The sequence below is a fragment of the Xenopus laevis genome, chromosome 5S (genome assembly GCF_017654675.1).
Source record: "Xenopus laevis strain J_2021 chromosome 5S, Xenopus_laevis_v10.1, whole genome shotgun sequence".
NCBI classification, from domain to species: domain Eukaryota; kingdom Metazoa; phylum Chordata; class Amphibia; order Anura; family Pipidae; genus Xenopus; species Xenopus laevis.
In genome coordinates, this window is record NC_054380.1 from 98730504 (window position 1) to 98874682 (window position 144179).

The 144179-nt window shown below is 38.8% G+C and overlaps 3 protein-coding genes across 8 annotated transcripts in view; all 3 read right to left on the reverse strand.

The window, feature by feature from the left end:
• Nucleotides 1-7891: 7891 nt before the first annotated feature.
• Nucleotides 7892-33832, reverse strand: LOC108705377 (claudin-11). 2 transcript variants are annotated; one of them, XM_018242244.2, is made up of 3 exons: nt 33414-33832; nt 21935-22099; nt 7892-10039 (listed from the first exon to the last, which is right to left on the reverse strand). In XM_018242244.2, exons 1-3 carry the CDS (start codon nt 33637-33639, stop codon nt 9804-9806), a joined length of 627 nt encoding a protein of 208 aa, XP_018097733.1. In that variant the 5' UTR covers nt 33640-33832; the 3' UTR covers nt 7892-9803. The 2 variants fall into 2 exon arrangements, with proteins under 2 accessions (XP_018097733.1, XP_018097732.1); XM_018242243.2 differs by lacking the exon at nt 33414-33832 and adding an exon at nt 27630-28004.
• A 13655-nt stretch (nt 33833-47487) lies between these two features.
• On the reverse strand, nt 47488-73104 carry skil.S (SKI-like proto-oncogene S homeolog). 3 transcript variants are annotated; one of them, XM_041564893.1, is made up of 8 exons: nt 72409-73104; nt 67522-69068; nt 66870-66995; nt 56599-56693; nt 55041-55282; nt 50244-50401; nt 48998-49222; nt 47488-48115 (listed from the first exon to the last, which is right to left on the reverse strand). In XM_041564893.1, exons 2-8 carry the CDS (start codon nt 68524-68526, stop codon nt 47954-47956), a joined length of 2013 nt encoding a protein of 670 aa, XP_041420827.1. In that variant the 5' UTR covers nt 68527-69068; nt 72409-73104; the 3' UTR covers nt 47488-47953. The 3 variants fall into 3 exon arrangements, with proteins under 3 accessions (XP_041420827.1, XP_041420828.1, XP_018097723.1); XM_041564894.1 differs by lacking the exon at nt 72409-73104 and adding an exon at nt 72241-72399; XM_018242234.2 differs by lacking the exon at nt 66870-66995 and having other exon boundaries at nt 72409-72767.
• A 22200-nt stretch (nt 73105-95304) lies between these two features.
• prkci.S (protein kinase C iota S homeolog) overlaps nt 95305-144179 on the reverse strand; it is a 52926-nt gene continuing 4051 nt past the window's right edge. The window contains exons 2-19 of one of the 3 annotated variants that reach the window (XM_018242238.2): nt 135649-135763; nt 130050-130171; nt 125771-125860; nt 125469-125519; nt 124554-124639; nt 123983-124120; nt 122566-122620; nt 120151-120209; nt 118056-118232; nt 113171-113268; nt 110504-110590; nt 110205-110340; nt 107134-107221; nt 104578-104703; nt 102575-102654; nt 102029-102118; nt 98046-98161; nt 95305-95995 (exon numbers count right to left, since the gene is read on the reverse strand). In XM_018242238.2, coding sequence (XP_018097727.1) covers nt 95908-95995; nt 98046-98161; nt 102029-102118; nt 102575-102654; nt 104578-104703; nt 107134-107221; nt 110205-110340; nt 110504-110590; nt 113171-113268; nt 118056-118232; nt 120151-120209; nt 122566-122620; nt 123983-124120; nt 124554-124639; nt 125469-125519; nt 125771-125860; nt 130050-130171; nt 135649-135656 — 1695 coding nt within the window. In that variant the 5' untranslated portion in view covers nt 135657-135763 and the 3' untranslated portion in view covers nt 95305-95907. Of the gene's footprint in view, nt 95996-98045; nt 98162-102028; nt 102119-102574; nt 102655-104577; nt 104704-107133; nt 107222-110204; nt 110341-110503; nt 110591-113170; nt 113269-118055; nt 118233-120150; nt 120210-122565; nt 122621-123982; nt 124121-124553; nt 124640-125468; nt 125520-125770; nt 125861-130049; nt 130172-131897; nt 132021-135648; nt 135764-144179 lie in introns of those variants that run through there. The other 2 variants (XM_018242239.2, XM_018242237.2) reach the window with 2 other exon arrangements.

Here is a 144179-nt window from a genome sequence, read left to right on the forward strand (position 1 = left end):
CATGAGTAGTCTGGTGGCTAAAACCTAAAGTACCCTATGGATTAAATAACTGACTCTTTGCAGAGGTTTTGATGTTTATATGGCCGGATCATAATCCCCGAATGGATCAGAAACTTTCTAACTGTAGGTAGTCATTAACTTGTTTATTCTATAAACGCTTGATTTTCTTACACTAAAGAGAGTTCCTGGGACAAGTCAAACTACTATTTTGTAGCTAAATATCGAATCTTATGGTAGATAGTACACAATAAGAACATTGTATGGAAACTTTATACACTGTGGCAAACATAAGTGCCAGGTCAAGGATAGGGAGGGATCTTTCAATGCTCCAGCTGGTGTATAATTATGATTGGGGAGGAGCAGATTTGTAAGAGCTGGCAAAGACTAGATGGCGGTGCCCATACAGCACATGTGGGTTCTGCAACACCAGCACCGTGACGCTGGCGCGGTGACGCCAGCGTGATGACGTCACTATTGGTGCCAAGATGCATAATAAAAGAGTGCCCAGGATGCTGAAACCCTGCCCAATTATAGGTATTATTTCCTGCAAAGGGCCTGGCTGTTGTTCTGTGCAGTTTTCTGATTTATTCCTGCATATTGATCCCTGCTTGTTTTGGACTTTGACCCTTCACTGCCTGCCTTGTGAACTCTTGCCTGTGACCAGACCACGTCTCCTGTTTTACCCTTTGGCTACCTCGACTTGGACTTCTGCCCTGGGCTTCCTCCTTGGTCCGGACTACTCCCTCTGGGAGCCATTAGGCCCCCTGACAGGATGCTTTCCAATTTTTTACATATAAAGGTACTATATTGCTACATATACAGTAGGTAGGAATTCTACATATAGAATTTTGGTGTGTAAATTTTCTCATTCAATATATCAATCTCAATATCACTGTATGGCTTTTTGTAAATCTTCCTAATGCATTAACCCAGAAACAGAATGTGATTAGGTAGGGTTTATCCTTTGGACTGCCTACTGGTAATTCAGTATTTAAAAATGACAACTGAATGGAAAAATTAAACTACAGCTGTTATTTTTCAAAGTGTATAGTGAAGTATGCACAAGCCAACTGGGTAAAGAATCTTTGGGGCATACGTATCAAAGAAGAAGTTGAAGATCGCTACAGTCTATTAGAGTGAAATTCCGCCACTCTCCATTCATTTCTATGGGATTTCGAAAGGCGTATTCATCAAAGGATGAACTTTCACTTTCACCCATTGATAAATACTCTTAAAAATCCAAAAGAAATTATTGGAGAGTGGCAGAGGACTGTGGTGATCTCTAACTTCGCTCTTTGATAAATATACCCCATTGTTATTGCACTGCATCGCTTGGGGACTATGGAGCAACAAGGTGTTTTAAACACTTTTATGACTCATTAAAAATCAGATGGATCTGTGAAGGTCCACTGGAAAAAATGGGGACTGGTGTGGGTGCTATTGAGCATCTTTGAGCCACAACAGCAGGCTAAGGCTAATCACAATGCAGCAGACTGAGTGCTACACTTGGTCAACAGGCCATGTAACAAGTTGAGGGTGAGGGTGTAATAAATTGAAGGTGACTAACAAGGCATCCAACAGCTGTCACTGGGAGCTAACCTATGGCAATTCTGCATGTTCTGATCACTGCTACAATATATCTGCAAAGAAAATACATAATGATACATATGCTTTAATTGTCTAGTAAGTGAACAATGCATTCGTCTAATCAATAGTAAGAGAAGAAAATCCTGTCTACCTCAAAGTTGCTTACGAAAAAGTATTTTGTTTTTGAAAATTTTAATGAGTAACTGCCATCATCAGGGCACACCTGAGAGGTAAAAAATTATATAAATTAGATATATCTAAGCTGCGGTGTACCTGCTATTGTTAAAGGGTATGTAAATGCAAAAAAATGTAATCCAATTTTTACTTTCTTCAATGAAAAGGAAACCTATCTCCATTATACTTTAATTAAAACATTTTAACCGCACCAGAATGGGGGACCCGATGTCCATCCCCATGCACTAGTTACACAATTAAATGGTAAAGAGAGTGGGGGGAATGTGGGGAGAGCAGTGACATCTAGGAAGTGCTGAATGGAAAGTGAAAGTAATTGCCTGCCCAGAAACCTGACTGTGTGCATTGAAATTCTTCCTTCATTTACATCTATGAATAGAATTTGCCAGACAGTCCCTGCTGGGCAGGGAAACAATCATACTTATGAACAGCAGGGAGAGCCCCGCCTTACATCCCAGCCATGCAGAATTCAAGCAGCTTTGTTTGTTTCCCTGTAGAGCAGTCAGCGACTGTGTAGAGATTTGCATTGGATTTTATTTTGGCTTTAGAACCCCTTTACAGCAGAGACGCACACTGCTATTTCGGGAGGTTAGTTGCTTAGTGACAAATTGCTTCTTCTTGCAATTTGTCAATTTGTCCCTGAACTACCTTCACTCTATTCGCTCCGGCTTTCCGAAGTGAGGCAACTTCGGGCAACTTCAGAAAAAAAACGTTCCTAGTGCCATCCCGCTGGCAATTTACATTCTAGCCAGCGGTGCGGCAGTTCAGGGAGATTAGTCGCCCGAAGAAGAAGCGATTTGTCACTGGGCAACTAATCCCGAAATAGCAGCTTTTGTCTCTGCCCTTAATTTTTCCAACTCCAGCTGCAGGGACAACCAGATTTAAACAGATAAACTGGGATTCTATTCGGAGGATTATTTTGCTGCAGCCACTGGTTCAGCAGGGTTAGAGAAAGTTTGTAGCCTTATTCTATTTTAGACTTTACTTCCCTTTTAAGCTCCAACTCCTAACTGTGGAAGGCTGTCTAAGAAATGTTCTGAGTTAGATTATGTTAGACATCCATCCCTGCTTAATACACTGAAAAGTAACAATTTTACATTAATGTCTTGTACATCAATGTGTTATACATCATGTCTTTTGTATCTTTATGTTGTCCCTAAAACATTTCTTTGTATCCTGTAGGCACAAGGGATATGCTCTTGCTGCCTTACAACATGGCTAGTAAACATAACTCCTGTCTTAGACATAGTTGTCAGATGTGCCTACATCTCTTGAGGTCACCCACACTCATGCCAAGACCCCTCAGTAGGGAATGGGTAAGAGGTGGATAGGGCACACATGCAGATTTTGCTTAAGGCCCTGCAAATGTACTTAACCTCCAACAGAGACACTTTTACCAAGCCCTGGGCAATAACAAAAAGGATCCTATGTTCCAAAACATTTCTTGTTATATTATTGTAAAATTGGTGTGTCAGCTTGCAGTGGCAAATATGTTTAATATTCCTTTTTGGTCTTGTCTGTATTTTTATTTTGCAAATGGCCTTTCTTCTGTGTGACTTCTGCAGACCGAACTGAAAATGCTCTTTTACTTTTAATGTATTCCCAATGGTGAAGGGGACAATTGGAAGATGTGGTGTAAAATACAAAAACACAAAAAAGTATATATATATGCAGATATATTCTTGAGTGACTTATTTTCACATGATTGTGCATTGAATCTCTTCTATTGTCTGAAAACACAGTTTACCAAAACCTGTATATTTTAATAAATGCATTAAGCTTTCACATGTCTCTTTGATATTAAGCCAAATGAAGAAATTCACAGTTTGCAAGTATTTCCTGTGTCTCATGTGAATATTGCAGTTGCTTGGGGTGTAAGTAGCAAACCTTGGTTCTCTTATTCACATTTAACCCCAGACTTCACCTACATCAAGCATTAAGCTTGTCTGTTATATCTGTTTTTTATATTGTCTCTGCAGAAAAAATAATAGGTGGAACAATTATATCAGGATTTCTTTAATATACCTGCATGTGGAAACTCAAAACAAGATTGATTATAACAACAAAATATCAGGCACTCACAGATCCCACAAACAGGCAAAATAAGAGAAACAGCAATAGGCATAGGCCTTTGATTAAGTGCCCTGGTGCACAAAATGCATAAGGCTGTATTCGACTTATGTTTGCTTGAAATAAAGTTTTTTTACTTTGCCTGCCCATGGGATCTGTGAGTGATTGCCATTTTTGTTGGTATAATCCTTCTCCTCAAGCTGTGCAGGCAATCTGTGGGTTCTGAAAACTGCCAGAGGGGCTGCTGTTAGATGCCATAGACAGTCACTATTACGTGAATTGGTGGGGGGCTGTTTAGCGCTGTGTACTTGAAATGCCAAGGCCTGTTCTGTATCCCTGTCCAGAGCTGGCCATGTGCACCCAGACCCTACATGGTCACTGGTGAGCTAATCCACATTGTCTCTGCAATATCAGCAAGCGTATGGGTGCAATTTTATTGTAACAACAATGACTACACTTTTAATTATGGCAACTTCAATCTCATAATGATTAAAAAGAATACATTGAAAGCTATATACGCTACTTAAATTCATTTCCCGCCTACTGTGACGCTTTTTGTCCACTTTTAGGGCTAATTCCAATGCAACACTATAAACTCAGGCTGCATATTTAATTTGTGGGTGGAGAGCAAGTGTTACTGACTGTCCTGTGTGCTTTTTCTGCAGCATAGTGATCTGCTATTTCATACAACCAACAACATTAGTTATTAACAGACATCAAACATGTATAGACAGCACATTTTATTACATATCTCAATGGCTTTTGGTTCGTTAGGATATTTATTTATAAAAAGTCATACAAATTTTGGCAAAATAAGTGTTACTAATCAGTTAGTAGATCTATATTATAGACATTCTTGTTACATTATTATTTACAGTAGAAATGTCAATCTTTTCTTTGCAGTAATAGTATATTTTACACAATTTATTGCTGAATTAAATGGGATTAAAGTTCTGGTGAATATACCATCAAAAATATACCCAAAGTATTTACAATGTAGAATTCAAGACAAGACACCAGTTCAGTGGAAAATTGACAAGCTTTGTCAACATTTTCCTTCAGTCTGATCTGGTTTCCATTTATAATTTACCCAATGGATTCCAGATGAGAAAACTAAAGCTTCATTTCTAATACAAGTGCAAATCCCTAATGCACAAGGTAAAGAAAACCTTGCATTGAATGGTCTTGTGCCATTAGAATAAATACTGCATGTGTTGCTATGGATTCCTGCACCAGTGCAATTTTAAACCTCGGATAGTTATAAGCCCCACTATTGGAGTTTGGTACTGAATAGTTCAGTTGTATATATTAATTTTTCTTGAGCTTCCAAACAGCATTCTAATAGGATTATACCTTTACCCCTCACAATCAGCTTGAGGACAGTGATCCCATTAATATTTCATAAACGTAAGAATTGTAAATAAAGGAAAGCAACACCAGAAGAACTTAGTATTTAGTTTACTTGAAATATATATTTTCAGAGCAAGTGATTAGCACGGGAGGACTAAAAGCCAACATTATTCCACTGCACAAATGGATTTGCAAGTAGGAAACAATCAGCAGTTTGTTTTCTATTCCATTTTTCTATTTCTAGTGTAGCATAGTATTGTACCATGTTAGCCATAGAGAGAAACAAAAAATACAGAGTTTAGTAGATTATAAAATGCAAGCTTTTGGGACAACTTTTTCAGCATGGCATGAGACAGCAACCAAAAACTCATGAAATGCAGAGGGATTAAAATACAATATTTGCAACAATTTTTATATACCCAGTGCTAGCGCATATAACTGCCATGATTTTTCAGATACTATATGACAAGATGCACAAAGAAGGGACTTTATTTGCCCCAAAGCTCTTACTCTATATTTCCCTACTTTTTTTTATCAGCCTACTACAATGAAAGCAAAGACCTGGAAACTGCACGCAAATTATAGTAAAATCAAAGGTGATTATTGTTTTACAACAGCTATTCACTGATTTCTATGGACTGACTATTACACAACACCACTTCCACTGATAGCTGATGCTCCTACAAAGTCTGACTTACAGATCACTGAGATGAGAAATAACAGAGTATAAATGGCAGCCCTAATGATTTCAGCAGTCAGTTGCATTCGTTTGTGTAGTTACTGCAAGGGCATATGGCATTACCAAGCTGAAATGTGTCCACTTGTTCAGCATTCAGTACAATAAAAGCCCATGATCCATAAGTCAGATCTGTAGCTTTCCTGGGCCCAATGCATTTGATTCAATAACAGAACTACTACTTTAAGAAGGGAGCACTGGTCATTTATTATACACAAAGCACAATCATGTTATGTATGTTACAGGATTCTGTGATTTTGGATTTTCTGGACCTTCACAACATTTGGAATCTTGCTTATTTCAGAAGAATATTATGGCATGGCCTTCAAATGCTTTTTGCTGATGTAAAAGTAAGCTTTCATTCACATTTTGGGAATAGTTGTAAAATAAACGAGACACTGTTTTTCTAAATATTTACCCTACAGTTTGGCCTTGATTCTGTAAAGGAGGGGTTGGGAAACACAGTTTGGCACAAACGAGCTGTTATTGTTACTGTTTGTTCACTTAACAAGGGGCAGATTGTGTGCTGGACTGAACCCCAGCTATTGTTTCTCATGCAGCAACACTGTGCTCCCTTTATTTCACTTGGACTGAAGACCAGAAGACATTGTTTGTTTAGCATAAAGAAAGATAAACAACAAAACAAGGTCATAGTTTCCAGCAAGCAATATGCAACTAAACATTACAGAAAAAGGTTTTAAAGGGGATGTAAACGGTCCTGTTGAACAACCTACACCATTAGGCATGAGTGTCTGCAGATCATTTTTCACAGAGAAGTAAGCTAATATCACATTGGGTAAAATCCCATTGAAGATTAAACAATTCATGACAATGCAGAAGATAACCTTATTAAGGCTTGCCTTGTGGTGGGAAGCATAAAAATGTTTTGTGTTGTTGGGAATCAAATTTACAAACTATTACTTGGAAGTAGCTGGAGAAGTCAGGGTGGGGAAACTGCCCCCTCTTACCCCCTTCTACGGACACCCATGCCATTAGGGCAATGACACACAGGGAGATTTGTTGCCCAATATAAAATTTCGCTACCGCAGGTGACAAGTCTGCGCGAAAATGCTTTGTCATTTACAAACCTAACAAGTAAATTACATTACTAGCAGCAGTTCACCTTGATCATGGGAAAGTAAATTTTTAATACAGGCAACAAATCTCCCCATTTGTCATTGCCCTTACAGATGCAAAATGATTCACTAATGAGAATTCTGCTTTCCAGCACCAGGGCAGTCATCAGCTGTCCTAAACAAACCGACAATTTGGTTACCCACCAGTACACTATAACCAAGCATGGGAAGGGAGAATGATACTACAGTTTAATTTGCCAGTTACAGGAACAGATGCACAAATAGGTGGAATTGTCATGGCAGGATTCCCTTGTATTTATTGGCACACAGGCCCTGGAAAGTCAGTATTTTTATTGGTCAATGTTGCTTTAAAAAATGTAATTTGACATTCCAAATTGGTGAGCTGCTAAACAAAAAAGTTAAAGGACAAAAACCAATAAGGGGGTTATTTACTAAGCTTCGAAATTCCCCGAAATCCGAAAAATTTGTGATTCTTTGTTATTAAACCAGACTTTTAAAAAAATCACGAATTTTTCGGAATTTATTAAACCCAGAGGGCTAAAAAGCCCAATGTAAAAACACGGCATGTCAAACCTGTCGAGGTTGCATAAAAGTCAATGGGAACAGTCCCATTGATTTTTGGTTGTGTCTGGGGTTTCGGGCAATTTCACTATGTTTTCGGAGCTTTCGGGTGAAAACTCAAATTTTTGGGAAAAATTTAATAATAAATAAGCGGGTTAGATCGGAGTTTGTGGCAGCCGATATTGAGATAAATTCGGACCTTCATAAATAACCTCCCAAAATAACCTCCCAAAAGTTCATTTAAATGTAAATTAAGGGCATGGACACACAGGCTGTTGACATCTTGCATAATTGGGCTGACCTCAGCCTTTGTGAGCTGATCAGATTCAAACAGTGGCGTAACTACCGGGGGAGCAGGGGTTGCAATCGGGCCAGGGCCCTCACCCCCGCAGGGCCCCTGAGCAGTCATGCACCTACTGGATTCGGCTGCAGCCGCACGGGCGGTGGTGGGGACGGGGCCCAGCTGCACGGCCCGCACCAGGGCCCGCCCCCACCTAGTTCCGTCACTGGATTCAAATCAATGGAGCAGGGGCACTGAACAGATCTGCTTCTCTTAGTCTGCAAAATTACTCAGGCTGAAAACAGTCGCTGCTCAGCTGCTCAGCTGCTCAGCCACTAACAACAGCCTGTGTGCCCATAGCTTTAGAATACAATCTTGCTGCATGACAGATCCCAGCAAGCTTTAACCCTTAAAAAATATGTTGGAAAGGCTGAGATTTGTAGCCCAGCAAAATCTGGGTAAATTATGGTTGTGCCACTATGTTTAGATACCTTTTTTTTTAATCAAGTTCTTGATGCTATAGCATTGATGAATATCCCCATATAGTAAACAGGTTTAGTAATCTATAGCAACCAATTAACAGGCCTCATTTACTGGTTACCTGTTTGAAAGTAAACAACTGGTTGGCTGCTTTGGGAAACTATACCTGATACATACTTTGTAACATATTACATTACCAACTGTGAGTGTTACCTCTGCAGGTAAGTTTCTTAAAGGAGAACTAAACCCCCCTAGGAACCATAGCCCCGCTTAGCTGCCTCCTATTGCCCCCCACCTGTCCCTCCCTGCAACCACTTCCGACAGTGGAAGAAGTTTTGCGAATTTTACAGTTTGCGCCAGTGCGAAGTGAAGGTAATAAAACTTCTGACTGAAAATGTTGCTATATTTTCTCCAAAACATTACGACATCTTCAAGCTCTTCTTAAAAGTGGGCAACGTGCAATTAAAATTTGCTATGCAATAACAGTTTAAGGAAGAGCATTACAAACATGCTCCTGAGGCTTCGTGTTGGCAAAGAGACCTGAAGAAGATCCTAGTAGGAAGAAGGCATTTAAATAGTGGCAAATTTCTGCCTAATACACTGTCTCCTTTAAAAGTAAGCAATAAATATGCATACATGGATATTTTACTGCTTTCTTTTTGTGTTGAAGCCACAGCAAATGACTTTAAGAACTAGGAGACTATGGCTTCCTCAAGATAAAGTTTAGTAGAGGCCCAGTCCTCAGGATTAGAAGGGCTATTTTTGGGTCGGGTGTAGATAAAAGTATTACATTCTGTAACAATTATTAGAGATTTATTTGAAACAGCTGTAAGTAGGATTCTGTAAATTGTAGATCAAAAACAGCTGCATGCTGAATATCCCTGATTAATGGCATCCCCTCTATCTCAGACATGCCCCCACTCTTCTCTCACTGCAGCCCTGTGTCCTTCCATCAATATAATCCATTAAAATGATGAACGTTTTACGCATGTCTTAAATTGGATATTCCAGTCAAACTAGAAGTACCAGAAATAGGCAACGAAAGGCCAGCAAAAGAATTATAATACCCATGAGGCTATAGGTGTTACTTGTCCTTTAAAGTGGACTTGAATGTGTTAATAAACCAATATTAGACAAATGACATACAGTTACGAACATCTTTTCCATCAGGAAACATGTATCTAGCCTGAACTCTGTTTACCTTAAAGAGCTCTTCATCTCCAAGCATATTATTGTAAGCACCAATGGAATGAGAAACGAAGGTGTCTGACATTATTTACTGTAGAGTGTAACAGTATTTAAACACCCGGAACATTGCTTCATATTATGTCATTTACGTTTTAGAACAGCATACACAGATAAAACCGGAGGCACAAAAGTTCTCATAGTTCATCAGCAACAGTGTAACGGAGGTTCAGGGTTCTAAGCCTTGGCTACAATCACAGTATCCTTAGACATTAGCACTCTTGGCATGAGTTGGAGAGCCGGATCCTTGGGAAGAGTAATAGAAGCGGTTTTCCATGAATGCGTGAAATTCTCCCGCACAACAGACAATGACAGAGCCGCCAAAAAGGCAAAATGCCGCCCCTATCCATCCAGCATACATGGAGTATCCAAAGGTTACGATGGTGGTCTCTCTGTGGGTGGAGACTGGAAACCATATAGTGGCTATAATGGTGCACAGTGCTGAAAAAAAACAAAAGAAGGAAATAGTATTAGTATCATTTTTATAAAGTGCTGCAGAGAGTTATGAACCCTCCAACACATTACATTGTGTGAACATATAGGGGCAGATTTATCAAGTGAATTCGAGGGAATTATCGAAGTAAAAAAAAAATTTTTTGGATACTTTGACCATTGAATAGGATACTACGACTACGACTTCGACTTCGAATTCGATTCGAAGTAAAATAGTTTGAAAATATTTGACCATTTGATAATCGTACCAAAAAGTTGGTACGATGATTTCTTTAAAAAACGTTGATTTCAATACTTCGCCAAATTAAACCTGCCGAAGTGCTATGTTAGCCTATGGGGACCTTCTAGAGCATTTTTCTAAGTTTTTTGAAGTAAAAGAAAAATAGTTCAACTGATGGATGAAATCTTTCGAATCGTTCGATTCGAAGGATTTCATCGTTCGATCAAACGATTTAGCTTCGACCGCAAATGGCCAAATTCGATGTAAAAAAACTTTGACTTCGATATTCGAAGTCGAAGTATTCCAATTCAATGGGCAGATTTATCAAGGGTTGAATTTCGAAGTAGAAAAAGCTTCGAAATTCGACCCTTGATAAATCTGCCCTATACAGTCATATATACAGTACTCAGTAAAAATAATTGGAGAGTTTTCAATCTGGCCACCCCAGTGGTGATAACAGCGATGCATGCTATAAGCATAATTACATTTTTACAGTATGCGACCGATTATCTGCATTCTGCAGGTTGACAAAAATGTAAAAGCAATTCAAGTTATTGCACCAGTATATTTCTTCATTAAGATCCAAAGCGTAATCATTTCCTTGCATGGGGCACATCTCAAATAATGTATACACAGTATTAATGTCTGAAACAGACCAAAAAAGACTTTGGATATGAAGCAAAAGTTTTAATAATTTTTCTAAATGCTCATATTCCATTATTATACAGTGGTTCCACAATATGAATGTAGGAAGACTCATGAGCTTTAGCAAAGGAACATACCAACAAAAAAAAAGAAACTATTTTAATTGCCAGTTTAAAAAAAAAAGAATGAAAATATTTCAAATAGCTGTTTTGTAATTGTAATAAATATTATACTGTATTTGGTACAATTCCCAAAACAATATCAGATGCAGCCTGTCTCTGAATACAAGGCTTATGCACAGACAGTGTTTTTATGCGATAAATCACCCAAGTGTTGCATTTATCTCAACAATTATTCACTGAAGTATATGGTATCTATAGCATAAAATGTATACTGACGTAGAATCAAAAACTATTTTGTCTTTGTTAATCCCTTGTAGGGCCACATCCACCCTACACTGTTTCAGTTACAGAGCCCTGTGCTTTCCCCTGGGCTATTTTAACAGGAGAATGAAACAATTCTTATTTATCACAGGATCATCAAGTGTCATGTTTTGTATGGAAAGCACATTTACTTCACAAGGGCCATCCACAGAATGGAAAAAAGAAGATTTAAGGTCACGGATGGAAATTCAACTCATTAAACCTAGACTTTAAGCACTGTTGGCAAGTGATATCTTCAAGGCAGTATAATGCTAGCTGTCTGGGTAAGAGAATGAAAACTTAATTACAAAACTATATGTTTTAAAGCAATGCATCATCACAAAGGAATGGATTTAATATACCCATTTATTTTCAATGAATTGGCATTAAACACATAACTTCATGCCTAAATAATGACTCCTGGAGGCATTTGTAAAGAGGAAATGGGTAGAAGTGGTTTCCCATGAAAGGTGGAAAGAGTGCAGATTTAGGAGGTTATTTATTAAAGTTTAAATGCCAAAAACTTGAAAAATTCGAGGTTTTTTTTTTACTATAAAATCCATATTTTTAGTGGAAAAAAAACTTGATTTTTTTTGGAATTCATTAAACCCGGAGGGTGTTAAAAGGCCTAATAAAAAAAAGTACTCAGACTCAACTCAGACCTGCCGAGTTCATGTAGAAGTCAATGGAAGAAGTCCCGAAGATCTGTGCTGGGTTTCATGCAATAATCTGAAGATTTTGTGTTTTTCGGGCGTCAAATTCATACGATTCAAATAGTTTCACGATATTGCCGAACAAGAAATTTTTGGAAAAATTGTGCGAAGTTACAGAAATTATCAGAAATTTTCCGATTCTGATCTTGCACTGGTCCTGTGCTCATCTTATCTGAATCTGACTAATCTTTTATTGGAATGCATTATAAGTGTTCTTATGGGAATCTGCCCAACCAAATTATTTTAAATTTACGACACCATTGAGGTGAATGTCATGATTACATTTCCAGTTTGTTGGTTACATGAAATCGCAGCATCTGACGACTACAGCTGTTAGAGTAGGAGTCACTACTGAGCCGAGACCACATATTTTAATACATTTCCATTCACCGCCGGACTGCAGATCAGCTAATGGCAGCTGCTATCTCCATTTGCTAAGGGTTAGCTGACGTTTTCATTTTCTCTTTATGACTACTACTAACCAACATTGAGCTGGCCAAGTTTAAAACAACACAAAGCCATTCAGAGCACTGGATTGAGTATATGTATGTGTGTGAGTGCAACTTGTGCTTTCAATCCCCAGTTAGGTGCTCTGAGCCAATGCCCAAATCGCATGTATCTGTGATTTCCTATTATTTGGATGGGGTTAGAACGATGAAACTGCCACCACCAACCCTTTCTATAAGCTCAAAGCTCATGTTTTTTATCTATGCACCCACTGTATGTAAATCACTCCTCAATGTATGATGACCCTGATGCAAAGTACTGTAAAAAAAAAAATCAGGTAAACAAATGTTCAGCGCTAAAGTGTGATTTCACAATCAAATGTACAATATCCAACTAGTGAATTGCAGCTTTCTGAACCATTCCTTCTGTGCAGGAGCCCAAATCTGATATGGAAGTAGTAGAACTATAAGGAAGCGCACATCAGATAAAAGCTATATAGTGTAGTAAATTGTGTATATACACAATGATGTGTGAAAAATAGCCAATAAAATCCACTTAAATGACTTGTGCTGTTGTGTGATCTCTCCTTTTAAGGAAAAGTAACACCAAAAACTGAAAGTGATTTAAAAGAATGACAATACAATATACTAATATTCTGTTGCCCTGCACTGGTAAAACTGGTGTATTTGCTTCAGAAACACTGCTATAGTTAATATAAACAAGCTGCTGTGTAGCCATGGGGGCAGCCATTCAAGCACAGGATACACAGTAGATAACAGAAGAATCACATTGTACACTGCAGAGCTTATCTGTTATCTGCTGTGTATCCTGTGCCGTTTCTCCTTTTTCAGCCTTGAATGGCTGCCCCCATGGCTACACAGCAGCTTGTTTATATTAACTATTGTGGAGTTTCTGCAGCAAATACACCAGTTTTACAAGGGCAGAACAGCAATACATTATGTTGTCATTCCTTTAGAACGCTTTCATATTTTGGTGTTACTGTTCCTTTAACGCACACCCAGTGAGTCAGCCTACTCACCAGATTTAGACCAGGAACAGGGGCGATCCTGGCCCCTCCGCCGCCTGAGGCAGCAGCAGTTGCTGCTGCCCCCCTCCCCTGGAAATTCGCTCTTAAAGTACCAGGAGCAGCATTTTTGCTGCCCCTGGTACCTAGTGGGGGTCTGCCGCCTGAGGCGTCAGCCTCAACTCGCCTCATTGGTGAAGCACCCCTGACCAGGAATAAAGGTGCATATGGACCTGCAGCAGATCTTCAAATGCCCTAGCAATGATAAAATGTTCCAATGCCCCATAGGCTAGACATAAACATTGAAGCCAGTATATAGCGTAGCAAGTTTTAATAAATGAATAAAACACTAAGGGGCAGATTTATCAAGGGTCGAACTTCAAAAGTAATGGGAGTTTTTTTCTAACTTCGAAATTCGAAAAAAAAAAGACCAACCGAAATTTATTTTAAAAAAAATGGAAGTTTTTTTTATGCGGGTGAATAGGCTGTATTCTACCATTCGAATCTATGTAAGATTGTATTCAATCGAATTAGATTTCGAAGTATTTTTTAAAAAAAAAACTACAATTTTTCAAAGTCCACCAATTGACTCCAATTAGGTTCTAAAACAGGCTAAAACAGCAATTTGGCAGGTTTTAGATGGCGAATGGTCGAAGTTTTACGGGCATATTTATCAAGGGTCGAATTTCGAATTGAAAAAACTTCTAAATTCTAATTCAAAAACCAAAATTAAGTCCAAGTTTTTTTTGGTTGAATAGTGTTTTCGTTTCAAAGTTTTTCCCAAAAAAAACTTCGATTTGTCCACCAATTGACTCCAGATAGGTTCTAGGAGGTCCCCCATAGGCTAAAACAGTAATTCGGCAGGTTTTAGATGGCGAATGGTCAAAGTCGAATTTTTAAAAACACAGTACATGATAAATTTCGATTTCACCTCGACCTTTGATAAATCTGCCCCTTAAAGAGACAGTACATGATAAATTTCGATATTCGAATTTTGTAATTTTTTTCAAATCCAAATCGAATTTGGACTATTCCTTAGTCAAAGTACACAAAAATAACTCGAAATTTGATTTATTTTTTTTTAGTTCAGATTTCCACTTCGACCCTTGATAAATCTGTCCCTAAAACTGGCTACTTCCAATGTAGGTACAACACACAGAAAAACAGATGAATGCAATTCAGACCAATGCGTTTCAATTGGTTAAGCGCCACAATTCCTCAGGGACAGGATTCATAAACACAACATTTTTTCCTCACACCTCTCTTAGAGATACTTATTATTGCCTATGGTGTCCCCCGAATCTTACGCATGTGCATCTGACATACTCAGTGTATGCATATTGACACCATCCAAACCTCCATATTGGCCCATGTTTTTAGTGAATATTGCCTTGGGTAGTGGAACATAGATTTTTTTAACTGATATGTAGATCCTCCTTCAGAAACATTTGTGCTTGTTCTACATTTCTGCCATAGCGAAAAGAGAAAATGAAATGAAAATGCAATATAAGGATAGGGACACTTTCTTCAGTATGAGACACCTATAAAATACCTCTTACATAATCTAACTGAAAGTTAAAGGAACAGTAAAAAAATAAAAGTGTTTTAAAGAAAAAATCGAAAATATCATGTACTGTTTCCCTGTACTGGCAAAAACTAATCTATTTGCTTCAGAAACACTACTATAGTTCATATAAACAAGCTGTTGTGTAGCAAAGGTGGATGTTGAAAAAAGACTATATGGCACAGGATAAATAGTGGATAACAGATAACACCATTATGTTCTACAGAGCTTATTTGCTGTGTAACCTGAACCTTTTCTCCTTTGAATGGCTTCCCCCATGGCTACACAGCAGCTAATTTATATAAACAATAGTAGTGTTTCTGAAGCAAACACCAGTGCAGGGCAACACTGCATTATATTTTTATTACTTTAAAACACTACCAACTACTATGGTAAATGTGAAATATTGATGTTCAAAGTCCTTTCCTTAGTGGATAGAGAAAAACAATTTAACTGAAGTATCGTGCAGAACAGAGAATACTATTCACCATTGCTATATCAACATCTGTCCCACTGCTCCACACAATGATGGTCATTATTGTATGCAAAGAGTCATCATTATACACAATGATTTGTTGTAAATAAAAAAAAGAAATACATGCAGCTGCCAGGGACGAGTCATGATAAATAAATAAGACAGATGGACTTGCTAGCCTTTCTGCTATTACTTGTGTCCCCACATTTTTATTTTAGAAGATCGTTATGTCTTGAGGAATGAAACTAAGTTTTTACGTTTTTTAGGATGCCTTTGATTTATCAACATGCTTTGCATTTAGAAGCATCACATAGTAATCATTAACATGAACTGTTCAGCCAATTTAGGAAGCATATGCCATAGTCAATAACTGTAAAACTCTAAAAGCTAATGTAGGAGCAAATTCACTCACCGGGCAGTAGAAAAGCCTGTTTATTGTGGTGAAGGTGAAGACAAATGCAACATTTCTTGTTGGAATTCCATCCTCTTGCCATCAGTGGTGTAAATACCACCCTGGAAAATTATATTTCTATCTAATGTTCTTTTATTAGCTCATTATCATTTAAATAAAAGCAGATGTACCTAATCCATATTTTAAAAAGCAAAGTACTAGTAAGTGTAATCTCCACCCTAACTTGAGAGGAAAAGGTTGCAATTCCAGCCATCTGTGCAGGGTATGGCACACACAGGGAGCATAGGGCAGGCAGAGTATGGCACACACAAGGAGCATAGGGCAGGCAGAGTATGGCACACACAGGGAGCATAGGGCAGGCAAAATATGGCACACACAGGGAGCATAGTGCGGGCAGAGCACGGCACACACAGGGAGCATAGAGCAGGCAGAGTAGGGCACACATAGGGAGCATTGGGAAGGCAGAGTATGGCACACGCAGGGCCTTGATCTGCAATGTACTCCTCGATGTTGGATAACTGATACAAAGAAGAAGGTTCTAAAAGCTTTTATCTGGCCATCCTACACAAATAATTGTAAACAATACAATCTGTATCCTCAGAAGTACAAAACTGCAGTACAAGAGAATGTGAGTTTGAAGACTGCCACCTTCTTGCAGTGAAGTAGTTAAATTCAAGTTATGAGGGTCATACAAATGAAAGTGTATCAGTTCAGCTGCGGAGCCTGATGACTCAAGGATGAATCACTATTTTACGTTACAGAGGACATTACTCCCCTCCCTTCCCAGCTCACCATGACGAATGTAATGTGTGCTGGCTGATAGATTGCTGTTGATTGAAACAAAGTCTAAACCTAAACATGAGGCAGAAACGATAGCGCTATACTGAAATGATGAATCACTCCTACCTAATATACTCAATACTTAATGCAAATATCAGACACAGATAATGACAACTAAGATGGATCTTCAAAGTGATGTTTTTCAAACCAAATGAGCACGGGACTCTCTTCCTTTCAGAGCAATTCATGGGGCTCATTTATAAACACTGGCCAAATTTGCACCTAGGCAGTAACCCATAACAACCAATCAATGATTAGATTTTTTCAGCCAGCTGCAGACAGAACTGTGGAAGCAAACATCTTATTAGTTGTCATGGGTTACTACCCAGGAGCCAATTTGCTTAGTGTTTATAAATCACCCCCATCTGTTGGTTGTCATACCTGTGCTAAGAATGGTTGATAATGTAAATTCTGTATACTGTATATATTTTCATATAGCTTGAAAGTTATTATATCCAGTGTCGGACTGGGCCGCCGGGACACAGGGAAAAAACCCGGGGCCCAGCCCTCATGGGCCCCGCCGGCCCAGAGCTGTGCCCCAATCAGGCACCCCCTACAAAAAACCACCGCCAATTTTCCAGGCGTGTGGTGTACTGGCATTCGTGCATGCGCGTGGTGTACCGGCGTTTGTGCAGGCATGAGGTGCACCGGTGTTCAGCAGCCGCTCACAGGGGAGCCGGGGGGGGGCCCGGTGACTGCCTGGAGGGCCCTTCATGTGGCAGTCCCGGTGAGCCCCCATTGCTCCAGTCCGACCCTGATTATATCTAAGGCACTATGTCTCAGTACTGATGAGTTAGAGTAACACTTAGGGCCCCCTATATACAACAATGCTACTGCGGCAGGGTAAGAGTGTCATATAACTAGTCTCATGTACCCAGTCAATTGATAGCTACATAATTATCCCACAGTAGCTTACTTTTGTTTGGTTGGGGTTATTTATCATGTAGTGTCATTTATAAACACTGGGCAAATGTGCACTTGGGCAGTAACCCTTAACAACCAATGAAAAAAGCCAATCACTGATTGGTTGCTGCCCAGGAGCAAAATTGCCCAATGTTTATAAATAATCCCCGTTAGTTTTGACAAATTAACCAAAAAGAGCTGCACAATATTTTCAGTTTTGGGTCCATTTACTAAAATATGACAATTTTCCAATACAAAACTGGCTTATTCTCTGTTACAGCTCTTCTTGTCATTTTCAGGCTTGAGTTAATGAAATTTAAAGAAAGGTCATAAAGGTATGTGCCAATACATACAAGCATAACTACTTGGAAACTGATAGTGGATGACGTTTTGGAACTTTCTTTTCTTCTGGGTGGTTTTTCCATCAAGTTCTGTCAAGATTGGTACTTGATTTTCCTGCAGCTATTCCTATTAATATAACAGACTGCCATAAAAATCCTTGACAGCTATTGCATTAAACTAATCTTAGGTTAACTTCAACAGATGGCTCAAGTGGATTTTTTTTTTGTAACTAAGATTTTTACTGAGGAATGGTAGCAAAATGCAGGGGAAATGTATTAACCACTGGTGTTCTCCCAAACTTACTTTAGCTAGTGTCTAGCTACCAAATTAGCCACTGTTTTTGCCATAAACAGTTCTGGAAAATATTAAAGGCGTAATAAAAGCCACAAAGTTTTTTCATGTTTAGTAATCCATAGCAAACAGTCAGATTTCTGTTTTCAGTATCTGTAGAACCTGCTGATTGGGTGCCATTAGGTGACTATACCACCTTTATAACAGCACAAATGTTTACACCAGATCACAAAAAGCATGGCAGGGGGTTATTTGACATTACATAATGAGTTCCCCATAGATATTGCTTCAGGAGAACATCCCCATGTGACATACCTGTTTTATTGTGACATATTTATTTATCCATTGATTATCATGCCAGTAAATAGGGGGCTTATAATAAGATACTTTAAGATACTTAAAGATACCCAAGAAAGCATGCAACTTTTTTGGAGATTTGTTTTCCTGAATTTATTTTAATATTTGATTCTATATATTGATTCTAAAAACAATATCACAGTGAAGAAAGGGGGAAGACCAGAGAATAGACTGAGAAAATCAGGGGAGTGGAAAACAGGAATGCAAAACGGGAAAGAAAGACGAGTTAGAAGAGTTGGAATAAAGAAAAGAGCAAAAACATAAGAGGAAAAGAAAACATCATAACTGGGTACTGTTACAAGCTATTACACATTATACACACACACTAATTGCACATATGTATGTATTACTGACAATACATCAGTATAAGAACATGGGAAGAACTAGTAAATATGTAGAACATTTGAATGTAGGAAGAGATCATCCACAAGAAAAGCAGTAGCCAACAGTATTTTGTAAAATAAAGAAAGTCTTTATTAGAACATATTTAAGCCTAATGTGTTTTGTGCCTGAAGTGGGCAGTTACTCAAAGCCTATGCTTACATATATCCTAATAAAGCCTTTTTAATTTTACAAAATACTTTTGGCTACTGCTTTATTACTGGATGGTCTCTTCCTACGTTCAAATTTTCTACATATTGCAAACATGGATGGCAAACCCTTGAACTGGGGGTTACCTTACCATTATTTAAGTTTCTTTTTCCTTTTCTTTTTTATTCTTCATTTTTTATTTTTGACCTTTGTCAAGAAACTGAGCCACACACCATTATCTATGTGGTTAAGAACTAGTAAATGCCTCAGTACACAACAGCAGCTGGTGTCACATATGTTTGTAAAAAATATGAAAACTTGTGAGAAGCATCTGGGAGCATTACATTATATTTGCCTGGGCTTCTTCCTTCATCTCATCAATCAACCTGGACCATAGCATTTGTAATCACATATTTTGCACTATTCCTGAGCAAGGATACATGAATATAACATGGAGGTACTACTGGAACTTCTACCCCAAAGTACCCCAAAGGTTAGTTTCAGCGATGGGATAACATGCTGGACTGGCATATTTTACATTTGCAATTTGGCCATGTATTGTAGTTGCAAATAATGAATCCAGAAAATGTTTAGAGCTTATTTAATTTCTCCACCACACCCACCCACCACAGAGCGCTCCTCCTCCGGCTTCTTCTTTGTTCTCACGGCTGCACATGCGCATTAGAGCGAAAAGCCGAACTTTAACTAAAAAGTTGGCTTTTTCATTCTACTGCGCATACGCCTTTTCCCCCGGGAAATTTGAAGAAAGAAGAAGCCGGAAGAGAAGCGATCTGTGGTACTAGCTGGAATAACCCCAGACCGGTGCAGTTTTCTGCTGATAGGAGCACCAGCCTGGGGTAAATGCATTCGCTTGGGTGTGCCTAACACCCCTAAGTCCTAAACGACTTTTCTTCTCCTTTAAAGGCGAACCACACCTTTAAGATATTCTGTAGTGAGAGTCCTGGTTCAGTCAGTGAAAATCCAAATGCAGGACAAATCCACAGCAGTATTCTTAGACTGCAAAATCTTTTATTGGGAATGTAACCAGACACAACATGTTTCGGGCTAGGCCCTTTATCAAGTGAGAGTCCTGGTTCAGAGCTTTAGAGTAACTGTTCATCTTTTTGCATTCTCACAATTGTTTTGCCAAATCTACCAGTACTTGGGAAATTCCAATATTCACTGACCTGTATGGCTACACAGTGTACAATATAAAATGCAGTACAAAAGTGAGTATCAGGGAGGAACTACCGGGGTGTGGGGGGGTCTCCTCTGCCTGCATCCAGGCCCCGCTACTGATTGATGAGCATTTCTCTTTACACATGCTCATGCATGATGCAACACATAAAATATACAGGCCGTGGGCCAAACACTGGACAGGAAGATTTTATGCCTTAAAAGGTGAATGGCTTTCTAATTGGACTACTGCACTACTGTTACACATGGCATCATTTGCCCCCATTTAAAGATGAAAGGTGTGCTATCTGTCAGTAACACTAGGATATCCAGTGTCTGGTACATTACCAAAAATATGTGTTAATAAATATTTTCAAAAGAAATCAAGTTTATTTGACAAATCTAGAGCATATTGCATTCTGACTTGAAGAAGCATTATCTTTAGCATTAGCAACATTTTTACAAGCCTTGGTTTCCAATATGTGTCAAAAGAAGAAGTTGCAGAGGTTGTGAAAGCAAAATGTAAAACAATGAACATTCTTAAGAGAAAGTGATGCAATTCTCACTTATCCCACACTATATGTGGCAGCACTGTCCAACTTTTTCCATCATTTGAGACATTATTTAATGCACAGGGACCAATTTAAGAATGCTTGAGCCTTCAGCAACTAAATTCACAAGAGAGTTCACAGCATCAGAAACAAATTTTTTTACCCTGGAGGAACATTCATATGTAAAAGAGTTGTGGAGCAACATAAGCATAAAAAATGTTCCTGGAGGTGCAAAATAAGGGCTGTGATTGGCTATTAGGTAGCCCCTATGTGAACCAGCAACCTACAAGAGGCTCTGTTTTGGCAGTACACCTGGTTTTTATGTGATAAAAGCCATTAATTCAGAAATAAACTCCTGCTTTGAGGCCACTGGGAGCAACATCCAGGGGGCTAGTGAACAACATGTTCGGGATCACTGCATTAGACCATTGTGTGTGTGTGTACCTCAAATGCTGGCCATGCTCCAAAGCTCCAAATAATTTAAAGCTGTGGCTGGTGATGAGCAAAATTTTTATCTAGGTTTTGCCACAAAAAAGACACCCCTAGACTCCAATGGATGAAAAAAATCATCGCTTGTCAAAAAACATGTCGCCCATAGACTTCAAAGCATTTGGTTAATTTTTTGTGTTTCGTGAATCTTCGGCAAAACACGTCAGATTCGCCATCACTAGCTGTGGATTTTTAAGAGTCATATACACTGTCCTGCTAGATGCCCGTTGTAGAGAGAACAGAGGCATTGCTCTATACCAGCAACAAAATACCCTTTGTTCTTCACACTCCTCTGACCCACCAGACCTCCCATATCCCCTGCAAAGCATTGGCTGCCTAGGAAATGATCCGAAACATGATGGAGCATGACTGCAGTATCATCACTTTCTTATCCATCATCCAGGACTCTCGTGACAAATAGTAGTTACAGGAATGCAAAAGAGCAATTAACAAACCAAAGACTGTTTCCTATTTGCCTTACCTAATATGACGATGAGTATTCCTCCCAGGCGAAAACGCTTGTGTTTCTCCGCGCCAGGGTCATGGCCCATTCGAATAAAGGGCATGGCAGAGAGAAGCAGGAACACTGCTGGAAGCCCCAGGAAAGAGCTTGTTATCATCAGAGCACGGGCTGCCTGGATGTGAGCTGTCAACAGCAACAGGATACATTTAATTGCATGATAAGCATTGGAATACATCATCTCACATCAGCCAACACACCTGCACAGACACCATGGCACAGCTTCAAAGCCTCACGCACATGCCCTTGCAATTCCATGTATACAGGCCATCCAAAGGAGTACAACTATTAAAGTGTATAATACAACTTTGGCGTGATTGAGTAAAATAGGTTGAGCTTGACACCATACGCTCACATACAGTACTTTGTTAAATTTCCTTGGAACTAATTTTTAACAGACATTTTCTTAAAATAATATTAGATTGAACAAACATTTTTGTCGAGAGACAGAATTAGATCCCTATAGAACGTGTGAAAAGAAGCTGAATTACTTTTTAGATTGTTATCAACTTTTTCCACCAGGCTTACATTTTTCCATAGAATCTCTCCAAACAAAGGCTATTAATAATGGTTTATCGACAACAAGAGTTCCTGGAATAGTGTCCTGTCACTTTGGCTTCATGGGAGATATAAAAAGAAGAATTACAGGCCAATCCCCAGGAAATGGAATGTAAATGGCTGTTGACTGGGGTGTTTCCGCTATGGAGTGTACAACAGGAAAACTAGTGCCATCCACTTAACTTCTTTTGTAAGCAGTAATACCTCGGAATCAGTTAATAAGCATGGGAGCTGCTTAGGCACTGCAACTACACAAAGATCAAGGGAATTGGCCTTTTACGTCTGCTGAGCTGATGAGAGATGCCATTAACACTGTCTTTTTATATATTCGGTTTAGTTTCCGCAAATCCTCAGGAAAGAACAGTAAACACTGTGTGCAAGATCACCAGCACCGATATAGAAACAGTAAATAGATCAATGTAATTAAACTGCACCCAGGAGAAGTAGAACTAATCCAGCTGGAGGTCTAAAGCTGGCCATAGACACAAAGATCCAATTGTACGAATAGAGGATTCGTACGATTTTTGGACCGTGTGTGGAGAGTCCCGGCATTTTTCACCCCACAGAGATCGGTTGTTTGGTTGATCGGACAGGTTCAAAGATTTCTGTCAGCTGCCGATAATGTCTCTGCATGTATTGGCGATCGTACGATTTTCAGAGGGAGACTGTCACCAGCTTTGGTCGGACATAACTTTCGTACGATTGCTGTCAGGGTCAGAACATCGGCTGATCTGTTCTTTTACTACTTACCATTTACTATCTGAATGGTTAGTGGCAGGTCGGGAGATGTGGAAGTGCCATTGTTAGAGGATTCAAACGATCGGATCTTTGTATCTAGGACGGTGGCTGATGGGGATATTTGTCGCTCGTGATTATTTATGCACGACTGTGGGCGACAAATCTCCCGCAAATATGACTCCAATGGAAATAACTGAAATCATTGGAGATAAAACCTACATATCGCAAAGTCATCTGAAGTTTCATCCTGAGTCAATTTTGGGCGACTTTCGAAAAACGAAGCAATGCATTGGATTTAACGCTAGCCCACAATTGTGCATTTTTATCTTGGCCGACAAATCTCCCCTTCAGCCACTGGGTATCTAATATGTCACTGGAACAGATAATAATGTTGTTAGGGAGGTTAAATGACCACTTACATCTACAAAACCCACTTCCAACAAAGGCAAATAAAAATAGTTTTATAAATATTGGAATAAAGGAATTTTACTGTCCCTTCAATATGATACACATGTGAATTATGTGCCAAATGGAGGCTTAAACATACAGTCCTTGTTCTATCCCAGACATAATACTCAAACATTATATTTTAACCGAAAGATTTGATTGATCTTACATTCGCTCAATGAGTAAGTAAGATTTCTAAATGGCATTGCTAGGCCATGCATGCATTGGACACATTTTATGCTCGCAACTATTCTGACGTGCAACAATTGTTTTTGTTGCGGTGGATTTTTTGCCAGCGAATTTTCACAGCAGTTTCATTAATTTATTCGCTGCAGGTGAAGGCGCGGAAATTAGACACAAATTTGTGCCTGGCTCATTAATACGCCCATAACTCCTGATATGATAATTTGCCTCCTTGGCCAACAATCATAAGACATGGGTATCATACAGAATATTCAGAGGATTACTGTATCCCTGGCCTAAAGTGGTCCTCAACTTTTGGGATCTTCCAGCTTTCCCAAATGTTTTGACTGCTGTAATCTGGATTGTAGTGAAGCAACATTCTGGGAAAAGACAGATCAAGCCATAGCTAAATATAATCCTGATTGCATCCTCTGTCCAGTAAACATGGCTTCTTAATGATTCTGGCCTCATTTCCAAAGCTTGTTCTTAATCCTAAACTGAATTATGCATGCATCATCTGTACTTAATCACTCTTCTTGTCTTCCTTATCCCTATGAGGCATCCATCCAGACTACATAAAATGCACAGGAGTGTAATATTTGTTTAGGAATATCTGTTCTGTGCTGGTAGAGTTGAAAGCTGTAAAATTATCAGAACCAAATCTGAAGAAGAGGTGACCTTTGCAGATGCAAGAATCTTAAAACCCATATGAAAGGGTGCATAAATCAGAGGGAATAAACTCTGGCCTCCTAATAATCATTTATACTAGGGAAACCTACATGCCACTTAAAAATATAGAGTGCAGTGCCATGTAGAAATGTATGCAGACAGTCATCATGTATTTTCATAAACGTGTTTAATTGGGCAATTTTCCTTTGTAATTCCCATATGGGTATATTAGCATATAAATATACAATTACAGTATGTTCCTGTTTCAAAGCTGTTATAGCCTAGAGGGTACTTTTAATGCTGCTGGCATATTCTATAGCAATGGCCTCTGGCACAAAGAACTGCAACCACCCATCTGATAAATCTGCTTTATAGGCCAAATTCAAACAAATTACAATTACATTTATGGGACCTGTTATACAGAATGCATAGGACACAGGGTTTTCCGGGTAATGGATCCTTTTGTAATTTGGATCTTCATATCTTACTGTCTACTAGAAAATAATTTAAACATTAAATAACCCCAATCGTTTTCCTATCTTAGTTTGGACCAAGTACAAGGTACTGTTTTATTATTACAGAGAAAAAGGATTTTTTTAATGGAATTTGGATAACATCTCTATGGGAGATGGCCTTTCCATAATTTGGAGCTTTCTGATAACAGGTTTCTGGGTAACGTATCCCATACCTATTCCACTGTCATCGGACTCACACCAACAAACAACGTTATATGTACCTATCAGAATTGCATAAGGGTAATTACCAAAAAGTAAACTGTGGTTTGGATTTTAGTACAGGTATGGGAAGTGGGATCCATTATCTGGAAATCTGTTATTCAGAAAGCTCCAAATTACAGGAAGACCACCTGTATTAGACTCAATTGTAAATAAAATTCAAATTTTAAAAAATAATTGCTATTTTCTCTGTATTAATAAAACAGTACCTTGTACTTGATCCCAACTAATATATAATTAATCCTTATTGGAAGCAAAACAATCCTATTGGGTTTATTTAATGTTTAATTATTTTAGTAGACAAGGTATGGAGATCCAATGAATCTCCATACCTTATGGAAAGACCCCTTACCTGGAAAACTCCAGGTCCCAAGCATTCTGGATAACAGGGTCCACACCTTTGTATGAGGTTTATGCCATTAAGATAAATGTCACATCAGGAATTATTTTAGCATTTCCTAGTTGCAATTTTTCACTGTAAAGCAGCAGAAAAATAAATGTGAAATTGTCTATATTATTGTTAACGTTTCAAGCTAAATGTATGGCTTGAAAAGTGTAAGTGGGAGTGTGTTAACAAAAACTGTAACCAGCATAGCTTCCGGGGCACTTAGTAAATATTATTTCATATCAAGTACATGTAATATCTGGCTACTGAATATCAGAATTATTACATTTTCATTACAATACAATCTTTAAATCTTAAAGGGGTGGTTCACCTTTAAATTAACGTTTAGTATTTTATAGAATGGCCAATTTTAAGCAACTTTTAAATTGGTCTTCTTTATTTATTTTTTAGTTTTTTAGTTATTTGCCTTTTTCTTTGGATTCGTCTCAGCTTTCAAATGGCTTTCACTGACCCCATAGAAAAACAAATGATCTGTAAAGTAACACTTTTATTGTTATTGCTACTTTTATTACTCATTTTTCTATTCAGACCCTCTCATATTCATACTCCAGTCTCTTATTCAAATCAGTGCGTGGTTGCTAGGCTAATTTGGACCCTAGCAACCCGACTGCTGACACTGCAAACTGGAGAGCTGCTGAATAAAAAGCAAAATAACTCAGAAACCACAAATAATAAAAAATCATACTAAAAGTTAATTTGAAGGTAAACAGCCCCTTTAAACTGCATTCCTAAAAAATTATTGTACTTGTGTCCTTATTAAAATGTAGTTTCCTTTTATTCTTGCTTTAATTTCGTAAAGCAAAAAAAAAAGACAAAAAAGGAAAGAAGAAAAAAAAAGAAGGGATTAAAAAAGGTGAAACTTCCGCAGCACAAGAGAACTTAGTTATTTTTACTTCCAAACAATAAGATCTAGTGATGAGCAGAGTGAATCACACATAATAACAGAATCAAGGCCAAGCTGTTCTGGGAGGTTCCTAGTAGCAGCCCTGATAGGCAAGTTCTACGCACTTGTATTGGCTACACAGCCCACTCACCCAGGGACACATCATTTCCAGATGTTTTTTAAAAATGCCAAATATTATTCCAGTACAGCAACAGTCCTAGTGCATGAGTTGGCCCTGTGGAGCCTAGAGGGTTAAAATCAATCTTGGGGCCCCAGCATGCAATCTGTTTGAATTCTAGGGAATCCCCAAATAGCCAGGCCCAGATTTGTGGAAAGGCCACCTAGGCCCGGACCTAGGGCGGCAGGATTTTAGGGGGGCGGCATGCTGCCCAACCACACCCAAATTGGTTCAAAAACACTGGGGATGTGCTGGAGATTTAATAATTTTTTTAATTTCCTGTGCGCCAATCCCCATTGCTCCTGTCCCCCTGGAAGGGACGGGGGCGATGAACGGTAGTGGGCCTAGGGGTGCCCAATATATAGCATGCTTAAATAGTAGGCAATTAAACTAGGGATTCACCGAATCCAGGATTTGTTTCTGGATTCGGGATTCGGCCTTTTTAAGCAGGATTCGGATTCGGCCGAATCCTTCTGCCCGGCTGAACCAAATTCAAATCCTAATTGTGGCATATGCCAATTAGGGGCGGGAGGGAAATCAAGTGACTTTTTGTCACAAAACAAGGAAGTAAAGAATTTTTTCTCTTTCCTACCCCTAATTTACAAATTCACGTTAGGATTCGTTTTGGGGGTTTGGCTGAATCCAAAATTGTGGATTCGGTGCATCCCAAAATTAAACCCCACGGTACTGAACAGTGCAGAATGCAACTGTATCTCCATCTAATCACTATTCCCTGATCTCATTATAAAGCCAGTTACATTAGTAGAGTTGAGAGTGTAAGCTGAGTGTCCCTGTCTGTAAGGTGGGCTAGTGTTCCTAGTTCCCAGCAGGGAGAGTAAAGGGTAAGTTGAGGGTCTCACCAGGCAGTGTCAGGATGTCAGCCAGTGGCTTGCAGTGATACAGTCCTACAGAGATCACACAGTCTGCCCAGAGCCCTCTGGATCCCAGCTCATCCAGCTTTCTGCACGTATTGATGCTGTAGTCACAGGTCAGCACCCAGTCATTAGTGGTGGTGGCCACTAGCACCCCAATCCAGCCGATGACACTGGAGATGAAGCCAAAGAACTGCAGGCAAGTGCCACCCATTGCTAGCGGTGCCCTGGCAGTTAGGTGGAGGCCGGCAGTGAGCAACTGGCAGGTAGTGGCAGTGACCCAGGGCTGCGCAGCTGCTGTAGGTGTGTCGGTGCGACTGTTCCCTCGCTACATACCAGCGCTCCCCCCTTTCCTTTTCTCCCACCCACCACTGGCAGCAGCCACGCCAAAAACTCTCCCAGCCAATCAGAGAGCTGCCTGCGCTGGATGCTGCCCTCAGTAAAGTGTAGAAGTTATAGAAAGAGTTGGGATGTGAGCGCAGAGTTTTAAGCTACAGGCGCAACTAACGCATCCTGGGCAAAGAGTTGCGACTGCTGGAGAGCGGACACTATTACTACTGACATTCAATAGGGGATATATACATATACACATTTAGTAGTGTAGCAGTTATAAGAGAGTTTGGGCAGTGTAGTAAAAAGGGGGGGGACGTTCCGTTCTGTCGCAACATAAAATAACGGCTGAACTGTTCTGAACTGAACAAATGGTTCGAATTCAGCTGACACTTTGCTCCTCCGCAACCAAACGCCAAATAAACAGTTTTCCAGCCAAGTTCAGTCTCTAGTAGATGCGACCTCTTTAATAAATGTGCAAAGAGCGACCACTAGTGGCAATGACTTGTATCGCAGCTGTTTTGGAAACGGCTTCACGGTTGTTTTTTTCTCTGACTGGCGCTCTAGTGCGTGAAGCTACACCGAGCTACTTAGTAGCAGCTTCTTGTCAGGGCTACAATTCGCCAGAAAAGACCCCGCCATAGACAGTACTGAGAATTGCCTCTGCTAAAATACATGTAGAGAGGAACTTATCAGCATTCAGGGCCGGATTTACACAGTGGGTACCCCTAGGCTTGCTGTCGTTTGTTCTATCCCTTTTATTCGCTCACATTTTCATCATTGGGACTGGAGCAATGGGGATTGGCTCACGAGAGATTTAAAAAACTTTTGTATCTCCTGCTCATTAGTGTTTCTTAACCAATGTGGGTGTTATTAGGCAACATGCCACCCCCTAAAATCCTGCCGCCCCCTAAAATCCTGCCGCCCTAGTGGTGGCCTCTCCACAAATCCGGGCCTGTCAGCATTGTCTATTTTAGTAGTAGTGACAAGTAGTAGCTGCTACTAGGAGCTCCGTGTGTTTTCCCCCTAAAAGAGAAACTGTGCCATCCTCGGTATGTGGAAAAGATTCCAGTGTACGGACAATGGTTGGAGGCGCAATTCGATGGGACGCACAGAATCTTAATTTTTATGCAAAATTCGGATTTAATCAAATTCTTAGAGGCTCAAAATTTGGAATTTGTGTAGTTTTTAAGGTTTTGGAAGCTACACATATTTTTCTTTTCCTACTATTAAAGGGGTTGTTCACCCTCAAACACTTTTTTCAATTCTGTTGATTTCAGATTGTTCACCAGAAATAAAAACTTTTTTCAACTACTTTTTATTTGTGGACGTTTTTCTAATATTGGATGTTAAGGTTCATTTTTCACCTTATGATGCAGCTCTGCGAGGGGGGGGTCGCTGACCCTGTCAATTGTTCTAAACTGCTACATTAAGTTGGGCCGCCATCAGAAATCATGGGGCTCATGCAGCAACATTTTCTGGGACCCCTGGTCCCCGCCCACCCCAGCTCGGCTTCCAAGCCACACCCCAAACCCCACACCACAGTAAAAAGTCCACACAGACAGTGCTAAAAGCGGTAAACGCCCCCCCACTCACAAGTTATAAAAAGCTATTGGTAGTCAGGGCCCCTTATAAGTTAAAAAAAGAATTGGCAGCCAGCGTCAAACATAAAAGTTTTTAAAAAATCATTGGTGGTCAGGGCCCCCTACCAGTTAAAAAAAAAACATTGCCTCCAGGGCCCCCCATAAAAGTTTTTAAAATCATTGGGGGTCAGGGCCTCACTATAAGTAAAAAAAAAAAAAATCATTGATAGTCCTAGAGTATTTAAAAAAAAAAAAAGCTTTGGTAGCCAGGAGTTTAATAAAAATTTTTTTTTTTTAAAAAAAAAACACATTGGTGTTAAGTGGAACCATAGGTTCTTCTTCAACTCCTTTCATGGCTTTGGGTCTTTTCGTGGTTTCGGGTATACAGCTTCAGCTACTTTCGTGGCTTCGGGTCTTTTTACAGCTTCAGGACTTCATTTAGTTTCATGGCTTCGGCTCCGTTTACGGCATTGGAAATTCGGCTTTATCTGCGGCGCATCACTTCCTCGCTAGTAAGGGGGGCCCTGCTAATTCAAAAAGAGCAGCACTCCCGGGCCCCCCTTGAGACACAGTATCAGTACAGTTGTACCCCCTGTGCCCCCCTGACGGTGACCCTGGATACATTTGTTATGTTTGTCCCTGCTGAGCAGAATCTCTGAGTTTCATTAAAGAGGTTGTGCACCTTCCAAACACTTTTTAGATTGTTCCCCAGAAATAAAGACTTTTTTCAATCCATTATTTATTTTTTACTGTTTTTCCAAAATCTAAGTTCAAAGTTGAATGTTCAAGTCTGGCAGCTCAGTAATTCAGGTTCAGACTAAAATTTTACAACATTTGATACATTTCTCAGCAGCATCTCTGGAACATTAGCAACTATTGTATCAATTCTATCAGCTGCCTGTAATGAAACTCCGAGATTCTGCTCAGCAGGGACAAAGATAAGAAATGTATTAACTAAATGTATCCATTTAGAACAGTTTACAGGGTCAGCGACCCACCCTCCCAGAGCTGCTTCAGAAGGTGAAAAATGACACGTTACACTTCAATATTAGAAAAACGGTGACACATAGAAAATAGAAAGTCATTGGAAAAAGTATTTATTTCTGGTGATCTATCTGAAAACTACTAGTTGTTTGAAGGTGAACCACCCCTTCAAAGGCAGCTGTTAGAATTGAATTGTCATTGGATTGTGCCAACATCACTTTGCAGTGGGCATAATGAAGAATAACTGCGTAAATCAACATCTGATCACCCATGTTAATTAGTGTAACTAGTAGTTCCACTATATTAGTGGCGATTTTATCCTGAATGTGTTAGTAGACTCACAAGTTCTATGGATGGGAAAGGAGTCATTGTGAACTGTACAAGGAACGGAGGGAGAGGACAAAGACTAAAGAATCAGAATTAGGGTCAGTGGCTGAAAAACTTGGGGAGTGAGAAATAAATGTAATGGTAATGGCAAACAGGATTGTTTTGGTATTTATACAACAGATTTTTAGTACCTGAAACAGCCGTTATCCTAAATGTAAGCTAATGATTGCAATTTGCAAATGTTAATGAGCAGATGGATCAACTGGAGGCAGAGGCTGACAAAAAGGCTTATATACTAGGGATGCTGAAGAAGGTCTATTTTGTGAGCAAACAGCAAAATATTAAGAGAAATATGCAAATATTTGTGTATTTAGGGTAGAGACATAATGAATAAGGGACTGGGGGAAAAGAGATGCAGAGGTTGATGCAAATAGGGGAAGGTGCGCAAAGGGTAATGCGTGGAGGAGCTGTGAACTGCATGTGATCCATTACCCAGAAACCTGAAATCTCCGAATTATGCAAAGGCCATTTCCCCTAGACTCCAAATAATTTTTTAAAAATGATTTCCTATTTAATTATATATATAATCATTATATACAGTATTTATGTATAAAATTATATAATTAATTCTTATTGCAAAAAGAACCAGCCTGTTGGATTTATTTAATGTCTACCTGATTTTATAGTGGACTTAAAGTACTTTTAAAAAAAATTCTTGATCATGCTTTTAATGGTGCCTAAATTGCCACCCTCTCTGTCTTCTCACACAGCAGTGGATCCTGGATCCAGAAGACTGGAGATCACTTAGATTTTAGTTAGTGTTTCTAGGATACAGCTTCACATTCCATTTTTTACAGGTTTCTCTGGAATCAGTTTTTAGTACACCTGTAAGCCTAGATGTCTTTTTATATTAGAAGCTGGTCATTGTTGATTATAACAAACATCTGTGATCCGCTGCCACAGGGAAATAATTTAACAATTTGGTTTTGTTATATTTGGGGAATATTTGGCACAATGAGCAATATTCAGCATGTGGAATTAATAGTCAGTAAATAATACAACATCTTATTTATCCTTAACATGCTCCGTACATTTATATTAAGACAGCCTGATGTTATTTTTGGAAATGTGTGTATTTGTTTGCTGTGAAACGAGTAGTATATTTGTACATAGTAAGTGACAGTACAGCGGCTTATTTTAGCACATTTGTATTTCCATTTCCCCAGCAACAAAATGCTGATATAATAGGTTTCCTTGCCACAAATTGAGAGATTTCAAAGTGCCATTGGGATGTTCTATATGACTTTAAAGTCAACACAGTCTGACCCTAAAGCACTTAAGTTCCCCTTAAATGGCTCCTCCTTCCTCATATAATTCGAAGCAACTTCCGATATACATTTTCAGTGGTTTTTAAATTTATATGTAAAGTTATTTGTAAATTGTATTGGTAATAAAAATACAGTGGTGTAACTTAAGTGGCTTGAACTCCCTGCAAAATTTGCCTGGATCTGGCGAAAAAAACAGTCCAGTTAATAACATTCACATTGGTGTCATTATACCTTGTGAAAAGATGTAAATGCATATTTAATGTGAAGTTAATGGGCAAAAAATCATTATACTTGTAAAATTGCCAATGTTGTTGCATATTTTTGTTTATGGCAAAAGAAAGATTTTGCACTTTAGTATTAACACCCCCAGCTGGCTGATAAAACAACACTGAGAGCGCACTCTTGTTTGTGGTTTTGAGGGTCTGACCCAGAAAACAGCAAGGGATAAACACGCACACTGCTTTCAGCAGCAATTACATTTACAATTAACTTGATTGATATTTTTTAATAAATGTGTATTGGAGTGTTATTAAGAATTACAAATTCTTTAATCATGCAAACCGATATTTGGACATTTTAATCATGAAATCTATTATTAAAGCCATGTCAGTACTTACAGTATGCATGCATTTCAATTTCTAATTAATCGTGAAATAATCCTAACACTAATTTCACAGAAAGCATTGCATTTGCAATTAATAAATATAGAAAAGAAAAAAAACAGTCACTAGGCACAGCAAGTGTTATGTCTGTAAAAGTCACCGCTAAAGACTCACAAAAGAGCAGCAGTGACTGTATGAAGGGAATTTCTCTAAACTAACTGCAGACAGTGACTGAGACAACTGGACAGTTGGGGGGAATGCCATTCATGCATAAGTGAGAAAGTTGCACATCTTTACACATGATTCCATACGTAAGAGAATGTCTAATATTTGGTTTTAAGGAATTGCTACATGTGTAGTGCTGAGGTATGTGAATATCTGTTTTATGGGGGAAATGTAGACTACACAGAAATGCAGTGGTCTCTATGCAGCAGAAATTTCCAAACATATGTCCTTCAATGTACAGCCAAGGGTGTATTAGGATTGTACTTCAAAAACTCTATTGTGGTCAGACAAACTACTGCTAGAATGCAATTAATATTAATGCTACAACTACATTTTTAGAACCCCCCCAATATAAAATCACCTCAAACTGTAAGTGAAAGTTGAGGGTCTCACCAGGCAAAGTAAGGATGTCAGCCAATGGCTTGCAGTGATAGAGTCCTATAGCGATAACACAGTCTGCCCACAGCCCTCTGGATCCAACCTCATCCAGTTTCCTACAGGTATTGATGCTGTAGTCACAGGTCAGCACCCAGTCATTAGTGGTGGCAGCTACCACCACCCCAATCCAGCCAACAAAACTCGAGAGGAACCCAAAGAGCTGCAGACATGTGCCACCCATTGCTTCTTGTCCTTTTGGTTCTTTCTGGTTTGTAGAAATCTATCAGTGAGGGATTCTGGCTTGTGTCTATACCAAGCTATCCTAGGGCTGCAAGTGGAACTGGGAGCTTCCCGGTGATCTTGAACTCTTCTGCCCTTCAACTCAGATCACAGCTTTCTTTTCTCCTCTTCTTGATGAGGATAGCCAAGAGGCAACAGACAATCACATCTTTGTGCAACAACTTAGTTGTTAACTGAGTAACATAACCCTCCATTCTAAGGATACAGAGAATGTTTTGTGTGCTTATGTATACTTCTATGACATTATCAATTGAATCACTTAAATTGTTTGAGTTTGAATAAATAATTCATTATTACTGGATGGCCGTACCATTCTCCTGAATCAGGAGAATGACTGACAGTTTTATTTAGTGTTGTATAGTGGGGTACAGTTTCACATTTATGGAACAGCATCTCCTTGACAGTGACACAAATACTAAATATTCTGAATTTTAGAAAAAAAGAAACCTGTCTTGGATTTGCTGGTTTAGTTAAGGCACAAGGAATTTATGTCGGCACAAATCCTCATGCACCTTTTGTCTACACCGTAATGAGCCAGAAATGCTGCAGGAGGAGCAGCATATTGGGCTGAATTTTATCTGAATGTGGTGATATGCAGGAATTTACATTAATTTCACATTAGTTAATAATTCAGGATAATGCATTCCATACCTGTGTGCTAATTAAAGAGGTACTGACGCCAGAAATCAAACCTTTTTGTTTTCATCTATCATATCATTGTCTTTGCATTTTATTGCAATGATTTTACACTACCTATCTTATCCTACCTGTTCCTCTATGAGGGGCTGTCATATTTGTGCAGCAGTAGCCTGTTAGTATTAGAAACTCAAAAGGTGGCCATAGATGCAAAGATCTGCTCGTTTGGCAACATTGCCAAACGAGCGGATCTTTCCCCGATATGACATTAACGAGCATGGCTATATCGGGGGTAATCTGATTGTTCGGCCGTATGGCCGAACGATCCGATTACAATGTGCCATGGGCTCCAGTGGGATCAGTCGGGTCAAAATCAAACCTGACTGATCGACCAAACGACCGATCTCCACTGGACGAAAGATGTCGGCACACGCCACACATGATCTGAAAATCGTACGAATCCTCGATTCGTACAATAGGATCTGTGTGTCTATGGCCACCTTAACTGACAGACTGAGAAGGGACAATCAGGTTGGCAAAACAATTAGGTTTAGGAACTTCGAGTAACACAAGAGCAGACCTTTCAGTGATAAAAGATCAACATGACCTATAGGAAACTTTTAATGCACATTAATATTTTGAAGAGTAGTTTTTAGTGTCAGTATTATTTTAAAACTGCTGTGAATATGTGATTTTATCTGCGTAAATCTGTTGCAGTTATGAAAAAATAATCACCTAAATATTGCAAAGTACTACTTAAATTCCATGAGAGAAAATACCCATTGCCCTGACCAGAGAATTTCCTTGTTTCCTAATAAATGTGCAAGTAGAGACCACTAGTGGACATGTTCACTACTACAGTCACTAAGCACAATAGAGAACAGTTATGAGCACTTGCCTTTTCCAGTCGCCAACAGATAAATATGAGGGCTGCAAACGCTTTGCAAATAAAAACTTTTGCTTGAAAACAAAATGGATATTGTTGGTTTGTAAGTTTGCAGAAATAGGGAAACTGCATAAACAATTGGGAGATTATTTATCAAAATCTTTCTGATAATTTTCAGTAAAATACTCAGACCTTATTTATCAATAAATTTTTCTGAAAATTAGAAACGTACAAATTTCTCGGATTTGCCGCCGAAAATACCCAAAAATCTTCGGATTATTGCACAAAACCCAGCACAGATATCTGCGGGACTTCTCCCATTGACTTCTACATGAACTTGGCAAGTCTGAGTTGGAATACTTTTTTTTGAGTTTTTGGCATTCGGACTTTGATAAATAACCCCCTTAATCTCCAAAAAAAAAGCAGTGTTGGCATTCGGACTTTGATAAATAACCCCCTTAATCTCCAAAAAAAAAGCAGTAGTAAAAGAGCAACAGGGACCTTTCCAATTCATTTTTCCAAATTTAAAAATCCCCATATAAAGTGTTTCTAAAGTGTTTCTGAAGATGCATGCGTCCCAATAAATGTTTCAACTAAACTAAATAGACTGGGTTCTAAAAGCTCAGTGACATTTGACCTGTTCACCTTGTTGCCACTCAGTAAAAAAACAAGGCCTTGCTGCAGAAGGTTCCATTAAATGAATAGACTGTGTGATGAACATGTCTCTGTGTAGATGTAAGTTAAGGTTTTTATTCATCCAGGTCATGACAAACATTATCTAGTATGAGTCTAAAGCAACTGCACTTGCTGATTAATCTTAAATTCATTTCACCAGTCATCCAGTCGGTCTCATTAGTTCTGCTTCAGTTGTGAAACATTTGCAAGGTTACTCAGCAAGTCCAGTTGCTTTAGACTCATTACTATTATATCTCTGTAAACTTCTCCTAACATAGTCACTGTCTGATCTAACACCTTGGTAACCAATGACACATGCATACAGATGTTATAGTTGTCTGCTCTCTAAGCTGAGAAGAATCCCAGAGGCTTCCTTAATACATAATAGGCAGGGGCCTGAGGCAAAAATGCCGCTACTGGTAACTAAGAGCCGAATTTCCAGTTTTAATCCCGTAAATTTGGCTCTTCTAGTGCAGAGAGGGCAATTGCGCTCTCTGCACTAGCGACGTGGACCCCACGCCGAAGGTGGGTGCTATGGGGAGCGGCAAAAAACGAAGGCCGCCTCGGGCGGGAAATTGGGTAGGATCGCCCCTGATAATAGGCCCTATGCAAAGATAGCATGCTGCCACTCCCAAATTTGTGAAATACCCTCAACAACAGGTGTTTTGCACTGCAAGTAAATATTTGAACATTGAATTTAAAGGAACATTTCAGTCTAAAAATAAAACTGGGTAAATAAATAGGCTGTGCAAAATAAAAAAATGCTTCTAATATAGTTAGAAAAATGTAATGTATAAAGGCTGGAGTTACTGGATGTGTAACATAATAGCCAGAACACTACTTCCTGCTTTTCAGCTCTCAAACTCTGAGTTAAGGGGGGGGGGTCACATGGGACATAACAGTGAGTTTGCAATTGATCCTCAGCATTCAGCTCAGATTCAAAAGCAACAGTTATGACCCATGTGGCCCCCCTCAAGTCTCTGATTGGTTACTGCCTGCTAACCAATCAGTGGAAACCAAAAGAGCTGCAAAGCAGGAAGTAGTGTTCTGGTTATTATGTTACACATCCAGTCACTCCAGCCTTTATACATTACATTTTTGGCTAACTAACTATATTAAAAAACATTTTTTATTTTGCACAGCCTATATGTTTACCCATTTTACTTAGCATTAAGCATTATACTGTCATGCTTGCAGAAGGACCACACCGTGCACAGCTGTTGTGTGGATGTGAAATTGATTTCTATACTAACATAATATATGTACCTACAAACACATGTATGTACATACTGTTGGGAATGACCCAAACTATCTGACGCAGAATTCATAAAAGCAGAGTATTGGGAAAGGTGTTGAGTGCTCAACTGTGGCTCAGAAAAAGGAAACAGAATTATAAAGCCACAGTGGGAGATCAACATAATTAATAGGAGTTTGTCAGGAAAAGGATGGAGCGGGTGAAGACAGAGACAGAATAGAACAAATCAAAACAGTAAAGGATCATAAAACACAACAGGCAGGAAAAGGACAATGTAAATGACAAGAGAGACTCAAACAGGATACAGAGGCTGGAGATCAGAGAGAAATATACAAGATCAGGCAGGACAAGGCAAGTCTACAGAAATCAGGCAAGATAGTCAGAACATGTATGCTTCAGCATATTGTGAGAGCAGGACTGGCAAGTATTCTCAGCATTACCCGAGAGCTGGTTTATGTAGGTGGTACCTAGCAATGAGTGGCTGCACCTGAACCAGGAAGACACTGGAATTTGTCAGACATAGCAGGGAAGGCTGGGGGTAAGCCCAGGTTCACATGGAACATCTTACACCAGTAGCCATGTTAATGTATCCTCAACACGAGAGTTGAATGTTTCAAATCCCAGTAAATATATATGCAGGATTATACGAGGATTTAAATCCTTCCCTTATTGAAACTGTTACATCCAACTATAAGCTGGGTCTGCTGGGAGAGTGATGATTTGTCCATCCATTGGTTACGAGAGGGGCTGCTATAAGGTGCCATAGAAAGTCAATATTTAGTGGGCTGGCAGGGGCTGTTTGGACCTCTGTGTGGGCTAATTGGGCCTCTGTGTACCTGAAATGCCAGGGCCTATTTTAATTCTCAGTCCGGTCCTGCATGACAGGTGTGTTCTCTAGTCCATGAAAGGGGATTCCAAGATGGAATCTTTGGACACTTATTGGAAGGGGGTGATTCTGCTGGAGAGTCTGAGGCATTTCTGTAAAGGAACAACACAAATTTGAGAAATTGTTCATATTTTGGAATAGAATGTGCAGTGTTCCCAATTCATTTGCATGTATGGAAATAAAAGCCATTATAAGGATTTTGAGCTTTATTCACTTTTTTAAACACACTGCAGTTATTCTGAACATAACTGCATGTGCCCATGTTGAGAATAGTGTTTAGTGATTGAAAACTCAAAATCATACACTTGTGTCATTGCATTCAAGTTATTGCCTGAAAATATGCTGATCTGCACAAATGTGATATTTCCATGGGGCAAGGGGTCATTTCACCAGAAGCAGCAGCAGCAGCAAATAGACATCCCTTGTAGGTTTAGGTGCCAAATTTCACCAGTCCCAGAAACATGCATGCGCCTGCATTTTTGCTAAAGTCCCCATTAATTTGCCCCACATATTTGGGGCACATTTATCAAAAGGTGATGTAGAGCTAGTCACAGGGCACCAGAGGGAAAATGCATGTATAGGATTTTTATGGACAAAAAGTGTTGCCCACCTATAAATATGTACCTACAAATCCCATACAAGCGAAAAAGAGCAGCGGAATTACCCTTTGGTGACTAGTTCTGTTTGGCCTTTTGAGAAATATGCCCTATTGAATCATATCCCTGTAACTGATAAACTGCCGACAATTACAATGGAAAAAGAAACATCATAAGAGTTTAGTCACAATCTTATTTTTATTAAGGTTTTAATCCATCATTGGAATTCAGTATGTACAAGGAATGACAATGGAAAACAGCACAAAAATACATTTTGAGGTATAAGCAGAAAGCACAGTATGTAATGTTGCAATACAGATTCTTCCACTTTGTGTAAACTGATTGACCAGAGAAATTTTGTTTTTCATTTTTCTTTCTATTTTTTTTTTTTCCAAACCCTATAAAACACCTGTTTATTTTCTTGTGAGGTAGGACAGTTTTGAATCATGTAATTCACAATCACAGTTACTTATAGCATTAACTGTACATCACTGGTAAATCGTATAAAACGGAGAAATCAAAAATAGGAACGTGAATGGCTTCACAGTTTAAAACATTTGCCAATTGTGACTTAACAACATGAGGTTTTTACACATGCTCGCTATTCAGTATTTCACATTGTTTCATGCAACAAAGAATTTGCAGAATATGCATGAAAACGTAAGATAGCTTTTTTTTCGCCAAAAATAATCATTGCTTCTCTCTTCAGAAACAGCAGCGTGCTGATATAGATCTCTTTACGACAGGCATACACATTAAAAGAATACATGGCCCACAAGAACTCATTTGTGCGCATTAATAAATGCAGGGGGTGCGAACTACGTGTGCAAATTTGCATAAAATTGCAGATTACATGGGAGTTAAATGTAGGGAAGCAGCAGTATACATTGTAATGTGTCCTGTGATAGCAAAGCAAACTATAGTCATTCTTGCACCCAGCTAATAAATATATATATTGCACCTCTGGTTTTAGCATCATAATAACATCACGTATTGGATGCAGAACCCATAGAGAAAAAAAATCACTATAAAATTATATTAATACATTAATAATATTGCAATAAAAATTCTTTGTTGAAAAAAAAAATATACAAACATATCCTATTCTACTGGATGCACTATGGCTTTAAATATAGTTAATGCAGAAAACTAGCAATGATTTTATTGTACAGAAAGCTCAAGTGGCACAGGCCTACAGACTATTTCACATAATGGTTTATAAAAAAAAATTGTTTGTTTCTGTAGCCAGGCCATCTATTAAAATCTGATGCAAAAACATCCCCCAAAAAATCCCCAACATTTTGCAAAGTATTTGAAGAGAATTTGGATCACGGCAAGATGTTAAGATTTCACTTCACTAATGAATTCATAGGATGATGTACCCTATTGGATTCACTAATTTGGGCTTGTTCACAGTAATTCTTTGGTTAGTTGTGCCTGTAAGAAGCAAGGTTAGCATAATCAGCATTACCAGCTAGGGTTAAAGGAGAAGGAAAGGCTAAAACTAAGTAAGCTTTATCAGAAAGGTTTATATAAATTAGGGATGCACCGAACCCACTATTTTGGATTCGGCTGAACCCCAGAAATCTTTGCGAAAGATTTGGCCAAATACCGAACCTGAATCCTAATTTGCATATGCAAAGGAAGTGGAAAACATTTTTTACTTCCTTGTTTTGTGCCAAAAAGTCACACGACTTCCCTGCCCGCCCCTAATTTGCATATGCAAATTAAGATTCTGTTCAAACAGGCAGAAGGATTTGGCCAAATCTGAATCAGTGCATCCCTAAAATAAATACACCAGTAAAGCCTCAAAGTAATGCTGCGGAGTCCTCTGTCGAAGGAAACAGAGCATTTCTTTCCTTCTATTGTGTACACATGGGCTTCTGTATCAAACTTCCTGTTTTCATCTTAAACCTCCAGAGCAGGGCTTGAGCATGCTCAGTTTGCTCCTCCCTCCCTCTTCCCCTCTCTGCTGTAATCTGAGCTCCGAGCTATTAGTGAGCAGGGAGAGACTTAGGCAGCAAGTGATGTCACACCAAGCTAATATGGCAGCTGCTATCCTAAACAAACAGAGAGATTCTAGAGCTGGTTACTCAGGTATGGTAAAGCATTCTGCAGAATAAATACAGTGTTATAGCTTGCACTATTGTGGCTAATCTATTGGCAATAAACTGATTCGGTAGCTTTCCTTCTCCTTTAAGAAGTCACCAGTTCCTAGTTAAACAGGGATACAAATAAAATGTGGGAACCCAGGGTGGTATTCCAAGCCTCCTCTTCCCAGAAACACAGCTGTTTAGATCACTGGGTGTAGCTCTAAGCAATATCATATATAAATTACTTACGCTCATCTACACTACTGCCATGCCCAGTTTGAAGATTGTGCCTGCTATTGAGTATGACACAAAAGGTGCAGAGACAGAGAGGTAATCTGTACCCAGGAACTGCCCTTGACCAGACACTACCCTTTTGCCATTACCCTTTAATAAATATTCCCTTGAGCGAAGCAGTTCCAGAGCTTGCAGAACAGACATAACATGACTGAGAGCAATCATTGTGTTACAAGTGATTTTAAAAAAAATCACCATTGTGAATATTCCTTTACTCTGAAACAAAGAATGAAACGCATGCTAATGACTGCCGTCGATGGAGTGAAACAAACAAGCACTAGCATACAAAACGTCATGCACCTACGTATTGATATTCAAAGATAAACCACTGTGAACCCCGAGCTTAAAACCAAAACAATGCTTTTCATGTAAGTGTTCAATGTAAATGACCAACTGGAAAGTTGTATGGCATAAATGTGCACAAGCACAAAAAGAGGTAGCAAGTGATTGTCTCTACACTATTGTGTGCCATTTTGCATGATTACTGTGAATCTCGGAGGATAAAGAAGCCAAACAATAGGCACAATTTAAGATCCAACCATTTGCACCTTTCCTTTTTGCACAAACATCAATAAAGAATGTCTGCGTTCTCATGGGCACTTTTGCTTTATTTGTTTTTAACATAATTAAATGCATCATAAATGAATATTCTAACCATGTTTTGCTAAAGAAGTCTGCACAGGTTTCTAAAGAAAGTCTTGCTATACTGCAAGGATTTTATTGCCCTCTACCCTATTGCAACAATGCAATGTGGTTAATTCTGCCTCAATGACAAGTAATCTTTGGAACATCAGTGAATGCAAACCTGACAATAATACATGGTACCTTAGTTATATAAGAGATGAGATATAGAGAGATGAGATATAGTCAAAACAAACACATCCCGTGCAGCAATAAAGGGATGGGTTATAGCATACTATTGCACAGCGAGAACAAGGAGATTAAAACATACAACACATGGCAACACAGAAACAAAACAACTACAGGTATCAGATCTGTTATCCAGAAAACTCCAAATTACGAAAAGGCCGTCTCCCATAGACTCCATTATAAGCAAATAATCCAGATTTTTAAAAAATGATTTCCTTTTTTATGTAATAATAAAACAGTACCTTGTACTTGATCCAAACTAAGATATACTTAATCCTTATTGGAAGCAGAACCGCCTAATGGGTTTATTTATTGTTTACATGATTCTCTAGTATAATGGGAGGCACATTTATCAAGGGTCGAATTTGGAAATCATGTGTTTTTTGTTTTTTTTTAAATTCCAATAAATTCAAAATTCAACCAATGGAAATTCATTAATAAAATCAAATTTTTTTAAGTCACACGAATTGAAACAACTCAAAAACTCGAATTGAATTCAATCAAACTCAATTCGAGTTTTTTATCCGAAAAAAACTTGAATGCCAGGAAGGCTGCAAACATCTCCAAATTGATCCCTGGACTTCTCCCATTGACTTAAACAACAATTCGGCAAATAGTCAAATTTGAATTCTTAACGAGCCGAAGTATGATAAATCGCGAAAAACTCCCAAGTGAAATTAGACACGAAAAAAAAATTGAATTTTCAATTCGACCCTTAATAAATCTGCCCCTTAATGTATGAAGATCCAAATGACAGAAATATACCTTGTTTGGAAAATCACAAGCATTCTGGATAACAGGCCCCATATCTGTACACAGTTTTCTATGCAAATAAACACAGAGCTCTGTATGTGCATGAAACAAAATATCATTACTATCAACTAAACTAACAACCTAATCGTCACAGTGAAACTACATAAATTTCTCTATGTGCATTTTTCTGTTGTAAAATTTCAATTCATAATTCCTGTCATTGCTTAAATACATCATATAAATATTAAAAATCCGAGCACATAAGTCAATGTGCTTACACCGTAAATTAGTGTTCCTTCTAAAGACTACTGCAAGAGCAGAAAAAAATACAAAATCAAGCAACTTCATAAATAGAATGAAAATATAAAAAAATCTCTTTTTTTTTTTTCTTTTTGTTTGGGAATAAGTCTGTGTTGTGAAACAAGGTGAGCAGCTTTATGAAGAAGACACCACTGTATGAGCAGCTTTGTAATTCCATGTATGCACAATAGTGACAAGAATAGCTAGGTCGCTCACTGAAAGTCACTTGTGTTACAGCGTGTAGTACCCATCGCAGGCACACACATAGGTCATCAAAGTAAAGAAATAGTAAATCAATATTTAAAGTTGTAATCCTACAAGAAGAAGAATTGTCACAGCATGTATTTACACAAGGCTGGCTACTCTCTCCATAATATAGCGAGCATTACAGGCTACATTTAAAGGACCATGCAAAGCAATGATATTTGGCTTAAGTGTTGGAGAATAACCATACTAAAAAAATTGATTTTTATTATAAAACAATCAGAGCTGGCCAGCATGACATCCTAACCTCAGGCCATTTTAATCTGTGGACTTTTGTCACTGCTGTAGAATCAAACCCCCAAGAATCCCCTTAAATAATTGAAATCCTTATCTTAAGTGCTCTGCAGCTATTTACTGATTCAACTTTTTCAAATATTGGGCGAATAAGCATGTTTCGGAAGCAAATGACAACATCATAATGACTCCATAAAAAGATTCATGAGAAGGAAAGGGATTATAAAAATATTTCGAAGGGCCTCACTCAACCCAAAAATGCCTAGCGTTGGACAGTTCTGCTCTGATGGATATCCACCCCTTTAGGAATGAACAGTTTTACTTAAATTGACACAGTGTCTCTGGGTGCAGAACTGTTCCCTTTCTTTAAAAATTACTTTAAAATCCAATCAAGGGAGGGAATGCACAGAGTGTTGTAGTACAGAATTATCACCTGTCACTTAACCCTCTTTGCCAAATGCATGATACAGCTGTTTAGAACTTCTAAAATAAGAAAGGGGAAAAAAACAGAAAGATTATGAAATTATTTTGGGGGGCTTTACTTCCCCTTTAATAGAAGCTGTAACACAGGCATAAATCCTAATGTTCATGGCCTCTCTGTACATACAAAATAATGTAATTTATTCTTGAAGATTGTAGGTGGGAATGGTCTTCTCTACTTGCCCAGTGAGTTGCTGAAATGAAAGGGAGCAAAGGCAGCTGTCAATGATTAGAAAATGCAGTTTGATGGAAACATTCTTTTGGGACAACTGGCACATGTACATGTAATTGTCACTGTGTTATAAGGAGCGGTGCACTCCTGGAATAGAACAGCTCAACAGTTGCTGTAACAATGTCAGCAATAGTTCATTTGTACAGAGTAAAACAAACTTTAGGGGGGCATATTTACTAAAAATCAATCGTTTCCCACTTTATTTTTAAAACAAATTTGACCAAACTTCCAAACCTGAACGCCCTTAACTTACCAATAATTAATCTCGATAAAATTGGCGTGAGAAAATTTGTTTCTGAAATTATAAATTAAAAATAAATTAAATCTCGAGTTGTCACCCGAGAAAACAAGCGCAGCCCGAAACTATCGAGAATCCTGAAGGTAAAAAACATGTTCCAATTGTTAAAGGGACCATCCGTCATTGACTGCTACATGATTTTGACAGGATTATTAGGACTAGAGTATTTTCGGGTTCTGATTTTTAGCAACTAGGTAGCATAGGAAATCTCTAAAAGTTCGAGATTTTATTTTCCTAACTAGATAAATTTAATGCTTGAAAAATAGACCCTTAGGACAGAGACACAGATTCGGGGAGATGAGTCGCCCGGGACAAATCTCCTCTTCTTCGACGAATCCCCCTAAACTGCCGGCTAGAATGAAAATTGCTGGCGGGATGGCACTCTGAGTGCTTCGTTTTCCGAAGTTGCCTCACGAGGAAACCTACGGGCGAGTTCTGAGAACGAATCACTCCGAGTGCCATCCCGCGGCAATTTGCATTCTAGCTGGCAGGAAGTTCGGGCGGATTAGTCGCCCCAAAGAAGAAGAGATTTGTCGCCGGGTGACTACTCTCTCCGAATCTGACCGTGTGTCTCTGCCCTTAAGTCTTGCCTGTTAGGGATATAAATAAAAAGTGGAGCACTGTTAACACAGACTTATAAAGCTGCCATAGATCATTACAAACTCCAATGCAATGTGCTAAATGCACACAAAGAACTTGAAAGACTATATGGAATCTGTACATAATTTATAGCTTTGCTATGGCTAAACCCTATCAACGCACCTACAGCCCAGTTTTGCTTTCTATCCTAACCCAGAGCTGACATTCATTTCCAATTGTAAAAAAATAGGAAGTCTAATAAACTATTACTTGTTATTCTTTATATATACTTTTTTATATCATTTGTAGCTTCCTGGGGCTTATGATTTGGACGTCAATGCACTTCAATATGGTTAGCTCCTGCATCCCTGAGAAATATTAGTCTTTATGCACTGCAGCTGGGTCAGAAAGGGTTCATCCCACACTTACAGTGCCTTATTGCCATCCCAGCTAATAATGTAGCCAGACTCATTCGTAAGGGCTAGTCTACGTCTTCACAGATAAACACTATGGTGGGAGGTTAGCGTTAATATTTCCATTCAGAATCTAACAATAAACATTTCAGAATTTGTGAATATTCAGTTAAACACAAAAGAAACCGTGTAAGTCTATCAGCCATCTGTCCAACCTTTGAGAAAACCCATTGGTGAAAAAGCCCAAGATACAAATCTTTCTTTATCATATGGACATGTACATGTTGATTTGTTTCAGTTTATCTAAGGATGTCCAGCTAGTTTCCAAATAAAGACAACCTATACATAAGGTTTACTACTTTTGAATGCAGTAAGTGAGGCAAAGTGAACCAAAGATGACTGAAAGACTCCAATAATCACCTATATATCCTTGAAAAAGGTCCAAATGTGGACCGAAATGTCGGATATTACAGAATGACAAAATTATTAAACTTTTAAAGGGAGTGCTGGTCAGAAGATTTTTGATACATAAATAATTACCGTGCACCCCGCCATTGATAACAGCTTTGGAGTGCGGATACTCATTATTAAAAAATCTGAGGGCCTTGAAGATTTACATAATCACTTATTTTAGATAGATTCTGCAATTTCTCAACCAAAATCTTCCGCCTTTTGATAAAACTGCACCAAATCGAAACAAAACATCTCACTTTATCACTACGATACAATATATTCATGCGGTAGCAAATACACCACAAAACAATAAACCGTCTTTTTAAGTGGATTGTACAACATATATCATCGGATTGTTACAGGATCAATTAATGCATGATTTGTGAAGCTTTTCAAGCAAGGCGAATCAAGTTAAGCTTTACAATATATATACAAGTCTATATAAGCATTACTCAGTGAAATTATGGCACTATTAACTATCGTTTTGGGAAGCTATCTTTAAAAAAAATGAACGTAGAATAAATGCTATATAAATTAATTTATATGATAAATATTTAAGTGTTAGAATAATTCAGTATTTACACGGAGGAATCATACAATAATAAATAAACAGGACAAAACATTCATGTATCACTGTTATTCAGGTAGCACTGACATTGGAACATAATCCCTCCGTGTGTACAATGACCTGAATGTTTCAGAAATGAAAGAAAAAGAGCTTTATATGCAGTATTTCAGGAGTCCAGTTATATTGTGGGGTATATATGATATGATACCTTGAGGCAGAATTATTGATAAGGCAGAAAAAGAAGATATAGAAAGTGTGTGCCAAAACTGCATTGTCTTAGAGATTGTATGAGTATTACACAAAGATTGCACAAGTTCTGCTTTTCTATCTGTGGTAGGAACAAGGCTAATTATGCCTTAGTGAGAGGCATATTATGAATGCTTAGCCAGTTATCCTGGAACACCTTGTCTTTCTAAACATACACATAAAGAACTGGGTGCCGGTGTGATCTGGATACCTGGCTACCAAGTCTGCCTGGGATTAAAAAATAGTAGGTAAATGCAAATTATTGGCATTATTGTTTGGGTAATACTACCATCCACATAACTTCTGCCGGTTAACTTTTTATTTCTTAGCTGCAATGTTGGATTTCACTTCGTGAAAAATAAATAAAAAGGAGTACAATTGCATAATATGACAGGGTTGGTCCTCAGTTCAACCCCAAACTGCTTCTGCAGCCAATGTTAAGCTGGAAATACATCAGTAATTTCAAATCTTCAAATAGGCATATCATATATACTGTGTGTGTATATATATATATATATATATATATATATATATATATATATATATATATATATATATATATAGATATATAGATATATAACTATAGATATAAAGATATATATCTATAGATATATATCTATAGATATATATCTATATATATATAGATATATATACATAAAAGGTCAAATTGAAAATAAATGGCAAATGATATTGGAAATTGGTTGCTTCCAATTTTTAAAAAATTCTATATGCTCTCAGTCGCTTTTGAAGCAACATTTTATATCTCTTATGGCAAATATTTTCTCTCTCTTATGGCAAATATAGCTTTACAACATATCTGTCACTTTGAGAAGACATTCCTAACAACATCCAGTAGCTTGGCTTTTCCACGCAATTGGGATGGGGGAACAAGTGTTAGCAGCATCAAAATGGTCTTTTCACATTAATGAAGTTGTTTGGCAACTGCCATATCAGTGGAGCCAGGAAGTGCAGTTACTTGCTGCACTGATAAGATTAGAAATCTGATTCAAACTTCAAAATAAAAAGTGAAAAACAGTTTGGTCTTAAAAAAGGAAAGCAAGAAAATTAAAGCACCCAACCAGACATTACTGGTGATGCCTTCGTTTAGAAAGTATTACAAACCACACAGACATATGAAGAATGTTTCATAGGGCAGGGAAGTCAAAACATGCCACGCTGTTCTCCGCATATTAAGTAAATAAACCCTGTTTGAAGTGTAAAGTTTTGTCTGGGTGCTGCATACTCTACTCTCCCTCCCCACTTTTTGCTGATTTCAAAATCTGAAGTTTTAGCTCTTTAATCATCATCTCCAGCTTCTCCCTGGCTTCTCGTTCACGCCTTAACTCGTCTTGAAGCTCTCGCCTGTCCGCTTCAGCTTGGTCCAGCCTTTGCCGTAGTTCTGTCAACTGTAACAACAGAAGTAAAACAAAAACAGCTTAGAATTAAAGTGTAAATGATACCCTTCTATTTCTTCACCAGCATTAACAAACTCAAAGGAAACAATTGTAAACCACTGAACTATAATCTTTTCTGAAATGTTCTGCCTATTTGGGGCTCATTTACAAGAATTGTATCATGCAAACTGATAAAGCCATGCATGTTAGTCAGACTTTTTCACAAAAACTGATTTGGGGTTGAAAAGAAAGACTATGAATTATTTAAACCCTAACTATTGCCCCCAGATGTGGCTCTTAAAAGCGAAGGAAAGGCTACAATTATGTAAGCTTTATCAGAAAGGTCTATATAAATACACCAGTAAACCCTCAAAGTAATGCTGATTTGAGTTCTCGTCAAAGGAAACAGCATTTCTTTCCTTCTATTGTGTACACATGGGCTTCTGTATCAGACCTCCTGTTTTCAGCATTAACCTCCAGTGCTAGGGCTTGAGCATGCTCTATTTGCTCCTCGCTCTCCCTCTCCATTTTACCCCTCCCTCCTCCCCTCCCTGCTGTAATCTGAGCCCAGAGCTATGACAGCAGGGAGAGACTCAGGCAGGATGTGATGTCACAACAGGCTAATATGGCAGCTGCTATCTTAAATAAACAGAGAGAGCTTCTAGCGTTGTTTACTTGGGTATGGTAAAGCATTCTGCAAAATAAATATGGTGTTCTAGCTTGCACTAAACTGCTTCGGTCACTTTCCTTCTCCTTTAAGTGTTAAACTCCCATGTAGCTGCATTATATATTATACAGTATATAAACTATACATAGCTGACTCCACTACCATCCATTAAAGTTATATAATCACATTACAAAACTAATATTCTAGTTATGAAACATATCTTTTACCTGGTTTGCATATTGTGTTTCTTTGTCCCTGTCTGTGTTCAAACCACACGAGCACTTCTGCTTTTTAACTTGCTTCAGCTTTTCTTCCAAATCTCGCTGCTCGTCATATAATTCCTCCATTTTTAGAACGTGCTCAGTCTGCAAGGATTCAAACTCTTTCTGCAAATTCTGTTGCTCCACACTCAGGTCTTTCATAGTTTTGGAATTGCTTAGAAGCTCAACTTCCTACAAAAAAAACAGTATGTCATTCTTATGTCCTTGGCCTAGATTATTACTGTATCAGTAATTGAACTAACTTTCCATTCAGTAGGGCACTGTGACTGACTTTGTAATACAATCAATATTTAGCGTATCAAAATTTGAGTAACTACTACCCGTAAGCAGCTGGTCTGTGCCCCACATGAAAATTTATGATGTTTTTAAACATGCCAAACAGCATTTATGATGATGAAATCTTCAAATTAATGGAAGCCCAACACAAGTAATGTTGGAGGTTTAGCCAGTCCAGAATATAAATGCTGTAAAAGCACAAAGGGATAATTGCAGAAATGAGAGGTGATCATCTTGCTCACATCACAAGGTTAACAAGTTACTGATGAAATCAACCCTAGTTTGTGTGTTAATGTGATAGGGACCTTACACTGTAAAGTTCCACTCTGAGATTATGTAAATTGAATGATGAACAATTTAAAGCCCCAACATAACATGTTATTTGAATGTCAGGAAGGCTATTAACATTTCCAAATGGCTCAACGGACCTCTGTCATTGACAGAGGTGGCAAATATTCGAATTAGGAATGTTTCCATGGTCGAGCTGTGGTAAATCTGACATTTAAATTTACATTCAAATAGTGGGATCAAAATGCAAATGTGTGAATTTTGAAACTTTAAAATTCAAATTTACTTATCGACCCTTGATAAATCTGCCCCTTATCAGCAGATGTTGCCAGGCCAACGGTGGAACAACTGAAAGGTGGCCATAAAGTGTAGGCATGTTATCTGAATAACTGTCCTTTCAAACCAATTTCTCTGATACTGTTTACAAAATCACCATTGTCTGAGCTAAATTCACCAATCTGTGCTAACATTTATTAAAGATATTAGCAAGGTCTATAGAAACATTACACAATTTAAAATAAAAAATCATAATATGAAGTGTTAATCAAATGTCTTTCTTAGGTGGTTATGTATTCTTAAAAACATTTCAAGCAGTAAAAAATTAACCTTACAATTACACCTTACATACCATTTGAATTTGCTGCTTCTTCTGCAGAATATAATTCAGTTTCTCTTGCTGTTTCAAGAATGTTTTTACAACTTCTTCCATAATCTGGCTTTTGTCATCCACACAGAGAACATCCTTATTAGTAGATTCAACCTTTTCCCCATTCACTGTATTGAGCTCTGTAAAATGAAAAGCTAATCACTAAAAATGAAGAAACAAAGGGGAAACAGAAGCATTTAAGAGCATAGCATATCCCTGACAAGATAATAGAACATACCACATTTCACTGGCTAACCAAAAATCCTGCAAGAATGCCAGCTCTGTTCCAATCAAAATGAGTATAAAGCTGAACATTTTAATACTATTTTGCTCATCTGAATGATAACACAAACTGTAAATGTGGTTTAGAGCATGAAAAAAAAACTGGCAGTTTCAGAGCTTGTATTACATTAATCTACTATTCAGTGTTAACTCTTTAAAGGAGCTCATTCAGGCAGCTTTGAAAGATTCACAATACAAAGTATTAGGAAGCCTTTAAAAATTGCATACAAGAAAGGGAGCTCCAGTTTAATTTGTAATGATATAAATATAAATCTTCTTTGACCTTGTCTCAGAACCATAGAAATAATCTAACAGCACTTTAAAAACAGGCCAGATCTCGAGAAAATGGCATGGGAACAATCCTACACAGGTCTTTGGGTTTGACCAGTCAAAGAAAAGAAATAACAGCAGGGGTTTGCCAAATTCAAATGTAAAAAGAGTTGGGGAGCAACATAAGCATGAAAAAAAGGTTGTGGCTATTGACTAGCCCCTATGTGCAGTGGCAGAATACAGGAGGCTCTGTTTGGCAGCATATTTGGTTTTATGCAACTAAAACCTGCCTCCAAGCCAGTGTCGGACTGGGTCAGTGGGAAACCGGGAACAAACCTGGTGGGCCCGGCCCTCGCAGGCCCATACCCTGGCATCGCGGAAGCGGCTTCAGACTTCCCTCCCTGGCCCCCTGTGCAGCTGAACAAAAATAAAGGTAGGCGCGGGGGCTGGGAGGTTGGTTGCAGCTCAGGGAGGGGAGCCAGAGGGCGCACCTGCTTTCAAGCCACTGGGAGTAATAGCCAAGGGGTTGGTGAGCAACAGGTTACTCACGATCCTCTTGTTGGGGATCACTGAGCTAAGGCAAAGGAGAGTGTCCTTCCCTTGAGGAATGCTGAAAACACAATGACATTATTATTATTCTATTGTAACCTTAAAGGGGAACAATGGCGAAAATGAAAATTGAATATAAGCTTCCTCATACTGAAGTAAGAAACTTCCTAAATAAAGTTAATATTCTGCTTTGTTTCTGAAATAATCAAGTTTATATTCACTATTCCTCTCTCAGCATCTATTTCTTTTCATTCTGTCTTCATGCAGCAATTGGGTGTCAGATGAATGATCCAATATATCTTATAAGTGGGGCTCCCTTTCCTAGCAGATATATTAGAGCTCACTCAAATACTCCACCCACCAATTCATCCCGCAGATGCTCAGCTTGGTTGGTGTAGGGGATCTGTGTAGGCTAGTCAATTTCCTCCACTCAGATCTCACGAAAACCATTTTGTACAGCACTCACTTGGTACTTGACAAATGGATTAATGCACCTTCCCTTCAGGAGGCAGGATGGTAAAAAAAAAATTGTCAAGGCAGGGCGTGCCCCACTCAGCCCTCCGCTTACTTGCATTAAAGGGACAGGAACAGCAAAGGAAATTATAGTGTTTTAAAGGAAATACAATATAACATAGTGGTGCCCTGCACAGGCAAAACTGGTGTGTTTACTTCAGAAAAACAACTATAGTTTATAGAAACAAGCTGCTGTGTAGCCATGGGGGCAGCAATTCAGGCACAGGATACAGAGGCAATAACAGATAAGTTCTGAAGAATCCCATTGTATGCTACAAAGTTTATCTGTTATCTGCTGTGTATCCTGTGCATTTTCTCCTTTTTCAGTTTTGAATGGCTGCCCCCCCATGGCTACACTGCAGCTTGTTTATGTAAACTATAGATGTGTTTCTGAACCAAACACACCAATTTTATCAGTGCAGCACAACAGTACATTATATATATTTTTTTTACTTTAGGATACTTTTGTATTTTGGTGTTACTGTTCCTTTAACCCCTTCTCCTCAGTTCCCACTAGCACAGCTGATAGAGAATAAAAGAAGTAAGATAGTAGAGGGTGGGGCTCTCTGTGCTAGAAGCAAGCAGAGAGGGAGAGCCAAAAAATCTATGTTGAGCGAAGTGCCAGTATGGCACAACATGAGAACAACATGAGTTGAAGGCATGTTATGATATAACAGACTGTAGAACTTTTCTCCCGAAGGAAGACTCGGCAGATGAAAACACATTAACCTTGTAAAACTTGGAGAAAGTATGTATTAAAGACCAGTTTACTGCTTTGCACAGTTGTTCTGCCGAAGTGGGCAAGGGCCCATTAGGTGCTGAGAGCCTGTGTGAAGTGCGCAGTTATTTGGAAGGGAATTGGGAGCTTGTATAGTTGCTATGTTGTGGTGATAAGTAGCTTGATCCATCTGGCGACTGAGGATTTTGATGCCTTAGTTCTCTTCCAGTTTGCTCAATAGAGGATGAAGAGAGAGTCTGAACTTCTGAAGTAATTTGTTCTGCGGATGTCAACTTTGATTGCCCGGACGTCTACAATAGGAAATGGTAGGTTTGATACAGAACGAAGGTAGAACGAAGGTAAAAAGGTAGGTAATGTTCGGAGCACTACCATATCCTCAAGAAAATTGCAGAAGGGGGGTTTGCATCCCCACAATGCCAATTTCAGATAACCTCCTGGCTGATGAGATCGCCACAAGTAATAACACCTTCCAAGTTAGAGGTCGATTGTAGTAAGTGGTTCAAAAGGTGGGTGTTGAGGCCTGCGTAGAACCAGATTTAGGTTCCAAGGTGGGATGGAGTGTCAAACCACTGGTTTGATACAGGCAGAGGCCTGTAGAAAAGTTCAGACATCTTGCTGAAATGCAAACTGTGTTTTTAAAAGGAGGGAGTTGGCGGTAGTTGACTCCAACTACCCCATTTACTAACTATAGTAGTTTCCTTGTCTTTAGTCAATTTGTAGGACTTTTTGGTAGGAGCTGGTAGCATTTCTCTGCCTTTTATCAACCCCATTTTTGATGCCTTGCTTGTCTCAGCTGCCAAGTTAGGCTGTGTTAGGCAATAAAAATAAAAGTGGCCAACTGGAAAGAAACTGTGGTAATAGCAAGTGTGATGCAGGTTGGGGTAACAAGGACCCTACAGCAAGTCTTACGCAACCCAGATTAGTGGTCAGCAGGTACGCTATCTAGAGGACAGCCAAGGAGGCATGCTTGATTTCCAGGGACCCATGGTGCGTGGCAGCCGCGGCCGGAAGTATGCATTTGCGGAACTTCCTGTGTATGGAGTGTAATAGTGACTTCTCACCTCAAGTAAAATAGCTCCACTCGGCCTCATAAACTATACATGATTCACGGATTTGAATGATTTGTAATCTTTGTAAAGCACTACGTAAATGTGTCGGCGCTATATAAATAAAAGAGAAGTAATTAAATAATATGGCTCAGACATAAGTGCAGTGCCTCTTCTTTAAGTTTCTTCCATAGTACCCACTAGTCCCTGCTGATAAAAATCAACTAATTCAATTATCCAGATCACTGCATCCTTATGCAGAACACTGAAGCCCTTTCTCAGCTTTTATCTTCAAATACACCAGTTTGCAGTTTCTATAGTATGCTCTTCTTGCAGCCTATATTCTGCCTGTTTCTGGAATTCCGTGCCATTCTTTTCTCCGCAACTTCAAATATTCCATGAAGCCCCATGTGTTTAGGAAACCGAGTCTACCAAAATGTATGGCTTCTCCCACATGCCAAGGGTGGGCAGCTGAAAAGTTATGTTGTATACTATCCTCAGACCCAACCTGAATGACAATTTAAGCCTTGGAGTGTACACATATTTGCTGTTTTAGATATTCTTCCAACTCTAGAAGAGTGACAGATAAAATAATGTTGTTGTGTGTCTGTTATGAGTTAATGGGGCTCCTGACCAAATGCTGAACCAACCACAAAGGGACACTTGAGTCACTGTTTTAAAGAATAAGGAAATATAAAGCAATGGGCCAATTTGTTAGGCATGATCCAGTAACTCTATCCACTTATCCTTGACTAGGTTTACTCTTCTGTACACACATTGTGCAAATGTAGTTAACAACAGGACTGGCCTACCTTAACTTGACTAATAAAGTATTCCCTGCACCTCTAGATTTGGAGCATGTGCAGTACAGAAATGGTTTGAAAAGTTTGGCAGTGTGCATGAGTCAAGGCTAAATTTAAAACAGGACATCCCTGGGTAGCAAAATGTGATGTTGAACCACCTTGATCAAAACTACCCCTGGCTAGTACATTTCCACGCACAAAAAGCACTAGACTGGGATAAAGTATTTTTCACTGGGGAGTAACTAACAAATTGGTGCCCCCAGTGATTTTAGCTTTCCTTGTCATTTAAAAATAATCCCACTCCATGGCTTCAGCTTCTTAAATTCTCATTTTCCCCCCAAACCCTCTACATTGCATATATAGGATCTTCTATTCCCACTGTTTCAAAATGTAACACTTCTCAGCTATGTTGCATCTAGTTTGTTATCCATAAATTCTCAGCCTAATCACATTAGAGAAGTGTGTAGGAATTAAGCCTGCAGAAATGCAATTTCCAGAAGAGAAAACTGAAAAGTGACGTTTTTAGTAGAACATGCAGTTCAAAGAGGAAGTCAGAAAGCTGGCACCTTTTACTTACGTTTATTGTTACTGGTCTTTATGTCTGTTTTCAAATCTACCCTCACTTGTTCCTCTATGGAGAGGTCAGGATACGAGGTAGAAGATTTATGTTTGCCACTCCTAGCCTGCTTCTCTAGTTCCACTGAAGATTTGCCACTCATAACCTCTTTCTTTGCTATTTTTGCTTCCTTGCATTGTGATACAGTAGCTGTGAGGGACACATTTGGCGCCACAACTTTATCATACATGTAGAGATAGTAGCTGAAAAGGAATATTTAACACATTTGTAAAAAAAAAATTAAATGAGGACAGATCATAATACCTTGGTACTCTTCTCCCCATACAATTGTAAAATATGCAAATTTTAAATATAAAATGAAAACAACTATTTGCCCTTAATTCTTACCAAAAAATATCTGCCACCAAATTGTATAAGCGATATATTTGGCGTATTAATTATTTCAGGGCTGTCAATCTGGGAAGCTCAGTGAGAGAAAAGTACATTAAATATGGCAGATGCAGTTGCTGAGAAAATGAAAGGTGCTATTTCACTTTGCAACATATAAATGAGTTACAACTAAGTGATAGATCATGTCTATAACACATTCCCTACTAATTTTAGCAGATGTTACATAACATGCAATTTTAGTATTTTTACAAAATTCTACTTTGTCAGAATTGGATTGCTCTGAATTTTTGGTTTTCTGTATTCTAGGACTGTCTTAAAAATATGACTAGCATCCATACAATAGTGGTCGCTTCCCAAATACACATGTTGAATGTGTCAATCTGAAAAACAACAAATACTTATGTAGGGACCCATAGGTTCAATGGCCCCCATGTCTTCAATTCCCTAAAAGTACCTTATATATTTGATGCTGGGTTAAAACCCATGTAACCACTTCTACTTATTTCCCTCTTTGACTTGCAGCAGTTCATCTGGGTGGATGTTCCATGGAGCTTGGAGTCAATGAGGCCGCATAAGTGTTAGACCCTAAAGTAACAACCACTTTAGAGAAGTCAGGGGTGAATAGGGACCCCGTGAATGAGGTTAGCTAGTGTGCAGGATAAGCAATGTTATAGCACTCTCCAGGAGGAGTCAGTCAGTGAGCATTAATTAGCAACAGCAACTTTGAGCTCCATCAAGTAGGATAATAGGGAGTAGCTCTCCCCCAGGTTCTGCTTGCCTGTAGTAAAGGGACAGCAGTACTAACAAGGGAAACGGGTTATTGTTCTATCCCTGTTCCACGTCTATTGTAGGGATCTGTACATGAGCTACGGACAACCTGGAAGGTGTATACTTCAGCTACCCCTCAGTGGTGCCATTCTGTATGTATCTGCTAAACCTGTCATTGTATCCTGCCATTTATTGAAGCCTGTGTTGTTTTTGCTTGCAAACAAGCTGTCCCTTTTCTACTATTTTCTACTTTTGGCAGTAAAGATGTGTAGTTCAACACCCTTACGTGCTCTTCTCACATAGCAAAAGCCCATCCTGCTGATAGAGGGTCCAGTGTAGCCCATGCTGTACCTCACTAGTTGGTATTTGCCTTTTTAAGCCAAATGAGGGTTACACTTACCTAGGGTGCAACAAATGTGGTCTATTGGTGGGATCATCTTCTTGTTTTATGACTGGGTACCAAGAGGGTAATTCCAATATCTGTGTATGTTCCCCCTGCAAATAAGAAGAACAAAGACTTATACAGTGACTGTAACATACATTATTGTAGCATATAACCGTTACATTAATTCGATTTTATCTTACTTAAGATACTAGGATACTAGGACTCTGGGACCTACCCCAAGTACCCCTGGCTGGTGTAGTTTTCAGCTAACAGGGGTACGGACCCAGGGCCTTAGCTAAGCAATTATAATTACTGGGTATGCCTAACATTTTGTCACCCTCCCCGCTATTATATCTTTCCTTCTCCTTTAAATGCAATTAGAATCTTGACGCCTGCGTCGCCATCCGACTTGTCATGTGCGTTTTGTGGCGTGCGTCGATCCGATGAAAAACGATTGTGGAGTTCTAGGGTGGAACTCCACGAGTGTGTTAAGTCAGATCAACACCTGTCGACAAAACGCACGCGACAAATCGGATGGAGTCGCACACGTGAAGATATAATTGGCCTGAGTGAAAAGTCTGAGATAACAACTACAGGGTCCGGCTGTTGGATGAAGATGCTGCTTTCTGCGTCCACATTGCGACAGCCGTGTTGTGTCGGATGTAATGTAGTATAACATTAAGTCCAATTAGAATCTTGACGTCTGCGTCTCCATCCGACTTATCGCGTGTTTTTTTTGGCAGTTCTATCCATATACTGTGGCAACTACCATAGCCTACAAAGCTGAGGTTTTTTTTCGTGTTGGTACTTTAATGGAGGTGAAAACATCTGATATTACTATTAACCTTTTTCAAACACAGTGCAGGGTTTAAAGGAGAAGGAAAGGATTTACATGAAAATCCCTTTAATATAATTACCATACTTCTGCCTCCCAAACAGCTATAGCAGTTCTTCTGGATGAGCATTATTTATCCAGCTTGCTGTCTTGAAAGTAAGCCCTCTCTTAAATAGATTGCAGTTGCCATTTTCAAGCTGCTGACATCACTTCCGCCCGTGTCTCCTACACTGTAAACTGCAGCTTTAGGGAGAGGGGCTGTGCAGGACTGTCTTGAAAAAACAGAGGAGAGTTCTGATTGGACAATGGGATTAAGTGGGCGGGGCTAACGAGGGCAAGACTTTCAGCACGTACAGGCTGAATATGCTAATGAAGAAAAAAAAAAAAGGGCAGCAGCAGCTCAGCAGTGAGGTGCGCATGTGTTTGCCCGGGGAAATCTCTGTTGGAGGAGAAAGGAAGCAGCTCTGGATTGAAACAGGTACCTAATAGCAGGACCTGACTTTGCCATTACAAAGTCAAACTAAGCAACATTACATTGAGCTGGGGGAATTTGTTAGAGACTATATTAAGGCTGAGATTTTTAGGGAATGTTGTTTAGAGACTTTCCTTCTCCTTTAAAAACACAAGATACTAATATTAACACACAGGGGAGATGATTTTGAGCAGAAGACCAGAGAAGTCCAAAGTCTAATTTACATCATTATCAGGCTATAAACTGCACTGGATCAGTGACTCCCTAAAGGATTTCAGTTGGGAAATTTTGCTTTGGCAACACAAAGAAGTGATGTTCTATCAATTTTATCTATGCCTGTTTAATTACTTGTCTATATGAAACAAGCAAAGAAGAGATTAGTTCATCAAAGCCATAGGATAAAAATGCAAGTTGCAAAGCAAGATTTAAATTGTATACAAACATTCATAAGCCTGCTTTCAAACATCACTTGAATATAATTAGACTTGATTGGCTGTGATACGCAAGGCTTCACTGATATTTAACCCATTCACAAACAATGACTGTTCTGACTGACTCCAGGAATCTGTACCATTAAAAACACACCATTTTTTTTTTTACTAAATAAGCAAATTTTTATACTAGACTAGACTTGTGCATTTCTAGTTCCACGCTGGTAGAAACTTTTAAAAAAACAAAACAAAAAAACAACCACAGTACAAACAATTGAACCTGGCTTTCATCTGAAACTAGAAAGATCTCTAATGCAGGCATGCTCCAGCTCTGAAAAATGATTAGGCCTACTCATTGTTCCAATGTTGATCATCCAAAACGAAAAAATTTCCCAGGTAATAGCCAATTGTGATGATACCTAATTTTGAGCATTGAGTAAATGGCTAACTTGAAACTCACCAAGAAACTCCTTTCTATGATCCAAATTATCAGTGTGTCCATGCAGTGTAGCCAACAATGCCAATGAAACGTCCCTTACTGATTGCCAAAATTGCACATTTCTGACCAGGCCCGGATTTGTGGCAAGGCCACAAAGGCCTGGGCTTAGGGTGGCAATATTAAAGGGGTCGCATGCAACCCAGCCGCAGTTCAATGTTACCAGAAACACTGGGGGACAAGCTGCTGTGCACCTAATCCCCAGTGTTTAGGAGGGTGGATTTGCACGTTAGCCCATGCCTGAAGGCCACAACGCACTCACAAGGGGGGCACACCTATGGCCTAGAGGCACCCCAAGGAAAAATCAGTGCCTGGTTCTGACACTAAAATTTTTTAAAGATTTTAAAGTCAAATCGAATTGGATTTGAATTTGATTCGAGTTTTCGGTCGATTTAATCCATGAGAGTTTTAAAAATTCGATTTTATTAATAAATATTGATTGGTCGAATTTCTAAAAAAAAAATCTATTTTATTAATAAATTTCGATTGGTCGAATTTCGAGTTTGTGGTTTTTAAAAACTCACATGAATTTGAAATTCGACCTTTGATTAATGGGCCTCTAAGAGAAGTGGGCCCAAAATGTGGTCCCTAACATTTCCAATACTCCATTATAATTAAATGATCCCAATTTTTAAAAACAATTTCCTTTTTCTTATAATAAATCAGTACCTTGTACTTGATCCAAACAAGATATAATTAATTCTTACTGGAAGCAAAAACAGCCTATTGGGATTATTTAATGTTTACCTAATTTTCAAGTAGACTTGAGGTATGAAGATCCAAATAATGGAAAGATTTGTTATCTGGAAAACCCCAGGTCCCAAGCATTCTGGATAACAGGTCCCATACCTGTAGTTTAACGGCTGAACTCCACCAGGCGATCAGGACCGATTCATCACCAGGCAATGACAATGCACGCGACGTGTCGGAAGTGCAGAGTATAATGGGACTGCTCAAGAAATCGCAGGAACAAACTACATGTATCTGAAAACGCAGTGTGCGGCGTTCACATCCGACAGTCGGATACATGTAGTTTGTACCTGCGATTTCTCAAGCAGTCCTATTATATTCTGCAATTCCTACAATTCGTGTCATCGCCTGGTGATGAATCAGTCCTGATCAGCCCTTAAACAAGTGTCTTTGCTTATAGATGAAATATAGTAAGAAGACTAAGCTAGTCATTCCAAGTACAGTGTCCATACACACACACACATGGTACAATACTACCACAATAAAATCAGACATATGCATAGAACTTATATTGTGTGACTGTATAGCAGACCTTTTGGTTCTATTTGGGACCTCAATAAACAGCAGCAGCCCCGGTGAGCCCTGCACCCACTAGACCGACCCTGGCATTTACAACATCAGAGCTCTGACTGTACCAATTTTGCATCCACTAACACTCTTTAACCTCAAATTTATAAATGACAGGTTACTGACAAAGATGTCAACTCCCCCGAAAATGATGGGAGTCTCAAGAATTTCCCAGACTCTCTCCCGGTCTACCAAAAGTTATTAATTTCCCCCAGTTTGATCATTGCGCACATGCAGTGCACATTCTGTGATGTCACTGAACATTCTGCTCACCCTATGATGCTTCCGTAAGACCCCACATTCCCGATGTCTATGTTGACAGCTCTAAACTAATGATAAATGATCTGAGTTGAACTAACCCCTAGTTACAAAGATTATAATGTCTCAGCTGCTGCACCAACCAGGTCACAAATTGGAAGACTTCTGTTGCAATTAGGGTTGCCACCTTTACTTAAAAATAATACCGGCCAGTGGGGGGCGGTCCGCGGTGGGAAAAAGGGGCGGAGCTACGTGGTGTGCCGCAAAAGGGCGGAGCAACATCGCAGAGACGTCGACGGCGCTGGAAAAAGGTAAGTTCTTTGCGAATTCGGGACAGGCCAGGGGCTTTTTTTAAAGGGTATTACAAATTACCGGCAATTGCATTGCCGGTAAATTTGTAATACCGGCCCCGGCCTTGGCAGGTGTTTTACCGGCTAATCCGGTAAAATACCGGCCGGGTGGCAACTCTAGTTGCAATACTGATTCATCATCAATCTGTATCTGGCATTAATATGCTGCCTTATAGGGTACATTAAACTGCATTTGTTTGTCCTGTAATACCTAATGGAATTTTTTTTTCTAGTTTCCCAAGTTACTATAAATATGTTTTTAAGTCTACTTGCAAGCTCCCTAGTATAAATTTTAACATTCTTCCCTTGCTCCCTCCACACCATGGCATATAAGAGAACAGCAGGAATAACTGGAGTCCCCTTCTAATAAGGACAACAGAAAGTCCCAGAAGAAGCCATTGGCATTTAGATGTCACTGGCGAAAAATAGCTCTGGTGAACACTTTTAGGTTACAGGTACACCACTTCTTATTACAGTACTGAATCTTGAAACTTTAGCTAACTAGATCCTGTTGCCATGTAATTTCTTTGTCAACAGGAAAATGCTAGTTCAAAAAAGATTTTTTAAATTCTGAAGAAAATATGTATTTAAATTTAAGTATAACTCAAGGATTCAGCACACCGGTAACAATACAAAATGTCAGCAAAATTACATTTGAGTCATGCATGGATATTTAAAATGATTCTGTCGTGATTGTTATGGTGTGGTTTTATTAAAGTGGACCTGTCACCCAGACACAAAAATCTGTACAATAAAAGTCCTTTTCAAGTTAAACATGAAATCCAATTTCTATTTTTTATAAAAGCATTCATAGCTGTTCATAGCTCATTTAAAAATCTCAGCTGTCAATCAAATATTGTCTGCTCCTCCTCTATGCCATGGGCATAGAGGTGGGGCAGACAATTACTTTCACTTTCCATTGAGCACTTCCTAGATGTCACTGCTCTCCACATATTCCCCCGTTCTCTTTACCATTTAATTGTGTAGCCAGGGCATGGGGATGGACATCCAGTTCCCCTATTCTGGTGCACAAACAAGATTCTGAGATGATACAAGGCTTTCCTTAAAAACAGTGTCCACAAAATGGTTACTGCCTGCTTGCTATAATTATGAGTTCCCAGACTGATTGAAACAAGATTCAAATAATGTATACTGTGTAATTAAAGTTATTTTCCATGACTTATGTGATAAAATATTATTTGGAATAATTTTTTTGGGTGACAGGTCCCCTTTAAACTTAATTTATTTTATCATTTTAAAATGTTATTTCTGAACCTACAAATGTATTTTTGTTGTAATATGGTGTGTAGGCAGCCATCTCAGGTAATAGTGCCTGAGTGCTTATCAGAAATAACCAGCACAATGGAACTGCTTTCAGATAAGCGATTATTTCCCCTACTTAATGTTCTTTCCAAAGTTGCAGCTCAACTTGGGTTCTTCTATTATTTCTCCCTCTTGGATACTACTCTCGTGGCTACCAGTAGAGGAGAAATTTTAGCAATGAAGTCATATTCTGATTTCATTTTGATCTCTACAATGTTGAAACCTTCTCCAGGCAACTTGCTATTTTTGGAAGGGGAGCCAAAGTTGCCACTGTCTGTATTTAATGTAATTATTGTGTAACTGCCCTCGGCCTTTGGATCTGTAGTCAGTGTTTTTTTTAACTCACTGTACCATTATTTACAGGTGCATTTAGATTCTTTACTGCAATGGCACATGGGGCAGTATTCCCAAAGTGTATTTTAGCTGGTAGAAAAATGCCTGAAAACAGACATGCCACTTTCTATTGTAAATTTAAGCTGCCTGACACAGCAAGTACAGTCAGTTCTTGTGTATTTTAATAACTGCCTGTACTAGCAGTGTTAGACATTTGGGGCTTGTAGCACTCAGGGCAATTTATCTACCAGTGCTAAGGGCAGTTTAAATGACCTGATACCACTCCTGATAATTTTAAAGGAACAGTAACACCAAACACTGCTGTGCTGGTGTGTTTGCTTTAGAAAGACTACTATAGTTTATATAAACAAGTTGCTCTCTAGCCATGGGGGCAGCCATTCAAAGCTGAAAAGGAAGAAAAGGAACAGGATACACAGTAGATAAAATATCATTTTGGAAGAATCTCATTGTATACTACAGAGTTTATCTGTTATCTCCTGTGTATCCTGTGCTTGAATGGTTGCCCCCATGACTACACAGCAAATTGTTTATATAAAGTATAGCTATATTTCAGACTCAAACACACCGGTTTTACCAGTGCAGGGCAACAGTACATTATATTGTAATTTCTTTAAAACGCTTTTTATTTTTTGGTGTTACTGTTCCTTTAAATGAAAAGCACCTTTAGTCACTCACATAGAACAGTGAAAGTCAGATCCCCTCCTGTCACCTCTCTGCGTATGTGCCACAGTATATTTCATATCATAAGAATGAATGACCATATTTACCAAGGGTGGTTTTCCCTGAAAGCAGCAGCATGTCATTTTCAGTGGCTACTGGATTAATATATTTTAGTGGTGGAGATACCCACTGACATCAAAGAAAAATAATTTTTGGGAGATTTATTGCCAGTGGGTAGTACAGATTTTTGCATTAACCCATGTGCCATCACCCTAAAGTAAATGGGAGACAATACTGGCAATTTTACCCGTTTCCAGAGTCCCTAAAATACAGGACAGTTTCTCTACAAACAGAGCTATTAACCAAAAGCAGAGTAGTGGCAGCTATATAAAAACATGGAGGTGCTATCAGTTCAGGCAGCAGGTGAGTCAAGAAGCGGTTATCTTGTTACCTACCCACTGTTCTGCTGACAGGCTGTAGGGGCGGAAGAAGGTGCGGGCAACATCATTCCAATTTACAGTGCACCAGTAAAGAATGACTGAAGGTTATCAGAGCACAAGTCACATGGCTAAAGGCACTTGTGAAACTAACAATATGTCTAGTCCCATGTCAAATTTTAAAATGAAATATTAAAAAAATGTTTGCTCTTTTGAAAAAGAGATTTTAATCCAGGATTCTGCTGGAAGATTGCGGTTATCTAATGCATTTTGTAAAAAACAATCTGAAACTTCAATTTTTTCACTTGTCTCTTCATATGTTGCCATTTGTCTCCTCCATTCCTTTTACAGCCACCTACTTTTCACACCACCCACATCCACTGCCTTCTTACGCCTTAAACCTTTCTCTCATTGTTCTTTAGCTCTTAAATTCGGTTATTACCCTGTAAATAGGTCTCAGCCACTTCAAAATGGAACTAAAATAAAAGTCTGCTTCTTGGAGCACTAGCTCTTCTAATTCAGCCTTGATGTTTACAACACAAGGCCCCAAACATTCTGGGGCTCATTTATAAACTTCACGCAGGGCAAATTGGTTCACACAGTGAATATATATGCCCTGAAAATTGAGCGAAGGACTGGCCAGATATGGGATGACTTTGACGTAGTTGGCCATCTTAAATATATTGCAATATATGGACTAACAATCCCTGTTTTGTTTAAAGGGTAAGGCATTTTTCAGTAGCAGTATGCACAAAATGTCGCTGTCTTAGAATATATTGATAATGGGTGGAGTGCAGAGGACTCTTGTATTTGTCTATATGTATTTTGTGGTCACAGCCTCATTGCACCCCCGCCTAATGGTTTTAAAAATTAGTGGTGAGCACAACTTTCCCTTGTTTGTTATAATATATCTGCCCTGCTTATGGTTACATTTATAAAGCTGTGTGCAAACAGAATTGCGAAATTCTTTTTTTCATACTGCGAATGTCTATAACAGCTTTTTAAGTATGGCAAAAATCACAAATTGTGAATATTATGCGCACACTCTGCTTATAATTCACGCCACAACTTTGGTAGTGGAGTAAATATTCGCAAAACAGTTTTGCAAATTGGAATTTAAGTTACTGTCAACGTTATTTTCGGCCACAACAACCACGAACAGGGGGCGTACTCAAGCAAACATTTGTCTCATTTGTGAGCCATTTGCGAAAACGTATTCTCAATAAGAATTCGCAAAAAACGGAAAGACGGGCACAGCAGTGCAATATTTTATCGTTCAGGAAAAAATACAACCATTTGCAAATAAATATGCGCAATGCAAACTTTATAAACAATCCCCTGTGACTTTTAGCAATGTCCAGCCTTCTATTTATGTCACTTAGTTGTGGGGCAGGACCTCCATCCTCCCATGTCTCATAACAAATGGCATTTGATAATTGAAACTGAATGTATTTTATTTGTTGCACTGTGTATACTAATAACATATTGTAAAATAAATATTACTATATAAAGATCTACATTCACACTGTTACAGTCCTGTAAGAAGCTGACAAACAATGGGGAGTTTCCTCAGATCACTAACCATAATATTGTAGTTTGCTAATGGCAACCTATACCAATTTTTGTTATAAAGTTGCTTGCATGTGCCATAATATTTACAATCATTAGAAGATAAATGCTGCTTTTATTTGGCACTGAAAATGTTAGTAGAGCCAAAGCAGTTTCAGGATGCACGTGTTATAAAGGCTAAAATGAACAGACACAAAAGAACCGGAATCTAAAGGTTGCCATACACAGGGAGATCCGCTGGTTTGGCGACATCCCTTACTGATATGCCCACATTGAGGTGATACGAATCAGAATGGAGGCAATACGGGCTGTAGGATCGCGGGACTGCATCAACAAACAGATGCGCCCACAATCTGATATTATTTTTTACCCTGCCCGATCGACATCTGGCCGACTTTCGGCCAGACATTGATTGGGAAAGCCCGTCGGACGGCCCCACACACTATCCAATAAGCTGTCCATTCGGTCTGTCTGCAGCTTTTATCAGCCCGTGTATGGGGGCCTTAACACAGGCATAAATGCCCAGACTCGTTCAATTAAAAAACGTCTTACCACTTTGGCTTAGGTTACAAGAAAAACATTCTCCCTACCAATGACTTTAATGGAAACCACCTTCCATCTCCAGTACAGAGGTTTTTCGTCCCATAACGCTTCAATGTGTTTTAAATTGGTAGTTTACCTTTGAGTTAACTTTTAGTATGTTACAAAGCTGCCAATTCTAAGCAACTTTCCAATTCGTTTTTTTTCTCATCGTTTTTGAATTATTTGCCTTCTTCTTCTTCTTTCCAGGTTTCATATGGGAGTCACCGACCCCATCTAAAATCAAATCAAATGCTTTGTAAGGATGCACATTTATTGTTAATGCTCATCTTTCTATTCAGGCCTCTCCTTTTCCAGTCTCTCTGTCAAATCAATGCATGGTTTGAACCAAGCAGCTAGATTGTTGAAACTGCAAACTGGAGAGCTGCTGAATAAAAAGCTAGGTAACTCAAAAACCACAAATATCCAATTGAAAATTGTCTCAGAATATCACTCTCTACATCATACTAAAAGTTAATTTAAAGGTGAACGCCCCCTTTAAGACCTGGCATAGACACACTGTGATTTTAGTATCCAATCTGCTAATTTTCAACCATATTAAATTGGAAGACTGCCACTCTATTCAAGGCTATTTCCAGACCAATATGTACATGGACTCAAATGGATATTGAACGGGCCATGTGAAACCTCTTGTCTGTCAATGACTAAACAAGCAATGTATGCAGTGTTCAGGCAATTCCACTGCCTGGGGCCCACTATTGCCTAACTGAGGGTACAATAACTAAATTTCCTCCATTTGACATACATCAGTACACCTTATTTGGTGAATTTGCCAATCACAGTGATTCATGCAACATTTGGCATTCCTGATACCAGTCATAATCAAACTGATCCAATCATTTGACCCACGAGCCACTGATTGCATTACATAGGGAGCCACAGAGCCACAGAGAGAGAACTGTATCCTTGCCCAGTGAACCTGTGTGTAACCTTCCTAATTGATATACCACAAAACTTGTCTGATATGTATTGGGGGGGGGCTCATGTTTTGGCCTCGTACATGGGCCAATTACTAACGCTCAGGTTAATCATACACCATGATGCTTTAGGAGAAGAATAAAAAAAAAAATGTAAATGTATCTGTATATATTTAAAATGATGACTTTTCAAAGGAAAGTGGTACCAATGTACAGGACTAAGGCCTCATGTAAAGCCATCCCTAGAGCCTCAGCCGTCATACTAACCTGTTTGCCAAAACCATTAATTAAATGCAGAGCAGTACAGTGGGGTTGGCACCATTTGATGCCCTTCTTACAGCTCTCCATGAGCACTTGAAGCCAAGCTGATGTTGCCTTCAAATGAGCATACTCCTAATTAATGATAAAGGGCAAAGAACTGTGAAAAAGATGTCAGATGGCCAGAGATTAAAGCCACCAACTGCTCTACTCTGCATTTTTTTAAAGAGATACGAGTAAATAGGGCAGTAATGAGTAGTGCAGAGGAAATGGAGATTTCATTTGTATAAATGGTTATATAAACATTCAAAAGTTATTAACTAGGGATAAACAGAATCCACTATTTTAGGATTCAGACAAATCCGGAATCCTTCACAAACAATTAAGCCAAATATCAAACTTAATTGGAATCAAAATGCAAAATGGAACCGTGCCCAAAATGTCACATAATTTTTAAGATTGCGATTCGGTTCAACTAGATTCTTGGATTCAGCCAAATCTGAATCCTGCTGAAAAAGGTAGCACCCTGGCCAAATCCCGAACAGAATCCTGGATTTGGTGCATCCCTATTATTAACTACTTCTTCTAATTAAGAACATTTCTGCTCTCTGGTGTAATTTGGTGTAAACTCCTTCCAACAAAAACGTAAAAACCGACTTACTTTTGGTTGACTCCTCTTCGGGTGATTTTTCTTACTGAATTTTTCTTTCATTTCCTTTAGGAGCGCATTCATCTTTTTGCCTTCAGGTGTATCTAGATATTTTGGGCTAAGATGAACATAACAGTGCCACTTAGCAGAGTCAAAGCCCCAATGGCAAGTCCTTTTGTCAGGGGATCTGTGAGAATGCATCACAAAGGTTTGTGTTGAGAACATCCCATAACATTCCAAACATTGAATGCAAGGGGCATCTGGCTGGGAAAAAAGATGAGGTGCAAATAAACCCTGGCACTTTCCTAAACAATCGTGCTCCACTTCAAAGGCACTGCCAGTTTCCTTTAATTGAGCCAAAGAGTTTTTTGCAGGCAGCAAGCTTCCATTTTGTGGGAAAGTCTGTGGCCGCAAAAGAGCATTGCATAGTCTCTGAGCATCAGTCAGTGTGATCAAACCACAAGATGGGGCATTAAATGGAAGTATGCCCAAAACCTTTAAAATGTGGAGCTGGTCTGAAGTACACCGAGAGCAATATATATACATTTCATCACAGACAATGTTTATTTGCTGGAGTGACAAGTCCCGGAGAACGGAATTTAAGACTTGAGGGAGGCAAAGTCTTTTTTCCCCTCCTACCATAAAACAAGAAATGGATTCCCCTTCCAGTTCAGTCTGTGTAAGCTCTGTTGAACTGTCTGAAGGAATAAGAAGGGGTCCTGGGTGAATCTGAGGGGAAGGAAGAGGTAAAAACACTGTTGGAGACATGTTTTCATGGGAGAAACGTGCTGAAAATGCTGCTGGTCCACCCAACGAACTTCGACTGCTCAAATTAAACTGCGCCAAGGTGTGTTTCAATCCCGGGTTTAAGTCAGTATTCTCCTCGGCAGATAGTTCTTTATAATCATCTATTTCCATCTTTATTGTAATTACCTTCTTAGCAACATTAGGAACCTCAATACTGATATCCATTTCTTTAGCAAGCTTTTTCAGTGGAGGGCTACCATCTTCACCCATGTTTAGATTAGTTTGTGATTAAAAAAAATCTATAAAAACTAGTAATATTTTAGCCTCTAGGAGGCAACATTCCAGCAATGATGTAATATGACTAATTCCCTGATTCTTTAAAAACTCTGAACATTTTAAGTTACATTTTTTAACTCTGTGTATACTCCGTATCTATATATTCCTGTGATAGGTTTAAATATGTCCAACTATAATAAAATAACAAATGATAAAATTCTTTAAATGATAGAATTCTTTTTAAAAGAATGCTATGTGCATAGAATTTTTCAAAGTGCGTGTATATATACTGTTACTTTTACCGAAAGCGTGAACTATGATTTTTAATTTATATACAGCAATGTATGCTACAAAATGGAAACGATCTCAAAACAAACACATAGGATTGAAGCTGCCGGGTAGCACGAGCATTAAATGGCGACAGTCCTTCCAGCAATGTGTTTTCCAGGATTCACTTAACAGAGCTTCAGATAAAGGCATATCCAGGAATGAACAGCAAGCAAGCAGCTTCTGGTTGTGCATCAACAACAGTACATCTGTGAAATAGACAAAGAAATAATGGGGGGAAAAAAATCAAGAAAAAGCAATATAACCTGATCAAATGACAGATGCCTATATCTCATTTAAAAATAAGTTACAAATAATTGTGTTTGTAGACATGTCAACAAGGCACGCTCAATACTAGTAAACAGCAACAAAACAATGCTGTTTATGGGCATACGCATCAGCAAGACGAAAATGAATCATTCTGCTCATAAAAGAAGATCATCATGTGTTAGTCTTTCAAATGATTCCAGGCATATTAATTCATATGCCAAACCTTTTTTCTTCCCTCTAATGCTCAGCATTACCATGCGTGCTGCATAATCGATTTCAGACACACAATAAAGATCCATCCAATAGGAGACAGGAAAACGTGACAGCAGGTTTAAGCACATGTGAATAACGGGGGGAAATGGGAGCTGAAATTTTCATGCAAAAAATATATCAAGTGATAATGTGAATGTAGCAGCTAGCAGTTCACTGCAGTCCAGCAGGAGGCTGATAAGTGCTATGGATGCTGATAGCAAACCCCCAGGAGCTTCCAGTCTGACTGTAAACATCCCCTTGCTCTGCAGTTCCCCCTCAAGGCATTTAACCCTCTGCATTTGATATCAAGGAAACGTACTCATGGTGGGTTTCTAAAGCAGGATATTTATAAGGGTCTGGTTAGGGCTGTCCCACGCTCCTGCTAATGCTGAAATTCATTTTTTTTTTTTTTTTTAATATCAGAAAATTGTTGGCATTATGAATCACCTTGAGACGTAAATATTCATTCATTCTCAACATGGGACTCCTTAAATGGAACTGATGCATCCATATAACAAAAGGCTTAACACCATATGCATATTATTACCATTAAATCTTTACTCTGCAGAAGTATCTAAACATTCCAATACAAAGCAAAGGGCACTTATCTTCTTCCTTATTAATGGAGTGATTTTTTTTTTTTTTTTTTAAATGCAGAGTAAGATTTAGAACGAAAAGCATCGGAACGGAACCGGTCAGGCATTTCATAAGTCATTGGGAGTTGGCTATTTTTGGTGCTTTTCAACCTGCTGAAAAAAGACCAGCGTGTCATCAGCCTAAATGTCAATGTCACACAACAAGAACAAGCCTATGTGCAATTATCTGTTTTGAATTACAAAAAAAAAAAAAATGTAGACACACAAAAAGAGCAAATGGGAATAGACCCAAAAGATAACCCAGGTATGGGATCTGTTATCCAGAACCGGTTATCTAGAAAGCTCCAAATTACAGAAAGACCATCTCCCATAGACTCCGTTTAATCCAAATAATCCACATTTTTAAAAATGATTTCCTTTTTCTCTGTAATAATGAAACAATACCTTGTACATGATCCAAACTAAGCTATAATTAATCCTTATTGGAAGCAAAACCAGCCTATTGGGTTTATTTAATGTTTACTTGATTTTCTTGTAGACTTAATACATGATCCACACTAGGGAAAGATCCCTTATACGGAAAGACCCAGGCCCTGAGCATTCTGAATAACAGGTCCCATACCTGTAATGGTAAAATGTAACCAAAAAATGTTCCCCATTTTATGTTCTGCTAACAGAAACTCTGACATGTGCTGTCAATAGCTACATTGTCCAGAGCATAAGTGCATCTGCTGGAGTGTGACCTAACAAAGGGTCAAGGCAAATTCAAACATTAGCATTTTATAAATGTGTACAGCATGGGAACCCCCATTGCAATAGGGCAGTGAACGATGCATGCAAGCGCAAGTGCCAATTCATTGACACTCCCATGTTCCTTATACAGCTTATACCAGGGTGTAGAAATACAAATTGCTTCTGCTATATGGAATAGAAACTAGCATTGTAAGCACAGCTATGACTGTATAGACCTACCCCTGCCACCAACAAGTCTGCCCTCACTGTGCACAGGGAAGAACAATACAGCCGGGAATGTCTAATGGTTGCCCCAGCAGCTGCTGTTCAACTACACTCCTCTCAATGCCCAGTCTCTAGGCTGCCTGCACATGAACTTCACCAACAGTTGCAAAGCTAAATGCAGCGGCTCTAGGGGATAATGTTAACGTGTACCTCAAAAACAGCAAAAGAGTTAAAATCCTGTGTCTCACCACACAGCTGCCCTCTCTTTGCCATTTCCTTAATGTCACCTAAACACCCCTTTCTTTAGTGTCAATGCACAAGCTATGAGACAGTGCCACCACAAGAATGTACACTATACGTTTGTGCCAAAATATTCATCCCCGATGTCTCCAAAACACCCCCCTGCCACAACAGTGCCTTCCAGCCAATATCCCCACCCCCACAACAAGGCCCTCCAGCCAGTATCCCCCCTGCCACAACAGTGCCCTCCAGCCAATATCTCCCTTGCCAAAACAGTGCAATCCATCGAATATCCCCACCCCACAACAGTGCCCTCCAGCCAGTATCCCCACCCCCACAACAATGCCCTCCAGTCAATAACCCCCCTGCCACAACAGTGCCCTCCAGCCAATATCTCTCTTGCCAAAACACTGTCCTCCAGCCAATATCCTCACCCCCCAACAGTGCCCTCCAGCCAGTATCACCACCCCCAAAACAGTGCCCTCCAGCCAATATCCCCACCCCCAACAGTACCCTCCAGCCAATATCCCCACCCCCAACAGTGCCCTCCAGCCAGTAAACCCACCCCCAAAACAGTGCCCTCCAGCCAATATCCCCACCCCCAACAGTACCCTCCAGCCAATATCCCCACCCCCAACAGTGCCCTCCAGCCAGTATGCCCACCCCCACAACAATGCCCTCCAGCCAGTATCCCCACCCCCAAAACAGTGCCCTCCAGCCAATATCCCCACCCCCACAACAATGCCCTCCAGCCAGTATCCCCCCTGCTACAACAGTGCCCTCCAGCCAATATCTCCCTTGCCAAAACACTGCCCTGCAGCCAATATTGCCCACCTCCCAACAGTGCGCTCCAGCCAGTATCCCCCAAGCCACAACAGTGATCTTCAGCCAATAACCCCGTCACAACACAGCCCTCCAGTGAATACTCCTAGAGTCAGTACAACACAGCTCTCCAGTGAATACTCCTAGTGTGAATACAACACTGCCCTCCAGCCAACATCCCCCGGAGCCAACTCGGTGTGTCACTGGCAACACGAATCAAGGCAAGAGAAAGCAGCAGTGTTACCTCCAGTAGCGGCGGCTGATCAGTAGTCAGGGCACCGGGGCAGGTGCAGCAGAGCAGTGAGCGCGGTCCCCCAGTAACCTACAGGGCAATGCCGCATATTCTCTTCAACAGAGCGACACGGAGCCTAAGCGCACGCAAATGATGCGGCCCGGGATAGCCTTTGCCTACCTTGCTCAGGGGAAACGACTCTTCCTCTGGTCCCGGTCCTTCTCCAGCTCGGTGCCAGCCAGGCTCCCCTCCCTTCGGTACACAGCTCGTGACGTCACCGCTGCACACGGGCCGCCTCCCTCCTGCTGTCTGTCGGCTCTGTCTGCGGGGCTCCAGGGCGCTGGGGGCGGTGACGTCAGTAAGAGGGGGAGGAGTGGGGGTGAGCGGAGGGCAGACGCGCTCGTCACGTGATGTACGTGTGTGGAGAATTCTAGTAATGTTCGTCTGTGTGTATGTAGTGTGCGTGTGGGCGGGTTTCACTACATGGATGTGTGTGTGTGTCTGCCAAGTGCGTAAGCTGCGCCTCCTCGCACACGCTGGGAATTCTTCATTTATAGCTCTTCACGCTGCACCTCCCTGTGACTAGTTCCAATGAACCACCCAACCCTTGTTTTCAAGGAGCTGAGAGGCCCAGGCAGCTTTACTAATAAAGGAACACAGTCTTTCACTTTAACATGTAACTTTTGTACAAACTGATCCGGGGGAGACAGTAGAACACTTACCTGCTGCTGCTGACACGGGTAGGGGGATAACGACAGAAGCCGTGCAGCAAGCTTTGCCTGTGGGTTTGGTCACGTGCACAGACTCTTTCTGCTGCACATGATATTTATTTCTAACAGATATTTCCATGAGAAAGATTTGTAGCAATGTTACAGTACGGTGTATAACCTGGTTTCATTCCAAACTCAGTGGAGTTTTCAAAGGAGCAAATTCGGTTTGTTGCCCTGTGAAACCATTGACTTAGTTGCCTTCTGCTTTGTGGGAAACTCTAAATCTCTTTTTTTTTCTTTTGGAATGGAAATCATCTGAAAGTGGCCCATGCAGTAAAGTCCACTGGGCTTTCATCTGATTTCCAAAGTGAGTAGGGATCATTTCAAGCAATATCTCCTTATCCACAGAGCCACAAAACCCTCAAAATTGTCCCACAGCATTGCCCTTAAGGTGGCCATACACAGAGAGATCCGAGGTGGGCAATATCGGGCTGATCCGATCGTGGGCCCTAGGGCCCAACGATCGGATCCTAACGGTGGCTCTATGGGCGGTCGGATCGCGGGACCACATCAATGAACAGATGTGGCTGCGACCTGACGGGATTTTTAGTCCCATCAGATCGAGATCTGGCTGACTTTCGGCCAGATCTCGATCGGGGAAGCCCGTCAGGGGGTCCCATACACGGGCCAATAAGCTGCCGACTCGATCTGTCGGCAGCTTTTATCGGCCCGTGTATGGCCACCTTTAGGGAATTCCATGAAGAAAACTGTTTCCCCCTGAAGAATGCATCACCACTTTATACGTGTGAGTGGGTTTTGTTAGATCTTATGGCGATCAGATCCAAAGTTAAGATATCTCCATCCCCGACCTTAAAGTTGCCAATACATAGCCACATTTGATTGAACTGATTTTGACCATTTGGACAGGTCAGGGAGCATTTTGACAGACCATTCTGCAATGACTGGACATGGGCCCATTAGTGAAATGATAAAGGATCAGCTGGTGTATCCAGTGCTTTATAGTGTTCGCCAAATGTCAGGTCACCTCATTTTTAGAAGTGAAGTGGCCCATATATCTTCACTGCTTGCATGTGGCAAGTAATGTTTTTCTAAAGGCAAACAAGTTTGGGAACGGGACCTTTAATAAAATGGCACAAGCCACCCAATGGATTTAGTATGGAGGCCGCAAGGCAATGCAATGAGCATGCACAGTGCTGCAGCATAGAGGACTGCATATGATCCATGCCCATGGGGGAGGATGAAGCATTGAAAGGGAACAAAACACCGGGTCTGAAGCAGCAGAAACAAGGACAATTAGTATACATGAGAGACCTTCTGAACTGGAGTCATGCATATTAAACTAGCCCAAAAAGTGCCTTTCCTTGTCCTATGAGGAGGGCTGCATGTTTGTGTGCATGCATGTTTGCAGTCCCACCAGAGAACAGATCACATTACAGATTTGTCCCTAAATCCTAGCTGTAACACCAGAAAAGAAATTAGCTGCACTACACAAACAACCTTAGGTTCACGGCACACATGCCAGTTTCTCTGCCAGCAGAAAAATGCCTGAACCTAAATGTGCAGCTTGTTATTGACTATAATCGTGCAACTTAGGCTATCATATGAATTTCTATTATACTCAAGGCAGGTGGCACAACTGGGTTCAGGCATTTTTCCACTGTTACAATAGAAACTTGTGATTTACATCTGCAAAACAAAATGCAGGGATTCTTAAGCAGCCTAGAGGCCACATGCACAGCACAACATTAGTATAGCAAGACATTTGTGTCCTTTCTTCTTTGGTGTTTTCTGTAAAGTCCCTGCATTAAATGGTTTACTCCATCTTTATGCAGCATTCCCCCAGGTTTATTTGTGTCTATGCCAGCATCTGGCTTAACCGGATCCCTTAAAATAGGCCCTGATGCTCTCATTGTTTATTGTGTCTGTCCCTCCCTGTCTACTCTTTATGTATGAATGGGTGCATCTCTTTGTCCTACTTGTCTGCCTTTGTCTGCCCTTTACTATCTCTAAGTGACATACATGAGCATGCCCTGGTTAGAATGATGAATAATACTGATACAAGCCGAAACAAGAACAGCTGCAAAGGGAGAAAGATAAGATATGTGCTGATTTATAGAGATAATGGTTTGGGTCAGGAAAACTGACAGAGCAAAAAAGAATAAAATAGTTTAGGATGTAAGATCCATGTGGTGGGGGAGAAGCAGCTAGCATTACTAGAGGAACAAAGCAGTGGGGATTAGCAGAAAACAGATGGCACATAAATGCTGCAAATCATTTCTCAGTACAATGTTGAAGTTCTGGAAAATACAAAAGGCCAGGACAAGAACTGAAAGACAGAGACAACCTATTAGGGAAATGCAGGTAGAAACCGTGAGTCAGAGCTGGGGAGCGTAAATAAATAAACAAAGGCAAGGGGGTGGCCAAGCCTAATCTGCCTCATTTAGCATTTAGACTAGACACAAACAAGAACTCATTGTTAGCCCATTGCACCCAAATAGCCTTCTCATGTAATAATGTGGTCACATGTATATCTTATCACTTTGCTTCAGGGCTGTGTGTCAGTAACAGAAATAACCTGTGCTTTAGGCCATAATAGGGCTATGACTGGTTTTAGCAAAGGTCAGTAGGGGCTGTAGCCTAGTATTTATGTGTCACTTTATGTGACATTTCATCAATAAATAACTCACACTCCAACACACTCAGTAGGTCTACATACAGTTGCAACTGTCCTCACATGCACAGATATGATTAGGCAGTTCCTCCTATGACTTACTGCTTGACCATCAGTGCAACTGCGAGGACTGGTTGACTGGAACTACTGACCCCACTTAGTTTAGCTCAGATCCTGTCCATTTCACATCACAAGTTTTTCAGCACTATTATGTCCCCTTTGCACAAAGTAAGAAGTAGAACCACATAGAACTGGCTTGCTGCCATATATGTAGAGGAAACTCATTGGCTTGTACAGAGTAAGTCCTCAACCGCACACCTTTAGGGTGAATTGAAACCTTATTGCAAGCCAATCCTGATCCCCAACATTAGTGATAAGTGAAAGCAAATACCACTAGCAATGTTCCAATATCTATTGGAGGTGTTCTCAGAAAAATAGGCTGTTACAGCAGCAGATAGAGAACCAACCTCATATAGGGTTGGCACCTGGCCGGTATTTTACCGGCCTGGCCAGTAAAAAATTATGGCTGATCCCAATGTTATTAATAGGGAAAAAAGATAAATATATAGAAAGGCCGGTATTTTTTTTACCAGAAAAGGTGGCAACCCTAACCTCATATGAATACTCTTAGCTTCAAAATGAGATATGGGACAGCTAAATGTCCTGATACATTTTATACTATAATGCATAGTATGTAGAGTGCCTTTGTATATCTCACTACAAAGAATGGTCTGTTTATGACAGCTGTTTATAAAGTGGTATGGACACTGCTGAAAGCAGCTATATACAGCATGTGCTCTTTTAGTAATTGTGCCTATTTATGATTTGCATACAAATAATGCAGTACACGTGGCTTATTGTACAGCTTACAATATATCACTGAGGCTTACCTAAAACACAATACGTGCTGTTGCCTGGTCTGCCAGATGGGAAGAAAAAAGCATGTTACACCCTAAAAGACAGTTGCACACGGGAAGATTTGTTGCCTGCAATTTTTTTGATGCGGCTGTGGGCGACAAATCTTCTGAAAATGCCTCTCTATTGCCGGTAATAGGATTCACTGGCGGTATGTCTAACTGTTCTCTAAATCTCCAGAAGTTTTGTCTGGAGGCATCTTTGGCCTATTTAGCGATCAGTTGGGCATACCATCAGTTATTTTAATTACTGCCAATTGAGAGGCATTTTCCGGGAGATTTGTCGCCTGCAGCCTCGTCTAAAAAATTTAAGGCGATAAATCTTCCTTTGTGCCACTGCCCTAAGCTGGCTGGCCTTAGAAGTGCAGATATAAGCGTATGAAACTTTGTTTTGTACAATTTTCGGAGTGTGTGGGCTCCAAGTAATCACCCCAACAATTTTGGTACCATGGTGGTAGGTCATTTAGTCCACCGAACAAGTTACAAAGTAACATAGAATTAGTAGTAATTTAGGTTGCAAAAAGACACGTCCATCAAGTTCAACACTATTTTTTAAATTGGCAGTTTTATCTTTATGATTACTCAATGGCACATACTACTGAAAAAGTATATTATTATGAAACTCTACACAAAGCAGTATTTTACATATGAGCTGTTTTATGCAATATCTTTTTATAGGGACCTACATTGTTTGAGGGGTATAATTTTCCTTTAAGAAATATTCGATTAAGTTACCTAAAATGGCTCATATTAATGTTGTTTTGCTTTGCTAGAGAAGGTCATGGAATTATTAGCTGATAAATAGCATTTCTCTGTGGCAGAATTTGGATAACCCCCTCTGGTCACAGTGTCGGACTGGCCCACTGGGATACTAGGAAAACCAGGGCCCTCATGCTGCTAAACATTTAGCCTATTTCATGGCCATTCCCTATTTCTATGATAACACAGAGCCTAAATAGATGGAATAATGGATTACAGTATGTGAAGAAAAGTGAATAGCGGTTGAGTGAGGAGAGGAAGAGTAATGGTGCTGAGAGTGGGCCCCTGGTTTTTTTGGTGGGCTCCTAATTTAAGGTTTTTGGGTGGGCCCCTGGAGTCACATGACCTGACACTGTCTGGTCATGTGCATCATGCATAGATTCTCCACCTAGTGTTAAATAATGAAAGTTTGAATTAAGCTAGTGTTTGGAATCACCACAAAGATGAAGGAGATTGTAGCTAGGGGTTGACATTTTCTCAGTGAATAGAGTCTGGGGAAAGAGCTCCAGTAGATTCCTTAGCAGGACATATTTGTAGTAGTGAACAAAAACGGTATGTCTATGTGAAATGATAGAATTGTACCTCTTATGAGCCAGGCTGGCTGTGGCTCTAGACAAGTGTGTTATGCTCTCAATTGTGTGATTATCCCCTTGCAGTGGTCAAATGGTAGCTATACTGGTCACACAGTGTCATGGTGTTGTCAGAATATATTTCTGTTTTAATACAGTAGATTTACAATCTCTGTTAGGGCGATGACATACAGGGTGCAACATCCCATATAGGAAATCTCCTCTCCCATGGGCGACGAGGCGTCTGACAACACCTGCCCATTAGCAGAACAATGAGAAGGTTTCCAGATAACAGCTGCCTGGTAGATATAAGAACAGCACTAAATAGTAAAATCCAGGTCCCACTGTGACTCCAATTAAATTGAGTAGGAAAAACAACAGACTGCCTGAAGGCAGTTCCATCCTGAAGCACTGGCTCTTTCTGAAAGCACATGACCAGGCAAAATGGCCTGAGATGGCTGCTTACACACCAATGTTACAATTAAATAAAGTACACTTGTTGGGTTAGGAATTAGTGAATTATTTGCAGTGTAAACAGTGTACTTTAGAAATAAAAATGACACCATAAAAATTGTGACAGAAGCCCTTTAAAGGAACAGAAACACCATAAAATTAAAGTGTTTTAAAGTACTGAAAATATCATGTAATGTTGCCCTGCACTGGTACAACTGATCTGTTTGCTTCAGAAACACTACTATAGTTCATATAAACAAGCTGCTTAGTATCAATGGCGGAAATTGAAAAACGGCTATATGGCATAGGATAAATAGTGGATAACAGATAACATTATGTTTTACAGAGCTTATCTGCTATCTGCTGTGTAACCTGAGCATTTTCTCCTTTGAATGGCTGCCGCCATTGCTACACAGCAGATTATTTATATAAACTATAGTAGTGTTTCTGAAGCAAACACAGCAGTTTTACCAGTGCAGGGCAACACTGCAATATATATTTATTACTTTATAACAATTTCATTTTTTGATGGTCCTTTAATTATCACCAAAAATAGACTTTAAGGTGCCCATATACAAAGACCATATTGTAGGAGCCATTGCTACTATGTTTGTATACATGGTGATGTGTGGCATAAATTATACAAGTCTGATGAAACTCTCAATGGAAAATGGGATGTTGAACTTAGTAAATATGGACTCCATAAACATCCAAGGACCTAGATTGTAAGCTCCAGTGGAGCAGGAACTAATATGAATACTGTATATCTTTTTGTAAAAGGTTGTGACATATGTCTTCACTATGTATTGCATAAGAAAACTGTAGAGTTCAGAACATGGCACTTTATTGTTTACACTAAAAGAGGCTAATGGAAGCTGTTTATTTCCCTATGGCTGAACTACAAGTTGCTACAAATCTCTAACTTTCTCCCATTGGTGTTTGTTAAGTAGTTTTATACTATTGTTTTATACTTTTGTTTTATTGCCCTGATGTAGCCAGGATCTGATTTGTGGAAATCAATAACCATTTGTAATTTTTCATTTGTCAGTCTGTGCTACTGCCTCGGCAAATACACACTCATACTGAATTTTGCTGCAGTCTGTATTCATTTGATTATTTTAAACATATAAAAGAGGAGAAGCAATACACACAGCTTTATCTGTAAAGAGAGACAAAAGGAGTATCACTTCTGTAGATGTATGAGATGTATGTATCTTGAGAGAGTTTTATTATGGCAAAAGCTTGTAGTATTCCTGCATAGTACATAGCTCTTTATATGTGCTATTTAATTTACATTCATCTTTATCAAGCATGGCAGTAACTCCACTGTATATGAATATTTATTATGCTTGAAAATATGTATTGATTTAGATCCCTGTGCTGTCTACATTTCTTTTTTGTGTTGACTCTACTGAGGGCACCCAAGCCAAGGGAGTTATTCATGTAAAAGCCAAGGATTTACACACATACATAGATAGATAGATAGATAGATAGATAGATAGATAGATAGATAGATAGATAGATAGATAGATAGATAGATAGATAGATAGAAAGATAGATAGATAGATAGATAGATAGATAGATAGATAGATAGATAGATAGATAGATAGATAGATAGATAGATGATATTAAGGCACTTGTTAGTCTTATATGTGTTATAATTTCTCACTTGAGAATATGAAACGAGCACAGCTTCCAAGAATTCTTCTTAGACACCAGTTAATAAGGAGCCATGGGCATTATCCGGAGGGCAGCAAACTCTTATACACATTGGGAATGTATGTGTTTGCCTCCCTGAAGAGGCCAGAGCCATCTGCTGCTCAGGGAACACATCCCTTTACATTTCTTAGTACAACCATTGTGGAAAGAAGATAAACTAAAGGAGAAACGTAGCTAATGCTACATCATGATAATATCCTCACGTTTGCTTATAATTTGTTTTAAAAAATAATGTTTCAGTGAATATTGGCATAATTTATTCGACACTCAGAAAACTCAGTAAGCTTCATAGTTATACTATTATTATATACTATTATTAGAGCTGTCAAGGTAAAATGCAATATAATCCTTGCACGCAAATGAATTGTATTTCAATAACAAATGGAGAGAATGCTTGCTTGGCAACTGTGGGATAATTTATACATCTAAGAAGATTTTTGAGTGTGAGATTGCACATCTTTTCGCTGTTCAACACCTCAGACTGCAATATCACCTTGTTCACTCACCTCCGCATTATGGCAAACCATCACCTGTGACTGCTCCTGCTCTACTCAACATATACAAGTGAAAGCCCGTTAGGTATTTTTGATTCCTTGTTCCTCATCATTAAATAGGAAATTGCCCATGTACTTAACCTCTGGGTGCAAGATCACTAAGGAGCACAAGAGCGGTAAAAGATAGCGCATATCAACACAAAACTCTGCATTCTAATATCAGTAACATACAAAGGGGCACTCTTGCCTGTAATAGACTCTGTGTAGTGTAATAGGCTCTGTGTAGTGTAATAGGCTCTGAGGGGAGGGAGCAGGGAGAAGACCAATGGAGGCCGAGGAAGGGGGGCTGGGTTTGGGGTTTGGTCACCTTTAAATTTACTTTTAGGGGGTTATTTACTAAACACTGAATACAAAAATCACGATTTTTTTTTAATGTAAAATTAGACTTTTTTTACTAACTAACTAATGTTTCGGAATTGATTAAACCCCGAGGATGGAAAAATCTTTATCTGAAAATCCGGCATCTCAGACCTGTCGAGGTTGCATATAAGTCAATGGGAAAAGTCCCAATGATTTTTTGATGTGCGCTGGGTCTCGTGCAATACCCCAAAGTTCTCAGAGTTTTCGGGTGAAAATTACGAAAAAATCGTGGAAATCGGGAAATTTAGATGAAAAAGTCAGAAACATTTGTGAAAATCTGATTTTTTTTCCTGCAAAGCAAATTTTCTGGAAAATGTAATAATAAATAAGTGTAAAAAACCAAGCAGATTTGATCAGAGTTTGTAGCAGAAAATATTGAGATAAATAACCCCCTTAGTATGATGTAGAGAGTGAAATTCTGAGACAATTTGGAATTGGTTTTATTTTTTTTATTTTTGTTTTTTAATTATTTATTTAGTCTGGATGCTAGGGTCCAAATTACCCTAGCAACCATGCATCAATTTAAACAAGAGCCTGGAATATGAATAGGAGAAGGTCTGAATTGAAGGAGTAATAACAATACATTTGTAGCCTTACAGAACATTTGTTTTTAGATGGGGTCAGCGACCCCCATTTGAAAGCTGGAAAGGTTTAGAAGAAGGCAAATAATTCAAAAACTACAAAAAAAAAAATGAAGACCACTTGTAAAGTTGCTTAGAATTAGCCACCCCATTAAAGGCATGGACACACATGTGGTTTCACTGTGCAGAAAAGCCAACCGCCGCGTAAATACGCTAATCAGTTTCAAGCTTAGGCAATGGCATACTAGGTTAGTGTACTGTATTTACGTGGCGGCTGGCTTTTTTAAAAACCTCACTGCGTTCCCGCGCCGAAAATCACATGTGTGTCCGTGCCCTATAGAATAAGGAAATCATTTGTGGTGGGGTGCCAAGTTTTAGGCACCCCCAGAAAAGTATAAATACGTATTTAATACCCTGGGCTGGTACTTTAGGGTACTTCTGAGGAGCATCATGATATGGACTTGTTATTCTTTTTTTCCTGATTGCAGAATAGAGTGAAAAGACAGCTCTTAGCTTCCAAGTGCTGTTTTCACTGTACACATGCACAGTACTTAAAGAAGATCCTAAAAAAAATGCCATCATAGTACTCCTAACCCAGGAGGGCCAGTGCAGTGATCAGTAGGGATGCACCGAATCCACTATTTCGGATTCGGCTGAAGCCCCGAATCCTTTGTGAAAGATTTGTCCGAATACCGAACCGAATCCTAATTTGCATATGACTTAGTGGTGGGAAGGAGAAAACATTTTTTACTTCCTTGTTTTTTGGCAAAAAGTCATTTGATTTCCCTCCCCGCCCTTAATTTGCATATGCAAATTAGGATTCGGATTCGGTTCGGCCGGGCAGAAGGATTCGGCCGAATCCGAATCCTGCTGAAAAAGGCTGAATCCCGAACCGAATCTTGGATTCGGTGCATCCATACTGATCAGGAAACAGGAGCACCTTATGAAGAAGCAAAACATTTCCATTTATTAACCAAACATTATTACCGGTATATTATTATATTACCATTCAAATAAAAGGATACATTTAACATTCAGTAAACTGACAACTGAAGTTTCTATATCCATATCTCACTGATACCACTGAGATTTTAAGAATCTTTGTTATTAACGGGAATATTCATCCAAATGCAGGTTTGTCCATAATGGAACAAGGTAGTTCTAAGTAACTGAGCCATGAACAGAGAGCGGAAAGGGATAAACAAGAACTACTGTCAATTACAATATATATATATATATATATATATATATATATATATATATATATATATATATATATATATATATATATTATGCAATTAAAGCACTGCACACAATGATTATATTAATATTTCAGATTTTATTGCCATAATTAATGAGCTATTCTTAAGGAAGCAATGACTATGGCTTGTGTTAAACATACTTTTTGCCTCTTATTTTATTTAGGAATATGTATGGTATTATCATTTCTTGCACTAACAGGGCAAAATCTGAAAGTAAAGTCATATTCCACTTTCTGAACTCAGCTGAAGCCTGTGCGATAAAAAGATTAGCCTGTGAGATAAGAAGGAGCTCATTATACAGAGGCTTCTCAGCGGATTGCAGACTTGGGAACAGGAAGCAGAATGTGACAGTTTCCTTTTCAGACTTTGCCTTATTTAGTGCAAAAAATAACAAATATGGTAGATACATGAATGTCGGCATTAAATCAAATGGTAAAAAGTGCGATTAGTACAAGCCATATTCATTGACCACATGTTTAACAAGAAGAGACTAATCTACCTCTTTAAGATACAGTATGCCAAATAATTGTTATTTACCCAGTTCATCCCAACATTGCAGCTGTGGCATATAACCAAAATCAAGGATAACAACATAGCATGGAGCCAGCTGTGCTTTATGTCAGCTTATATGATGAATAGTATAATACTTATGAAGTGAGCCCACTTTCCTATAATATTGCATAATTAACCCTCTTTCTAAGAAAAAAAAGCACTTCCCAGCTCTTAACCTACAGGTATCTTTAAAATCATGGATGAATTCCTTTCCTCATTAATCCCTAGACTAGTCTCATGTTATCTCATGGTTGTTATATAATGTGACATGCTTTATGATAAATCTATTATTAACCTCTTATTTCATCAATCAAGATAACCAGTCATATTATGTGCTCTGCCTGCAGCTTTGCTATTGTACAGCCTATACCAGGTCTTAAATGTAGGATAATATATTCCGGATATATTGATTTATTTTCTTTCTTTGCAGACGAATACGAGAGTAAACAACAAAAAATCTTAACGTGCCAGTAATTCGATTTCTCCATTTAGTCTGGCACAGAACAAAACATGTATGAAATATTATCTTGACAAGAAGCAATAATTTCTTTCTTGTGGATGTCCCCAAGGGCCATCGAATCTCGATGAATTCTTCACCGAGCAGCCAGCAAGGTGTTTTCATTACTTTTTATATTTTCAGAGAAGAAGGAATGAGATTTTTCATCTCGTAGGACATCGGTTCACCCCTGCAGGACAATACATGAGTCAGGGTGTGCAGGATGTGTATAATCATTATGTTGCAAGGCTATTTTTAAGGCTTCTATTTAAATGGCTATTAAGAGGGAGCAGGTGCACCATGCATACATGTTGTTTTGCTTCAGGTAAACAGGAAAGAATTGTCTTTGAAAACTAATTACTGGGGCCCAAAATCTCCAAGAGGAAAAAAATAAAAACAACCCTAACTATTTTAATACCCAGCCTGTTCCCTACAGTGAGTGTACCCTGCCATCTCTCCAAGTCATTACCTATGTTTTAAAGAGGTAGTTCACCTTTAAATTTTAGAATGGTTAATTCTAAGCCACCTTTTAATTGGTTCTCTTTTTTATATTCCTTTTTTTATAGTTTTTGAATGATTATTATTCTTCTGACTCTATCCAACTTTCAAATAGTGGTCACTGACCCCCTGTAACAAAGCAGTTACTGTGTTAGATTTAGATTTTGGTAAAGCACAGGTGGGAAATAGAAATAGAGATCTGTTTTTAGTGGGTCTTATTCTGGGTACCCAGCCCTAAAAAAGGCATGAAATTGCTTGTATTCAGTGAGGGCAAGCTAAATTACAGCAATGGGTTATGGGTGTTGTTTCTGCTAATGTGAAGACTTTGTAAAAATGATTCCATCAGTTTCTGATTTGTTTATTTCCCAAACTACTCAAGGGTCGAAGTGAATTAGAGGGAATTTTCGAAGTAAAAAAATTAGAAATTCAAAGTAATTTTTTGTATACTTCGACCATCGAATAAGATACTACGACTTCGATTCGAAGTAAAATAGTATGAATATTAGACGATTCGATAATCGAAGTACTGTCTCTTTAAAAAAACTTTGATTTTAATACTTCGCCAAATTAAACCTGCCGAAGTGCTATGTTAGCCTATGGGGACCTTTTAGAGCAAGTTTTTGGAAGTCGAAGTAAAATCGGTCGATCGATCGCTGAAATCCTCCGAATTGTTCGATTCGAAGGATTTAATTGTTCGATCGAACGATTTTACTTCAACTGCAGGATACCCAAATTCGATGGAAAAAATTTCGATTTCGATATTCAAAGTTGAAGTATTTCAATTCGATGGTCGAATTTCTAAGTGTTTTTAACTTCGAAATTCGACCCTTGATAAATCTGCCCCCAAGTGTATATCAGTTGTTTCACAAGAACAACACATTTGGAGAGAGCTTCAGTCTATAGGTTATATAACAGAAATAGACATTTCAGGAGTTTAAGTCAGTTTTGTTCCCAGGATTCCTAGGAGAGAGAGACTCCTCACTCCAAATGTTTGTGTGTCTACGTGGAGCCACATATTTTTAACTCCACATCTACTGATCAGAAAAACCTGTTACAACGATGAGCCCCAAAAAGAACAAAACATGTCACGAGCCACTGGTTGTGGATCACTGCTCTAGATCATTGTTGTGCCACTATGGGGCAGATTTACTCGAGGGCAAAGTGGCTAACGCTAGCGTTGGGGGCGCAGGCGTCACTTCGTTAGTGAAAGAGATAGACGTAAGCAGTCGTTCGCACTCTATCGGCAGGTGACAATTTGCTCTGGCGAATGGACGTTGCTCCGCAAATTCAATGAAGTGTGGATTTTACTGAACGTTACCTCTTTCGCCAGACTTGCCTTCGCCAGCTCAGACCAGGAGAAGTGCACTGGAGAGCATAGATCTTCCTCAATCTTCTGTTACTGACATCATATTTTTTAGTGGAAAAAGTCCAAAAAACGCTGGCGTCTTTTCCTTTTTTCAGAGTGATAACCTGCAAAAGTCCTTAAAAATGTTTTTTGGGTAACCGGGTTCCCCCATCTAACATATGGAACATAAACTATACACTGGGCTCATGTGCAATATAACAACTCTTTTTTCTTTATTAAGGTTCCCTGGACTTGTGTAATGTAATGTATTTGCTGCAACATATACGTCCATTCAACTTTAAATTTCCCACCTTATGCAAATTAGCCTGAGCGCAAGACCTCTAGTGAATTTGTGCTAGGCAGGAATGAATGCTGGCGCATCTTCGCTATCAATTGCTCGCATTGCCGAAGTAACGCTATTGAAACATTGCCAGCATTACTCCGCATTCCAGTGAATTAGCGTTGTCTGAGAGAATTTTCACCTGGCAAAGTGTAGCGATGGGTGCGAACTGGTCACTAGCGAATTTTCGCCTTTGAGTAAATCTGCCCCAATATATACATAGCGGGCCAACAGTTTGTCATTTTGCATGTTCCAGGGCTTGATATTATTCAAATGATATCATAAGTTATATGGGAGCCCTTGAGCAGACTCCTTTGATTTCCATAATTTCTGTGTGAAAAAGAATCCCAATCATATCTTCTATTCTATTGGTAAACAACTATTATGTTCCATCTCAAGCATGCACTGAATCCAAGATGCAGTTCGGGATTCGGGCCAAGAATGCCTTTTCCAGCAGGATTTGGGTTCAGACAAACCCAAGTACCTGGTCGAGCCAAATCCGAATCCAAAAAAATCATGTGAAAACATTTTGAAAGTGCTTTACAGAAGTTTTCATGTATATCCTTCACATCATTCCCTGCCCCAATCTATAGTCACTATAACACTTTGGTCAGTTATATCAATAAACAATTAACCTGTCAGTATGTTTTTGGAATGTAGGAGCAGGGCCGCAATTAGAAATTACTGGGTCCCGTACAACGAAATTTTCTGGGTCCCGCCCACCCCAGCTCCGAAGCCCCACCCCAGATCCCGCCCACTCCACATCACAGTTAAAAGACCACATAGACATCAGCGCTAAAAAAAACCCCCACACAAGGTCAGGGGCCCCTTATAATTAAAAAAAACTGTGGTGCCAGGGCCCCCCATAAGTTTTTTATTAAAAAATTGGTGACCAGGGCCCCCCTAAAAGTTAAAAAAAAAAACATTCGCGCCAGGGCTACCCCAAAAGTTTTTTTAAAAAACTTTGGTGCCAGGACGACCCCATACAAGTTAAAAAAAATTGGGGCCCCAGAGAACCAGTTCATCGAGCCTGGGAAAACAACTTGTATGGTTTGCATCTAAGGATTTTCATTTTCCTGAAGCGTATTGGTTTTAATTGCATTTTAGCATTCGTTTATGCATCTTTAATAGACCATCATTTATACATGGTTACTGACACTGACATATTCAGGCTTGGGCGACTACTTTTATAATGCATTGTATTGGATATTTGACCAAGATTCCAGACTGATTTAAAACAGGTTCAAACAAAAGCGTTCCCTATTAAATTATTCAGTGTCTTGAAAAGGCCACAACATTCCTACTGTGAAATGATGAATACATGTGAACTCATTAATAGATCACAGCGCTTTTTTTAACAGGGCAATATGCACATTGTGCACAGAAAGCATCTCACCCTCACCAAAATGCTGGTCACATTCACAGTGCTTGCTGTGTGCTCAGTGGCTATGAAGCGTTGCAAATAAAGGAATTGTATTTCTGAAGCGAAGGCCAGCATGTGGACATGGTAATTGGGATATTTAATTACTGAGGGGTTTATAGAGATTTCTATGTTGGCATATATACAGTCATATGAAAAAGTACAGTAAGTTTTGTTTATCATTGGCTGAGCTTTCAAAGTAGCAACTTCCTTTTAATATGTAACATGCCTTATGGAAACAATAGTATTTCAGCAGTGACAAAGTTTAATGTATTAAGAAAAAAAATGCATTATAAATTTAGACAGGTGCATACATTTGGGCACCCCAACAGAGATATTACTTCTCCCTCTGCATAAATGCCTTTGTAGATTTCGAAGTGTGTTTAGGGTCATTGTCTTGTTGGAATATCCAACCCCTGTGTAACTTCAACTTTGTGACTGATGCTTGAACATTATCCTGAAGAATTTGTTGATATTGAGTTGAATTCACCTGACCCTCGACTTGAACAAGGGCCCCAGTCCCTGAACTAGTCACACAGCCCCACAGCATGATGGAACCTCCACCAAATTTGACAGTAGGTAGCAGGTGTTTTTCTGGGAATGCGGAGTCCTTCTTCTGCCAAGCGCTTTTTGTTATGACCAAATGACTCAATTTTTGTCTCATCAGTCCAAAGCACTTTGTTCCAAAATGACTGTGGCTTGTCTAAATGAGCTTTTGCATACAACAAGTGACTCTGTTTGTGGTGTGAGTGCAGAAAGGGCTTCTTTCTCATCTCTCTGCCATACAGATGTTCTTTGTGCAAATTGTGCTGAATTGTAGAACGATGTACAGATACACCATCTGCAGCAAGATGTTCTTGCAGATCTTTGGAGGTGATCTTTGGGTTGTCTGTAACCATTCTCACAATCCTCCGCATATGCTGCTCCTGTATTTTTATTGGCCTACCGGACCTGGGCTTTACATCAAATGTGCCTGTGGCTTTCCATTTCCTGATTACATTCCTTACAATTGAAACTGACAGTTTAAACCTCTGAGATAGCTTTTTGTAGCCTTCCCCTAAACCATGATACTGAACAATCTTTGTTTTCAGATCTTTTGAGAGTTGCTTTGAGGATCCCATGCTGTCAGAGTCAAAGAGAGCAAAACTTGTAATTGGCCACCTTAAATACCTTTTCTCATGATTGGACACACCTGCCTATGAAGTTCAAGACTTAACGAGCTAATCCAACCAATTTGGTGTTGCCAGTAATCGGTATTGAGCAGTTACATGCATTCAAATTAGTAAAATTACAAGGCTACCCAAATTTTTGCACAGACAGTTTTTCACATTTGATTTAATTTCATACAACTGAATACTGTTTCACTAAAAATCTTTGTACAGAATACACCCCAGTACTCAGATGTTCCTGGGAAATGAAAGACATACCATTTTTACCTTTTTTGTTGAAAGTGGAGTGAATTATTATGCAGGCTGAGGGGTTCCCAAACTTTTTCATATGACTATAAGTATGCTATTGGAGAAAAGCAGATCTGCTACCCTCAATGAATGAATGTTGCCTGACATGGGATCAACCCGGCAGCACCCACACACACTGGATTTTCATGCTGAAATCCCTCTTGTGCCCAACACACATACATTAAGGGAGCAGAAGGCAGTGGATCAACCTTTCTACCACTATCTGTCAAGGATTTCTATCAATTTCATTGAATTTATACAGTAACGATTTACAAACATAGGTGCTAAACTGCACCAGAGCAGTTGCCCATAGCAACAAATCTTTACTTTCACTTTCTTCTGGTATACTAATTGCTGACTGCTTGGTAAAATCTTGTACAATATAGAGTGTTACTAAATGAGCCCTACATACCGTAATCACTCCTCTAATACAGCAGCAAAACGTTCATGCCATTTTGTGCTATGGACTATGTGTAACTGTGGTTAAAACAAATTGTTTCATACCATAGAATATTTATCATTTCACCATTAAGGGTCAGGGCACACAGGCAGGCCCGGATTTGCAGCAAGGCCGCATAGGCCCGGGCCTAGGGTGGCAAAAAAATAGGGGCGACATGCCGCTCAGCCGCATTATGGGGACGTTCGCGTCCCCGTTCAACTACACCAGCTGCGCCGGCGTTTTTTCGCAGGCGCGCTGGGAAGGCGGGTGCTAGGACCGCGCGGCCGCCTGGTCGGACCGCGCGGCCTAGGGGCGCCCAGAAATGAAATCCGGCGCTGCACACAGGCAGATTTGAGGAGACTAGTCGCACAACGACAAATCTCCTCTTCTTCGGGGCAAATAATCTCCCCAAACTGCCTCCCCGACGGCTAAAATGTAAATCGCCAGCAGGATGGCACTCGGAGCAATTCATTTTCTGGATCACTCTGAGCGCCATCCCGCCAACGATTTACATTTTAGCTGGAGGGAAAGCAGTTTGGGGAGATTATTCGGCCCCGTCTGTGTGCCCTCACCCTTATAGTTGGAGAAAGGGACGTCTTGTGGTGCAACTCCAAAGACCTGTTTTAATTCCAATATAGGCATTATTTAATTGATTCCACAGTCACAGTTTGTATAAACAATTTATTAAAAGTACATATGCAATCACATGTTTTTGTCTTGTGACCATGCAGGCATTAATAGTGAATATATGCTATATTATACAGTGACACGTAATGTAACAGTTCCTTGAAGGCATCATGCCATCTTATTAAACGTCAACAACTAAAGTTTCTGGGGAAAGCAGCAGGATTTTCACTCATGAGACCAGAAATATCATACTGGTGGATCCTCCCCATTCCAATGTTCTATGCCTTATGGAAAGAGGGGGATGTAGGTCAAAAAACAGCCAGGGGACCACAAGTCTGATATGTCTGCTGTCAAGTGTCTCCATTAAGCTATCGTAACTTTCCCATCTGCTGAGGAAATAGCTGAAAAGCTTGAGTGTAATTCAGCATGCTCTTGCTTAAATGAAGTTACACCACCAGCTCAAATCAGCAAACCATAAATACAGCTTGTCAGTTTCACCTCCCCATATACAAATCACTCTCGGAAAAGGCATCTGTGCCTGAAATCTACTTCAAGCATTTAAGTTAATCTTAAATTCAGAGTAAGGTCCAGGTATTTATGATAGGCATCCCTTGAGCTGTATATATTTTTATAGGGAGTCATGGTTCAGCAAAACTATAAGGCTTGTGACACAAGGGCAGATTCGGGGAGATTTAGTCCCCTGGCGACTAATCGCCTCTTCTTCTGGGCGAAATCTCCCTGAACTGCCTCCGCGTGTCTTCCTGTCCCGATATAATGAAAAGTCGCCTGCGCTAAAGCACACGTGGTACTTCATTTTCCGAAGTCGCTCGAAGCTGCCATACAAGGAAACTTCGGACGACTTCGGAAAACGAAGCACTGCGTGTGCTTTAGCGCAGGTGATTTTCCAATAGTTTGGGGAGCTTGTCGTCCAGAAGAAGAGGCGATTAAATCTCCCCGAATACGCCCATGTGTCACAAGCCTAAAGCTCCGTTTCTTAACCTTGGGTCCCAAGATGTGACTGGAGTACAACTTCAAGCCTACACTAACCCTTGATTAAGGAATGCTGGGAGTTGTAGTCTAGAAAGATTTCGGCACTCAAGGTTAAGAATCAAGAACATCACACTGGTTTCCATGAATTAAACCTTAAACATTTCCACAAACACAGATGTGTGCATATAAAAAATAAACTTCATGTACAGCTGTACAGAGATAATGTGCAACAAATCCAGTAAAAAAATGTACTAAACAAGAAACAACCCCCCCCCCAGTATCAGAATAAAAAGAAATATATAAAATGACCATTTTAAAATGTTTGTAAAATCAGCCTGCGAATGTGCCTATTGTCCTGGGAGCATAAGGGATATCAGGTTATACAATAAGGGTTGGAAGGTTATGAAATCATTTCAGCGGAATGTAGGATCCTTTAATAACATTAACTTCAAGGTATCATCTTCAAATACAGTTGCTTATGCTGAGCAATTGTGGTTATCTATTGCATTAATATTATTCATGCCTCTGACTCAGAAAAAAAAAAGCAACTAAAGATTACTGGCACAGGGGAACTATTGTGAAAATGAAAATTTAATATAAGCTTACTCATACTGAAGTAAGAAACTTTCTAAATACAATCAATTAAAAATTGTTTCTGAAATAATCAAGTTTATATTCACTATTCCTCTCTCAGCATTTGTTTATTTTCATTCTGTCTTCATGCAGCAATTGGGTGTCAGATATTTATTAAAGGTCAGATCCAATATATCTTATAGGGGGCTTCCTTTCCTAGCAGATGTATTAGAACTCATTTAATAACTGATTCCAGTACAAACAAAATCTAACAAAACTGCATTTTTCACAAATCCTGCATGTAGAGAGACATGATTTCTGGTGATTTTAATAGAGTGAGCTCTAAGGGTCAGGGCACACGCTCAGACACGCCCAGCGACAAATCTCCTCTTCTTCGGAGCGACTAATCTCCCCACACTGTCTCCCGCAGTCTAGAATGTGAATTGCTGGCAGGATGGCACTCTGAGTGCTTCGTTTTCGGAACTCGTCCGAAGTTTTCTCGGCGAGATGGCACTCTGAGTGCTTCGTTTTCTGAAGTCGCCCAAAGTTGACTCACACGGAAACTTTGGGCGACTCCAGAAAACAAAGCAATCCAAGTGCCATCCCGCATTTTTACATTCTAGCCAGCGGGAGGCAGTTCGGGGGGAGATTAGTTGCCCCGAAGAAGAGGAGATTTGTCGATGGGCGACTAGTCTCCCCTAATATGAGTGTGTGCCCTGACCCCAATACCTTTAAGATAAATAAGACATATTGGATCATTCATCTGACTCCCAACTCCTGAATGAAGACAGAATAAGGAGAAACAGATGCTGAGAGAGGAATAGTGAAGATAAACTTGATTATTTCAGAAACAATGCAGAATTTTTAATTGATTGTTTTTAGAAAGTTTCTTATTTCAGTATGCCGAAGCTATAGTTCCCCTTTAAAATGGAATCACTTACTAAGGCTGCTTTATTTCTGAGATGAAATCTTAACCCCAGCTGCAAATGTATAATGTAGATATAGGACAACAAGTAATATCATTCATCATCAATAGGACTATGCAGCCGAGTATAGATAATGGAAGCCTACATTTGTCCACTGCCATTAGTCGTCCAAGGCTACACCCTGCACAGTTGGGCAAATTCTAAAATTTATTTACAAGAAGTACTAAAGGCAGGCACTTAGCAGAGCCCTATAGATTTTCACTACTATTACATTACTAGCTATTATTTATATGTAGTAAACATTCATTAGCTGTTGTGGTATATTGTAATATGTTGCAAATGTAATTACTTTCAGGTTTCATGTTACGACACCCGTTTCATTTGGTAAGAAGTTTCTTGGGGCTGTGGCTTGACTTTATACTGGGAAAAGAAAAGTGAATACAGCAGGCACATTGCAGACAAACCCCAAGTCATCACTAATCCAGTCCTAGCAGGATTATTTTCATTGGTTGCCCTATGAAATAAAACTGAAACAACGGCTTGGTCTGTAGGATACTCACTGGCACCCAGAATCATAAAATACTAGGGAGGATTAGACTATCCTGAGAAGCCTCATTTTCAATACCGACACCATTTTTTTTGGCAACTCACGAATACTGGAACTTAGCTAAATCTTTGAAAAACATAATATATACGATAAGCAAACAAAAACCTACTGGGCTATTTCTGTCTATTTGTACAACATAGAAACAAAACTGTACAAGCTTGACCTTGATAAACCTCTCAATTAGGCAGCAAAAAGTTGGTAATTTTTGGTTTATTTTTGCCAAGTCCTGATTGCATGCTTGGGTTTTTGGACTAATATATATAAGTATAAACAGTGGCATACAAGCAGCTATCACCAGCGTATTTGGCTCTAGTAAGTGATTCCAGTAAAAAAAAAAAAACGAATGTGGATTAATTTGGTCCACTAACAGCGCCATATGCCCAACAGTCCCTAACACACTATGGGGTATATTTATCAAAGTGTGAAGTTAGAGATGGCCACAGTCCTCTAAAGTGAAATTTCGCCTCTCTCCATTAATTTCTATGGGATTTTTAAAAGAGTGATTATCAATGGGTGAAAGCTCACCCTTTGATAAATATGCCTTTCAAAATCCCATAGAAATGAATGGAGAGTGGCAGAATTTCAATCTAAAGGACTGTGGCGATCTCTAACTTCACTCTTTGATAAATATGCCACTTTGAATTCTGGCACTGAAGCTTTTCTTTAAAGTAAAATCAAAAGTTTAAGACCATTCAGGCAGTAATAAAAATAAAAAAAAAACCATCTCTTTCCCATAGGTATTTCAGGCATGTGGTTGCATCCATGGAGTTTTTCATTGAAATTTCTCTAGGGATAGATGTGCCAACGTCAAATGAAGTGGAGTTATTTAAGCAGAAAGGTAACATGAACTTTGTTTGGCACCAACAAATAAATATAAATCTTTTGATGTTGAAAAATCAGTTGGCACTATAGCAGCTGAGAGTAAAAGCCTGTGAGGTTGAATACATTGCATTTAGTAGGATAAAAGTCGCTTGATACATTCATTTCGAAAGCTATGTTGAGTTAGGTTTAGAGGGATTTGAAACATATTTCTAATTTGAAATGATGCTTAAAGTGTTGCAGGGAGACCGGTGAACACAAGAATATTTACAGTGGCACCTCCCTTTGCCTTGGATAAGAACAGTGATAGATCTTTAGCTGTGCACAATTTCTCTAAATCAGGAGAAGGGTTATGAATCAATTATATCCATGATCTCTTGATACCATGAAGCAGATGTTAAACTCGATTTAGAGGGTAAACAGCAGAATATGCAGGAATTATTAATTAGATACAGTGTAAAGGCTTCTGGAAGAGATACCTTTTGCTTACATGGGCAGGAACTTGTAAATATACAGTACCATAGAGATGGTTTATATAGTGAATAAAGTAGGGTTGCACCAAATCGTTTGGGATTCGGCCTTTTGCAGCAGGATTTGTCTTCGGCTGAACCCAAATTTGTATATTATATTAGGGGCTGGAGGGAAATCGCGTGACTTTTTGCCACATACAAGTAAAAATGTTTCCCCCTTCCCACCCCTAATTTGCATATGCAAATTAGGATTCGGTATTGGCCAAATCTTTTGCGAAGGATTTGGGGGTTCGGCCGAATCCAAATTAGTGGATTCGGTGCATCCCTAGTATAAAGTACCCCCCCCTTGTAAATTATAAGTATTTTTTATACGGGTCATGGAACTCCGAGTTAATTTCTAATATCCTCATATTTTGCAACAGGGGGTACTTTATTTATTATAATACTCTAGTTTCAGTAGGTCATGTGACAAATTACATCACTACTCCCCGTTTATAACTGGTAACACCAGTACTCACCGTTTATAAGGATATCATGGCTTTTGTATATAATATTCAGATTAAAAGCCAGGGCAAATTATATATATATATATATATATATATATATATATATATATATATATATATATATATATATATATATATATATATATATATATATAAAAACTTGCTTGAAGCCGGCACAGCATGTATAAAGGTTAAGTGTGCCTGGGTGCAAAATGCAAAAAAATAAGATAACTGTCCCTAGTAAGGAATGCACTCACAGGTTTTATCCAAGGTGAAAAAATGGTGTTTATTCAGCAAAAAACTGCTAACATTTCGGCTAGCCCTCTAGCCTTTCTCAAAGTGCATATCACAATCAAAAAACGGTTTTTGATTGTGATATGCACTTTGAGAAAGGCTAGAGGGCTAGCTGAAAAATTAGCAGTTTTTTGCTGAATAAACACCATTTTTTCACCTTGGATAAGACCTGTGAGTGCATGCCTTATTTGGGACATATATATATATTGTAAAAAAAAAGGTAAAGTGCACTTGCCATGCACAATAATGAGCATGTATCCAAAGTTATAAAAACAGCTATCTGGTAGTGGAATGCTCTGCAAATGGAGTGGTTCTAATGAACTCTTTCTATATACCAGTAGAAGGGTATATCCATATGTAGTGTAGGCAAGATTCTACTAGACTATTTCTAACAACAGTGAAAGGTGTGAATGGAGTAGCAAATAGTTTATCATATTCTTAGAAGTGCAAGATTGGAGAGAAAAAAAAACAAAAAAAAAAAAAAAACAACCCTGCACATTTTCAATTCCCGGGCGATCAGAATCCTCGGCAGAAGATAGTGCGCCTAGCAGATAAATGGATTTCAAGAACCCAGAGATGTCTTTTTTTTCTGTCCATACAATAAACATTTTAGTGATTCAAAGCTTTAAATAGCTGATATACATGAGCACAAAGCGGTACAGCAATACTGCAGATTGTGCTTTCCAGGATAATATTCAAACAGTGGTTGTCCCTGCAGAAGAAAGTCCTGTGGAGCTGTCCTATAAATTATACACATTCTTCAGCAGACATCAGCAGTGGGTTGATATATTCAAAGCCTTCAAACTCTGACTGATCAATCTTCCTCACCACATCCCTGTTAAAACAAAACACTATAATGAGCTACAGGGTCTAGGTGTGTTATACAGTTAGGGTCATAAGCAAGGTGACTGTTAGCAAGATCAGCTGAAAAAATATCACGCAATGTCTTGTTTTGTCTTATTAGCATTAGCCGTTTACTCTGGTGGAAATGTAGACTGCCAAGGGAAGCTATGATCATAAAATTATTTAAAGAAAAATGACATTATGTGCAAGCGCTAAATTCACACATTTGTATATTAAAACAAGCAGAGTTTCACGGGTAACACTTTAGTGGCTATTCAGTCAGCACAAATATGGCAGATTGTTTTAACCCTCCAGACCAAGTGACAAAAAACAGGTATAGAATGAGGCCAAAAGCATGTGGGCACCCCTTCTAATTATTAAAATTGGCAATATAAGCTACACCCACCACTGGCAACACAGGTGGCGCTACGGAATAAAACAGCATTCTTGTAATTTTATTCTTCCTAATTTGTGGCTGCAGTTTTGGGAAGGCCCTTTCCTGTCCAGTAGGGTAAAAACACTATTCATTAAAGTAGAAACAAACCCTTAATAAAAAAAACCCTACCCCCCTACCCTACATAGACCTCCCTGCCCCCCAGCCTACATAGACCTCCCTCCCCCCAGCCTCCCCCCCCCGGGCAAATGCCCCTAACTCTTTGCTTACCCCTCCATGCAGATTCAGTCCAGAGGAGTTCATGGGCACCATCTTCTTCGGTAATCTTCAGAATGAGACCAGCGAAGCGGCGCATGCGCAGTTGGAGCAATTTTCTGTTTCGCGAAACCTGCGCATGTGCCGAAACTCATGAAAATTGCCGAAGCGACGATCTCATTCCGAAGATTACCGAAGCAGCTGTAGATGGTGCCCGTGAACTCTGATGCCTCAATCTGCACCGAGGGGTAAGTAAAGAGTTAGGGGTATTTGCCCGGGGGGGCACCTAGGCTGGGGGGGAGGGTTCTAAGTAGGGTAGGGTTTTTCTTAATTAAGGGTTTGTTTCTCCTTTAAGTAAGGTCCATACATTATTACCCTTGGTTTTGGAATGAGATGTTGGACAAGCAGGTGTCCAGATACTTTTGGCCATGGGGAGGCCCATTTATCAAAGGTCAAATTTCGAGTTCATGTGAATTTTTTTAATTCGAATATACTCACAATTCAACTGGGAGGTTATTTAAGAAAAAATGTAAATGTCTAATATTCAATTCAATGGTTCTGACTCGGAAATTTGTATCATATCGATTTGTAGGAATCGAGTTTTTCTCCGAATAAAAACCATTAACATCCCCAAATGGCTTAACGTACCTCTGTTATTTACTTTCACATTGATTTGCACATGAAACAACAAAAAAACAAAAAACTTGAATGTCAGGAAGGCTATTAACATCTCCAAATGACTTAACAGACCTCTGCCATTGACTAGTACATGAACTAGGCAGGTTTTAGGTGGCAAATATCCAAATTAGGACGATTTCCATGGTCGAGGTATGATAAATCTCACATTCGAATTTGCATTCAAATAGGGAATGTGAATTTTTAAACTTGAAAATTCGAATTTGGATTTACTATTCGACCCCTGATAAATTTGCCCCATAGTGTACAATGCATTTGTGGATCACTGCAGATCACAGTAGTCAGAAGCAGTATCCCTGTGAGCTATTAAAATATATAGCTGGGCAAGTGTTTAGTACTCCCGTTGAAGTGGCGAGTTTAAGAATGGTGTCTCTTTGTAGACATCTGTATAAGTAAAACGGTTCTTTAAATATTCTAGGATCCATTGTGGGAAGGAAATGAAGTAAATATTCCACTTGTACCATCATAGTCATTCTTACAAACACAGTAAAATATAGGTAAATATGTTACAAAGCCTTTTTGCTGTTGTATATAGTTGTACCTGCCATAGCTCTTTTGATGCAAAGAATTATGCTAAAAGGATATTCAGTGAAAGTGAAGAGATATTCAAAAATATGGATCATAGTTTCCTCTGCAATATACTCAGACTTCCCACCATATAGAAATAGCAAGAAATCAGATGACATGTATCACTTACTCGTCATCAGGGGTAAGCTGCACTGGTTCATTAGTGAATTGAGCATCAAAGTTATCCAAACCGAATTCCCCACAGATATTGGGTTTAAATGGAGGGACCACCTGTTTTTGCTCCATCTACAACATACAAAAAAACATTAAAAAAAACAAATAAATCACATTCAAAGAACAGGAAAGCTTTATACCAAATGATTAATTATTGGCTCCTGTCCCAAGATGGACCTTTCAATTTAAACATCACATATTAGGAGATTAGACAACAGCAATATACCAGTGACAGACCAGAAAAGACCACAGTGAGATGATTTAGGCTAGGGCCATATGATGCGGAGAAATGCAGGCCGAAAATACACTGACCAACAGCTCCTCTTCTGCTGCGCTGCCTGCATCCGGAATCATTACAGGCAGATGCTGTTATCAGTGCCATAATGAGACAAAATCCTCAGTACCTGAAGAAGAGAATGGGAGCAGCAGATTTTCTGCCTGCAGAGGAATCCATGTCATGTGGCCCTAGCCTTACCATTTTTATCATAATCATGTATGAATTTAATAGATTGCATTTCATTTTGTTCTACTAAGAAAAAAAAGTTTGCATAGACGTTGTTTTAAGCTTCAGGTAACCTATCTTACCTCCCTCAAGCCTTCCCCAAGATATAGTTCTATTACAGATTCAGTAAGGTTCCAGAACCATTATCAGACAGGATCAACAGCATTTTTACTGCTAATCTAAGGCTCTGGTATAAGCCTGGATTTTCAGTTAGAAAGCATGATCAGGCTATTGTTTTTAGTGTGTCACGCATGTGGACATAATTCTTCCCCTTAAGGGCAAAGACGCTGATATTTGGGGAGATTAGTAGCCCAGCAACAAATCGCTTCTTCTTCTTGAGACGACTAATCTCCCCAAACTGCGTACCCTCTGGCTACAATTTAAATTAGCGGCTGGATGCTACTCAGATCGCTTCAGGGTTTCCTCGTAAGGCAACTTTGGAAAACGAAGCGTTCCCGAAATTAGAGTCCTGCGCGGGTCCATTTTTTGGAACCCATACCCGACCTGTAACCCACAACCTGCAACCCGGACCCGCATTCTTACCTGCTTGGACCCGCTACCAGATCCCACCCGCAAGAAACATATACGTAATCCGGACCCGTTGACCATCAAGAATCATTAAGTGCTGTCATTGTGAACCGGAAGTGATATCATCTGAAGTAGGTGTTATCAGAAAAAAAGGAGTAAAACAGGAGTGCTGTCATTGTAAACCGGAAGTGACATCATCGGAAGTAGGCGTTATCAGAAAAAAGGAGTAGAAAACGCTTTGAGAAGACCTGCGGCCCGACCTGCAAACCCGCAGACCCGCGTCTATACCCGCACCCCGAACTTCTACCCGCAAGCCGCAGGGTCCCGCAGGTTTTTGCGGGTAACCCATGGGTACCCGACCCGCTGCAGGACTCTATCCCGAGTGCCATCCCGCTGGTGATTTACATTCTAGCCGGCGGAAAGGCAGTTTGGGGAGATTAGTCGCTCGAAGAAAAAGCAATTTGTCTCTGTGCGACTAATCTCCCGAAATAGCAGCGTGTGTCTCTGCCCTGAGAAGTAAAAGAAATCAGACTAACCTAGGAATTAGGGTCTGTTAGCTCCACAGACAATTTGTAAATAATGGTTTTCTTTTCCTTTATATACCTTCTTTCTGATGCATATTTTTTTCCATTGTCCTTTTTTTTTATCTTTTCTTCTGTCTTCCAGTTCTGGTTTCTACCCATTCCTCTTTGACTATGGCCAACAGGGCATTTTTTTAGGGTGTTCGACAAACTGTAATTTTAGGCACTGGAAAAATATTTTTTTTGCCTAATAACCCACTACTACATCCCATTGTGATGGGAATGGTGAGAGAATGTAACATTTTAAGTGATAAAGTCAACCTAATTGGTGAAGGAAAATAGTCGCTTGTCTTTATTCCCAATGAAGGATGATTACAGAGCTAACACCTTGTTGGAGTACTAATTGCAGAGAGCAAATGAAATACACTCTTAGAACAGAGAGTGATATCTTAGGATGTACCAAAACTAATTACGTCTTTAACCCCATGGGCAACATACTGGAAAACATGGTATAGCAACTGAGAACATCACAAAGCAGAATAATTTTGTACTGAAATACGGCAGTTAATAATAGTACTAATTACTTAAGTGTGTATGTCACTTGAAAAGCACACTAGAACATTTACAGGAGACAATCACATGATTCTCAGTGAACACAATGTGAGATGACAAGAAAAGCATTTCTTTCTATGTTGCATTTATTTGCCAAAAGTACCTGCTGGGTTTAATGCCCAGTCTGTGCCCCAGACTGTGTAGTTCTACCTTTATTCCTTGTTTTCCTGCTTTTTCATTTCTTTTTTTCAGCTGTTCTTATTATCCCATTTTCTCAGCTATCACTAATGACCTTTCTTTGTAAAGTTTTTGTTTTGTCATGCTTTTACCCTTTCTTCCCTTTCTCTCCTGTTGTGTGCCCTTCCTTTGGCTGCTTCTTGTTCTGCTGTAAATTTCTGTTTCCTTTTTCCTGTAATATTTGCCATTACCCTGTGCCCTGTTTTTCACTTCTAGTTTTCTACCCTCTCTCTTTTATTTGTACATTTATCTTCACGTGTCTGAAGTAGAATGCTGAGCAGGGGTTGTGTAGCTATAACCATATATTTATGTTTCAGATAGAAAAACCCTGATTTCCCAACCTTGCTGGTGGTCCACAAACAGTCTACACAGGAGCTGCGTGGGCTACAGAGCCCTATATAATCTAAAGAAAAAATAAATAAAACATTTTATGCTCCCTGGCTGATATGCTAAAATATGTCAGGGCAGAACAGGATCACTTTAAAATTCCCTGCAGGCTGACTCCAGTAGTGCACAGTTTATAAGGATATAATTTACAGGATATTCCACACAGCCGCACAGCATGATGGAACCTCCACCAAATTTGACAGTAGGTAGCAGGTGTTTTTCTTGGAATGTGGTGTTCTTCTACTGCCAAGCAAAGTGCTTTTTGTTATGACCAAATAACTCAATTTTTGTCTCTTCTGTCCAAAGCACTTTGTTCCAAAATGACTGTGGCTTGTCTAAATGAGCTTTTGCATACAAAAAGCGACACTGTTTGTGGTGTGAGTGCAGAAAGGGCTTCTTTCTTATCACCCTGCCATACAGATGTGCTTTGTGCAAATTGCGCTGAATTGTAGAACGATGTACAGATACACCATCTGCAGCAACATGTTCTTGCAGATCTTTGGAGGTGATCTTTGGGTGTCTGTAACCATTCTCACAATCCTCCACATATGCCGCTCTTGTATTTTTCAATTTTACTGCAACTGTGGCCTTCCATTTCCTGATTACATTCCTTACAGTTAAAACTGACAGTTTAAACAAGGTCCGGACGGAGAATTAAAATAGGCCCTGCCATTTCAGGTACACAAAGGCCAAATCAGCCCACTCAGAGGCCCAAACAGCCCCCACCAGCCCACTAATACTGACTTTCTATGGCACCTTATAGCAGCCCCTCTGCCATTTGCCAGAACCCACAGATTGCCAGTCCGGGCATGGTTTACACCTCTGAGATAGTTATTTGTAGCCTTCCCCTAAACCACGATACTGAACAATCTTTGCTTTCAGATCTTTTAAGAGTTGCTTTGATGGTCCCATTCTGTCAGTCTTCATGAGAGTTACATGGATTCAAATTACCCAAATTTTTGCACAGTCAGTTATTCAAATTTGATTTAATTTCATACAACTGAATACTGCTTCACTAAAAAGCTTTGTTCAGAAAACACCCACCCCAGATGTTCCTGGGAAAAGAAAGACATACCACTGTTATTTTTTTGTTGAAAGTGGAGTAAATTATTATGCAGAGGGGTTCCCAAACTTTTTCATATGACTGTATCCTTATAATTTACAAAATTATATACATTTGGTTTTAAACCATAAAAAAGGAATTCAGCTTACAAGATCCCAGTCTACATTGCGGAAGAACTGATGTCCCTGGATATCTGCAAATCCTGTCTGTGGGTGACAGCCAAGGCGATCCTTTGGATCCTAATTATATAGGGAAAGATGCAAAATAAATTATAAATACTAGGGTGGCTAAATAATATATATTCCTAAATATATCCATCTATAAATATCATGTCAGAGAAATTCAGTTATCAGAGACCACTTGAGGCGAAAGACAAAGGTTATTTGACACAAGCTCCAGAACCCATAACAAAGAAATCACGGGGTTTACATAGTCTTTTACATTGGAAATACATTGAGAAGCATTTTTAGGGAGTAAAAGGGAGGCCAGGGTAGTAATAACCAAAGCAAACTTGCAAACAAAAAACCAGGGTCTCTGCAATGGAGAATTTGCATACACAGAATTTTGCTATTGATTCCTAATACAATTATTAAGTTTAATGAGATGTAACTTGTTGCTCCAATGAACAGATTCCATATAAGTAAGCAATATTATTTAGATATAGAAGGCTACTACCAACATTAGTTTTGACTCACCTTGTTAAGGAAGCTTTTTAAAACACTTGCAGCCTTTACTGAAAGTGATCTTGGAATACGGATTTGCTTTTCCAGAATGACTATAAATGAAACAAAATATTACTGACAAATATTTAAAAAAAAAACAAAAAAAACACATACTTACGCTGTTAATGTTTCAAAATACATTTTGGTCTATTTACATTTTTGGAAATAGACACATTTTTGGTCTAGGAGTGATTCATTGCTTAAAATGAAATATTGACACATCAGTTCTGTTTGGGAATAGCACACCAACGGTAGATTAATTATCAAATAAGACAAAAAATTAACTCAGACATCAAGTTGACTAATACTAAGTGCAGATATCTTGTCTGGCAAGAACTGTGTCAGGCTGTTGATGTGGTCCTCTCCCTAAGGGCAGAGACACACGCTCAGATTCAGGGAGATTAGGCGCCCGGCAATAAATCGCCTTTTCTTTGGGGCGACTAATCTCCCCGAACTGCCTCCTGCCGGCTCGAATCTAACTCGCCGGCAGGATGGCACTTGGAGCGCTTCATTTTCCGAAGTTTTCTCGTGAGGCAACTTCGGGCGACTTCGGAAAGCAAAGCACTGATTGCCAATCTGCCGGCGATTTACATTCTAGCCGGCGGGAGGCAGTTTGGGGAGATTAGTTGCCCCGATGAAGAGGAGATTTGTCGCTGGGCGACTAATCTCCCCGAATCTGAATGTGTGTCTCTGCCCTAAAGGTTTGCATAGGCCTCCTACTGTGATTTATTGTTGTCCCATGATGGGGCTAGCATGATATGGCCCAACACCTGGGAGCCCTTTTCAAACAAACTGATTTTTCTGTGTATGGCCAGCTTTAAAAACACTGGTAAAGTTGATACAACATGGATAGCCACCTTACAGAAGACACATTATTACATTGCATTTAAAAAGACACCAGGGGGCAAATTTATTGAGGGTCGAATAGTCATTTCAAATTCAAATTTTCAAAATGTATTTTTGGTCAAAACTCACACATTCGAATTGGGAATAATCCAAACTCAATTCGACATTTATCAAACCTTTACCCTGGGAACAATTCAAATTCGACTATTCGCCACCTAAAACCTGCCTAGTTTATGTAGAAGTCAATGGGAGAGGTCCAGTGACCCATTTGTAGATGTTAATAGCCTTCCTGACATTCAAGTTTTCGAATTCGAGACGGTAATATTCATTCGAGTTTCAGATGTTCAAGTTTTTTCTTAACTAAACTCCCATTCGAATTTCGAGTATATTCAAATTTATTAGAGTAAAAAAAATTCAGATGAATTCAAAATTTGACCTTTGATAAATGGGCCTTCTGATATCATTAAGTTCTACAGCGAGTAACAAAATGTCCCTAGTTTCTTTCCCACCAGCAGCAATGTAAATCGCTGGTAGGAAGACATAGTATCTATAGTATTGTATAGCATCTATGGACTTTAGTTCTGCAGTACAAAATATATACCATACTACAGACCTAACCGTACCACTTGGGCAAAAATGTTTCATGTCCCAACTATAAAGATTACGCTAGGCATGAATAGATCTGCTGTTTTGATCTAGGAAGCCCAAGGGAGAGAAAAAAAAAAAAACACCTGTATCAACAGGCCTATTTGGTCCATGTTTAGGAAGTGGTCTTTTTAGTTGATGGACAAATCGTAAATTTAAATGATCGTTTCGAGATAATCGTGGTCTCACGATACCGGAAAAAACTTTTAAAAATCTTTACATCTATGGCCAGCTTTAGTTAATGGACAAATCGTACATTTAAATGATCATTTGAGAAATTGTGGTCTCATGATAAGGAAAAGATTTTTTTAGAAATCTTTACATCTATGGCCAGCTTTACTCTAAAATCTAAATTTAAACTAGCGGAGATTTTTTTTTTAAAATTCGTTCGCAAGTCTTTTTTCTCTCAACTTGATACACAGAATATTAAAGCAAGAAATGTTATAATGCAAACATTGGGGTTTATCAGAATGCCGGATTATTACCTTGGAAAAGAAAATCTTCTGTATTTTGGTCTGGATTGTCAGAGCTTCCAACGATATCAAAAGGTGACCTTCCGGCCATCATCTCAAACATCAAGACTCCAAGAGCCCACCAATCAACGCTGAAACCTTTACACGTGGAAAAGCAATCAATAAAACTCCGATCTACAAATCTCTTTATCTGGCTTTAACCTGCCCTTGTAATAAAACAGTCAGTGTGGCATTTTCCTTATCACAGTGTTAGTTGAGTTCTTTCCTAGGCTGGTTTGAATCAGTGCTAATAACATGCTTATTTGGTGTAATCTTACCGACTGGAACTTATCTCTCTTAAGCATACTCACTGCTAACTGAGATCCTGGGAGCTATTAGCAGTAAGTCAAAATAGAAAGAAACATTTAATTGTTCAAGTTGGATGTCTGTTTGGTAGGACTAGCAGAGGTGAATGTGTACAGTGTGTGTGTGTACAGTGTGTGTGTGTACAGTGTGTGTGTGTACAGTGTGTGTGTACGTGTGTGTACGTGTGTACGTGTGTGTGTGTACGTGTGTACGTGTGTGTGTGTACGTGTGTGTACGTGTGTACGTGTGTGTGTGTACGTGTGTGTACGTGTGTGTACGTGTGTGTGTGTACGTGTGTGTGTGTGTGTGTGTGTGTACGTGTGTGTGTACGTGTGTGTGTGTACGTGTGTGTGTGTGTACGTGTGTGTACGTGTGTGTGTGTGTACGTGTGTGTGTGTGTACGTGTGTGTACAGTGTGTGTGTGTACAGTGTGTGTGTGTGTACAGTGTGTGTGTGTACAGTGTGTGTGTGTACAGTGTGTGTGTGTGTACAGTGTGTGTGTGTGTACATGTGTGTGTGTGTACGTGTGTGTGTGTGTACGTGTGTGTGTGTGTGTACAGTGTGTGTGTGTACAGTGTGTGTGTGTGTGTACAGTGTGTGTGTGTGTGTGTGCAGTGTGTGTGTGTGTACGTGTGTGTGTGTGTGTGTACACAGTGTGTACGTGTGTATACAGTGTGTGTGTGTATACAGTGTGTGTGTGTGTATATAGTGTGTCTGTGTGTATATAGTGTGTCTGTGTGTATACAGTGTGTGTGTGTGTATACAGTGTGTGTGTGTACACAGTGTGTGTGTACACAGAGTGTGTGTGTGTGTGTGTAGATTCGAAGTATATGTATAGATCACATACCTGGGTGCTACCCTAAAAAAGCTGCATTATCCATATTCCATTGATAAAGGTGCACACCAGGATTTTCCAATTAAAACCATGTTTATTAAATAAATTTAAAACAGGAACCGGCCAACGTTTCGGTCTTTCGGTCTTGATAAAGGTCTTAGAGAAAGACCGAAACTTTGGCCGGTTCCTGTTTTAAATATATTTAATAAACATGAAGTTTTAATTGAAAAATCCTGGTGTGCACCTTTATCAATGGAATATATATATATAAAGGTCCCGATACGTCGGTTTTGCGTACTATGTAACAATACAATATTTTCATCACTGGAAGACCCTTGGTGCTGGTTTTTGTTCATTTATCTACATATAATATACCACCGTGCACAGGGGCAGCTACAAGGTAGCTAATTAGGAAAGCTGGTGCTGTCCACAGACCCGTATATATATATATATATATATATATATATATATATATATATATATATATATATATATATATATATATATATATATATATATATATATATATAATCACCATTTATACAGACATGGTATCTTTTTAGAAAATTATATCAATCGATAATTTGCCTTTGCCAGTATTTCTAACTTTTCATACTTTTATTACAGTGTAATGACTTTTAATAATGTAAGTGCTGGCCAGTTTTCTGCAAGTAAATATAAATAGTTTATATAGAATGACACGTTACAGCTATTGTTAAGTTGCTTGCTTTGAATAGCTGATCTTTCTTAGCTCAGTCACTCTACTAATTAATCCCGTTAATAGCTCTAACCCTGCAGTAATGTCAACAGACGGTTTTTAGATAGCATCTGTAAAAACTCTCGTCAGATTTTTAGGCACACTAATTCTAGATAAGAGAAAAAGCGGAATATAGGCAATTGCACTTATTATATTTTGTTGCCTGTGGTAAATGTGCACTACTTCGGGCAACAATATGTCCTAAGACTAATGCCAGACATGTCTGTTTCCGCAGATCAGAAAACAGACAATCCGCTTACTCCTCTGTCTGCACTGACAGGCATTATATGGGTCAAAAATCTGCTCAGTTTTTTGCACCTAGGCTGATACAGTGTCTGTTCATGCAGACAAAGACAGGGTATAATGCAGAATGAGAAACATCTGGCATTAGTCGTATCTAGTTCAATAATCCTCTGCAATATAACTAATATATTGGATACATATACAGTATACAACACATTGCTTTTAGCTTCAATTAAAACAATTTTAACCTGAAAGCAAATATACAGTGTATATAAAATACAGTGCAATTATAACAGACCGTATGGTATATGTATACTATGTATATTATGTGGAATCTGCAATGTGTGACCACCCAGAACTGCTATATTATGAAAACTAGAAAGCTTACCGTAATCTTCTCCTCGTAGGATTTCAGGAGCAATATAATTTGGAGTGCCGCAGAATGTACTGGTTGTATCTCCAGGCCTCAACCCTTCCTTCACACAAACAATCAAAAAGATAATCAATATATAGAGATTTCACAGATATAACAAATATCATATCCAATAATTCTATACGCAGGAAGAAAGGAATAGACAGACCTGTACAAGTACCAGTAAAACCTGAGTTGAAGTCTGCCACTCATCATTTTATATTCCAGATAAAATAAAGGGTAAAAATGTGTGCAGACCATTGCATCTGGTCATATGTGTAATTTGTCTCTGCAAACATCCTATACACAAATGATTTTCAGACAAATTTATTGGAGCCCCTATTTAACATCCAGTATTCGATTAGGCCCCCTCCTTACCTATTAACAAGGTGTAGACCCAGGTGCCAGCTACATAATAAAAGATATCTGCACAAGAAGTAGCGACACTCACAGGATCATTTTTGATGCAAAATAAAGAAGTTATTTATTCCACTCAACATTTCGATCCCTTTCAGGGATCTTTGTCAGGAGATAACAAACAAACAGCCAATAACAAACAAACAAAACAAATTTTTGTTTGTTATCTCCTGACAAAGATCCCTGTGAGGGATCGAAATGTTGAGTGGAATAAATAACTTCTTTATTTTGCATCAAAAATGATCCCGTGAGTGTTGCTACTTCTTGTGCAGCTATATATATTTTTTTTAATTAGTGATGTGTGGGCTGACCCGATACCCGGGTCGGTCGGGTTCGGGCCGACCCTGCAAGCTTTTTTCTGGGTCGCGGGCGAGTTAAGTGCTTTTTACTGCTCCTCCCGGCCACGACCTTCCAAATGCCGGCTCAGGTTGAAAACAAAGTGTAGGTGTATTAGACCAACGTTTCAGTTCCTCACAGGAACTTTCGTCTGGGAAATAAATATATATATATATATATATATATATATATATATATATATATATATATATATATATATATATATATGTATGTATGTATGTATGTGTGTATATGTGTATATGTGTATATATATATATATATATATATATATATATATATATATATATATATATATATATATATATATATATATATATATATATATATATATATATATATATATATATATATATATATATATATATATATATATATAAACAAACTACTGGATAGGTGCACTCAGAAAACAATGGAAATGCCTAGGTGCTGAAACATATCAAAATCTATAGAGCAAAGAAATCCGTACTCATAGGTCTTTTGTGAAGAAAAAAATGGGTTTATTCAACGTTTCGGCTCTTAGACTTGAGCCATCATCAGGACGATGAGCCTTCCTGATGACGGCTCGAGTCTAAGAGTCTTCACAAAAGACCTATGAGTGCGAATTTCTTTGCTCTATAGATTTTGATATGTGTTCCAGCACCTAGGCATTTCCATTGTTTTCTGAGTGCACCTATCCAGTGCATGCATATCTCTCTATCTCTCTCTCTCTCTCTCTCTCATATCCATTTTGGTTCCATGATGCTCAATTGCACCATGAAAAATGAAATGCAAGCACTATGCCTTATAGCAGCGATCCCCAACCAGTGGCTTGTGACAAACATGTTGCTCACCAACCCCTTGGCTATTGCTCTCAGCAGCCTCAAAACAGGTGCTTATTTTTCAATTGCTGGCTTGGAGCCAAGTTTTGGTTGCACAAAAACGAGATGTACTGTCAGAAAGAGCCTCCTGTAGCCTGCCAGTCCACATGGGAGCTACTATTAATCAACCACAGTCCATAATTGGCACCCCCAGGAACTTTTTTTCATGCTTGTTTTGCTCTCCAACTTTATGTTTTTCATTTGAATGTGGCTCATCGGTTCAATAAAAAAAAGTTTGGGGATCTCTGCCTTATAGTGTGGTCACGTCTAAGGGACAATTAGAGGTTGAAGGGAAGTAAATTCATGGTTATATGCGATAATGGAGGTAGATCCTCCCCCCCATTCTGATGATGTCATCAGGCTCATTATTTAGTTGACAAAATAGAACTCACTTTGGGGTGAAAGTGTGGAGAAGCTGATCAATTTATTTCTCCCAAACCTGCACAAAGTCATTTTAATACCTACTCTCCCTTATTTAGCAGAATATATGCCTATACGCCATGCACCCTCTCCTACAAGGCTCACTGTCTGTTATTCTCTCTCTCTACCGAGTAAGACACTGGGCAGATGGAGGAGGTGTAAAAATAAAATTATACATACACACATGTTCATGTTTATTCCATGCTGTCTCAGAAACAAGGGATTATGGCTGACTCCACTGAACATAATCAAATAATGACAGCGAGAAGCTTTGGGAATCTGAGTTATACGCTCATTTATATTGATCCAGAATGCAGCAATCAGGAGAATCAAAACGATGTCCCTGCGTAGCATTTTACAAATTACGTTTCTTGAGGGAAAAATTATCATTCCGGACTGATGAAAAGCAATTAGTTCTGTTTGTTTCTGGATCAATAAATATTTGAAATTGTTCAAGGAGAACCATATAAAATGCTTCATCAAAATACTTGCTTCTTGTACGGTGAGAACGGATCACCTCTGTTTAACATGCATTTAAATATTCAAATAGTGGATACGCACAAATGGATAGCATGAACAATACATAAACTGATGGCTTGTACATTAAAGAGTAATACTGACCCTTAAAAAACCAGAAAAAGCATGTCTATATAATTTCATCAAACATAAGGCTCATGGCACAGAAGGCATTTGTCAGCCGGTAGAAAAATACTTAAACCTGACCGTGCAGTCTGTCATTTGCTTTAATAGAAACTGCCCGTCAATGCTGTTTGCCCAGTACCTACAAATATTATATTTCTTGGTAGCAACAATTCTATTCTGAGAGAGACTTTCATCCTATTGGTGTGAAGAATCATGAATAACCTTTGGACCTTGTTTAGCTCCAATTAAAGCAGCAGTACACCCCCTTTTTTATCAGTTCAATGAAAAGGACTTGCTGCGGAACACACTTTGAACGGCCCATTTGGTGGAAAGGAAACATAAAACATTCCTCACCTTACACATGCCATAGTCGGTAAGTTTTATGTGCCCTTCAGAATCCAATAAGACATTGTCTAGCTTTAAATCTCTATAAATAATACCATGCTCGTGAAGGTAGTTTAATGCCAGACTGATTTCTGCAGAATAAAACCTACAGGGAGAGAGAGAGAGAGAGAAAGAAAAAAAGTCTATTACACCAATGTAATTGTGTGCTGAGCATTATAAACACAAGAAAACTAGAAAAATATTATTTATGACTTTCTATATACAGAGAGATAGCACAAGGGCATTTTCACATTAAAACAAAGACAAACCTTGCATGCTCCTCGGGAAGCTTCCTTTGACGCTGCATGTGAAACATCAGATCCCCACCATTCACATATTCAATTACAAAAAACAGCCTGAAATAAAGCATAAAGAAAGAGTAAGTGGAAATACAGTACTATGGTCTCTCACGGCCAGTCATGCATTTGGCTGCCAGAAAGCGTCTTGATCAATCAGCAATTAACATAGTCAATGTCTTCATCAATAAGCAAGATAGACATTCAATGCATTCATCTCTATTAGGACTAAGGAGGGGTCATTTTCGAAACAATATTTGCAAAAGATATCGATGAATATATGATGAAGTACAATATAAAAATTCTGAAGCTTAATAGTCGGCATGGCTATACTGCCCTAGTCTGCATTTGTACAATAGTCTCAGCAGGAAATCTCACGCACAAGAGGTCGAATTTTGAGTTAATTTGAGTTTTTATAAACTCCCATGAACTAGAAATTCGACCAATCGAAATTTATTAAAAAATCACATCTTCCATTGACTAAAACACCAATTGGCAGGTTTTAGTTGGCGAATAGTCGATTTTGAGTTCTTTCAGGGCCAGTGTATGATAAATCTTGAAAATCGAATTTGAATTTAAAAAAAAAAAACTCGAATTTTAACAATTCCCTAGTCGAATTTGACAGTTTTAACCATAAAAAAACCTTTGAAAAGTTCAAAATTAAAATTTTCACTTCGACCTTTGATAAATCAGCACAATATCGTTCTATGGTACCTACATTTCAATATAAAGAGCTGCGTAACTTGTTGGAACTGTATAAATACTGTAAATGATGATGACTGCTTTTCATCATCATCATCATCATCATCATCATCATCATCATCATCTCGTGTATAGAGAAGATTAAATGGATGGTTTAAAGCCATCTGCATCGGTCTAGGCCATTGTTCATAACCCCATACAATCTACTGCAGGATAACATAGGTTGGCAATAACAAAAACATCAATTTTTTAACCTTTAGTCCTAATCTACAAAAAGGGAGTTGATCTGGATTTTAAGCACTACTGAGCATCAGATTCAATGGCACAAATAGCCGTGCACTGTAGTTATAATTCTTGTTCAATACAAAATCCACCATAAGGTATTGGGCCATATACTGAACTGAATCCTAACCCTAATTTGCATATTCAGATATGTGATAATATTCCTTTATCTGTAAACAAAAAAATCATCATGTTTAGTTGTCCAGAGGATTAAAGGTGATCTAAACCCAAAGGAATTTGTGTAAACTTTCAAAGTGGTTCTCTGAGTATATTTGCAATTTACAATTTCCCTTCTAGTTTCTTTAAAGGAGAACTAAACAAACTAAAAAACTGAATGTGGCTAAAAATGCCAAGTTTTATATACTAAACTTACTGCATCAGCCTAAAGTTTCAGCTTCTCAATAGCCGCAATGATCCAGGACTTCAAACTTGTCACAGGGGGTCACCATCTTGAAAAGTGTCTGCGACACTCACATGCTCAGTGGGCTCTGAGCAGCTGTTGAGAAGCTAAGCTTAGGGGTTTTTGCAAATTTACAAGCAGAAAATGAGGTTGGCCTATAATATACACTGATGCTACAGGGCTGATTATTAAATTCTGATGCTAGTTGCACTGGTTTCTGTTCTGCCATGTAGTAATTATCTGTATTAATTACTAATCAACCTTATATTGTGACATTTATATTCTGTGTACTGTATATTGTGAGTTGGTCCTTAAAGGGGTCACCTTCCAAACACTTTTTTCAGTTCAGTTGGTTTCAGATTGTTCACCAGAAATAAAAATGTTTCCCAATAGCTCTCTATTTTCTATATGTGACCATTTTTCTAATATTGAAGTGTAAAGTTTCATTTTTGTACCTTCTAAATCAGCTTGGGGAGGGGGGGGTTCGTCAAATTTTTAACTGTTCTAAATTGATACCTTTAGTTGATACATGTATTATCTTTATCCCTGCTGAGCAGAATCCTTGAGTTTTATTAAAGGGGTTGTTCACCATCCATCCACTTTTTTCAGAGATCTTTAGTGATAAATGGCTGTTATTGCCTTGGGCTGGTACAGAAGCCCAAAACATAATGTACAACATTTCTAGCTACTTCTTTAGTTAAGCTTTAGTTCTCCTTTAAAATTAAGAGTTTAGACAACTTTAGATTGATAGCCTGATAACTTCAATGTTGTAGAAAGCAGAGTCTATGCAGTTAACCCTAGGGTTGCTGACTTTTTGTTGAGCCAAAAGTGTATCTGCAGTCTAAAAATGCATCAAATATATCACAAACGGCTAAAAATGGAAAATTAATATAAACAACAACGGTGCTCAGAGCAGCAGTCTGGGTATTTATATTAATTTTAGGGGGTTTTGACAAATTCAAATGACTAAATTGTTCTACTGAACCTAATCCATACCCTTAGGCTAGCAGCAGATGGGTTTATTCGCCAACGGAAGAAAAGCCAAACCCTTGCCTTCCTTGCTAAAATGCATACTCCCATACTGAAATCCAGTCTCCATTGAGTCTGATCCCATGCCTCTCAGCGCATATGAATACAGGAAGGGGGAGGCAGCTATTCTTCCCTGTGGTATAAATGGCAACTGAGAAAATTACCTTTTAACATGTTCTCTTCTACTGGGTCAGTAGATAAAAAGGAAAAGAAACTAGGAGGGTTACCTGCTCTCCGTTTGGAAGCAAGAGTGTAGTCCAACTAGGAATGGGTGGTTTGAGGCCTGCTCAAACACATGCTTCTCTGTCTGCACCCAGTCGATGTCCTGAAGAAACAAGACTAAGAATAATTAGCTACATGCAAAACAGCAGTTCAAATGGGAATAATGTTAAGCTGCATTTTGATAAATAATAGTTATTATTGTAAGAAACGCAACAGGCAAAACTTATTATTAGCATTAACCTCATGACAGCAAAACATTTGGAAAATAACACTGGGCATGTACCGTAGTTAAAGGAACAGTAACACCAAAATATGAAAGCATTTTAAAGTCATTCATAAGAAAAGTCCTGTTGCCCTGCATTGGTAAAAGCTATGTGTTTGCTTTAGAAAGACTACTATAGTTTATATAAATAAGCTGCTGGGTGGCTATGGGGACTGCCATTTAAGATGGAAAAAGGAGAAAAGGCACAGATAAATTCTGTAATAGAATACAATGGTATTCTACACAATGTTATCTGCTATGTAACCTAATCCTTGAATGGCTGCCCCATGGCTACATAAGACCATGTTTATATTAGGGATGCACCAAATCCAGGATTCGGTTCGGGATTCCGCCATTTTTCCGGGCCAAACCTAACCCAATCCTAATTTGCATTTGCAAATTAGAGAGGGAAAAAAGGTTTTCCCCTTCCCACCCCTAATTTGCATATGCAAATGAGGATTTGGTTCGGTATTCAGCAGAATCTTCATAGTGGATTCATTGCATCCCTAGTTTATATAAACTATAGTAGAGTTTCTAAAGCAAATACACCAGTTGTACCAGTGCAGGGCAACAGTATATTATATTTTAATTACTTTAAAGGGGACCCGTCACCTTAAGAAATAATTCCAAATTCTTTTCTATTATGTTAGTTGAGCAAAATAAACTTATATAAACACTATATTTATTATTTCCATTTTGTTTCCTTCAGTCTTGGAATTGCACAACCACAGCAAGCAGGCAGGAGCCATTTTGTGGAAACTATTATTAGACAAAATTGTGGGAGTACAGTAAAATCTAGGGACTGCTGAATGAAAAGTGAAAGTAATTGACTGTTCCACCTCTATGCCTCATGCATAGAGGCAGGGCAGGTAATACTTGATTGACAGCTCAGATATTTAAACACCTTTATAACAGGTATGGGTGTTTTAAGAAAATTATTTACGTTCCATGTTTAATTTGCAAAGGACTTTGCAAAGGTCCGCTTTAAAACACTTTCACTTTTTGGTGTTACTGTTCCTTTTATAAAGGAATACTGGAAGTTGATTTAGACTAATGCATAATAGCCCAAAATACATAATCACACACACACTTATACATAAGATACATAAAAGTTGCCAAAGCAACCTCACTCAGCTCGTGCAATCTATAAATGATCATCTAACCAGTTTAATAGCAAGAATATGGTAGCACGTTAGCTGTACCCGAATGCAAAGCCAATTTGACAAGATGACAAAAAAGAAGATGGTGCCATCACACTTTGAAACAGCAGAAACACACATTGTGTATCTGTGGATGGTTTATACTTAAAAACGCCTGTTTCACAGCTGTTTAGAAAGATCAGATGGCTTAACCTTCCACAGCAGAAGCAAGGATTCCCAGACCTTCCCTGAGATCGGTTTGCAGCTCAGATCTACAGAATACAGGCTTACACAAACTTTTTTTTTTTTTTAAAGGAAAACTATACCCCCAAAATGAATACTTAAGCAACAGATAGTTTATATCATATTAAGTGGCATATCAAAGAATCTTACCAAACTGGTATATGTATTTAAGTAAATATTGCCCTTTACATCTCTTGCCTTGAACCACCATTTCATGATGGTCTGTGTGCTGCCTCAGAGATCACCTGACCAGAAATACTACAACTCTAACAGGAAGTGTTGAAGCAAAAGACAGGACTCTGTCTGTTAATTGGCTCATGCGACCTAACAAGTATAGTTTGATGGTATGTTTGTGTGCACAGTGAATCGTATGATGCCAGGGGGGACGGCCCTTATTTTTTAAAAAGGTAATTTTCTAATTTCCCAATGGCACATACTGTACTACTAGAAAAGTATATTATTATGAAAATGGTTTATTTACATGAAGCAGTGTTTTACATTTAAGCTGTTTTATGCCATATTGTTTAATAGAGACCTACATTATTTGGGGGGTATAGTTTTCCTTTAACTCTTCAGAAAAATAAATTATAATAATAATAATTTCTTAAGCCTATAAAATGTGCAACTCAACTTGTTTGATATACACAAGATAAGCACATCATAATGAGAAAACAGAAAATACACAAATGCAAATACAGAAATATGTCTGTGTTACCAGTTCTCTCTGTGTCTGTTTATGTGTCTGTAATCTCTAGCTATATACTGTTTGCAGTCTTTCTCACCTCCTGTATATGCATACATAAACTCACATTTCCATTCTATAGTAATAGAAAAACAGACTGACATACAAATACTAGGGTTGCACCAAATCCACTTTTTTGGATTCGGCCTAACCCCCGAATCCTTTGTGAAAGATTCAGCCGAATACCTAACCGAATCCGGAACTCAATTTGCATATGCAAATTAAGGGTGGGAAGGGGAAAACATTTTTTACTTCCTTGTTTTGTGACCAAAAGTCACGCAATTTCCCTCCCGCCCCTAATTTGCATATGCAAATTAGGATTCGGATTCACCTTGGCCGGGCAGACCCTAATTTGCATGTGCAAATGCATATTAGGATTCAGATTCAGTTCGGCCGGGCAGAAGGATTCGGCCAATCCGAATCCTGCTTAAAAAGGCAGAATCCTGGATTCAGTGCATCCCTAACAAATACGGTTTAAGGTTTTCAACAATATGTTTATATTCTATTCAACAGTTGGGAATTCTGAAAGGGGGTGTGGAGCCGATGCCCAAATTGCAGGTGTGACACAATCTGCGGGGGAAAGTGTGGAAATGATGACAGTATATGCCACACAATTAAACACTTTATCTGCAAACAAGAACAGCAGTCACAAGTCAAGGTCATCAATTTTGACTGACGACTGCTAAAAATAAATTCGCAAAACAATTCACAATTTCAGCTAGTAAATAAACACACACCACCAAATACTCAAAATTCCTTCCTTAGATTTTTTTTATTGTAGATAAAAAGCAAATAGAAAAATGTGGTCAGGTGAGTGCTCTGCGTGTATAATTATGTTTGTTGGAAATATCTCAATCTTGTGTGAGCCTACAGTTGATAACATACAGGCGGATTTGTTATTATATGGAGAGGGTCTAAAAATATTTAAGAGTGGTTCCATTAAAACCAACCTCTGACTAGTTTCTGGTCAGAAACACAATGTACTCCTTAACACCAAGAAACACACAAGGTCATATTTAAAGGGATACGGTCATGGGAAATGGATTTCAGTGCAGAATTCTGCTGGAGCAGCACTATTAACTGATTCATTTCTCAAAAGAGCAAACTGATTTTTTTATTTTTAATTTTGAAATCTGACATGGGGCTAGACATATTGTCAATTTCCCAGCTGCCCCAAGTCATGTGACTTGTGCTCTGATAAACTTCAATCACTCTTTACTGCTGTACTGCAAGTTGGAGTGATATCACCCCCCTCCCTTTCCCCCCAGCAGCCAAACAAAAGAACAATGGGATGGTAACCAGATAACAGCTCCCTAACACAAGATAACAGCTGCCTGGCAGATCTAAGAACAGCACTCAATAGTAAAAACCCATGTCCCACTGAGACACATTCAGTTACATTGAGATGGAAACACAGCAGCCTGCCAGAAAGCATTTCTCTCCTAAAGTGCAGGCACAAGTCAAATGACCAGGGGCAGCTGAGAAATTGACAAAATGTCTAGCCCCATGTCAGATTTCAAAACTGAATATAAAAAAATCTGTTTGCTCTTTTGAGAAATGGATTTCAGTGCAGAATTCTGCTGGAGTAGCACTATTAACTGATGCATTTTGAAAACAACATGTTTTCCAATGACAGGATCCCTTTAAAGTATAAAAGCTGAAAGAATTAAGTTTATATTCACTATTCCTCTCTCAGAATCTTTCTCTTCATTCTGTCTTCATGCAGCAGTTGGGTGTCAGATGAATGATCCAATATAAACTATAGGGAGGCTCCCTTTCCTAGCAGATGTATAAGACCTCACTCAACTGATTCCAGTACAAACAAAATAACTGCCTTTTGCACAAATCCTGCATGTAGAGAGACATGATGTCTGGTGATTTCAATAGAGTGAGCTCGGATTCATCTTCTAGACAAAAGGAGCCCCCTATAAGATATATTGGATCATCCATCTGACACCCAACTCCTGAATGAAGACAGAATGAGGAGAAATGAGGAGAAACAATTGATTGTATTTAGAAAGTTTCTGATTTCAGTATACTGTAGCTATTATTAAATTTTCATTATCACAATAGTCCCCCTTTAAGAACAAGTTCTCCTAACCCAGTTGAGACATGTTAGTTCAAACCAAGCCTACATAAAAAACACAGCAAGAATACAAAGCATAAAGTGTACATTTAAAAAAAAAAAAGTCACGTCTGCTATTTTCTATGCTTTTTTTGGGGGGGTGGAGGGTCTATTTAAACTCAGTTCACTTGAGAACATGTCAAAGTGCCACACATGTTCTGGCTTTAATCCTTTACTCCAGATTATCACATAGGTTTGCTGATTTGGAGTCATTTTTGGGTCTGCTCTCAAATATTGTTGCTGGATGCCTTGGCTGCCATCTACAGGATGAAGTATGCATTGTTCTCTACCTTCCCATCTCTCCTATTTCTCTCTCAAATTTCTCTCTCAAATTTCTGTACACTTTCCCTTGGATACCATAGAATAATAAAACACTTGCCTCATCATCATTAACAAGCTCTTTTTTGACAACTTTCATTGCATAGATTCGCTCTGTTTTCTTTAACCGGACAAGCAGAACTTTAGCATAGCTGCCTCTTCCAATAACACGCATAAGGTCGAAGTCTTGGAGTCCGAGGCTAGATGTGGTCTTTCCACTCTCCCTGCTGTTCATTGCCTGCACAAAAATTTACAAACAGCATGAGTCCCTTGCCTTTACTCGGCTGATTCTTATACAGCAGCAGTACAAGGAAAGAAACCAAAATAATACATGAACAGGCAGATTTATCAAAATATGAGTTCAGATTTTAATAAATAAATAAATTTGATAAATAAAAACTCACCCACATTCTATTCATTCATATGGGATTTTTGGAGCGTATTTCTCAAAAGGTGAGTTCTAATTTTCACCCATTGATAAATATCCTTCTATAAATCCCATAGGAATGAATAGAACATGGGTGAGGTTTTTATTTATTAAAATCTAAACTCATATTTTGATAAATCTGCCCCTTAAGTTTACATTTTGAAACAAAAATTGGTCTAAATGCAACAACATGGAACACAAACAAACCAAGAACATTATAACAAATTCTAGAGGCACCCCTAGCCTTTATAGGCTATGTCAGTCATCCCATATCTGGCCAGTCCTATGCTCAATTTTACAAAGGGACTAAGTTTTACCTGCAACTTACTAGCTGCTTTCAAAGCTGCTGTCTAATAAAATGGCAGCCAAGTTTGGGAGTTTTACAGCTAGTAAGTTGCAGGTAAAACTTAGTCCCTTTGTAAAATTGAGCATAGGACTGGCCAGATATGGGATGACTGACGTAGTTGGCCAGCTTAACTATATTGCAATATATGGACAAACAATCCCTGTTTTGTTTAAAGGCTAAGGCATTTTTCAGTAGCAGTATGCACAAAATGTCTTTGTCTTGAATATATTGATAATGGGTTGAGTGCAGAGGACCTCTTGTATTTGTTTATATGTATTTTATGCAGAAGACAGGTGGGTACCACCCACCCATGGGCATAAGTAATTATGTTGCACCTTTGGAAAATTAATCATATACTTCATGACAAACTCTACTATTTGCTGGTAATACTGCACATTTTCTCAATTTTTAGATGTAATGACTACCCCCAGAGTTCAACTGCTGCTTGTTTATATAAACTAGTGATCCCAAACCAGTGGCTCGTGAGCAACATGATGCTCTCTGACACTTGGATGTTGCTCCCAGTGGCCTTAAAGCAGGTGCTTATTTTTGAATTTCTGGCTTGGAGGCAAGTTTTGGTTATATACAAACCAAGTGTACTGCCAGACAGAGTCTCATGTAGGCTTCCAGTCCACCTAAGTGCTACCAAATAGCCAATTACAACCCATATTTTGTACCCCCAAGAACTTTTTGCATGCTTGGTGCTCTTCAACCTTTTTACTTTTGAATGTGGCTCACAGGTAAAAAAAAGGTTGGGGACCCCAGATATAAACTATAGAAGCCTTTCTGAAGCAAAAACACAATTTTTTCCAGTGCACAACAACAATACTTATTTAAATAGCTTTAAAACACTTTAATGTTTTTTGTATTATGGATATTTTAACAGATTGTCTTTGTACACAACCCCCCTCCCCAATCTCTGAAGTTTAAACACATTGAATGTGCACAATTAAGAGACTGCAATGTTAGATATAAGGCTTTGCTGAAAATGTACAGTACATTAGAATTGTTTTCCCTATTTTTCTGACGTTTTGACCCTTCTGATACAGTAAAAACATATTTATGGGTGGGTAAATGTAAATATTCCACTCACAAAATGTCAAAGCTCACATGGTTCATAGATTTGCAAATAAACATACCCTAAGATATAAGACAGTCTGTGACATTCTATTTCAGATGGAACTATTTGTTCTTGCAGAATGTCTTTAATGGACAGCCAATAAGCGCTATCATGTTTGGCTGATACATTCTGTTTTTAGTCCCAGAATATGCCTATTTCAAAAGCCATTCTGCAGCAGCAGGGTAAGGCCCCAATGAATGAGTGATGAAAAAGCTATTTGCACAGAGCACATTCTTGAGCATAATGCCACAGATAGCTCTTACCTCTTTCTCTTCACCAACTTGATCTAGATTGTCTTGGCTTCTTGGTCTATAGGTAAATTCTGTAGAGGGAAGGAAAAAACTGCTTTACTTTATAAGCAAACGCAACCTTAAAGCTCTCGTAATTGTACAGGTATTGTTGTTTTTTTTTTTTACATTTAATTTTTTAGGAATTGAGAAACACTTTTGTTGGAAAAGCAGACACAAACCAATAAGTGAATGGATCAATAAGTGAATTTCTGAATAATTGCAAAGACACAGCACAGGGTGCCCAAAGAGCCAAAGCAGTGGTGGGAGAAACGTGGACTCTAATCTCAAGGTAGTGTCAAAACTTACACAAGTAAGGAGTAGGTACATAGAGTAATTCTTCTCAAATAACTACTATAATCATTTTTGGGCTACATTAATAATGTGACAATCATATCTCACAATGGAAAAGGGGGGCTAGCGTACACAGGGCAGTCATCAGGGGGGGACAGGGGGGAGAGTTTTAGGGGGCCCCGAGGGTAAGAGGGCCCTGCCACGCCACACTTACTTGATTAGCCGGCCCCCCATCTTTCTGAGAGCTGCTGACTTTGGGAAGGCATGGACGTTTAAGGGGCCCTGGCCACCAATTTTCTCATAATGTGGGGGAGGGGGCCCTGGCCACCAATTTTTTTTCTCATGTGGGGTCCTAGCCACCAATATTTTTTAATGGGGGGCCCTGGCCACAAATGTTTTTTTTATGGGGGGCCCTGACCACCAATATCTTTTTATTTTTTTATTAACGTGGGAACCCTAGCCACCAATATTTTTTTTGTTTTTTTACTGTGTGGTGGGGGCGGACTTGTGGGCTGGGGGGCGGACCTGTAGGTGGGGCTTGCGGTGGGTGCAGCCCAGGGGGCCCAGGAAATTATGTCGTATGGGGCCCTGTGATTTCTGATGGCGGGCCTGAGCATACATAATTTAACATACTACTTAAAAAGAAAGAAAATCCTAGAATATCTATCATCCCTTTTTACACCGCCACAGACCATGTGCAAAGCTATAAAGGTGAGTGGGAATGGTGAAGCCGAGATTTTAAAAAAAGCTGCTTAATGTTAAAAAAAAAAAAACTTGCATTGGAACTGGCATAAGTAGCAAAATTGCCTAAAAACTCCCATAGCTTCCACAGGAATTTACAATCATAGCTTTGTTTCCATTAGTTTCAAAGGAATTTGCAAAGTCCAGAGTAAGATAAAATAATTGTGTAACTCTGGCGTATGTACTGGTACTGACTGATGCATTTGGTTTTAACCTGCAAAGGAAAACTGGGCACTATTTTCATTCTGAAGCTATATAAATGGAGGGTTAACTATGTTCCAATTTTGTCTCCTTTTTGGCTAAAATGCCTCATAAAAAGCTTATATTTTCTCATTTTCATTAACGGTTTACAATGGCTAATTAAGTGATGGAAATGACAGGCCTGATACATAAAGTGTAAATAAAATAATATAATGTAACTGTTTTATTATTTAGCACTGCAGACTTTTGTCTTTTTTCTTATTAAAAATATCTTTGCTGCTTGGTTGCAATTAATGTTATGGACTAGTATGGTCTATTTAAAAAATAAATATTCTTAATTCTGATTGAATTTCTTATTCTCTGACATTACTATACTAGCTTAAATCAAGATGATCAAAAACAATATTTTTTTTTGCTTTTAATGTGTTAGGACCTGGTGCACCACAGTACAGAAAGACCAGTTATCTGTGAACGCCAGGCCCCAAGCATTCTAGATATTACACGTAGGCTTGGGCGAATTTGACCTGTTTCGTTTCTGCAAAAATTTGTGCGGGTGAAATGTCGCCGCCGCCCATTAAAGTCTATTAAAAAATTTTCGACGCGCAACTCCATACAAAAATATGGGCGTCATTTCTGCGGCGAAACAAGGCGAAGAAATTCGCCCATCCCTAATTACATCCCATACCTACACATGAAAATCAGCTAATGCATATCAATCATAATACAGATCATCTAATTCACTCCCACTGCATCCAACTTCTAGAAATTTCAGATGACATATAAAGATATATGTACCTCATTGGTAAACATATTTAATGTGATGTAAATGAAAAAATTAAAAGCAACTTTCTGATGTACATTAATACAAAAATTGATGAAGTTAAGTGGAAATGTATCTTCAGACCAAAGCAATATTTTCTGACTCCTAATTCTGACAATGTTGCAGAAGTCTGCTGACAGAGAATAGCAAGGGACAGAAAGATATATAGGTATATTTACAAGTAACTTCAAGACCACTGAAAATTTAATGATAGCTGCTTCTAAGAATGCCTTGTTCTTACATGAGCTCAATCTTCAAAATGCAGCTAAGCTAAATATTTAACTAAGCTAAATATTTTGTGTTTCAACAAAAAAAGGGTCTGTTCACTTTTTTACCTGGTTCATGGTGTTCCGAGTGCATGCCTGGTGGATCCATTGGTATAACAGGTTCCTGCAATCAGCAGAAATTAAGACGCATAAAGAATTGACATTCCAAGTCTTTAACAGCCAGTGAGACAAAAAAAAAAATTCAATACTTTTTCTAAATTGATAAATCTTATCTGTTGCTTTACTTGAATATTTTGTAAAGGAAATGTTGTGCAAGGCAGTCTCATCACTGCTACTTGTAGCGACAATCAAAATGCAGCTACTTACTTGTTTTTTGCCTTTTCATTTTAATAGGAAGTATTCCATGGCCCAAACTCATATGAGCAGATTTTAAAAAAAAAAAATATGCTGTCGCAGCCAGATATCAATCAGACTGTCTGAAAAATTCAGTTAAAGGGATACTGTCATGGGAAAAAAATTTTCTTCAAAATGAATCAGTTAATAGTGCTGCTCCAGCAGAATTCTGCACTGGAATCCATTTCTCAAAAGAGCAAACTGATTTTTTTATATTGAATTTTGAAATCTGACATGGGGCTAGACATATTGTCAATTTCCCAGCTGTCCTAAGTCGTGTGACTTGTGCTCTGATAAAATTCAATCACTCTTTACTGCAAGTTAGAGTGATATCACCCCACTCCCCTTTTCCCCCCAGCAGCCAACCAAAAGAACAATGGGAAGGTAACCAGATAGCAGCTCCCTCACACAAGATAACAGCTGCCTGGTAGATCTAAGAACAACACTCAATAGTAAAAACCCATGTCCCACTGAGACACATTCAGTTACATTGAGAAGGAAAAACAGCAGCCTGCCAGAAAGCATTTCTCTCCTAAAGTGCAGGCACAAGTCACATGACCAGGGGCAGCTGGGAAATTGACAAAATGTCTAGCCCCATGTCAGATTTCAAAATTGAATATAAAAAAATCTGTTTGCTCTTTTGAGAAATGGATTTCAGTGCAGAATTCTGCTGGAGTAGCACTATTAACTGATGCGTTTTGAAAAAAAACATGTTTTCCGATGACAGGATCCCTTTAAGTTAGGGGATCCAAAGTACAATATGAGAGGAACATTGACCAACAACAACCCTGATATGGTCCGATTATTGGTGCAATCTGGTCCACTTTTTCTTTTATAAATGTATACATTTATTTCTGTGTATTTTTATTTCTTCCCTTAGCAGCTAAATATATAAAGGGCAATTACCCTGTTAATATATAATATAGTTTTCCAAATATTATCAGCTGTGGTAGCAAAAAGACCAACATCTCAATAGAGTTATGAAATGCCATACACCCAGATGCAATATATAGATTCTTTCAAGTGTGGCTTCATGTAGACATGGGTTAGAGAACTGTGTATGCTTATTACTTATAAATAAGAAAGTGTGTTAACGAAATAATCTAGAGCATTAGTGGCACCTATTACTTACCGCTATTGTGTGTCGGCCACATTCAATGGTAACAAGTTTGTGACATTTCTTATGAACGAGCAGTTTACAGCTGATGCATTTATAGCCTTGTCGCCCCAGTCCCCATATTCGGTCAGTGCAGATGGCGCAATGTGCTCGCTGGAAAACATGATACACGAGTCAACACCAGTACAAACATTTTTCATCCCAAAAGGCTTCATACTAGGCAGGTAGAAGTAACCTATCTGAATTTGATTGCAGAGTGTAAATCAGGCAGCTCATAGACACATCACTGGGTGCAGGATTCCTTTGGCGTCCCACGCCACACAGAATAGAGGAAAATGGAGTTCTGCACACTGGACTTCTTTTAAAATCAGAAATCTTTATTCGTCTATTCGTCTGATGAAAAAGATTTCTGATTTTAAAAGCAGTCCGGCGCGCAGAACTCCGTTTTCCTCTCTCTGTTTATATATAGACACTAGTCTGTCCTGTGTGGGATGTTTATTTTCTCTAATAGACATTTTCATTATCTATCAAGTGAGGTTCAGCTTTTTTCTCAAGCCCTTAATAAAGTAGTAATAAGATTAGTCACCCTGTTAAATCTCTTGGCCTGGAAAGTGTGTCCATTTGCACAATAGAGTTTTCTCCATCTTCTGGCTCCACGTCGATATATGGACTCTAGTAACAAGACAAGAGAATCAGTGCCTTTATCATGGAAAAATAAGGCCTTTTCAACACAAATCAAAGACAGGATAAAAATGATGCTCATCTTAAAAGAGACCATTAACGTAACTAAATTTTTATGACGAGCATGTTATACCGTTTGACAAATCTATATAGAATGTAAAATATGACAGGAAGATCGGTCATAAACATATAAACATGTATGTATGCGTGCTTGTTATATAAAATACACCCCTGCTGATAGTCAGGCATTTCATACAGTTCAAAAAACTCCAATGTAGGCACGTGCTGTGTCAAAGTGCACTAAATAAAACTGTAGGAAGCTGGATGGCTGCTGGGGCCCAAACTGGCAAATGTGAGAACACAGAATTGTATTAACATCAACAGTCCATTAAAGGTAGTAATTCAGTGTTAGTTCAGGTATTTAAACAAAAACAAAACAAAACAATGAATACACTTCTGAACCCCTACAATCCAGTTACGGTTAGTAACTATTTGTCTGGATATCTACGGATTCTTTCTGTGTCTGCTATTTGTTCAGTTCAAAAACATCAGACAATCATTCTGTTGCTTTTCATGTAATGTGACTGTTCCTTCTGGAAGAACTTTATAATTGAAGACTACCCATGCTTACCCTCTTGAAAGAGGATCTAGTTTGGCAGCTCTCACTTATATTCAAAATGTAATTTATACATAAATACTGTCCGTATATTTAATTGAGCATTTATAGTCATATTACATTAAAGTAAGCCATACTTTTCCTTAGTTGCATATAACAGCCACTGCACATGCAGGAATGCAGACATTAATAAGATGCACTTACTGTCTTCCCCTGCACAGGACATTCCAGGCCTCTCTGGTATACAAGGGAACACTGCGAATAAGAAAACAATTTATTGCATTGAAGTAAATTAGCTATATTTAGCCATGATAAATTAAAGTTTAAAAACATTGATGTATTTTGTAGGCTTGCTGCTGATTACATTTTTATTAAAAAAAACAAAAAAAAAACATGGTGTACCTGCAGAAAGCTACTAGGTACCAGGGTTCTATACAGACTGCAAAATATTGGTGATACAAATATTAGTATAAAACATGACGCTGCATTTAAATTATCTGTTTTACCGTGGATAAGCAGTTCTGAATCCTTATTCAGTTCATACAAACGGAAAGCTTCTTCCAGCTCCAACTGAGAGGAAACTGTACATGGATCTCCTGCAAGAGGGAAAAAAAAACATTTCTGAATATACCTTTTTCCTAATTTTGCCCAAGAAATGTGCACTAGAGTGCTGATTGGTTTCTTTTATGTACAACTCCCACCACAGGGGAAATTAATCAGCACTAGGGAAGTGGTAACACATACTTTATATTTATTGACCCATTTTGTCCCTTTAACCCAAACAAGAAAAATAAAAAAAACACATCTAATTGGGAGGAAAAAAAAGGGACAAAACCTATACAATATTTTTATATCACGATTCACATTAAAAAAATGTAGCTGATGTCACCATGTTTTGCATTTTATGGTGAGATAAATTCTGAAGGACTAACAGTTTAGACACTTATGTTTTTGAGTAAAATTAAAATACCCCCTCTTGTTGACATGAGCTTATATAGCGGGGCTTGTGTAGAAAGGTGCATAAACACTATCATTTATACATATACATATATATATATATATATATATATATATAATATATATATATATATATATATATATATATATATATATATATACACACACACACATACATATATAAATATATATATATATATATATATATATATATATATATATATATATATATATATATACACACACACGACTCCTCAGACTGATGTGAAAACTGTGAGTCTGCACCTGATTCCCCTCCTTGGGCTCACAGAGTCATTCAAACCCCAGCCCCCCTCAACTTTTTCCATTTTAAAAATTCTGGGATTTAAAGTCCCCCAAGCTTGCCATAGAATCTGTCCCTTTCTCTGTGCTCTCTGCTCCACAGCTTGAGACATCAGGTGATGTTTCTATGCATTTCAATGGAGTGGGTAAGTTAGGTTTCAGGGCAAATTACTGACAGCATGATAAATTTGTTACTGTGGAAGACTGAAGAAGCGGTGCTTCAGTTTTTTTTTTGACATGCCTGCGGCTTCCAGTCCCAGTACAAATCTCTGCTAAATACGTTGTACACTTTGTAGTAGAAAATGCCACTGACATCCAGAGAGCACACTGCAGCCAAAAAAAAACAAATTTAAAAGTAAAATGAATGCTGGCAATAGCTCTTCTGCTTGCATGACAAATTAGAAGCTTCACATCTTGGGAAATATGGGAGCTGTAGTCTTAATGAGTAATGATTTAAAGGAGAACTAAATTCTCTAATGAAGTTATTGAACCAGCCTAAAGTTTCAGCTTGTCAATAGCATCAAAGATCCAGGACTTCAAACTTGTCACAGTCACCATCTTGAAAAGTGTCTGTGACACTCACATGCTCAGTGGGCTCTCAGCAGCGGATGAGAAGCTTAGGGGTCGTCACAAATTATCAAGCAGAAAATTAAGTTGGTCTGTAATATATATAAGCTGATGCTACAGGGCTGATTATTAAATTCTGATGCTAGTTGCACTGGTTTCTGTGCTGCCATGTAGTAATCATCTGTATTAATTACTAATCAGCCTTATAATGTGACATTTATATTTTATGTGTACTGTATATTTTGAAACAGTCCCTAAGCGACAGCAGCACAGAGCACGTGCAGTGAATCAGCAGAAATGAAGATGGGTTGCTACTGGGGCATCTTTGGAGACACAGATCTTTTGCGCTAAAGGGCTGTCATTGCCTTCGGCTGGTACAGAAGCACAAAACACTTCTTTAGTTAGAGTGTAGTTCTCCTTTAAGGACTGTCCTACAGAGTGTAGTTCTCCTTTAAGGACTGTCCTACAGCTCTGTAGTCAATATACAGCTTAGTTGATTAATGCAAACAACCCATCAAACAGGGCATTCCCCAGAAATAAACTAATGTTCTCTATAAAATACCAGTAGATAAAAAAGCTTAGCAGGTACTTCCAGGTATGACTCTCTATACAAGGAGCAATTTGTTTCATTTTAAAACAATTTGCAATGATGCTTTAATGCCAGGGAAAATTGCCTTTCTGCTTCAGCTTTAAAACATGCCATATTAGAAAACTGGCAGCTATGAAATTATATAGAGCAAGTTAATATTGTGCCAAACTAAAATAGGTCTTTAGGACTTAAAGGGCACCTGTTGCCAAAATATATAATCCCAAACCAAAGGAGCGGGCTAATAGAGCCGGAACTTTGGTGGGGGTAACTGTATTAAAAATGCCCCCCCCCCAGCACTAGGCCACCCGCTTGAGGAGAGATTGAGATCAATGACAAAATGAAAGGAAGAAGTGGGGTAGAAACATGGCACAGCAAGAAATAGGATGCTTGATAAGATGTGTAGCATAAGCTGAATGCATGTCCAGTGCAAGCTTTATTTATTAGGGTCAGGTTAAACTTAGGCACATACTGCCCCAGAGAATGTTTCCAATTCTCATAAACGGAAATTGGTTAATTTTAATAAACTGTAATTTACACACTGAACTTGTTTGTGCATATTTACATACTGTGTTGATGCAAGGGCTGCAATACCCTGGCTGGGACCTATTAACACAGAAACCAGGTATTTAAGTTATGCCATCGTTAGCTACATTACATTCAGGCCTAAAAACCAAAAGTGGTTAAATACATGAGAAAAATAGTTAGAACTGTTTAGAACTTACTAGTATTACCTGAATTACCACTTTATCTTATTACCTGTGCATCAAAGAATCTCAAGCATCCTTAACTGAACATTCTTATCATTATGGAGGCCAGATAAGCATCTGCTTAAAGGAGAACTAAAGAAGTATGTAGAAATGTTTTACATTATGTTTTGGGCTTCTGTACCCAGGGCTGCCATCAGGGGGGACAAGTATCCCGGGCATGAAGGGGGGCCCGGCAGTGCTGCAGTTTAGAAAGAGCCGGGCCTCCCTTGCCAGCACCGAAGATCTGCGGCCAGCCGAACAGTGGAAAATGCGGAAGTGTCGAACAACCAAACTCCCGAAACGGCGAAAAGACCCAAAGTCACAAAAACAGCCGAAATTGAAGTCCTGAAGCGGCGAAAAGACCCAAAGTCACGAAAGGAGGTGAAGTTGAAGTCCTGAAGCCACGAGTTCAATTCTACTGAACACCAATTTGTGTTTTTTTTTTTTTTAATCCCCTGGCACCAATGTATTATTTTAATATTCTTTAGGCCCCTGCCACCAATGTTTTTTTTAAAAAAATATTTTTTGGGGCCCCAATTTTTTTTTATCTTGTAAGAGGGACCCTGGCGCCAATATTTTTTTTTAAAATATTTTTTTTGGGGCCCCAATTTATTTTTAACTTGTAAGGGGGCCCTGGCACCAATGTTTTTTTTAAAAAAAATTTGGGGGCCCCAATTTTTTTAACTTGTAAGGGGGGCCCTGGCACCAATGCTTTTTAAAAAAACTTTTATGGGCGGCCCTGGCACCAATGTTTTTTTTTTAAAACTTATAAGGGGGCCCTGACCATCAATAGCTTTTTATAAATTGTGTGTGTGGGGGTTACTTTTTTAGCGCTGATGTCTGTGTGGTCTTTTAACTGTGATGTGGAGTGGGCGGGGTCTGAGGCGGGGTGGGTGGGGCCCAGGGGCCCCCAAAAATGTTGTTGTACGGGGCCCCGTGATTTCTAATGGTGGCCCTGTCTGTACCAGCCCAAGGCAATCAGAGCCCTTTAGCAGTGAAGACCTGTCTCTCCAAAGATGCCCCAGTAGCTCCTCAACTTCTTTTCTGCTGATTCACTGCACATGCTCTGTGCTGCAGTTAACTACTGAGCTTAGAGACCCACTCACAATATAAAGTACACATAGAATAGAAATGTCAAAATATAAGGCTGATTAGTAATTAATACAGATAATTACTACATGGAAGCACAGAAACCAGTATAACTAGCATCAGAATTTCCTCACCGTGTTTCATAGTAAAGTTTCTTGGACTTAAAAGTCCCTCTACTTTCCACAGCGGGTGATGCAAAGGTTATCTGGAAAGCAATGGTTTTTCCAGGCCAAGAATATATCATTTCACAATGGAAAAAAATGAGAGAAGAACAACCTTCTGAGCCTAAAAGGGGCCGGAAAATGGTTATCTTTCAATCTGTAGAATAATATAGGTATGTGTACAACTGAGTTTAAGTAAAAAAAAATGGAGGGGGTATGTTTTTCCCTCTAAGCCATCCTTAATGGCTTGAATAGAGAAAGCCTAATAGCAGAGGACACTTAAACAAGAGTACATTTATCAGAGTGATACAATTACCCTTTGCATCAAGGTTTATATAGTTCCCTCAGTCATTACCTTCCTCATCAATCCATTTCATGGTAAAAGGCTGGTCATTCTCAAAAGTGCACATGTCCCGCACCTCATTGCACAACCCGTCAAAGGATATGGAGGGTTCAAAATGTGTAATCATGATGTCACTGAGGAGAGAAGAGCGTCTGGTTAAGAACTATACTGTAAGTAAGTAAATACCATTCCTAGTAGAGTAACTGAACTAACTCCAACTTTACAATGGTTCCTAGGGTCTTAGGTCAAATTATGAGATATTGACTACTGCAAATAAAAGGAATTGTTGGTAAGAACATTGAGCAGAACCAGTAATGAAATTACTGATTTTATTCCGGACCTGGCCACAATGGTTAAATGAGCAAATGTATAATTTCTTTATCCTTATTCATGCAGAGACATAACTTATAGACAAAGGCAGACATATAAGAGCGTTTAGTGATAGTCATAAGTGGGTTGCATTCCTACGGATGGTGGAATCTATTCAGTACAGAGTTTTTTAGTTTTGAAGCTATCCAAGAAACTCACGTAAGCAGTGTTGGATTAAAGGAGACAAATAGCATAACTAAAAATACCTTCCAATGGCAATAATGAATTATATATGGCTGGTTTTACTTTCAGCAAAAACGTATTATCTTTAAAATGGCCCCTTTATTGGAGCTCCCTATAGATCTGCTATGGTCCCTGTTTCAAATGAGGGGTGGGCATGTCCTAATGTTCCCTGCCAGAAACACAGTAGGAGGGGGATAGTCAATTGATTCACACAGGCAAAAGACAGGTTCCAGATCCCTATCAGGTCAGCCTAGCTTCTGATTGGTTCCTTTTCTACAGTCCAGTGTGCAGAATGCAACTAGCTCCCCTGCACAGCCTAGGAAAGGAGGCAGCAGAACATGTAACAGATAGATGGGACTAGTAAGGTTTTTGCAGAAATTTTCAATAAATCAGATCGAAACACTATTTTTGAAGCACAATCCTACTATACTTTAAGTATAATGCACTGGCACACGTTTGTTTTATACAATATATCTCCTTTATAGCCCTGTGTAGCTCTTTACTGTAACATACATCCTACAATAGAAATAAATGTTTGCAACAGGAAATAATGTTTTCTCTATGAATCCTGAAAAGCGAAGTTTGCTTGCGTCAGCTTTTCAAGTGAAGGAAACACTGAAAGAACAGCAAGATCTGAGGGCCGCCTTTAATTAAAAAGCTGAAATCATCAAAGGGTCACAACTAAAAGTGTTGAGCAGTAGATATTTCTCATGACAAAGGCAAAGGAATTGGTGGGAGGCATGAGAAAGCAAAGGCAAGGGAAGGGATGCAGCATACGTGAAGAGGAGTGACAGAACAAGAATTTAAAGGGCAACGGCACTTTAATAGGTTTTTACATAAAACAATTATGCTGAGCAAATGTCTAATACACACATTAAAAATATTTTATTTGTTGTAAAGTAATTTGTAACTATATTTGCTTTTCAAACCAGTATCTCTATGACTGTTTATATGCTCTGCAGTCCTGGCTCTGACTTCTTAAACAATCTAGCAGGAGGCTGCAAACAAACAGGCTTGAAACAGTGCAGAGAATAGAAAGTGATAAATACAATAACAATGTACATTTACAAATAACTTTAAAACCACTAAAAACCATTTAACTAATGGTTATAGGGCATTTGACTACAATTATATTTTCTTTTGTTATGAAAAAATCTGTTTTTGGTGGAGATAAGATTAAAAATAAAAAAAAAGTGTAAAGGCCCATAAATAAATGGCTTAAATAGAACTTGAGCTGAAAATATTAGCATTTAAGCATTTTCATATAATGCAGTAAAGGAGCATTATTTTGCACACTTTCTATCTTACCAGTCAATTTGACAACTCTTCCCATCATCCTTTGCTGTAGATGACTATCTTTGCACACTTTTTTGGCTTTTTAACTATTAAAATAACAAAACCAACAATTTTTAGTGCTCACTTTTATATAAAGTGAAACAAGCTGCTTCAATAGACAAACGTAACTAAAATAAGATGCCTATGTAGGGGCCCCTATGGGTTAATCTGCCCTGAAGCTTTAAGGCCCCCATCTTTTTCTTAGAGTGATCTGCCAGGAGAGAATGACACTCCCCTGCTACACTGCTATATAGTGTGTGTAGGGAGTGGCCACTTCCTCTTTGGCCTGTGGATGGTGATCCAGCTGGGTGTGCTCAGGGGAGCCTGGGCACAGCTAGGCCCAGAAAGGCCCAGAAAGGCCCATGTGCTTTGGAAGAAGAAGTCGGGGACCAGGAAACCCCGTGAATGAGGAATAGTTACACTAGGGCAGACTTGTTATAGTCTCTCTAGGAGAGAAAGGCAGAGAGGTGAGAGAGAAAGAGCAGCTGAAGCTCCAACGAGGATTTGCAGTAAGGGAGTAATTTCCCAGAGGCTTTATGTGTTGCCTCCAGTCAGGGACCTCAGTGTAGAAGCTGCTTTCCTGACAACTTCCAGGAGGGAATATGTGTGAATAATGCAAATGCCTAATGAAGATCTTTCCTCTGTGAGAAATGCCTGCAGCTCTGTGTGAGAAATGTGCTATTGCCTCAGCTCCTGCGTGAGTACTAAACCTGTGGTCACTTGCCTCGTGCATAGTTAAATAAACCGTTTCTGTTTTACTGCAAGAACCTCCTGGCGCCCATCTTTTGTTGTATGCACAGTAGCCTGGGGGGGGTGTAGTTGCACTACACCATAGAGGGAACACTTCCACATGGCGAAGGCCCTGACCCTGTTGTGTGAGTCGCAGTGTAACCCATGCTTCTACTGCTAGCTGGACAGTTTAACTATTTGTGTGCTATGCAGCCCAAATAGGTGTTACACCTAATTAATGATAAACCAATGTTTTGAATCATAAAGCAAACTCCTAGACAAAAGAAAGAAAATGGGCCCCAAATCTAACTACTGCCAAATGTGGATGGGGCACAAGTGGTAACAAGAGGCATTTATTCAATTAAAGGGGATCTGTCACCGTAAGAAATAATTCCAAATCCTATTTTATGATGTTAGACAAACAAAATAAACTTCAATTACACTATATAAATAGTTTCAATCTTGTTTTTGTTGGTCTTGGAAATCACAGCAAGCAGGCAGCAGCCATTCTGGCAAACTTTAAATCACTTCAAAGTCTTCAAAGCCTAGGCTTCAAAATTAGATGCTGAAGACAGAAGGGGACTGCAAGGAGAGCAGTGACATCTAGCAAATGCAGAATGGAAATGGAATTGTCTGCCCTGCCTCTATGCCTAAGGCATAAAGGCGGGCAGTGCTTTAAATTAGTTTATAACCGGTATGGATGTTTTCATTAAAAAAAAGAATTTCATGCTTAATTTTAAAAGGACTTTTATTGTACAGCTTTTTATGTCTTGGTGACTATTCCCCTTTAATTATACTCTAAATAAGGAAATCAGTTCATTTAGGCTGAAAACCGACAATAGAATCTGCCATAGATCAGCAGTAAATTAATCTGAACATGTTTCACCCTGCTACTGCTGCTCATTTTACTGAATATCTTCCTTTGCTCAAGTGCTTTGTCATTTTTTATTCTCCCATTGCACAAATAAGTACCTACACCGTAGAACAGTGCAATTCCTATGCCATGTACCTTCCAGTGAACAGAAGGATATGCAAAGAAGCAGGTTACAATTTGGTAGATGTGATACTGTACACTATATTTGCATTCTGATAATAATTTAGTACTGTTTATGTAGCAATTAAATATGCATGTGTATCAGTTATACATATATAGAGTAATAGATTTCCATGACATATAGAAACAAATAAAAGACTTTGATGGACCCTAATAATAAACATTAACCACTGCACCAGAAGCTCCTTCCCTAGTGCTCAGAGAGGCTCCTTCCCTAGAGCTCAATATTCTAAAATGCTTTATAGCCACCTGCAGCCTTGCCATCTAAACGCGGACTACCTGCAGAGCCAAAAAATCAGGGCTTTTCCATATGAATTTTGACCAGATGAAGGACTCTTGTCATCTCTACAAACCTAATTTTGTAGGATACAAAACATTAAATAATGATGTAACCATGATGGATCACTAATTTCCAGCTCCACTCAACATTTTATTTAAAAAAAAAATTTAAACAGACTAAAAACAGTCCTCTTCGGTCAATCTAATAAACAGGCAATTATTTAGTGTTGAATCTAAAACAAACAAAGAGACTGAGAAATTTCACCACTCTTTTTGAGGCAATTTCTTGACTTTGAACAGGTCATAAGGAATTTTCCTACATTGCAGATGACAGATTTTAAATATATATTTTGCATGCAACAATCCCTGCTCTTTAGTATTAAAACACTTTCCAGAATTAACATAACATAATAACATAATAAGATGGTAAATACAGGTATGGGACCTGTTATCCAGAATGCTTGGGACCTGGGGTTTTCCAGATAAGGGATATTTCTGAAATTTGGATCTCCATACCTTAAGTCTACTAGACTATCATTTAAACATTAAATAAACCCAATAGGCTGGTTTTGCTTCCAATAAGGATATATAGGATCCGTTATCCGAAAACCTGTTATCCAGAAAGCTCGGAATTACAAAAAGGTCATCTCCCATAGACCCAAAAATTATTTTCTTTTTCTCTGTAATAATAAAACAGTACCTTGTATCAGATCCAAACTAAGATATAATTAATCCTTATTAAAAGCAAAACCAGTCTATTGGGTTTATTTAATGTTTACATGATTTTCTAGCAGGCTTAAAGGAACAGTAACACTAAAAAATGAAAGTGCTTTAAAGTAAAGAAAATGTCTTGTACTGATCTTCACAAACTCTACTATAGTTCATATAAACAAGCTGCTGTGTAGCAATGCCAGAAATTGAAAAAGGGCTTTATGGCACAGGTTAAATAGTGGATAACAGATAACACCATTATATTCTGCAGAGAGTATCTGCTATCTGCTGTGTAACCTGAGCCATTTCTCTTTTGAATGGCTGCCCCCATTGCTACACAGCAGCTTATTTATATAAACAATAGTAGTGTTTCTGAAGCAAACACAGCAGTTTTACCAGTGCAGTAGTGATGTGCGGACCAGCCCGATACCCGTCCGCAGGTCAGTCAGAGTTCAGGCCAACCTTGCTTCCCCATTTGCAGGTGGCGGGCGGGTCCGGGTCGAGCTTTTGTTCCTGCCCTACCCGCCCGCCACCATACACTGCCAGCTTCCAACCTCTGCTTTTATAGCTGCGTGCCTGCTCACCCCGCCCCCTTTGTGACCTCACAGGCGGGCCGGGTCTATAAAAGGAACCCGGAAGTCGGGCTCAGGCGGACACAGGTGGAGGGAGGACGGGTATTCGGGTCGGGTGTAGGTTTTACCCAACTTGCACTACAGTGCAGGGCAACACTGCATAATATTTATATTACTTTAAAACACTTATTTTTTTGATGTTACTGTTTCTTTAAGATATGAAGATCCAACTTACGGATCCGTTATCCGGAAAGCCCCAGGTCCCGATCATTTTGGAAAACAGGTCCCATACCTGTACTGTTTTATCATTACAGAGAAAAAGGAAATCATTTTTAAAAATTTTAATTATTTGATTATAATAGAGTCTATGGGAAACAACCTTTCCATAATTCGGAGCCTTCTGTATAACGGTTTCCAGATAACGGCTCCTATACCTGTATTGCAAAAGGTAAAATCCTTATTCTTCTTGCATACAAGGTATTTTTTACCTTCATCTGTGGGCGACATAGCACAATGTATAACAGTGTGATACAATAACCGTAATAACTATTATACAATCTCAGTGGTTCAATGGAACTATTTTAGTCAGCAAATGCCAGAGAATTTCCTACCACCCAGTTGAACCAAAGAAGCCCCTTGGAGGAGTGCTGAAATGCTTTTAAGATTACTCAGCAAGTCAAGTTGTATGAGACTTACCACTAAATAACCATTATCATAAAACTGGAGGAATGACAAACCAGAGCACTGTTCAAACAACATTAAAAGCCAGAAATCCTTTGTAGGAAAATAACAGGAAATTGATATTCACCATACAGTACTAGAGTTCAAAAGGGAAAACAAACAGGTTCAAGAAGACAAACAGCTTAAAAGGAACATGCTTTGTATGGAGAGAACAATGCTAGGGAGACCAGTTTTTCTGCTTCCTCACATTTAGTCACTGACTTGGTTTTGAAGCACAGGGAGATTATGTCTTTATGAACACTGCATCAACTCACACTGTATAAAAGTTCTTTTTATCAGAGGGGTTTTGAAAATACTGTTAGAAAGTGAGGATTATTTAGGGAGTATGGCACCACCTAATTTTTAAATAAGAATATCAAAAGTCATCAGAGAGATCACGGAGCAAATTACTCACAGACAGAGTGCTTTTATACAGGCCATATAACTTTCAGCACACTTTCCATATCCTAATAGGCTACGGGCAGACATACGTATTTACTGATCGGTTTCGGCACGATCCGCCCCGTGTTGCTGACCGACACATATACGCTAGAGATATTGTGCCATTGCCTAAGTGTAAACCGATATCGTAGAAAAGTGGCGGTTCGTCTTTTTCTTAAAGAACCGCAGAACGAACCAAGCGGAAAAGGCTCTGTAAATACGCATGTGTGCCCGTAAACATATTGTAAGGTGAGTGATGCTTATTTCTTATAATAACCATTTACAATATGGTAGGGAAGCACCGAATCCAGGATTTGGTTCGGGATTCAGCCTTGCATATGCAAATTAGGGGCAGGGAGGGAAAATGTTTTCTCCTTCCCATCCCTAATTTTCATTTGCAAATTAGAATTCGAATAGGTATTCGGCCGAATCTTTCGCAAAGTATTCGGGGGTTCGGCCAAATCCAAAATAGTGGATTCGGTGCATCCCTACAATATGGCACATAGCATCACCAAGAATTGGTTTTAAGAATACATTTTACAGGTTATTCACTGGTTTTGCATATTATAACCCTAGTTGCCCTAGCAATGCACTCTACATTTGATGTCTGAATGTTGTTCCGAGACTACGGTTCTGCTTTCAGTACTATAAAATTGAACCAAACTCGTCAGCACACCAGCAACTTATTCCAGCACCTCTGTAACTGTATTCTATTTCCTTACAAACAGACCTCAGTTTATTAGGGAACTTCTTCTACAATTTTCACTAGCACAGGTACCCCACAAGTAAGCGGTCTTAAAGGAACAGTAAAAACCAAAAAATAAAAAGTGTTTTAAAGTAATTTAATTATAATATACTGTTGCCTTGCAATAGTAAAAAAATGTGTCAGAAACACTATTATAGATTATGTAAACAAGCTGCTGTGTAGCCAAAGCTAAAAAACTAGGAGAAAAGGCTCAGGTTTACATAGCAGATAACAGATAGGCTATGTAAAATACAATGGGAATCGACAGAAATTTTCGGTTATCAACTATGTAACCTGTGCTTTTTTTTTTTCCTTTTTTCAAACTGAATGGCTGCCCCCATGGCTACACAGCATATTGTTAATATAAACTATTGTAGTGTTTCTGAAGTAAATACTCAAGTTTTACCAGTGCAGGGCAACAGTACTTCATATTTTAATTACTTTAAAACACTTTCATTTTTTTGCTGTTACTGTTCTTTTAATCCCAAGATTTTCCGTATACACCTATGTCTGCTCATCTCCAACAGGAAACTGAACATTTTCAAGTTTGCAGATGACATTACAGTGCTTGGTCTCATCCAGAACAAAGACGCCCTCCACCAGGTAGGCTTGAAAAAATCTGGCCCTCGCTACCACAGAAGTTGGACAGCACTGTCCAACTATCTAGAGTAAAGCTCCAGACTGAATCATGGCAAGACAAAAGTCTAGTTTTGATGGCAGGACTGATCAGAGCAACAGGATCTGCAGTTTGGACAGTCACTTTAAAAAGCCTTTAAAACAGAACAGTCAAGAAATTAAAATGAACAACCCCCCTCAAAACTTTTACATAACATCTGTGCCCCCTCAACCATATACTATTGCTAAACCCTGCTTGTCCTCCAACCAATGATATCTAATCCATGTCCCTTACACACCAACCATGTTACTGAATTCATTTTCTTGGCCAATATAATAATGGTTACAATAATGGCATAATTTATCTTAAATTACCTTTATATTATTTCTGATCAGTCACCTACAAAAGGTTTCTGAAAGCACAGCCTAGAATAGTTTTGTGAATGTCACATCTCTTTCCTTGTATAAAACAGGTCTAATGAAAATGGCAGGAAAATAAAAGTTTTGTTTAGCATTTAGCACCAGCAACGGAACAAGCTTCATAATGTATCTTAAAGAAACAAAAAGAAAACAGGCATAATGGGAAAGCCAAACACAATAAAACAATATTACACAAGAGGATTAAATCAATAGCCAAGTGAGTCAGCCTGAGATGCATGAAAATGATCAGAGTTTCAGGTACAGTCACACATGGGCTGTGCTGCCGTCACATTTATCCGCATTGTGCTGCTTTTGAAATACAAAATAGCCTCAAAATCCTCCAGGCATACTGATACTTTATTCATTTTGACAGTAAAATGCTGCTCTCTAACCAAATCATTAAATTGCCTAATTAAAGCTGTGAAGCGTATAGGAATGTTGCAGTCTCCAAAGCCTTTTATGGACTTCTTGAAATTGTTTGAAATTATTCAAAAGCCAGTCATGTTAATGAGCCATTTTTTTTAATCCTCCACAATAAATCTAAAAGGAATGTTAACCCCAGAATAAAAAAATGTCTAATACAAGAAAACATAGAATTCTAAGTAACTTTGCAATATACAGTACATTAATTACAAGTTTTCTATGTTTTTTTTTAAAGTTATGAATTCCTACTAAAAGCAGTGTTTTTATGTGTCTTTCTATTCTTTGTCCTGATGGCTCAAACTGTTATAGGGGCTGTTCACCTTCCAGACACTTTTTTCAGTTCAAATGTTTTCAGATTGTTCACCAGAAATAAAGACTGTTTTTCAATTGCTTTCTTTTTTTTTTATTCTTTACAGTTTTTCCAAAATCTAAGTTAAAAATGTAATGTACCAGTGTCTCTGTTGTTTGAGTCTGGCAACTCAGTAATTCAGGTGCGAACTCTAAACGGTTACAATTTTGCAACATTTATTAGCAACTATTGTATTAATTATAACAGCCAACTTTAATGAAAGCCAGTGATTCTGCTCATCATGGACAAAGATAAGAAATGTATTAACCAAATGGATCAATTTAGAACAGTTAGGGTCAGGACACACAGGCAGATTCGGGGTGACAAATCTCCTCTTCTATGGGGTGACTAATCTCCCCGAATTGCCCCCCCCCCCGTCGGTTAAAATGTAAACCGCAAGGTAATTTCCTCGTGAAGCAACTTTGGGCAAGTTTGGAAAATGAATCTCTCCGAGTGCCATCCAGCCAGCGATTTACATTTTAGCCAGCGGGGAGGCAGTTCGGGCAGATTAGTCGCCCCGAAGAAGAGGAGATTTGTCGCCGGGGGACTAATCTCCCTGAATCTGCCTGTGTGCCCTGACCCTTAGAGAGTCAGCCCCCCCCCCACAGCTGCTTTAGAAGGTGAAATATGAAACTTTCTACTTCACTATTAGAAAAACAATCGCACATAGAAAATGGAAAGTAACTGGGAAATTCTGGTGAACTATATGAAACCAACTGAACTGAAAGAAGTGTTGGAAGGTGAACAACCCCTTTAATACAAAGTTTAGCAGTATGTCCAAGTCTTTTAACAAATGTACTATGAAAAAAGGTCCAGTGATCAGTAGATCAGGCATTTACAATGAAAAGGGACAACACCAACCCTGCACTTGTGCTTTATAGATTTCAAATTTATATAGATAGAGTGAGCTAATTAGTTCAAAGAGGCCGATTACTCCTGCAGGTTTGATATAAATGTAGTACAGACAAAAATTAGCTTAAGGTAGTTACCCCAGACAGTATCGAGAACCCACCCTCTGACACCTTGCAAACCAGTTCAGATGAACAGCTAAATCACACTATGAAATCACAAGATTCTAAAACATAGCCTTTAATAGATATTTTTTTTCAAAAAACCAAATTACAAAAATATTATGGGCCATGCCCACACAGCACACCAAACTAGAAGTCTACAGACCCACCGCCGTCTCTCAGTGTAAGCAGTGCAGGACTATTTCCTTAAAAACAGATGCTGTAACATAGGTGGAAGGTGGGAGAGCAGCTTCCATCCGTTCCCAATGTAGGTAGGCAGAATTGACCACGAGGGGAACGGGGTAAACGAAGGGAGGGTAGAACAAAAATACTAATGGCTGTTACTACTTTTAGCGGCTATTTTAATCCCTCATTGTCCATCCTATGCGGTTTTTGCTTTTGCTTACACTGAGAGACGGCGGTGGGTCTGTAGACTTCTAATTTGGTGTGCTGTGTGGGCATGGCCCATAATATTTTTGTAATTTGGTTTTTTGAAAAAAATATCTATTAAAGGCTATGTTTTAGAATCTTGTGATTTCATAGTGTGATTTAGCTGTTCACCTGAACTGGTTTGCGGGTGGGTGGGTTCCCGGGTGGGTGGGTTCCCGATACTGTCCTTAAGCTACTCTAATTTTTGTCTGTAATAAATTTTCAAATTTGGATTTCATGTTTAATTTAAAATAGGAAGTTTTATGTCTGAGTGACAGGTCCCCTTTAACATAACATTCCTACTACCAACCCCAATATATGTAACCACAAGCAACTTGTCAATCATACAGAACAAATAGGACTTACCAATATTTTATTAATTTAGTACTCCACTTTGTGAGTAAAAGATAATTTCCTATTGCAGGGTTTGTAGTGTCGGATTCAAAATAAAGAGAACAGACTCGATCAGATCAACAGCTGTGTGGTGCCATTACCCAGGTAAGTTGGATTCATTAGATGACATTTAAGGGATTGTTCACCTTTGAGATTACTTTTAGTATGATGGATAGAGTGATATTCTGAGACAATTCGCAATTTGTTTTAATTTTTTTATGATTGAAGGTTTTTGAGTTATTTAGCCTTTCATTCAGCAGCGCTTCAATTTGCATCTTAACCAATCTGGTAACTAGGGTCCAAATTACCCTAGCAACCATGCATGGATTTGAATAAGAGACTGGAATATGAATAGGAGAGGGCCTGAATACAAGGATCAGTAATAAAAAGTAACAATACATTTGTAGCCTTACAGAGCATTTGTTTTTTTTTTTTTTTAGAAGGGAGTCAGCGATGCCCATTTGAAAGCTACAAAGAGTCAGAGGGAAAAGGCAAATAACTATAAAACTTGAAAAAATAGATAATGAAAACCAATTGAAACGTTGCTTAGAATTGGTAGTTCTATAACATAATAAAAGTTACCTGAAAGGTAAACCACCCCTTTAAAAAGTATCATCAAACTTGGATGAAACAGTTAATAAAAAGATGGTGTGATGTAAATTGGCATGCATAAATGCATAATATGAGTAGAACACTCAAACTGAATAACTATTAGCCATTTGTGCAAGGAGGGTTTATATTCCACTAATTATGACTTTAACTGTTATTGCTGGTATTCATATGTGAGCAATTGTCTGTCTAACTAATGCAATGCTGCAATGCTTCCTATCATTTTTTTTCTCATATAGAGAATGGCAAAAATATGAGCGTAAGAAAAATGTTTGAAATGGTGAGCCAAAACTACTGTATAAATAAATAATATATTCATGTTAGAACATTATAAATGTTGCCACAATTTGGTACTCATAACATTCCTGTAATTCTTAAAGGGGAACTAAAGTCTAAAATAGAATAATGCTAGAAATGCTGTATTTTGTATACTAAGCATAAACTTACTGCACCAGAAGCCTAATTAAACAAATTATTTATGTTTTCAACGTTAGCCGCATGGAGCTGTCATCTTGCAACTTTGTTAAACATCTTTGCAAGACCAAGACCATGCTCATTGTGATTTGGGCTTCAGTTGGGAGGTTAAGCTTAGGGATCATCATAAATGATAAAAACAGCACAAGTCAAATAATATCTGCCTTGGAAGCAGATACAGCAAGACTGATTAATAATCAGAATATACAGACTGCACTGGGCCTGTGGATACAGGGAAACAAACAAAGCTGCGCTACATGCAGAGAAATTATCGGCAGCCGACAGAAATCTTTTAACCTGTTCGATCGACCATATGACCATCTCCACCAGACAAAAAATATTGCGACTTTCAACACACGGTCCGAAAATTGTACGAATCCTCGATTTGTAACGATCAGATCTTTGCGTCTATGGCCATCTTAAACCAGGTATTTAAACTAGGCCTTTTTTCAAAGGGGTTTACTCCAAGCTCCTGAAATTATCTATGCTAGGTTATCTATGAGAAAGTTTGAAGAGTCAAAAGTAGATTTTATGCTCTAAACATGGGTACCCAACCTATTTTACTCGTGAGCCACATTCAAATGTAAAGAGTTGGGGAACACAAGCATGAAAAAAACTTCATGTGGGTAGCAAATAAGATCTATGATTGGCTATTTGGTAGCCCCTATGTGAACTGGCAGTCTACAGGAGGCTATTTTTGGCAGTACACCTGGTTTTTATGCAACTAAAACTTGCCATAAGCCAGGGGAATTATCATGAAAATGAAAATTTAATATAAGCTTCAGCATACTGAAATAAGAAACTTTCTAAATACAATCAACTAAAAATGCTGTACTATTTCTGAAATAATCAAGTTTATATTCACTAATCTTCTCTCAACATCTGTTTCTCCTTATTCTCTCTTCGTGCAGCAGTTGGGTGTCAGATTCATTGACCGTTAGATCCAATATTTCTTATAGGGTGCTCCTTTTGCCTGCATGTATAGAGCTCACTCTATTAAGATCACCAGACATCATGTCTCTCTAAGTGCAGAATTTGTGCAATAGGCAGTTATTGTTTGTACTGAAATCAGTTATTTAAATGAGCTAGGAAAGGAAGCCCAACTGCTGCATGTAGACAGAATGAAGAGAAACAGATCCTGAGAGAGGAACAGTAAATATAAACTTGATTCTTTCAGAAACAATGCAGAATATTTAATTGATTGTATTTACAAAATTTCTTATTTCAGTATGGTGAAGCTTATAGTTAATTTTAATTTTCGCGATAGTTCCCCTTTAAAAATAAGCACCTACTTTGAGGCCACTTTGAGCAACATCCAAGGGGTTGTGAGCAACATGTTGCTCATGAGCAACTGGTTGGGGATCACTGCTCTAAAACATTGACTGTAGAGATATAGCTAAATAGCTGCACATTGAGTTACTGCACAGACACAGGCATTAGTTGTGAAGTCCGGCTAAATCACGTGCTGTACTGTCACACTCACCGAGCACACTAATCTTCTACAAACTAGAAGGGTTTTGTAAAGTTTTGGTAATGTTATTTTGTAAACACACATGGTTTCTTTTTTTTTGTCAGCTGTGCACAAGAGAGGAACATTAACCTTTCCAAAAGTTGGCAAAGTGGAACTCCTGAACATTAGCAAGAAGCATATATTTACAAATACAAGTGGCCGGGAGGGACACATTATTAAACGATCAATAAATATCAAAATAACCAGAGAAAGCTCGTGGCCTTTTTGCACTTAAACGATGGAAGGAGTTACGTGTGGGTTAAGAACTTTTCCTATACATAGTAAAAGCTTTAGCATGTCAGGTGAAGATAACAGTGTGGGGTAATGGAGCAGATACAGTGGCAATTGGACTGGTTTATGAATAACAAGATATACATTTCATTTTAAATTTAAATTAATTATAAATTAAAATACTAGAGATGCCAATATGTTGGAAATCCCCACTCCCCAGAGTTAAGTAAATCACTTACTCTATCTCATGGATCAGTGCACATCTTACAGAAAAATCAGACAAGCCTAATGCACATTCTTCAACACCCCCATGTGTGAGAATAGTACTTCTGGAGTTTAATATCGGAAATTTGCCCAATCCTAGCACTTACTGCACTATTCAAAATCCATTTTAACAAATTGTTAAAATTATGACTAAAATAAAAGATTTAATCACCTTTACAAAGTTAGTAATCAGCAACCTATTCTTTAAGTGATGGATAGCAACTCCATTCTCAATTAGTTAATTTCCATAACATATTCATGACTACAGCAGTCATGT

Coding starts and splice junctions, on each gene's coding strand:
- LOC108705377 (XM_018242244.2), bottom strand. CDS start 33,639: ATGGGTGGCACATGTCTGCAGCTCTTTGGGTTCCTCTCGAGTTTTGTT. Junction 22,100..33,413: donor TGACATCCTTACTTTGCCTG/GTGAGACCCTCA, acceptor TGCTGTTGACAG/CTCACATCCAGGCAGCCCGT. Junction 10,040..21,934: donor AATACTCATCGTCATATTAG/GTAAGGCAAATA, acceptor GTTTTTTTTCAG/CACTGTGCACCATTATAGCC.
- skil.S (XM_041564893.1), bottom strand. CDS start 68,526: ATGGGTGAAGATGGTAGCCCTCCACTGAAAAAGCTTGCTAAAGAAATG. Junction 50,402..55,040: donor AAAGACCAGTAACAATAAAC/GTAAGTAAAAGG, acceptor TTCATTTTACAG/AGCTCAATACAGTGAATGGG. Junction 48,116..48,997: donor AAACACAATATGCAAACCAG/GTAAAAGATATG, acceptor CTGTTGTTACAG/TTGACAGAACTACGGCAAAG.